Source organism: Narcine bancroftii, chromosome 1, assembly GCF_036971445.1.
Source record: "Narcine bancroftii isolate sNarBan1 chromosome 1, sNarBan1.hap1, whole genome shotgun sequence".
Classification (NCBI taxonomy): domain Eukaryota; kingdom Metazoa; phylum Chordata; class Chondrichthyes; order Torpediniformes; family Narcinidae; genus Narcine; species Narcine bancroftii.
Genome location: NC_091469.1, coordinates 411385783 through 411529961, shown reverse-complemented (window position 1 = coordinate 411529961; position 144179 = coordinate 411385783). Strand labels below are relative to the sequence as shown.

At 41.2% G+C, this 144179-nt stretch overlaps 1 long non-coding RNA gene across 1 annotated transcript; it reads left to right on the top strand.

Annotated features, from left to right (window-relative positions):
* Nucleotides 1-91944: 91944 nt before the first annotated feature.
* Nucleotides 91945-117831, top strand: LOC138751544 (uncharacterized). The gene is made up of 3 exons (XR_011350036.1): nucleotides 91945-92301; nucleotides 95392-95470; nucleotides 117534-117831. It is a non-coding gene; the product is annotated as an uncharacterized lncRNA (long non-coding RNA).
* The last annotated feature ends 26348 nt before the right edge of the window (nucleotides 117832-144179 follow it).

Sequence of the window (144179 nt, the reverse complement as noted above, 5' to 3'; positions counted from 1 at the left end):
CCACTTGCCTCAACTATTCCTTTCCTTTTAGCGAACCCTGAGCAATGTTCTTGACACATCACCAAATATTGGAGAAAAGGTGTAAACTATTCAGGGGGCATGACCGCTGTCGGAATATTAATGAATCCCAGCTGTTAATTGCTTTGGCCTTGTACCACCACTGGAGGAAATTCGCCCTTACCAGCAGGATTATAGCACTGGCCAGAAATAAAAACTCAGATTTTCCAAGCAAGTAAGCCTCAAAGTTTATTAACTTTAGACAATTATAGGAAAAATAGCATTCTTTATTTAAATTTGAATGAAAGAAACAGAATATTACAGCACAGTAAACAGGCCTTTGGCCCTCCTAGTCTGTGCTGAACTATTATTCTGCCTAGTCCCAGTCCATAGCCCTCCATACCTCTCTCATCCATGAACATGTCTAAATTTTTCTTAAATATGAAAATTGAGCCTGTATTCATCACTTCAGCTGGCAGCTTGTTCCATACACTCACCACTCTCTGTATGAAGAAGTTCCTCCTGATGTTTCCCCTAAACTTTTCTCCTTTGACCCTTAACCCATGTCCTATGGTTTGTATCTCACCTTCCCAAAGTGGAAAAAGTCTACTTGCATTTATTCTGTCTGTACCCCTCATAAATTACTATTATATCTTCCGTCATTCATCTACACTCAAGGAATAAAGTCCTAACCTTTCCTTGTAACTCAGTCCCTGAAGTCTGCCAACATCTTAGTAAATTTTCTCTGCACTCTTTTTATCTTATTGATATCTCTCCTGTAGTTAGGTCACTAAAACTGCACACAATACTCCAAATTTGGCCTTACGAATTTTTTATGCAACTTTGTCATAACATCCCAACTCTTATGCTCAGTACTTTGATTTATGAAGGCCAATATGCCAAAAGCTCTCTTTACAATCCTATCAACCTGTGATGCCACTTTCAGGGAATTATGTATCTGTATTCGCAGATCCCTCTGTTTAACCAAATTCCTCAGTGGTCTATTGTTTATCATATGTATCCTACCTTGGTTTGTCCTTCCAAAATGCAACACCTCACAGTTGTCTGCATTTAATTCTATCTGCTATTTTCAGCCCATTATCCTGGACCATGCCTTTATCCATGTGTAGCGACCATCTTAATAATCTTATGTTTTAATCAGATCCCCTCTCATCCTTCTAAATTTCAGTGTATACAAGCCCAGTCACTCCAATCTTTCAACATATGACAATCCCGCCATCCCAGGAATTAACCTTGTGAACCTATGTTGCACTTCCTCAATAGCAAGAATATCCTTCCTCAAACTTGGTGGCCAAAACTACACACAATACTCCAGGGTGGTCTCACCAGAGCCCTGACCAACTGCAGAAGAGCCTCTTTGCTCCTGTATTCAACTCCCCTTGTTAAGAAGGCCAACATGCCATTAGCTTTCTTCACTGCCTGCTGTACCTGCCAGCTTACTTGTTGACTGCTCTATTAAATTGAGCTCTGTCCTGTTGGAAACTGCACAGGATTTGTTTCAGCTTTTCATTCTGATTTCTCAAATTATTGTTTGAACAAATACTAACTATTTTCAAAAGAAAAATGTTTGTGATGGTACTAAGTGCAACATTGTTTAACAATCATAAGGCTACCATTCATTATATCTTAGTTAGAGTCCTACAGGGTCTTTGGCCCAACTCTTCTGTGCCAACCAAGTTGGTATTCCAGGTTAGTCCCATTTGCTTGCATTTGGCCTACATCTTTCTAAAGTATTTCTATTCTCTGTCTGTCCAGGTATTCTTAAAATACCATATTGTTCCCATTTCTATAGCTTCCTCTGGCAGGTCACTCTGGATATGGACTCTGAGCAAAGAAGTTGCCCCTCCTGTTCCTCTTAAACCTCTTCCCTCTCACTTGAAACCCATATGCTTTCGTTCCAGGATCATCTACCCTAGGCGGAAAAAAAAACTTGCCATTCACTCTCTCATGATCAGAATCTGCTCCAAGGGGGGATATCCGCGGGCATTGCTCACCCCAAGCGAGGTGCTGTGCCTCCCATACGGTCGCGCTTATCGCTTGCTGACAGACCCACCCCTGCCACATCATTAGCATGCATCAAGCATCACTAACGTACAGCTTGACGCATGCCAGTGACTTTCCACCTGCCCCTGGCTGTGTCACTAGCATGCACAAGTGTCGCTAGCATCTAACTTGTGATGCTTGATGCAATAAAATCTGTACTTTTCGCCGTTATGTCAGAGGGGCAAGGATGAGAACATTCACAGCAGGTAGGACCAGCATCTGACCTCCCCACTCCCCCCGCTGAGCGAGTTTACGAGCATTGCACTATGCTCCCCTCTAACATTCGTTCTGGCACCAATCCTGCTCGTGAGTTTATGAACCTTCACTGCATATCCTTCCAACTGTTGGCATCTAGAACTGCACACAGTACTTCAGTGAGGTTTTACCAACACCTTGCACAGCTTTATCCTGAGATCCTAGTTGTGATATTTAATACCCCGCTCAATGGCACAAACAAGCTAAACATTTCCTTCACCTTATAGAACATGATTTAGTGTGTAAGACCTGCCCTGGTTTGACCCATCCAAGTGCATCATCTTGCAATTTCAACTCCTTGACCCATCTTCGCATTTGATCTAGATCCTGTCTTATATATCCTTCCCTACTGTCCACTAAACTACTAGTTTTACTATAAACTAAATGCACCAAATGTGTTGACTACATTGCCATCTAAATTAGTAATATAGATAGAACACTACAGCAGTGAAACAGGCACCTTTGGCCCTTCTAATCTGAGCCAAACCATATTTTTGCCTGGTGCCATTGACCTGCACCTAGTCCATAACCTTCCATACCGCTCCATCCATGTATCTGTCCAAATTTTTCTTAAATGTTAAAAATGAGCCTACATTAACTACCTCAGCAGCAGCTCGTTCCACACTCCCACCACTCTCTGTGTATAGAAGTCCCCCCCTCCCTCCTCTAGTTCCCCTAAAGTTTCCCCCTTTCATTCTTAACCCATGCCCTCTGGTTTGTATCTCACCTACCCTCAGTGGAAAAATCCTATTTACATTTATTCTGTGTATCCCCCTCATAATTTTAAATACCTCTATCAAATCTCCCCTCATTCTTCTATGCTCTGGGGAATATAGTCCTAACCTGTTTAACCTTTCCTTGTAACTCAGTTCCTGAAGTCTGGGCAACATCCTAGTAAATCTTCTCTACACTCTTTCTATCTTATTGATATCTTTCCTGTAGTTAGGTGATCAAAACTGCACACAATATTCCAAATTAAATTTTTCCTCACCAACATTGTACAACTTTACCATAACATCCCACCTCCTATACTCAATATTTTGTTTATGAAGGCCAATATGCCAAAAGCTCTTTTACAGCCCTATCCACCTGTGACACCATTTTCAGGGAATTATGTATCTGTATTCCCGGGTCCCTCTGTTCAACTACATGCCTCAGTGTCCTACCATTTAAATGTTTGTCCTTCCAAAATGCAACCGACACTTGTCTGCTTTAAATTTTTTAACCCCTTTTTTCAGCTCGTCCAGATCCCTCTGGAAGCTTTGAAAGCCTTCTTCACTGTCCACAACACCTCCAATCTTTGTGTCATCTGAAAACTTGTTGATCCAATTTACCATATTATCAGCCAGATCATTGATATAGATGACAAACAACAATGGTCCCAGCATCAATCCTTGAGGCATACCACTGGTCTATAATACAACCCTATGAGTGTGGCCATACCTTTCCCATTCCTCAGTTCCACCAATATAGCCTCAGTAGATGAGCTCTCTGGTCTGAGTACAGTTGTGATACCTTCCCTGATGAGTAATGCTACTCTCCCCCTTTTAATCCCCACCCCATACTATCACATCTAAACCAATAGAAGCCCAGAACATTGAGCTGCCAGTCCTGCCCCTCCTGCAACAAGGTTTCACCAATGGCCACAGAGTCATAATTCCACGTGCCAATCCATGCTTTAAGATCATCTGCCTACAATATTCCTTGCATTTAAAATAGATGTAGTTTAGAACCAGTTGATTTCTAATGGTGCATGTAATTTTCACATAATATTTCCCCTTCTCCACTCCTCTATCTGCTCTGGCAATCTGGTTCCCATCTCCCTGAAAATCTAGTTTAAACCCACCAGAGTAGCACTAGCAAACCTTCCCACAAAGATATATGTCCCCCACCAGTTCACATCCAAACCATCCCATTAGAACAGGTTCCACCTTCCTTGAAGGAGAGCCAAATGATCCAGAAACCTGAAGCCCTCCCTCTAGCACCATGTCTGTTATTTATAACCTCACTAACATGGGTAGCAATCCTAACATCACAACCCTGGAGGTCCTGTCCTACAACCTAGCACCTAATTCCTTTAACCTTGCAGGACCTCCTCATCTTTCCTATCCATGTCATTGGTCCCTAAATGGACCACAACATCTGGCTGCTCACCTCCCTCCTGGGAATGCTGTGCACTCAATCTGAGATATCTCAGACCCTGTCACCAGGGAGGCAATATACCATCTGGGATATTCTAACGTTTCCACAGAACCTCTTATATGTCCCTCTATGGAATCCCCTATCACAACAGCTTATCTCTCGTCATCCCTTCCCTTCTTAGCCACAGAACCAGACTCCGTGCCAGAGACCCGATCACCATGGCGTGTCGCTGGTCGGTCGCACCCTGCCCCAACCCCGCCACAGTATCCAAATGGTATACTTGTTATTGAGGTGAATGACCTCAGGGATGCCCTTCAGTCCCTTTCCCTCTCATCTATCTACCCTTTACCAGCCTCCTCAGTGTGATAGTGTCCTAGTAACTCCTTTCTATACTGCTGGTTTCCCTGATGACCCACATTCTGCAAGAGGAGCATTCCCCTGCCTTGGCTGCCAGTCCCACTGTCTATGACTAGAGGATCAAAATATATGAAATATAAAACTTGTCCTTACTTGTGCCTACCTGCTGAATCTTTTTGTTCCTTGATAATACCTGTGTATCTAGCACAAACTAATGCCGCTAGCCACAGAGTTACCAATCAGGAAAACATCCCTCCACCCCTGCCCTTTGACTCTGTTCACTAAACCAATTTTGAATCCACTGGGCCAGCCTCCCTTGGATCCCATGTGATCTAACATTCCAGACTAATCTGCCATGCGAGACCATGTCAAAGGCCTTGCTGAAGTCCATATAAACAACATCCACTGCCTTTCCTTCATCACGTCTTTGACACATGTAAGGGGATCACAACAGGGATACACACATTAGTACTCTAAATCGCAAAAACATAATATAATCAGTCACTTAACACTACCCATACCAGCAACTGTTTACAGACTTATAACAACCAAAGATTACAATACACTATCCATTGTTTCTTGTCTAACTTGGGCATGGCTCCAGTGCTATTTTTCTTTCTTTTTATTGATTTTAAGATACAATAAACAATGAACAGTGAGAAGAAGGATACATAATTAAAAAGATTACAAAGTACAACAATCCGTATGTAATATCTTGATCTCCCCATACTCAATCAGAGAGAAAAAAAAGGAAAGAAAAAAAAATCACTTTACAGTAAAACCTCTTGTTCCAATCTAATGAAGTAGAGAAAACAAAAAAAACCTGGAAAACCTTGGATCAGCGTCAATCAAACACAGGACGCCCGGTCCTCATCCAAAAGAGAAACTTAATGGTATCTGGAAAGGACAATAAATCACACAAAACTATTGTATGAACGGGCACCAAGTTTCTTCAAATTTAACAGATGGATCAAATGTAGCACTTCTAATTTTCTCTTAATTCAAATAGGCCATGTTTTGAGAAAACCATTGAATTATACTGGGCAGAGTGGGGTCCTTCCATTTAAGAATTACTTGACTAGCCATCAGGGTGATAAAAGTTATCATCTGATGTGTAGAAGCTGGGCAATAATCTTCATCTGGTCCTAAAACTCCAAAAAGAGCAGTTAAGGGATTTGGTTGTAAATCAATTGCAAGAATTACTGAAAGAGTATCTTTCCAAAACCTGACAGGATCAAATATGGGTCAATGAAACCACTTGCAAATTACATCTATCACAGATTGGATTAAAATTAGGAAAAATATGGGGAAGCGTATCCTTAGACATATACTCCCTATGAACCACCTTAAATTGAAAAAGGGACTGTCTAGCACACATTGATTAACTAGTTTGAGACTCTTTTTCCCACAGCTCCAGTGCTATCTAACAGTCCTGATTCCTGTGCAGTGCATATCCTATCAACATCTCCTCCAGCATTTTCCACAGTTTGTGACCTGGAGTGGAGCAGGGTTTGTAACAGGACCAAAGAGCAAGAGCTACTCTACGTGGTGGAGTAAGCTGGAGGGACAAAATTCCGTCACAGGTAGACAGGGTCATGAAGAAAGCTTTTAGCATCTTGGCCATCATAAATCAAAGTATTGAGTAGAGGAGTTGGGATGTTAGGGTGAGGTTGTATAAGATATTGGTGAGACCAAATTTGGAATATTGTGTGCAGTTCCGGTCATCTAACTACAGAAAGGATATCAATAAGATTGAAAGAGTGCAGAGAAGAATTACTAGGATATTGCTGGGCCTTTAGGAGTTGAGTTACAGGGAACGATTAAACAGGTTAGATCTTTATTCCTTATAGCATAGAAGAATGAGGGGAGATTTGATTGAGGTTTATAAAAATATGAGAGGTATAGACCGAGTAAATGCGAATAGGCTCTTTTCACTTAGGAGAGATAAATACAAGAGGACACAGCTTTAGGTTGAAAGGGGAAAGGATTAGGAGGAACATTGGGGGAACTTCTTCACTCAGAGAGTGGTGGGAGAGTGGAACGAGTTGCCATCTGACTTGGTAAATATGGGCTCACACTTCAGTTTTAAGAATAAATTGGATAGATACATGGATGGGAGATGTCTGGAGGGCATGGAATGGATGCAAGGCAGTGGGGTGAGCGGAATGATGTTTTGGCACAGAGTAAAGGCTAAATGACCTGTTTTCTATGCTGTAGTGCTCTATGGTCTGGCCTAGGTAACCAGTAGGTGGTTAAAGGGGCCAATGGTCAGGTGTACAAAAATGGGTGGGGAGATTCCAACCTTGATTGGCAGGTAATATGAATTCTGACCAGGTACCAGATGCAGAGGTCACATGACTGCCCTAATCCAGATTCCCACCAGGTTCCAGACAAAGAGATCACATTACCCTCCACAATCCACGCTACATTCCACTCCTCACACCAGTCGCCAATCATTAAAAAAATAAAAACATTAATAAATTAATACAAAGTTGCAAAAGATAAATACATTGCTACAGTGCAAGTGCCTTGTGCCTTGATAGGCGTAACAGAGGGTGAAGGTATGATTTCGGAAAATGACAATGGCCAACTAACTCCCCATAAGCCAAAAGGGGTCATTGTTCTCCCCATGGAGTGTTGTGCTCTGGAAACAGCCACCCCCCCTATCTGTTTGTATTTTTTGTCAGTCACTGACTCTCATTTGTGGTCTCACCGACTTGCCTAGAATGTATGTGCAGTGTGTTTCACCAACATCAGAACTGGTACCACTTTTGTCTGCATGCATATAGTGCAAGGTCATCCAGCTTTCCTTTAATCTGAAGTACCACAGCCCTTTCTTTGGCAGCATTTTCTCCATGGTGGACATTCATCTGGGTACTCCCTCATCATTTGGAGGCACACATCCCAGGAGGCTGCCGCTATGCCTTCCCATGGGAAGGCCGGGGTTGGCCCAGCAGGCATGCATCTTGGGCATACTGATGATTCTCGGTGCACCCTATTGCTAGGCTGTAGACTGTTGGTCATCTCATGCCAGGATTGCCATTCCTGCGTGCATTCACACTGATTGCTTGGACTGGTGCTGACTGAACGAGGTGCACCACATCGCCAAGGTGTGCTCCCTTTGTGGACTCACTGGGAGAGTCAGGACCGTTTGTGTGCCAAATTGTATGGAGGGGGAAAAGAAACCAGTCCCTGAAGCACCCACCCCAGCAAGGATTACCGGAAGTGAGTTGGTTAAATGGTGAGGGGTGTGGAAGAATGTTGGCATTACCAAAATGTTTTGCTTAAAGTGTCCATACAAGCAGTTCCTGTAGCTGTCTTTAAATGGGGACAGCATAGGTGGAAGATTCTCAGCTGTGTGCTGGAGCAGTGATGCAGTGTCAGAGTCTAGTATAGTGGCATTGCATGCGTATTTATAGGCTCCCACAGCACCAATCAGTATAGGCAGGAAGAGGAGCAGCTTGAAGGGTAGTCTTCTCCTGTTGGTGAGTGGTGGGCGGGGGGGGGGGGGGGGGTGTAAAGCATGGAGGGAGGAAGGTGTTTGGGAGAACTCACTCACAAGTTGGTTGGTGTGGCAACATGATAGACTAGTCAGGGGCCACCTCTGCTGAGGGAGGAGTAGAAGGGTGGTGCATCTGGGTCATAGTGGGCTCCACCCTTATGGGCTCCCCCCTGCAATGCCCTTTCCATTAGAGCAGACATGTCTCTGTGACTAACCAAAAGCATGGCATTTCAAACTTTGTTTCAGCCCTGCGAACTTTAGTGGGTGCTCTCTGCTCCATGTACTCTCTCCAGGAGGGTAATGACTTGCCAGACGGTTTTCCTAGTCCCCAGTCCATGAGAGGCAAGACCATTCCTCTAAGATTGGGGCAAGTGGTGGTGATTAAATAGCCCGCCAAATCACCAGTCTCCCTTGTGTTCTTAGGGAAGTGACACTTACGAGCACCCCCATAGAAGCCTGTGATTAGTGCCCAGTCCCTGATAACCAGTCTCACTTCGTTAAGTGAGTGCCACTGCAGCTGGCCATGTAGGTCCCATTTTAGGAGGGTAGGGAACATGGTCTGTACCAAAATCACCACTGTTTCCATAGGGTGGTACCGTCACTGACCCCTTCTGGCAGCACCCACAGGACATTGTTAATCATCTGTTGTTCAGAGTCAATGGGCTCCCTCCTTGGTCTTGGGAAATCCCAGCTTCTCAAGGAGGGACCCAAACTTCTCTGCTCATAGTTCCAAACTGTCAGCTTAGTCTACCGGTCTTTCGTGTTCTGCCAGTAAACATGCTAACCCACTAAACCCTGTACTATCATCAGTCCACCTGGGAGTCTACTCTTGTGCTCCCTTCCTAGCTTACTGGGGTCCTTCCTGCTGGTCCTGTTCATGTTGAAATATGCCATCGCGTGCACTCACACACACTCACACACACACACACACACACACACACACACACACACACACACACACACACACACACACACACACACACACACACACACACACACATGACAAGCGACCAACACACATGCTTGTTAATATATGCTCAATCACGACCATGCATGTCCACATCTAAAACTCCTTGAACCCTGCTCACAGTGCCAATCGTCATGTGTGGAAGGAAAAGTTCAGCGGGATCAAAGAGCAATGAGCCTGGAAGGATCTTTATTAAAGCACACATAAGGGGATTGCAGCAGGGATGATATACACTAGTACTCTCAATCACAGTATAATCAGTCACATCGAACTTAACACTACTGATACTAACAACTGGGTACAGACTTAGAAGCACAGTACAACTCAGTCACATTGGACTTAACACTACTGATATTAGCAGCTGTGTACAGACATAACAACCAAGGATTATAATATGATACCCACCATTCCTTGTCTAACATGGACATGGTTCCAATGCTATCTAACAGCCACGATTCCTGTGTAGCGCATACTTTACACGCAACTCCTCCAGCATTGTCCACATTTCACGACCTGGAGTGGAGCAGGGTTCGGTTCAGGGCTGAACATCAAAAGAAAAAGAGCTCTCCACGTGGTGGACTTTATAGTACAGTAAGCTGGATGGTCCAGCCCAGGTAAGTACTAGGTAATTAAAGGGGCCAATGGTCAGGTGTGCACTAAGAGGTAGGCAGAGTCCACCCTTGATTGGCAGGTGATGCGATTTTTAATAAGGGTCCAGACAGAGAGGTCACATGATCCTCCACCAACCCACCAAGTTCCAGATCGAGTGATCACCTGACCCTTCACAATTCACCCTCCTACCAGGTTACAGACAGAGGCCACATGACTCTCCACAATCCACACTGCAGATGGCCACATTGATCTTTAATTTCCTATTCTTTCCATAGTCATCTTTTTACTCCAAATATACCTGTAAAATATCTTGTTTTCTTTTATCCTGCTTGCCAGATTCATCTATTTCTGTTAATTGAAGAAGACCAATTCTAGGGATTGCTCAATTAATTGCATTGTACATTTTTGCATTTTATTTAAAATTGTTCTTGAAAGTTGAGGCAATGTTTGCAAAATGAACATGCATCAGTTGGCTTGTTCTTGATGATGACATCAAAGTATCACATGGCATGCTCTAAATAATCTGCCTTCACAACAGATAAGCCCGGTTAAAATTTGCTTCGAAATTTAATGTTTCATTTCCCTTTGGAATCCAGCATTTGATGCTTAATGTAATTCAGAACACTAATAATGATGGCATAGTAAGTCAGTGTTAATCCTTACCTTTGGGGATGAATTTAAAATAATCATGGATATTTTCAAATGAGGTGGGGAATAAGAACTGCACTGACTGCACCTTGATGCTGCAGACATTTGAAAGCAAGAGTGTTTAAAAAAAATATTGTATATGTTATCATTGTATAGCCATACAGAACAAAGAAACTAAGAGCTCTTATTGTCATTTGTTAATTTATTCTATACATGTAGAAAAAACTGGCATTCCCCTCAGTGATTAACTTCATGCTAACTATTATGGAAGAATTAAGGAAGTCCAAGTATAACAGATATATTTTCTGCCTAAAGATCACTGGAAGTTTTAATTGCTTCTCTAAGAAGAACTTGCCTGCATTAAAAAAACAGCTCAGCAATCAGCTGCATCAAATGCTTACTGCTTGGTCATGATACACAATGATGAATGATGTATTTCTTTTCAAATTGTATCTATTTTTCTTTAATTAACTGGAAAATCACTACTGCCATTGATCATAGATCAATGCTTGAGAATTTAAGAAAAGTAACTAGAAGTTGGAGTGTGCCATGAAAACCTTTAGGTTCACGAGAATGTTGACAGGATTTCAAGGTTTGAGTTACAGGGAAAGGTTGTACAGACTAGGGCTTTTTTCTCTGGAGGGTAGAAGATTGAGAGGGGACTTGATAGAGGTGTTTAAGATTTTAAAAGGGACAGAGAGTAAATGTGGATAGGCTTTTTCAATTAAGAGTGGGGGAGATTCAAACTAGAGGGCATGGTTTAAGATTGAAGGGGGAAAATTATAAGGGGAACATGAGGGTAAATTTCTTTACGCAAAGGGTGGTAGGGATGTGGAATGAGCTTCCGGCAGACGTGGTCGAGGCGGGATCATTGGTTACATTTAAGGAAAGACTGGATAGTTACATGGAGAGGAGAGGACTGGAGGGGTATGGACCGGGTGCTGGTCAGTGGGACTAGGAGGGTGGGGATTTGTTACGGCATGGACTAGTAGGGCCGAACTGGCCTGTTCTGTGCTGTAAGTGGTTATATAGTTCTGTCCCAATGAGGATATGGGTAATCTAATATGGGCATTGCTATACCTGTGCAATCTTGATTTATCTGCCTAATCCCTTTATCTGCGAATTTCCCTCATATCTAAAAAAACACTACCCATCAAAGGTGACTTCCATGCTTATTTGTCAAGGACTCCATACATGCTAAACAGGAAAATAGCATGCAATAACTGGAACAATTCAATCTTAGAATCTAGTCAAAGCTCTGCAGTCCTATCTCATCTTGTTGTGAATGGCAGTGGGACAATTAAAATGGAAAGAGGAACTTGAAGAGCCTCCCTGTTTCTACTCAGCAATTGTCCAGCCAGACGTGCTAGAAGGTAATTTAATTGGGCTCTGCATGAGATTGCTACCATCATCAAAGACAGTTTTAGCCAATCGGTTAATAGAAGCTGTAATCTGGCCCACCATGTTAAAGTTTCTGTGCCTTCTGAACCTTAAAACGAATGTCAGGATAACAACCATGTTAAAAACAACACTATTCATTTTGCAAATCTTTAGAACTCGCTTAATACAGGGTGCGCTGCCAAGGTGCAGCTGGCCCTGCAGTAAATGACCCTGCTAAATGGTCAGAATCTTCTCCTTATATCCAGTTCTCTGCCATTGATCTCAGTCAGTGAACAGGCTGGTTCCTGTCCATATATCCACTTTTTCCCCTAACTCTGGCACCAGCAGTAATGACACTTCTAGTGGAACCCAAGAAATATCACAGTCCCTGATGCTGTGAGCTCTTTTCTACTTTAAGCTAAGAAACTAACATTTGGAATATGGGATATTTTAGTCATGGATAAGATTCACACTTCTTTGTACCCAAGAGATAACTTGTGTGAGATCCAAAGGCAGAACATCATATGTTCACATTAAGGAGATACATTACTCTAAACATTTAGCTTATACATTTTGTTAAGCTTTGTTTTTGCAAGTCACAGAATCTGGGGAATTCAAAGCTCATGGGAAACATATGAGCAGGCTAAGATTTGGCCTGATGAGAGCACAGTGTGGGGCCTCCCAACGTGTTAACATATTTACAATTCTCCCTGCATTCTTACACAAAGCAGAAAAGCACATGTGAACATTAAATAAAAATTGTTCAATCAAAATTATTCTATACAAGGCAGATCCTTACTTCCACATCCGAGCCTGCTCCATCATTCAATATGTTAGGAACATAGGAAGTAGGAACAGGAGTAGGTCAAAAAAGGCCCATCGAGCCTGCTCCGCCATTCAATACGATCATGGCTGATCTAATTTATGATCTAACTCCACCTACCTGCCTTCTCCCCATATCCCCTAATTCCTCTATCATATAAAAATTTATCTAACCGAATTTTAAATATGTTTAATGAGGCAGCCTCAACCACTTCCCTGGTTAGAGAATTCCAAACATTCACTACTCTCTGGGAAAAACTATTTTTCCTCATCTCTGTCCTAAATCTACTCTCCCGAATCTTTAGACTGTGTCCTCTCGTTTTAATTTCCCCAGCCAGCTCAAAAAACCTTCCTACATCTATCCTATCCATACCCTTTATAATCCTATATGTTTCTATAAGATCTCCTCTCATTCTTCTGAACTCGAGCGAATACAATCCTAGACGATTTAATCTTTCATCATAAGTCAACCCCTTCATCCCAGGGATCAACATAGTAAACCTCCTCTGGACCGTCTCCAAAGCCAGTATATTTCTGTCTACAAAGCCAATGTTCTGGCTATGGACTCATCTTCACAATAACTTCAATTTCCCTATCATTCAAAAATATATCGAACTGTGTCTTATACATTTAATGAGGCAGACTGTATGGCAGAGGACTCCATAGATGCACTATTCTCCAAGGGAAGCAGTCCCTCCTCATCTTTAAACTTAAATCAACTCCCCTGAATACTGAGTCAAGGTCCCTTAGTTTTAATCTCACCTGCCAGTGGAAACAGCCTCCTTGCTTGTATCTTGTCTATACCTTCCATAATTTTATATGTTCCTCTAAGCTTTCTGCTCATTCTCCTAATTTCCAGTGATGATAATCACCCTAGGTGATGTCAAAAAATGCCTGAAAGCACTGAACACATTGAAATCAATTAACACTTCCTAAGGAGGTTGAGGAAGGTACCAGCCCCATCTTGACTATTTTTTTCATATGCAGGAGCACAAATGAGAGGATCCGGTCTGGCTGCATCGTTGAGCGGTATGATAGCTGAAAAGCATAAAAGACTGGATGTCCATAGAGAGGCTCATTAAAACTTCCAAGAGGATCACTGGAATCTCCATTTCCTCTGTGGATGACATTTCTGGGAGTGTTGTCTAAATAGGGCTCAAGGAATCATAGAAGACCTTTTCCATCCGGCACACTACATCTTCAATCCACTACATCAAGGTGGTGGTACAGGACCACCAATAATAGACAATAGACAGTAGGTGCTGGAGTAGGCCAATTGGCCTGTCAAGCCAGCACTGCCATTTTTCAGGTATATTAGAGCCATTACTACCAGGGTGAGAAACAATTTCTTCCCACAGGCAGTGAGACTGCTAAACTATTGAATGAGCTGCACATATGAAACCTTCTGGGATTCTACTATTTATTAAACAATATTTATTTTTATTTATGTTTATCTATTCTTCTGAGGTTTAGTTTGTCTGTAATTGTGTTATTTCTGTAAAGGTCTCTGGATGATTTTGCACTGAGGACTGGAGAACGCTGTTTTGTCAGGTTGTACATGTACAATTAGATGATATTAAACTTGAACTTGAGTGTTGCAGATGTACTCCATAAGTGGCTTTGCCTCCAGCCAAGTTGTTTCAGTACAGTTACAACCTCAGCATCTATCCAACAATATGCAAAATTGCATCAGTATGTCTGTCCATAAAAAGTAACAAAAATTCTAATTTGACTAACAAATACCCATTCACTCTCAATCCGAGAAGTGATGAAAGATGCCATTGCAATGTTATCAAGCAGCACTTACTCATTCGTTACGAGCTTGGCTATGCCCAGTTAGATTTTGCTGGGGTCACTTGGCTCTTGAGACTCTGGACTGTATCACATCTATTGGTCCAAAAATGGATCAAAGAGAGGAATTTTCAAGGTGAGGTGACAATGACTAACTTATATATTTAATTGATTGTGACCTCAAGGAGTTCTGGTGAAACTGAAATTAGCAGGCAGCAATAGAGGAAACATCCACAATTAGCATCAAGGGATATGTCTGTGGTTGCTGGAGGTCAATCACCCAGATCTGGAACATTATTGCAAGAGTTCCTCAGGATCGTTAATTAATTAATTAATTAATAGCCCTGTTTCTGCCATAGATGAGCAATGTGATCCTCTCTGATGATTTTACAATGTAAAATTCCATTCACAGCTTCTCAGCAAATGGAGCAGTTCATGTCTACAGATAGCAAGGCCTCAGAATTTAGCATCAGCTTAAAACTGGCAAGGGATACTGATGCTAAAAAAAAATTCGAGGCAATAATCATAGCCCAACCCATCATGCCTTCATATTCAATGAGATTACCATTACTGAGTTCCACATAAACGCTGTGGCTACAAGAGCAGGAAGCAAGCAACTTACCTTCTGCTATTTACAAAGAACGATGAGTGCAGCTCTGACATGTTTTAATTGTTTTAAATTTAGACATAGAGCGTGTTAAAAGACTGTTTCAGCCCATGCTGCCCAATTAAACCCAAATAATCTACAACCACCAGTAAACCTCAAACGATGGGAGGAATCTGGACCCCCCCAGGGAAAAAAAAACACTTGACATCCACTATCTTAAAAATGCATTCACTTTAACAAAAGCATACACTGGCACACAAAACTCAAAACGGTCAACCAGTTTACCTATCTCGGCTGCACCATTTCATCAGATGCAAGGATCGACAATGAGATAGACAACAGACTCGCCAAGGCAAATAGCGCCTTTGGAAGACTACACAAAAGAGTCTGGAAAAACAACCAACTGAAAAACCTCACAAAGATAAGCGTATACAGAGCCGTTGTCATACCCACACTCCTGTTCGGCTCTGAATCATGGGTCCTCTACCGGCATCACCTACGGCTCCTAGAACGCTTCCACCAGTGTTGTCTCCGCTCCATCCTCAACATCCATTGGAGCGCTTTCATCCCTAACATCGAAGTACTCGAGATGGCAGAGGTCGACAGCATCGAGTCCACGCTGCTGAAGATCCAGCTGCGCTGGATGGGTCACGTCTCCTGAATGGAGGACCATCGCCTTCCCAAGATCGTGTTATATGGCGAGCTCTCCACTGGCCACCGTGACAGAGGTGCACCAAAGAAAAGGTACAAGGACTGCCTAAAGAAATCTCTTGGTGCCTGCCCCATTGACCACTGCCAGAGGGCTGATATCGCCTCAAACCGTGCATCTTGGCGCCTCACAGTTTGGCGGGCAGCAACCTCCTTTGAAGAAGACCGCAGAGCCCACCTCACTGACAAAAGACAAAGGAGGAAAAACCCAACACCCAACCCCAACCCACCAATTTCCCCCTGCAGCCGCTGCAACCATGTCTGCCTGTCCCGCATCGGACTCGTCAGCCACAAACGAGCCTGCAGCTGACGTGGACTTTTACCCCCTCCATAAATCTTCGTCCGCGAAGCCAAGCCAAAGAAGACACTGGCTATAGGTTGCATCATGTATAAAATGTGCAGCAGTTACTTGCCAAGTGTGCTGATACCACTTCAAATTCAGATTTCTTGTCAGAGTATATATAACCCTATTTTCCTGTGGGCGTGGCACAATAACCACTTATTGATGGTGCAAAAAATAAACTGTACACAGCATAAAACATGTAAACAAAGAACTGTAAACAAATTGACTGCAATATGGAAAGAAAAAAAAGAAAAATCAATATAGTGTAATACTCAGAGTCCTTAAATGAGTCCCTGACTGAGTTGGTTGTTGAGGAGTCTGAAGGTGGAGGGGTAGCAGCTGTTCCTGAAGCTGGTGGTGTGAATCTTGTGGCACCTGACAGTGAACAGGTATTCACTGGTAGTGTGTTGTGCTGATGGCCAGCTCCGCCCCCATCTGCTCACATATAACCCTGGTTTCCCGCCTAAACCCAGAAACCCTACCTATAGTTATAGGCTAATAAAAGCATTTGTTCTCCCTCCATTCGTGAGAGCTTTTATTCGTGCTACAATTTTTTTTAGCTTATTCCCTAATGATGGAAGAGCTACTCAACCCAGGTATTCTGTTGATAGACCCTCTGTTCTCTGATGCGGCTGAGGAGTTCACGTACTGACTAGACTGCTTCCAGGCCAACCTGAATGTGACCAGAGACGTCTTACACACCAATGAAGTCAGGAGGTCCGCACTCATTTCAAGGGTAGGAAAGAAAGGGTATGCAGTCAACAAGAACTGCACTACATATGATGCTGCCATTGAGATGTTGAAGGCGAGGTACCTGAAGTCGCAAAACAAGGTCCTAGACATGCATCGACTCTCTCTACATAGCCAGGTGAGACCATTGATGACTACCTGCTGGATCTGTGGACACTTGCCAAAAAGTGCAGGTATGAAATGACTACGGGCCGTGTTTGTGAAGAAGAACAGGTTTGGGACACTCTAGTCATGGAGGTACACTTGAGGTACATGAGGCAGCGACTGCTCCAGTTGGGAAAGAAGGACCTGACTAGCCATGTTGAACTGGCTAAATCATTCAGGCCAAGCTCAAAAACAATGACCTCAAAGTCACCTAGCTCACTCACCCAGGTGACCCCTTCCAAGGACTGGCTGCTCCCGCTATCCCAGTCATAATGGCTGCCACTTCCTGTGCAAGGGAGTGCTTTTCTGTGGCAAGAGGCAGCATTCTCGATCTCGTTGTCTGGCTGAAGAAAGTGCATTGGGAGAGTGTGCCCTGAATTCACCCAAGCGCACTTGCTGTGCTACATGTTGATGGAGGGTGGCAGAGAGGAAACAGCGCGTAAAGGCTCAGTGGCCATCTTGCCGTGACCCAATTCAAACTCTGTGCTATCATCGTCAGAGGAGGAAGGGCAACCTTCTTACCATGCCACGAGGTCAACACCATCTTAACCCACACAGGGCAACCCAGGGCAGTGGGGGCCACTTGAGTGAGGAGTATGGAGTCTCCAGGGTCCTAGTCTTGATGGTCCTAGACCAGGACAGATCTCAGCAGCTCAGGTAAATGGACATTTCACTAAATGCCTAATTGACACAGGCTCTACTGAAAGCTTGATAGACACACAGACTGTGCAAGAGTACAACCTAAAGAATATCCTTCCAATTATCACATATTCCTTGTGTCTCAGTCACACTCTATGCGTATTCAACAACATTGTATAGTGCATTTGTCATTTGAAGGGGGCGAATTTTGTAAGATATGCCTGTATGTATTTGATGAATTGTGTGCTCCGGTGCTGTTGGATCTGGACTTCCTGTGTCACCTTAAAAGTGTGACTTTGGTGTATTCTGGTTCCCTCCCCCTGTAACGGTTCAGAACAGAGGGCCCCTAAAATCAGAACCCACATGCAGCCTCCCCACACTGAATATTGACCCACCCCCACCCCTCTTCCTGAGTCTGTCCCCAGTCTGCGAAGCTATTGCTACCAAGAACAGGAGGTACAGCAGAGCAGACTGAGATTTCATAAAGTCTGAGACATAATGTCTGCTCGATGAAGGTATCATCGAACCTAGCACCAATCTATGGAGAGTGCAAGTGGTAGTGGTAGAGGGGGAAAGCAAGTCCACGCTAGTAATTGACTATAGCCAAACTATTAATTGGTACACAGTCCTGGACACATAACCCCTCCCTCGAATTTTGGACATGGTGAATAATATTGCACAGTATCTGGTCTATTTGACCATCGACCTGAAAGCTGCTTATCACCAGCTGCCAATCCATTCCGAGGACCGTCCTTATATGGCATTTGAGGCTAACCATCATCTCTATCAATTCCGGAGGGTCCCTTTTGGTATCACTAACGGGGTTTCTATCTTCCAGAGGCAGATTGGCAGAATGGTGGATGAGTTTGGGTTGAAAGCTACCTTCTCCTACTTCGATAACGTTACCATCTGTGGCCACACCTTGGAAGGCCATGATGCCAACCTCCAGAGTTTTCTACATGCAGCGAAAGCCCTAAACCTCACCTATAACTCTAGCAAGTGCATGTTCAGGACTAAATGGGTGGCTATCCTTGGGTACGTGGGGGAAAATGGCATCATTGGCCCCGATCCCGATAGGATGCGCCGCCGTTAGAGCTCCCCGTTCCCAGGACCACAAAGGCTTTGAGGAGATGCCTGGGTTTTTTCTCATATTATGCCCAGTGGATCCCTCAAAACGCTGATAAGGTTTACCCTCTCTTAAAAGCCACTAATTTTCCCCTCTTGGCTGACTCCCAAACAGCTTTTAACTACCTTTGAAATTTCGTCGCAAAAGCTGCCATGCAAGTGGTGGATGAGAATGTACCTGTACAAATGGAAAGTGAAGCTTCAGGCTTAGCCCTGGCCGCTACTCTCAACCAGGCAGGCAGGCCGGTTGAATTTTTTTCCTATCGGACATTACAAGGCTACGAGCTCCGGAACCCATCTGTGGAAAAGGAGGCTCAAGCCATTGTAGAAGCCGTGAGGCACTGGAGGCACTACCTGGCTGGTAGGAAATTTATGCTCCTCACTGACCAACGCTCAGTTGCTTTCATGTTTAATAATGTCAAGAGGGCCAAAATAAAAAAATAACAAGATTGCTAGGTGGAGGATTGAACTCTCCATCTACATTTATGACATCGCCTATCAGCTAGGAGCTCTTAATGACCCTCCAGATGCCTTATCCAGAGGAAGCTGTGCCTCTGCACACACCAGCCAACTGCGGTCTCTGCATTAGGAGCTCTGCTATCTAGGGGTTACCCACATGGCTCATTTTGTCAAGGCGCGCAATCTGCCTTACTCCATAGAAGACATCAGGAAAATGACCAGGTCTTGCCAGATCTGAGTGGAGTGCAAGTCGCACTTCTACCGCCCCACAAAGGCTCACCTGATCAAGTCATTCAAGCCCTTCAAATGGCTCAGTTTTGATTTTAAGGGACTTTTCCCCTCGACGAATGGGAACACCCTCTTCCTCTCTATCATTGACGAGTACTCCCACTTCCCATTCGCCATTCAATGTCCAGACACATTCACTTCATCAGTCATAAAGGCCCTAGATTTGATTTTCGCCCTGTTCGGGTATCCCAGCTATATTCTTGCGACCATGGCTCATCCTTTATGAGTGACGAGTTACGTCAGTACCTGCTGATGAGGGGCATCACATCCAGCAGGACTACTAGCTACAATCCTCGGTGGAATGGGCAGGTTGAAAAGGAGAACTTCATGGTCTGGAAGGCTGTCAAACTGGTTCTGAAGTCAAAAAGACTTCCAGACTCACAATGGCAGGAAGTCCTCCCTATGCACTCATTCTTTCTGGTCGCTACTATGTACCATGACCAATGCTACTCCTCACAAGCTCCTATTCAATTTTGAAAGAAGGTCGGCATCGCAGACTACACTCCCAATCTGGCTCACCATTCCTGGTCCAGTCCTTCTTAGGAAGGATGTGAGGAGAAGCAAGACTGACCACCTGGTGGAAAGGGTGTATCTGCTCCATGCCAGTCCCACGTACGCCTATGTGGAGTACCCGGATGGCATGGAGGACACCATCTCCATCAGAGATCTGGCACTCACTAGAACAGAAGGTCCATTGCCTCAGGTGCCCTGTGAGCCATGGAGCTCATTCTCGCCACCCTCAGTCAAGGCCTCGGATGATCTGGTTCAGGAGGAAAGTGCATCCCCCTCCACCATAGAGCCAGAAACCCAGCTCACCTCTCCTCCCTCACAAAAGGACCACGAGACCCAAGGAGTCTAAGGCCATCGGAGCTAAGGTGCTGCACCAGGATCTCCGGACTGCTTAAATTTGTAAATTTATAAGTAACTATATTTTTCCAACTTTTTTCTGAACCCATGTTCTCTATCTTCACTCACAGACCATAAATTATACAAGGGGTGAATGCAGTGAACTGGGATTCACTGGTTGGGTGTTGTGCTGATGGCTGGCTCTGCCTCCCGGCTCCATTCCCATCTGCTCACATACAACCCTGGTTTCCTGCCTAAAGCCAGAACCATTCCAAAGACTAATGTGAGACCCTACCTATAGTTATAAGCTAATAAAAGCATCTGTTCTGCCTCCAGTTGTGAGACCTTTTATTCGCGCTACTCAACTATACTTTTTTCTTAATGGCAGCTGTGAGAACAAAGCGTCTTCTGTGTACTGTGGGTCTTTGATGATTTCTGCTGCTCTCTGATGGCATCACTCCCTGCAGATGTGCTCACTTGTGGGGAGTATTTTGCCTGTGATGACCCGGGCTGTGTCCACTACCTTTTGGAGGGCTTTACACTCAGGGGTATTGGTGTTTCCATATCAGACCATGATGCAGCTTGCCAGCACACTTTCCACCACACCTCTGTAGAAATTTTCCAGGCTTTCTGATGTCATACCAAACCTCCGCAAACTCCTGAGGAATTAGAGGTGCTGACGTGCTTTCTTCACGATGCCATTGGTGTGCTGGGTCCAGGAAAGATCCTCTGAGATAGTGACTCCCAAGAATTTATATTTGCTCACCCTTTCCACCTCTGATCCCCCAGTGGTTACTGTATTGTATACCTCCCAAACCTATAACCTTTGCCAGTATGAAGGACAAGAACTGCAGATGTTTGGGAACCTTACCTGCTTCCTTTCCAGATATACATAACCTTGACAAGGAAATAAACTGCTTGTCATTTATTGTCATTGAGAATAAATCACAGAATTTTCTCTCGATCGGTATAGTAGTGTACCTTCACCTGATGATCTGCAGCAGTTAATGTGAATAGATCACCAACTTCTTAATGAGAATTAGGAATGGGAAATAAATATTGGCCCTGACAGAGATGTCCAAATCCTGTGAAATGAATGAATTTAAAAATGTGATCTCTGTTGTGTGCCCTCAAAAAATTCTCAGTAACTGGGCAACTTCCCCAATGTATTGCCCATAGCATCCAACATCGAATTTAGCCCAGTTACTGTCTTTCTTAACTAGTGAAGCAGTATAAAAATGACAGAAACTAACCATGCAGTTCCCCCGCCTTTAGGTTTGCACTTAGAATGCCTGATTGATCAGTGTGCCAAGCAAAAGTTCCTTAAATATGAAGTAGAATCCAGAGAGATAAAAAAAAATACATCTTTAGTTGAAGTGAGGTACAGGTATTATAAAACCATACAAAGAGGTCAAGCTGAAAGAGACATGGTCTACATTAAGGATTTATACCTTGTTATTTTTAAATGTTTGGAATTGACAAATGTTCTTACATGTGAGAGGGTTCTGCTCCATTTTGTAATTCCATTACAGGGATGAACGAGCTTGTATGAAAGCTGAATCAAGCCAACATAAATTGTATTGTCAGTGCCTGCAACAAACATGCACCTGGTTTCAACAAAGATTTTTACAATATTTGGAAATAAGCCAGGATGAATAGAGAAAGAAACAAAAATTGCCTAATGTCCACTACGTGTCTATTCTTGTTTCTGAAATGGATCAGCAGCTATTCAGTTTAACAATTAATTTCTGTCTGAAAAATATGAATAATTACTCAAATTTTAAAGCTGTCATAACTTTAAAGATGTTGTCATTTAGTTTTTATAAAAGATAGACTGGCAGTCCAAGGCACTCTTTGTTTGTCTAAATTACAATCAACCATGCACATGCTAGTCTCAAAAAAGCTGTTTGAGGAACTCAGCAGGTCAAGCGGCATCTGTGGAGGGGCAGAGATAATCAATGTTTTGGGTTGAGACACTCCAATCTCTGTTTCCATGCTCATGTCTGTGTCTAGAATTCCCTTTAAAATAAGCTTTCCAAATTTACAACAACTAGTTTGTGCATCTTACTTTAACGATGACTGCTTTGATACAAGTGTTAGTGTGACCCGAATAACTAGAACAGTAACTAACCACTGATAAACATAGAAACATAGAAGATAGGAGCAGGAGTAGGTCATTCGACCCTTCGAGCCTGCTCCGCCATTCAACGAGATCATGGCTGATCTTAAAGTTCAGTACCCCGTCCCCGCCTTCTCTCCGTAACCTTTAATACCCTTATACTGAAGAAATATATCTAATTCCCTCTTAAATATATTTAATGAACCTGCCTCTACTGCCCTCTGTGGCAATGAATTCCACAGATTCACCACCCTCTGGTTAAAGAAATTGCAGGTTGAATGAGGCAAAAAAAGGCACATTCTTATGTCAGATATAACCTCTCCTTGGAACTTCTGTCCTTCTCATTCAGATATTTCTTTATCTGCTGTGCATTTCAACAAACTTTACGTAGCTGTGCCTGCTCTGAGCTGGCAGCAATTCCACGTACACATGGAAAACTTCATTGGTTAATGCAAACCATCTTCAGTGGGTTTTACAATCTTGAAGCAGCAGACCAGATATTGTTTTGGTTCTGATCCATTGTCACTCAAGTTTATGTTATGAAGATTTTTGAAATAAATGCATAATGAAGGGAAAAAAATTAAAAGATATCATTTGGGACCTGCACAAAAGAATGGTGTTGAAAATAGGAGCAGCCTCATTTATTTTCTCAGTAAATCATTTTACTTCTGCTAACTGACATTGCATTTGGCATTATCTGCTTCAATATGCTGTGAAGTCATTTGGATAGGCCTTCCTAAATAACTGATTCATCCCCTGACAATTTAAATTGCTCGGCTTTGTACTAATGGTAATTTCACCCCAGGATCACAACGCAGTTGGATCCTCAAAAAGATAATGTTAATCTTTACCTTGATGAAGCTTACAGGCCAGAAATGTTAATTTATATCCCTTTTCTTCCTATAGATTCTGCTTGACTTGCTGAGTTTTTCCAGCATTTTTATGCACCACACTACAGTATCTGGAGACTTTCCTGTTGAAGTCATCTTTTCTTGATCTTTGGCTTGGCTTCGCGGACGAAGATTTATGGAGGGGTATGTCCACGTCTGCTGCAGGCTCGTTGGTGACTGACAAGTCCGATGTGGGACAGGCAGGCACGGTTGCAGTGGTTGCAAGGGGTTGGGGTTGGGGTTGGGTGTTGGGTTTTTCCTCCTTTGTCTTTTGTCAGTGAGGTGATAATTTCTACTAAACAAACACTATCAAAGGCATCTAAATATTATCTATGGGAGGTTTCTCAAGTCCACTTGAATTAATCAGCACATCCGCAATAAATGTTTAGCCTTTTATTAGTGATAAAAATGACAAGCAAACTCCTTAAGTGTTTCTCAACTGGCACATTGTTGGATGTTATGGCATATATATTTTTACAATTATAGCAAAATAATTGTATTAAGAATCTTAACTATCATTCATAAGAAACCATCTCTGTATTTGATTGTTTACAAAGAGATTGAATTTTAATCATCTTGGATTTAATTGGCTAATTCCACTTGAATATGATTGACATAGGGTATAATGAGCACATGAAACAGCTACCAAAATAAATACATTAAGATACCATTAGTCATTTCTAATCAGTTCCTCTGTAGCCTATGAAATGCACTAGGCACAAATTTTCCACAATTTGATGAAATAAGAAAAATAAATCATACATGGATTTTCACTGTCCTCAGATAAAGCCATTAATGGATTTCTTTTGAATTAGCATTTTACAAAGGAGTTAATGATATACAAGGAGTAAAGTGGGTTCTTGGAAGCCATTATCTCAAATGGATTGTTAAACAATGATTGGTGAATTATCTCCCAAAATTAAAAGGCAAACTTAAATATTGCTTCATTTGCCATAATGCCTTGTACAAGCAGAGTGTGTGGATAACCTCTTCACTCCTATTCCCCTGTTCAAAGTGTGTTGTGAGATACAAGAATTCTATAGCTTTGAAATTCAGTCAGAAACTGCTTTATGATGCTTTTATATACAATTCTTACATGTTCAAACAGTTGGTTTAAATCTGTTGTAAGTGGCCTCAGTAAAAATGGGACATTATGGTTGTAACTAGCCACATATCATCTATCAAACAGTACAAATCATTTTTTTTACTCAATCTCTAAAAACCTCATCTCGCAAAAGCTCTACCCTTCTCACCATTGCCATGACTCTTGCAGGTTACCTCATCTGGATTCTTTCTCTCTCCTAATTGCCCTACTTCCCTGATATTATTTCTTCTCCAAATCCAAGACATGCTTGAGAGTTGCTACCATATTGACACAATGGGCAATGATTTGTTCTGTAAATTTTACAAAAACTTGTATGCTTCTGAAGTATTAGAGGGTGAAGCCAAAACTGATAATTTTTTAAAATCTGATTTGGATTTACTATTTTTGAATGATAAGGATATTAAGGATTTGGATGCTTCCTTTACTGTTAAAGAAGTAACAGATACACTTCGATCTATGCCTAGTGGGAAGTCTCCAGGAGATGATGGTTTTACTTCTGAATTTTATAAAGAATTTCAGGACTTATTAATTCCTTTATTGATGGATGTATTGAAACAGGCGACAGAGCTTTGTTCTTTTCCGGATTCCTTTTCTAAAGCAATTATTATAGTTATTCTTAAGAAGGATAGGGACCCATTAAAAGCAGGGTCTTATAGACCTATTTCTTTATTGTATGTTGATTATAAAATTGTGGCAATGTTTCTAGCTAATAGATTAGCTAAATATTTACCAGATTTAATTCATATAGATCAAGCAGGTTTCATTAAAAATCAATATTCAGCAGATAATATTGTAAAGTTGATTTTTTTAATTAATGCTTCTTGGGAGCAATCTAACCAACCAATAGTTATTTCTCTTGATGCAGAAAAGGCCTTTGATAGAGTGGAATGGAGCCTTTTATTATTTTGGAGAAATTTAACTTTGGGCCTATTTTAACCTGTTGGATTAAGGCTTTATTTCGAAGTCCTACTGCTGGAGTTGTGACAAATGGACAGCTATCTACACATTTTACATCAACCAGCTCTATTTGCATTGGTTATTGAACCTTCGGCTCAAATGATTAGACAAGATAATAATATTAAAGGTATTAAGGCGAAATCTGATGAATTTAAAATAAATTTGTTTGCAGATGATGTTTTGATATCTTTGAGGAATCTGCATGATAGATAATTTTCTTGATCAATTATATTTAACTCCAGACAAATTAAGGAAATACAAGTTTATTTCCTCAGATTTATGTTTTAGATGTCATGTGGAAGTTGGTTCCTTTTTATATTCTACTTGGATATGTGAGAAGGTGAAACCTTTTTGAAATAGATTTAGGGAACTTTTAGAAGTTATTTTTAAATTGAAGGTTCCACTTGATCCTTTAGTATTTTTGTTGGGTAATATTAAGAGATTGAGTTTGGAGTTAAAATTAAATAATTTTCAAATTGCTTTTTTGAAATTGGCCTTAGCTGTGGCTAGAAAATGTTTGGCATGTGGTGGCACACATCTCTATGAGTGAATCAGCCCCGTTTGTACAGCTGCACTGGTGGGCAGCTGCAAAAGATGGCACCATCATGGCTTAGGCCACAGCTCGCGCCCCGGACCACGTGATGACATCACCGCTGCGCGAGGTGGAACTCCCGTTGGTCTTAAAGGGTCATGCGTGAAATTCAAATAAACAGTTCTACTGGAAACCCCACCGAATCTAGTGGTGCTTTCTGTGTGTAGCAGCCACTACATTGCTGGCCCCGACGAGCACAGATGATATCTGGTCTCAAAACATGGATTCATCACCGTCTCAGTGAAGCTCCCCCCCTTCTGGACCTACCAGCCCTGCACGTGGTTCGGGCAGGCGGAGGCACAGTTTTGACTCTGGCATATCACCTCCAACTCCACCATGTTCTATTGCGTGGTGAGTGTCCTCGATGAAGAAATGGCAGCCAGAGTGGACGATCTGATCCATGATCCTCCCAAGGACAGCAAGTACATCACCCTCAAAACCCTCTTTCTCAGCACCTTCGGGCTCTCCTGTTGGCAGTGCGCGACCAGGCTGATGCACCTTGATGGCCTGGGTGATAGACCCCCGCCCACATTGATGGATTAGATGCTCACACTGGCAGAGGGTCACAAGCCCTACCTAATGTTCGAGCAAGCCTTCCTCAAACAAATGCCGGAGGCCATCCAGGTCCTACTAGCGGACAAGGACTTCTCAGACCCCAGGAAGGTCACAGCTGATGTGCTGTGGCAGACGAAGAGAGTGAACGAGGCCAGCCCTTCACCTAGCCAACCACAGCCTGCCCCCAGACAGAAGACGGAAGAGCACCAGTCGACCTGGTGCTTCTATCACCAACACTGGGGAGCACAATCCCGGAAATGCCACCAACCCTGCTCGTACCAGGGAAACGACCGGGCCAGCCGCCACTGATGATTGCGATGGCTGGCCACACGAAAAGCCTCTTACAAGTGGTGGACAAGACCAGTGGTCGGCATTTCCTGGTAGACACTGGAGCGGAGTTGAGTGTGCTGCCCCCGACTGCCTTTGAGACTCGCATGAGAGCACGAGCCCTGACTCTCTGGGCAGCGAACAGTACCGATATCAAGACCTTCAGCACACAGACTGTTCAGGTACACCTCGGCAGGAGAAATACCATTGGAAGTCCCTACTGGCCACCATGAGAACTGCACTGTTAGGAGTCGACTTTCTTTGTGTGCACAACCTGCTGGTCGACGAAGGGCGAGAGGCTTGTGCATGCCTGTACTTTCCAGACCCTCCATCTTGAGCCATCCAATGCACACAGGCCAGGGATAGCAACCGTCTGCACACCCAAGGTTGAGTACTCCCACATCCTCGATAAGTTCCCCGCCATCTTATGGCCACAGTTCACTGCCACCATGCCCCAACACAGCATCCGCCACCACATCACCACACAGGGCCCTCCACTCCATGCCAAGGCCGGACGACTGCCACCGGAGAAGCTGCAGTTGGTGAAAGAGGAGTTCTCCTGCCTCAGGGAGCTTGACATAGTCCGCAGGTCAGACAGCCTCTGGGCATCTCCCTTGCACATGGTCCCCAAGACCTCTAGGGGTTGGCGCTCATGTAGGGACTACCACCGGCTCAACAATGTGACTATGCCCAATCGCTACCCCATCCCCCACATCCAAGACTTCACGGCCAACTTGCACAGTGCCAAGGTGTTCTCCAAGGTCGACAGTCAGGGCACTACCACCAGATCCCTGACCATGATGCACCCTGATGACATTGGCAAGACCACCATCATCACATAATTCGGCCTGTTCTAATTCCTTTGGATGCCATTTGGCCTGAAGAACGCGACCCAAACCTTCCAACAGCTCATGGACGCACTGGGCAGAGAAGAGACTTGGACTTTGTGTTCATCTTTCTCGACGACATCCTCATCGCCAGTCAAGATTATGATGAGCACAAGACCCACCTCCGCACACTGTTCGCCCGCCTGGCTGAATTCAGCCTCAACATCATTATGGCTAAATGTCAGTTCGGGTAAAAGTTACTACCGTTTTTGGGCCATACCATCACCGTGGATGAGGCAGCACTGTTGCAGGACAAAATCAGGGCCATGCAATAGTTCCCCAGGCCAGACACCCTCAAAAGTCTTCCAGAATTCACCGGAATGGTCGACTTCTACCACCGTTTCATTCCAGGGGCTGCACGTATAATGCGCCCACTGTTCGCCCTGATCTCCTCTAAACAAAAGACACTCGAGTGGTCGAATGAGGCTGAGACAGTCTTTGCACAAACCAAGGCTGACCTTGCGAGCCCCACCCTACTGGCCCAACCCCGACCTGACGTTCACAAAGTAGTCTCCATGGAAGCGTCTGCCACAGCCATCGGGGGAATCCTAGAGCAAGAGGTCAATGGACAGTGGTTCCCCCTGGCACTTTTCAGCCAGCACCTCCGACTACCCAAGTTGAAGTACAGTGAGAATTCCTGGCCTTGTACCTTGCGATCAGGCACTTCTGCTACTTCCTGGAGGGCAGACGGTTCACCGCTTTCACAGACCACAAGCCACTCGCTCAGGTCCTTGCTGTGGCTAAAGACCCCTGGTCAGCATGGCAGCAATGACACCTTTCCTATATCTCTGAGTTCACCACCGACATTTGACACTGGGCGGGTAAGGACAATACGCGCTTTCCAGACTGACCATCCACAACTTGCCCCCTGGCCTGTATTACGCCCAATTAGCTCAGGCCCAGAGGAACAATGAGGAAATGCAGGCCTTCTGAATTGTCATCACCGGCCTGTGCCTTGAGGACCTGAAGCTGCCAGGCAGCCATGACACAGTCCTGTGCGACATCTCCACAGGATAGCGGCAACCAATATGTCCCCCACAGTGGAGGCAGGAGACATTCCAGATGATCCATGACCTGGCTCACCCCTCAGTCAAGACAACGGAGCGCATAGTGGCGGAACACTTCGTCTGGCATGGGTTAAAGAAACAAATGGCCCAGATGGCGAGGAACTGCACACATTGCCAAGCATCCAAAGTTCAGCGCCATGTCAAAGCCCCAATACAGCACTTCGACCCGCCGGCCAGGAAGTTTGACCATATCCACATCGACATAGTGGACCCCTACCGGTGTCCAGGGATGCCCGCTACCTCCTGACCATGGTCGATCAGACGACAAGTTAGCCGGATGCCATCCTCTTCAAGGACACTTCCACCAAGTCCTGCGCCAGAGCCCTGCTTGTGAACTGGGTCGCATGTTTTGGCATCCCAGCCCACATGACCAGCGACAGGGGCACCCAGTTCACCTCCACCCTTTGGGCGCATCTGGTGAACTGCTTGGGGATCAAACTCCATCACACAACGGCCTATCATCCCCAAGTGAATGGACTCGTAGAACTTTCCACCAACACCTCAAGGCATAGCTGAGAGGACCCAACTGGGCAGACAAGCTGGCGTGGGTCCTGCTTGGCATTTGAATGGCCCCGAAGGAAGACCCCCAAGTTTCGTCCACAGAGCACATCCTCGGTGCACCGCTGTCGCTACCAGGGGAGATTCTTGGAGCAGATGCCGATCCGGGAGATAAGTTCCCGACACTACTGCCGGACCTCCGCTGCAAGCTCATCTCGTTATCACCCCCACTGCCAAGCCACCACGGCAAGCACCCGATGGATGTCCCCAGAGAGCTGGACTTGGTGGAATTAGTTTTCGTCCAATGCAGCCCGCACACAGCCCTCCTGCAACGCCCATATGAGGGCCCATACAAAGTCCTCCAGCTATCAGGAAAAGCTTTTACTCTGGACACTGGGGGCAGAGAGAAACATTTTACAGTCAACCGGCTATAGCCGGCACACGTAGACTTAAACCAGCCCGTGCAGACAGCACAATCCAAATGGAGGGGCCGGTTGCCCCAGCAGTGAGACACGTAGGCCAGTTCTTGGGTGGGGGTGGGGTTTGTGAGCTAACCGGCTCTGTTTGTACCGCCGCGCTGGCAGGTCAGCTGCAGAAGATGGCGCCGTCAGGGCTTGCTCACTGCCTCATGGCTTAGGCCACAGCTCGCGCCCCGGGCCACGTGATGACATCACCGATGTGCGGGGCGGAACTCCCGTTGGTCTTAATGGGTCGTGCGTGAAATTCAAATAAACAGTTCTACTGGAAACCCCACTGAGTCTAGTGGTGTTTTCTGGGTGTAACAGCTGCTATAGGCAATTACTTGGAAAAGTAAGACTAATTTGAGTATTCAGAGATGACATTTAGAAATAAGATCTTGTATTCCGTTGGAAAAGATAACATATAATTTACGTAATAATAATTTTTTTGTTAAAACTTGGAGCCCATATTTGAAATATATGTGGTTGAATTATTAATCTCCTTTCCACAAATTAATGGTGTTCTAAACCATGGCAACCGATTGAGAGCTTTATGTTTTGTGATCTCCTTTTTCTTTTCTTTTTTGGGGTTAGTTTAGAGGGGGGTTGGGAGGGATGGGTGGGTTAGGGTAGGAGGGTTGTAAGGTATTCTGCATTTTCTTAAGCTGTATGTTTTTTATTCTATGGTTTATCACGATTCATAAATACATTTTCAAAGGAAAAAGACACAATGGGCCAAAATTGAATGCTGTCCCTGGAAGGGTTCTTTGGTTCAATGAAAATGAGGCTTGACTCGATTTGCAGGAATTGTTTCTGCCACAAACCAATTTCTTGTACCATCAGGCTGCATGTCAAAGGGGAGCTGAGAAGAAGAATAAACCTTGAAGGTGCAATTGCATTCTGGGTTTCCAAATTATATGAATGATTTTAATAAGGTAAAGAGGGTGCAGAGAAGATTTACTAAAATGTTGCCTGGATTGCAGTATCTAGAGTATAAATAAAGATTGAGTAGATTGGGTCTTTTTCATTGGAGCGTAGAAGGTTGAGGGGGATTTGATAGAGGTATATAAAATTATGAGGGGGTTAGATAGAGTAAATGTGAATAGGCTTTTCCCCTTGAGGGTAGGAGATTAGAATGAGGGGTCATAGCATTAGGGAGCAAAACTTCAGAAGTAACACAAGAGGAAGCTTCTTCACTCAGAGTGGTGGCTGAGTGGAATGACCTTCCGGAAGAGGTGGTTGCAGAAGGGTCAATTTTGTTATTTAAGAGGAGGTTGGATGAGTACATGGATGTGAGGGGGTTGGAGTGTTATGGGCAGGAAGCGGGTAACTGGAACTAGTGGAGTTTCACTTAAATCGGTGTGGACTAGAAGGGCCGATATGGCCTGTTTCTGTACTGTAATTGTTATATGGTTTATGATTCTTTATGGGGAGTAGTCGACAACCCTACTATTAGGAAGTGCACACCTTCTGCTCAGAGCAATGCCTAATAAAGAGCAGAATCTTGATTATATACAAGTATAAATTAAGACCAGTTTTGTGTGGTGTACACCTATTTAAGGAACTTTTCAGGAATTGAATCCAAGAACTAATAAGTGGGATTTTTAATCAAATAGAATTATTTTTTTAAAATTTCCTTATAACTTTATTGTCTGCTGTTCCTTTTTCCAACATGAAAAGAATAGTAAACTCAGTGGTGTATAGCACAACCCACAAAAGTGCAGGAGAAACTCAGCAAGTCATGCAGCATCAATAAGAAGCAAAGGGATATAGCCAAAATTTCGGGACTGGGCCTTCATCAAGCTATGAGCATAAAGCAGGTAGATGCCAGAATAATAAGGAAGGGTGGGGGAAGGGAAGGGCCAGGGAGAGGAGCACAGGCCTACAGCCAAGAAGCCCAACATTATAATTGGCTGCAATACTTCATTTTCCGATGAGCTGATCACCTTTTATGCTCACTTTGAAAAGGAGAATTCCTGCAGAAGCTGGTGACCCTGTGATAACTTTTTCAGAAGTTATCTTCCTCTTTTGCTCCCTAATGCATTAACAAAGTTCACCAGTCTTTGGCACTTAATAGGCAAATGTTTACCGCTCAGGAGGGTTCTTGCTGGTTTTCAAAAAGAGCAACATCAGAACATCTTTCAAGAGCTAGAACCCTTGCAATGTGTCAGGCCCTGATGTAGTGTTGGCAGCAATGGGGGGGCCATTCGTGGGAATTTCCTCCCCAATCAAGGTATTGTAACGGAGTCCAGAGGACCACAAAACCCAGCAGCAATGGATATGCACCACAACACAGGGTTATTTAAACAAAAGTTGTTCTTAATTATATTTGAACAAGAAAACAGAATTAAACTTTAACTTATTACTTAACCTACCTAACTACTTATTTCCCCTCCCCCCCCCATACTAAGCGTAGGTCTGTGTAATGTATATTTAAGATTAGAAAAGTTCTTTGGATCACAGTCCAATTTCACTTGTTGCAGGCAATTCCAGTACTGTGCACAGAAGTTAGCATTAACAAAGTTCACCAGTCTTTGGCATTTCATTGGCAAATGTTTACCACTCAGGAGGGTTCTTGCTGGTTTTCAGAAAGAGAATCCTTTTCCAGGACATCTGCAATCGATTCCTTCTCAATCCGTCTTGCTGATGAAACTTTCCTCCTTCAGGGTTCTCCAGATGATCCTCTTTCTTTCAGGTCACCTTTCACACCACCAGTCTTCTCCTTTGACCGGGCAACCTACCAAAGTTTGCCAGCTTGTCCCTCTGGAACAGGTTTCTGTCTCTCTCCTCTCTGTTTCACACCCTCCCTCTCTGAGAGCAAAAGTCTTCTCCCCTGCCTGTAAAGATCACATGCTCTCCCAGACAAACTGCTGTCGATACTTGTTGCCTCCTGCAAAAAGCATTCTGCAAAAGTCCTGCAAATATTCTGTGTTTTAAAATGTGTGTGTGCAAGCTGCTCTAACAATTCCTCCCAAACCACCTCTAAATACTCTGTCACAGTATTAAGACCCCACCCCCCTCCACCCAGCTGGCACTAACGCATGCACTTAAGAAGAAAATTGGCCACCCACAGCCTATGGAACCTGATACACTGCATTTAACATGGTAAGTTCCCCCTTTCTGCCTCCCCCCAACCCCCATGGAGTGTGTTTGAGCATCAGATTGTGCCCCTGTGGTTACACTAATGCCCCTGCTAAGACTTATTCGGGTGCCATCTGCCCTGATGGCATACCTGGCAGGGTACTGAAATTTTGTGCCAACCAACTAGCTGGAAGGTTCAAATACATTTTCAGTCTCTCACCTGCTTCAAAAGGGCATCATCATATTGGTGCCCAAGAGGAGCAGGATGAGCTTCCTCAATGACTATTACCCAGAGACACTCAGCCCTACTGTGATGAAATGCTTTAAGAGGTTGATAATGGCCAGACTTAACTATTACCGAAGTAAAAACCTCAACCCACTGCAATTCAGCTACTGCAACAATCACTCCACAGCAGATGCAATCTCCTTGGCTCTCAACTCAGCCCAGGATCACTGGAAAACAGCAACATGTACATCAGGCTGCATTTCATTGATTACAGCTCAGATTTCAACACCAGCATCCCCTCAGGGCTGGTCAGCAAGTGCCAAAACCCAAGCCTCTACGCCTCCCTCTGCAACTCCATCCTTGACTTCCTCATTGGAAGACCATAGTCAATGCAGATAGGGAACAAATTCTGCTCAATGACAATCAACACAGGCACACCTCAAGGATGCGTGCTTAGCCTTCTGCTCTACTCTTTCCACACCCATAACAGTGTGACTAGCACAATTCAAATGCATTTACAAATTTGCAGATGACAGCTCGGTTGTTAGCAGAATCACAGACAGCAAAGAGGAAGTGTACAGAAGTGTGGTGGATCATCTAGTTGAGTGGTATCACAACAATAATCTTGCACTCAATGTTAACAAAATGAAGGAACTGATTGTGGACTTCAGGAAGGAAAACCAGGAAAACACAAATCAGTCCTCATCAAGGGGTCAGCAGTGGAGATGGTAAAGAACTTCAAAATCCAAGGAGCCAACATCTCTGAAGATCTATCCTGAGGCCATCAGGCTGATGAAATCATGAAGAAGCCTCACCATTAGCTATATTTTGTTAGGAGTTTGAGTACATTTGGTATGTCATCAAAGCTTCTTGCAAATTTCTACAGGTGTACTATGGAGAGGAAAAGTTTTCAGAGGGTTGTGAACTCTGCCAGCAACATCATGGGCATGAGTCTTCACCCCATTAAGGACATCTTTAAGAATCTTAAGAAAGCAGCCTCCATCATCAAGGTCCCTCACCCCCCCCCCCAGGCCATGCTTTTTTCTCACTACTATCATCAGGAAGGAGCTGCAGGAGCTCCCAATGTTACAAAACCAGTTTGTTCCCCTCCATCACAGATTTCTAAATGGAAAATGAGCCACAGACACTACCTCACTTTATTCTCTTTTTTTTTTGCACTGATTATTTATTTTACACTTATAGAAATGTAATTTATTGCAATACCGTTGCCGCAAAATATCAGATTTCATGACAATTTTTGTGACAATAAATCTGATAGTGAGTCTGATTCAGAGTTGGATAAGGGTGGGAGGGCAGAAGAGAAAAAAGTCGAGGTGATTGGGGGAGGAGGTAGCTCCTGGGAAGTTACGGAGGGGGTGTAAAGAAGACAGAAATGAAGGAAAGAGAGATGGGGAGGGGCCTAATGGAAGCCAGAGAAATCAATGTTAATGCCATCTGGTTGGAGAGTGCCCATATAGAATACCGGTGCATTGAAAATAATTGCACTGTACCCCTGACAGTTTGACTGACATTCCTCCAAGTGATGTTGCGAGTATGTCTACACATGAGCTTTTTTCAGCTTTTCAATAAGATTATAAGAGCGATGATATGAAATTCTGTTTCTCGCTCAGCTCTTTGTTAGTGTAATCACAATGTCTGATAGAATTTTAATTCTACACAATAGGAATTGAACAAGCAAGCAGAAAGTAGTTTAATTTTCCACTCATCTCATTCTCCTTTTTACCTGTTAGCCAAGCGAGGAATGTACCAGGCTCCAATGAATTTCACTTCAATGAAATCCTCCTGAAAAGACCTGAAGAAACTTCAGCACAACCATGTTAGTTACTAAAATGCTGCCACATGAACATGGTCTGTGATTGAGGCAAGACTGTGTGTTAATATTGTTTCATATATTCACATCAAGAAATGGTTACAACATTTCAGCCTCCATTCTTTTATCCAAACTCTCTATTGTGCACTGTACAGTCTTGAACAATTGTCAATACCATCTAAAAAGCACAAAATATAGACGCATATTTGCTGAATTAACTATGCAATGACTCAAATGTTAAGAAAGTATATTTGTACAAGTACAAACATTATATATTCTCTAAAATATTGTTATTTTAATCAAATTTACCAGGGAAACATTAAAACAATTAATTATGGGATAACAATCTTTGTTTACAGATTTTATTCTCTAAACTAACCATAGAAATGATTTGTTCTTAAGCTGAATATGGGAATAATGGAATTGTTCAACTAATATGATGACAATTTATTCACCTATATGCAAATAAAATGTACAAATGTGCTGAATCCCTGCTTGCTGCAGGTACACAGGTACATAAAGCACACTAGCAAACAATAAATATAACAAAAACAACACACAAAGCACTGCAAGAGAACAAAGAACACTACAGCACAGCACAGGCACTTCAGCTCTCGATGTTGTGCCGACCTATGTAAACCTGCTCCACAATAATCTATTTCTTTACACTCAAAACCCTCTATTTTTTCTTACATCCATGTGCCAAATGACTATCTCTTGTACCTGCCTCCAAACCACCCTATCTATGCCCAACATAATCTTATATATCTCTAGTATGCCACATCTCATCCTCTGTTGCTCCAAAGAGAAAAGGCCCTGTTCAGTCAACCTTACTCAAAACATGTTTCCAGTTCAGACAACATCCATGTATATCTCTTCTGCCCTCTTTCTAATGCTTCCACCTCCTTCCTATAATGAGGTAACCAGAAATGAACACAATATTCTAAACTATAGTTTTATAGAACTGCAACATTACCTCAAAGCTGTTGAACTAAATCCCTTGACGAATGAAGGCCAACACGCCATATGCCTTCTTAACCACCCTATCAATTTATGTGGCAACCTTGAGAGATCTAGGGACTTGGATTGCAAGTTCACCTGTTGCTCTACACCATTGGTTTTCAAACTTTTTCTTTCCACTCACATACCATCTTAAGTATTCCCTATGCCATAGGTGTTCTGGGATTACTTAAAGTGGTAAGTGAGTGGGAAGGGAAGGTTGAGAATCACTGCTCAGGACCCAAATGTTACTGAAATATTTTGCTGGAGAAAAATTGTCATTGGCCGATTTCCTTTGGAGTTATGAAACAGTGCATATCACGAGTCAATTAGGTACGATTAAAACAGTGGTTTTCAAACTTTTTCTTTCCACCACTGCTCTATGCTTTTAAGAATCTTACCACTAACCAGTAAGTCCAATCTTCCAAAGTACATCACCTTACCCTTTTTCCGTTTTGAACTCCATATTTTTCTAGAAAATGGAGTGAGTGAACAAAGTCATCAAAGAGATCAAGATCTTTTCATGCTAAATGTTTTGCACTGATCCCATCAACCATACTTGTGGAAAAAGGACTTACCTGGTGTTCTTGTGCAAAGAGAATGAGGATGCTTCCAGATAATGACTAGCGGTATGCGTTGTACATTTATGTGGCTAAGTACCCAAATTTATCCTGCTGGAAATTACTGCACCCTGTTTATTGGAAGCTGTGGAGAAAAAAAAAACAGAGCCCCATTCAGATGCACATACAATATTGAAATTGATGCAGTTTTTAGGGGCAGTCGTGAAAATATCATGTGCATGTGTGAGTGTGTCCATGCATATACAGGTGCTGTTGCCTCCCACTGTGCTCCTTTATTGACTGCAGAATACAACACAGTGTCACCATTTTTCTCGGCTGACAAATTGAACATTGGTACAGACAAATAGCTTCATCCGAATGCTGAGACGTAGTGTAAATATTGGCAGTACTACAACCCAGTAATACTAATAGGGGCACAGAAGTATCATACATTAATTTAAACCAATTACGCTTAAGGCAGATCGTTTAATCATCAGAATTTTACAGTGTCTTCATCAAGTTTGATGAATTCTTACTGTTCTCTTGGTTTCTTTTATTTGGAAAGTTAAAGGAGGAAGTCTCAGTGCAAGTCAGTCACACTTTATCAGGATAAAAACACTTCAAGGTTAACTAATTGAACTTTTAAATTGCCCAAATAACTTAATTACAGGATGACTCAGCTAAAGATAAGTCTGCTAATGTTTATTTGCTTATCCTGCAAACTGCCAAGTTAGGACTGCATTAAAATTGTTCTAGTTACATTTCATGTACTGGTAAATGGATGAAATTAATTTTTTTTTAATTTAGCCAGTAACAGGCCATTTCAGCCCATGAATATGTGTGCTGCCCAATTTACCCCCAATTAACCCATATCCCAGTATGTTTCAAACAGTGGGAGGAAATTGGAGCCCCTGGGAAAAACCCGCACAAACACGAGGAGAACGTACAAACTCCTTACAGTCAATGTGGGATTCAAACCCCAGTCCCATTCGCTGGTGCTATAAAGGTGTTGCACTAACCACTACATAAACCGTGCTGCCCTCAAATATACTTCTGAAATGCAAATTAATCTTGTGGACATTGTTCTTTGCAAACATTGGAAATTGTACAGTCCATCATGTTTTTGAATCTAATTGGCCTTTCCTCATTATGATGCAAAAGACACTGACCTAAAAACTTGTCCACACAACATCAAAAGACAGGCATTATATTGATGAGAATGACATTTATGTTGTGCAAATTAATTTTGTATAAATTTCTAGCTGAGTTAACATCAGTCACTAATGTGATTTGGAACTTCTGATAAATACAAAATTAAATGCAATCTTAAATACATTTAAATGCAAAACAATATGCTGCCCGCATTTAAATATAAATAGCCTTGTATTTGTTACTTTTTGACTCTGAGTCAAAGTTTACAGTTAATGGGAGGACTCTTGAACCACTAATGTACAGAGTGATCTGGGGGTCCAGGTCAATAGCTCTTTGAAAGCATCCACACAAGTAGATAGGCTGGTAAATAAGGCATATGACATGCTTGCCTTCATTGTCAGGGTATTGAGTATAGGAGTAGGAAATTATGTTGCATCAAAACTTAAGTAAAACCAATTTAATTTCATGATTATCTGACCAGTTAATTTAGAAGTGGTTGCAAAGTGGCAGAAAAATAAAAGCTCCAGAATGGAAAAGGTCCTGATTGATTCTTTTTTGCACCCACATTGCATACCATTCACATTGTTGTCCTAAAAATGCTCATCTTATCTTACTACGGACACCTTACTGGGGGTGAAAAGTGATTGTTCCTAATTCTTCTATTGTCTCATAATAAAACAAGAAAATGTAATATCACACACAATTTCTTTTACTCTGTGGTTCAAGGCAGACAAAAAGTCCCCATTAGCATTGCTCTTATGGCCCTTACAGTAAGGGAAACAGAAAGAAGAGAGCCCCTTCAGAGTAACTGAGGTTCCATGGATATCTTCTTCAGCACTCCCACAGCCTCTGCAGCCACACAGATCCCTGTTCTATCTGTTGGCAACCCGAGATCCAGATCCAAATCTCAGATATGATCAGGAAACCTTCAGTACCCGAGGCCCTTCGGGACACCTTCTTCCCTTAAACACCCTCTCAAATTCCTGTTCTGATACCTGGTTCAATTAGCCATTCTCCAGCAGCTCGCAGTCTTTGTGAGTTCTCCGGCCACAAGTCACCAACTACCTGCAGCCTGGGTGGGTCCTTCAGCCCCTGAGCCCCTTGCTGCTATACTGCCATGGTCATGTTTCTTTAGGGTTGTATCCTATGCTTCTTCTTACCAATGGGAGGTGTTTCTCCCTGTTTCTAGCACTATGTTCTGGTCCACTGTTCCCCAGAGTCAGCAATTCCTCTACACTGATGCCAGCACAGGCTCTGCCATCTTGGGCACAGACCTCACAGACACAGTCAGGTCCTTAAACAGACTGTTTAAAGCATGTATAGAGTCATTTGTATTTGGACTGGGCAGTTGAACCCAGCAGAGGAGTGCTGTGCCTCCGCTCCCCTCTCTCCCTAGGTCCCCTCCAGCAGCATTGTTGCCATTACAGAAGCTCTGACGATAAAACCGTTTATCAAAATGAGCCAGAGCAATTTATAAGTTAAATATTTCTGCAGAGCACCGTTATTGCATACTCAGAAATATGGTGACAAATTTCCACACAGCAAGTTGCGACAAAATGATACTGATAATTATTTTTTGTGGAGGGTCTTGCAGTTACGGAAATCTGACCACATAATTTCAAGATAAGAAAGTTAGTACAGAAATGCAAGCATCTTCAGGAGTTGTGGAATATGTTTAGCAGCTAGTTTATTCAAATGATAACCTATCTTCAAAAAATAATCATCCTGTGTACATGTAACCTTCCCAAAGTAATTAAACAAGCCTATTGTCTTTAAGAATGCAGGAGTGAAACATGAAAGTCTGCATTTGCTGTAATTGAAAAAAAACCACACCAAAATGCTGGAAGAACTCAACCGTCTTTTCAGCATCTAGAGGAGGCAAAGATATATTGCCAATGTTTCAGGCCTGTTCCCTTCTTCAAGGAATAAGCAGAATAAGCCAGAAACAGGAAATCTCAAAGTCTCTGAATTCAAACAGTGGGGGAGGAATCCAGACCAACAAAAGGGGTTAACTGGATATGATAAGGGATGAGATAAGAATTTTTTCATATTTGTGCGAATGGAGAGCCAGAGATAGGGAAAGATGATGAGTGAAGAAGGAGGGGGTTTAACAAAATCCAGAGAAGTCTATATTAATGCCATCCCGGTTGGAGGGTTCCCAGTCGCAAAATGAGGTGTTGCTCTTCCAATTTACGGGTAGTGTCAGTGCGCAGACACTGGGACTGGGATGGAGAATTTAAATGGGTGGCCTCTGGAAGATCCATGCCAGTTTAACTCAGGAGGACATTTAAGAGATTTGCTTTGGAAACTCACAAGGCAATCTTTTCTATTGACATATAAAATACTTTATCAAACAATTTAACATCCATTGACACTTCAAGGCCATCAAAACTAGCCATTGCATGTTGTTCATCATGATTTAAGATAAGGTTCCTTTATTGACATGAACATACAAAACATATTACATGAAATTGCATTCTCCCTACTGTAAAACAGACTGAAGAGTCACAATTAAGTGTTGCCTGGGACCTTTTACAGCAAGATATTTTGTACAATTCCAACTACACAGGAAGACACCGAATTTCATGACTTGTTCATGACAATAAATTCTGATTCTGACATTAAATTAATATTCATATAGCCATATAACCATTACAGCACAGAAGCAGCCCAGTTCAGTTCTTCTAGTCCATGTCAAACACCTTCTCCCATCTAGTCCCATTGACCCATATATTAATCAACCCTGAATGAAATTGTTCATTTCTCTCTAATGAAAAATTGGTTAACAGACAGTTGTCAGGAATGTAACCCAAGGGCCACCTGTAATGTTTAGTGGTAAATATTGGGCAGGAAACCACAGCTAATCACCACCACCACCACCATTTCCCCTTCCCCCCCAACCTTCCAAGAGTCCTCTGGGCCACCTAATCCAATTGACCCACACTCAGGCATAACCCTGCTCACCTCTCTCATCCATATACCTATCCAACTTTTCCTTAAATATGAAAATCGACCCCACATCTACCAATTTGGCCGGAAGCTCATTCCACACTCCGATCACCCTGAGTGAAGAAATTTTCCCTCATGTTTCCCCTAAATTTTTCCCCTTCAATCTCAATCCATGTCCTCTTGTTTATATCTCCCACCTTTTCAATGGAAAAAATCTATTCACATTGACTCTGTCTGTCCCCCTCATAATTTTATATACCTCTATCAAATTACCCCTTAATCTTCTACAGTCCAGGGAATAAAGTCCTGCCCTGCTCAACCTTTCCCTGTAACTCAAACCCTGAAACCCAGGCAAGATTCTTGTAAATCTCCTCTGCACACTCTCTGTCTTCCTATAATTTGACAACCAAAACTGTGCACAATATTTGAAATTTGGCCTACCAATGCCTTATACAACATGACATCCCAACTCCTGTACTCAATACCCTGATTTATGAAGGCAAACATATCAAATGCTTTCTTCACCATCCTATCTACATGTGACTCAACTTTCAGGGAATTATGTACCAGAATTCCTAAATCCCTTTGTTCTACTGCACTCTTCAATTGTCTACCATTTAACATGCATGACTTTTGCTGATCAGTCCTACCAAAATGTAGCACCTCACATTTATCAGTATTAAATTCCAACTGCCATTTTTTAGCCCACTCTTCTAACTGTCCTATATCCCACTGCAAGCTTTGATAAACTTTTTCACTGTTCACAACACCATTAATCTTAGTATCATATGCATACTGACTAATCCAATTTACCACCCTATTATCTAGATCATTAATATATATAACAAACACAATGGACCTAGTAGTGATCCCCGTGGCTCCACCAGTCACCGGCTCCAATTTGACAAACAATTTTCCACCACTACTCTCTAGCATCTCCCATACAACCACTGTTGAATCCATTTCACTGCTTCAACATTTATACCTAATGCTTGAACCTTCCTAACTTATACAGAATTTTGCCAAAGTCATATGGACAACATCCACAGCCTTCCCCTCATCTACCTTCTTAGTAACCTCTTTAAAAAAAACTCTAAGATTTGAAAAAAAACACATACAAAATCATGTTGACGACTCCTAATCAATCCCTGTCTTTCCAAATATTTGTATATACCATCTCTAAGAATACTCCCCACTAATTTATCCACCACCGACATCAGACACACAGGCCTATAATTACCAGGTTTACTTTGGATCCTTTTTTAAACAGTGGAACAACATGAGCCACCCTCCAGTCCTCCAGCACCTGCCCTGTTGCCAGTGACATTTCAAATATTTCTGTCAGAGCTCCCACTATTTGTTCACTCACCTCCCTCAGGGTCCTCGGGAATATCTTGTCAGGACCCGGAGATTTATCCATCTTTATTTTCTTTAAAATAGCCAATACTACCTCCTCATTAATCTGTATATTTTCCATGACCTCACTGCCAGATTTCCCCTCTTGCCCTGGATGAATATTCCTTAGTGAATACCGAAGAAAAAAATCATTTAAAATTTCTTCCATCTCTTCTGGCTTCTCATATAGGTTATCCCTCTGATCCTCAAGGGTCCCAATTTTATCCCTCGCTATTCTTTTATTTCTAATGTATCTTTAGAAACCCTTTGGATTTATTTTTTCCTTGCCTGTCAAAGCAGCTTCATATCTCCTTCATATCCTTCTTAAGGTTTTTTTAAAAAAAAAATCACCCTTGATATTCCTCAAGCACCTCATTTATTCCCTGATGTCAATACCTGTTGTGCACATCCTGCTTCATCTGAACCAAATCCCCAATATCCCTTGAAAACCAAAGCTCTCTATATGTTCTGACCTTTCATTTAATCTTCACCGGGACATACTAACTCTGTACCCTCAAAATTTCCCCTTTGAATATCCTCCATTTATCTTTTACAGGCTTCCCTGAAAATGAATGATTCCAATCCATACCCTCTACATCCTTTTGCATCTCTTCGAAATTTTCCTCATTCCAATCAAGGATCTCAATCTTAGGCCCAGCCCTATCCATTATTAACCTAAAACTAATAGCATTTGATCACTGCACAACATTGTAGACCAAAGAGCAAGTACTGTGCTGTAATGTTCTATGTTCATAATCTGGGGAAAAAAAAATATAATTTGAGCCCATTTTAATCTATCAGAAAAATGAGATAATCACTGGGACAATGACTGAGTTTCTATTCCATTTCAGACAGGTAATCCATGGTAACCCCTAGTAGTAGGATCAAGCTGTAGGTGGCTGAAAATATGAAGGATAATGTGGGGTGGTAGTTTAGGACAAAGGGAATCCTGTGTTTGTTGCATCTGGATGCAGAGGGGGGCCAGAACCATCGAGCAGGAAATGGAGGAGATACAGGTAACGGCTGAGTTGATGGTGGTGGAGGGGAAGCCAAGTTTGTGGAAGAAGGCAGACATTTCAGATGATCTGGACTGGAAGACCTCATCTTGGGAACAGATGTGGTGAAGACTAAGGAATTGTGAGAAGGGAATAGAATTTTTGCAAGAGACTGGGTGTGAAGAAGTGTAGTCAAAGTAGTCGTGGATGTTGATGGTTTTGTGGATGTTAATTGTTTCCTGAGATGGAGAGAGATAGAGACAGAGAGATCAAGAAAGGGGAGACTGTTGCTGGAGATGGACCAGGTGAATTTGAGATTGGGGTTGAAGTTGGCAGCGAAGAGAATGAAATTGACATGCTCATCACGGGCACATGAGGCAGCCCGATATAGTTGTCAATGCAGCAGAGGAAAAATTGAGGGGCTTTGTCTGTGTAGGCTTGCAGCATAGATTCCCCCACAAACCCACAAACAGGCAGTTATAGCTGGAACCCATGTAGGTACCCATTGTCACATTTGTGGCCCGAAATGTGAAGTTAATAAAACATTAAACACAAGTTTTATCAGGTAAACTTCTTAGTGTCTTTATTCTTCCGTTTCTTTTGTTCTCCTGCTTGTGTTCTTATCTCTCTCTCATACCACGTGACTTCCGGTACATCTCATACATATTCATTATCATGACATTCCTCCTTTAATCAGAAATAAACTTTACCTTCACTTACCAATATCCCTCGGAAACATACAAACATCGTAACTAATGGTAATACTATAACTCAACTACATAGAATTTACTTCCTACAGCATTCATACATGCACTTGATGATATAAGATTAAAATACTGTCCCAAAGTTCTTATTAAAACTATGGCACAAAGTCTTCGTATCATTTGGGCACTTTCCGGTTTCGTTTCGGCCTGCCTGCGATATTGTCGTCGGTTCTCGGTTGTTCACTCAGCGTCGGAAATACTGCTCGCCACGGCTTCAGGTGTTTCTGGCACTCTAGTCACTTCATCAGGAGTGCTGGTAACTGCCTCTGGAACATTATCGGGTTTCTCAGTTTCAGCATCTCGTATTGGCCTTTCAACCTCTTCGCTCGATGTATCTCTGGACTGGTACCTTTTTGCACCTGATACATTTCTCTTATACAGGACTCCAGTCGGAGACTTGACTGTCACCATACTGCCACTTCTGGATACGACAGTATAGGGTTGATGGTAATAAGGTGTGTCTAGCTTACCACCAGTTTCATGCCTCACTAGAACATTATCTCCTGGCATGATGTCTGAGTACTTGGCTCCACGTTTCGAATCTGTGTACAGCTTTGCTGCACCTTTCTTTTCAGCATCGTGGTCCCTCATCTCCTGGTCGTCTCGGATTTCCTTTATTTCTGGCATTTTTGTGTGGATTTTTCTCCCAAAAAATGCTTCTGCAGAACTTTTTCCACTGGTTGCATGAGGCGTTGCTCGATAGACAGCCACATAAGATAGCAATGCTTCTCGCCATTTTTGTCCTTCTGCGTGTGCAATTCTCAATCGTTTTTCAATGGACTGATTTTGTCTCTCTACTTCTCCGTTGGCTTGCGGCCATTTCGGAGTTACTTTATGATGATGGATACCTGTGGTCCTCATGTATTCTGCAAATGTCTCTGAAATGAATTGTGGACCATTGTCAGAGTATAATGTAACAGGTAATCCATATCTTGCGAATATCTCTGCTGATGCTTGTATTGTTTTTTCAGTGGTTGTGGACTTCAACACCACGTACTCATAGTATCTGCTGTAGTAATCTATCACTATCATAATTGATTCACCCGTCGGTAAAGGTCCAAGAAAATCAACAGCTACGTCGATCCATGGTCCTGTCGGAAGTTGCGTAGTCCGGATCGGTTCTGGCAGATTACTCCTACTTGTGATTTGACATCCGTGACAAGTTTTCACAAATTTCTCTGCGTCTTTATCACAACCTGGCCACCATACCTTGGTCCTGAGGTTTTGCTTGGTACCAACAATACCTAGGTGTCCTTCATGCACTAAGGATACGATCTTCGATCTCAATCTTTGTGGTATCACCAATCTGCAACCTCTTAATACACACTGTCCGATGCAACAAAGTTTGTCTCTAATGGGAATGTAAGCCTTGTGAGTACACTTGTCCCATTGTCCACTCTGTATGCATTCTCTTACTTCCATGAGTTCTGGATCACGTTCGGATTCTCTCTCGACTTCCTTCGTAGTCACAGCTTTCGGTGTCGCCTGAATAGCTACGAAGCGTACAAAGCTCTCTGTTTCTGTTCTCAATTCTTACTTGGATTGTGGACCACCATCCTTCACCAATCTGGACAGCGGATCAGCAATGTTTGCTTTCCCTGCTATGTGGATTACTTTATATTTGTAGGGATGTAGTCTGAGTACCCATCTCTCTATTCTGGCACATGGTTTGGATCTAGATGCATAGATCACCTCTAATGGCTTATGATCTGTGATGAGTTCAAATTCAATGCTGTATAAATATGCATGGAACCTCTCACAGGCCCATACAAGACCAAGTGCTTCTTTCTCTGTCTGAGAGTATCTTCTTTCAACATCTGATAACGATCTGCTGGCATAGGCAATGATTCTTGGTCCTCCATCATGCATCTGGACCAACACGGCTCCTAAACCAACCGGGCTGGCATCCGCTATGACTTTGGTTGATGCCGCCGGATCGTAATATCCAAGAGTTTTTGCATCTGTCAGGCTTTGCTTCAGCGCTGTGAACGCTTTCTTCTGCTCAGATCCAAAATGAAATGGTACACCTTTCATGGTTAGTTTCCTTAGTGGTTCTGCCACTGTAGTAAAATTAGGAATGAACTTTGCACAAAAATTGACCAATCCTAGGAAACTCCTCACCTCTGTTGCATTCTGAGGTGGGCGTGCCTCTGCAATAGCTTTCACCTTGGCCTCTGCAGGGTTTAGTCCTTTCCATGTAAGTCTGTGTCCCATGAAGTCCATTTCTGACACACCGAACTGGCACTTGTTTCCATTCACAGTAAGGCCTGCCTCCTGTAGTCTAGATAGTACACGCCTCAACCGTTTGTCATGCTCTTCCTTCGTTGGTCCATGGACTATGATGTCGTCAGAAATGTTGGCAACTCCAGGAATGCCTTGAATCACTCGATGGATTTCATACTGGTAGATCTCTGAAGCTGCATTAATTCCAAATGATAGTCTCTTGTAACGATACAATCCACAGTGAGTCACAAATGTAGTTACATCTCGGGAACCTGGATCCAGCTCTAATTGATGATAGCCCCATTTCAGATCAATTTTTGAGAATACCTTGCTGGTAGTTAGTTCTTGAAGTATTTCTTCCACTGTTGGTATAGGGTGTCATTCTCTAATTATAGCTTCATTGGCCATTCTCATGTCAACACATAGTCTTATGTCACCCTTTGGTTTGGGCACAATCACTACGGGACTGACCCATTGTGTCGAATGTTCCACCGGTTCAATAATGCCTTGTTCGATCAATTTTTTAATTTTGGCTTCGACTTTCCCACGAAGTCCAAACGGAGTTCGGCGCATTGGTTGTGCCTTGGGTTTGACCGTTTCATCTACCGCTAGCTTCAATTGTCGACCTTTCAGCTTTCCTACTCCTTGGAAGACTGCGGGGAATTCTTGCTTCATATCCTCGTATGACTGAATTGAATTGACACAAGCTCCAATATGAAGTATTGCCAGGTCTTGCGCTGTGCTTCTACTCAGCAATGGTTCTCCCTTCTCTTCTATGACCATAAACTCTGCTTCGGTGTACTTATCTCCAGCTTCAACAGTTGCAGTAAAACATCCAATGGTCTGCAATGGCTTGGTTGCTGTGTATGGATACAGTTTCTTGGAACACTTCTTTGAGGTACAGATAATCTTTTTCCTTTTCAACTTCTCCCATAAATGTCGATCAATCACATTACTGTCACTGCCTGAGTCTACAATGACCTGAACTGTCACTCCACCAATGATCACTGGGACCTTCTCATGATGTACTTCATTCAACGTAAATTGGTAACAACTCTGTTCCTCCTGGGTATCATCATCATCACCGTCTATCTGGCGAATGGTATCTTTCTTTCCAGGATACTTTCCTTTCCCCCAGGCTTTGCCTTTGGAAGTTGTACTCTTCCTCTTCTGGTCTGCATTGGACTTGCTTTTGCACTTCTTTGCAAAGTGGTCCTTACCTCTACACTTTCTGCAAACTTTGCCTTTGGCCGGGCAATATGGGTCTTTTCCAAAGTGATCTCGGTTTCCACATCTATAACACTCCACGTCCTGTGTCGGCGTATATCTTGGCTGATTATGGCGATGTGAGAGCCTCTTAATTTGCTGGCTTGAGTTGTCTTTCAGGGTCATGGTATGAAATTGCCCTTCAACAGCCTCTGATGCAGCAGCAATGGTTAAAGCATCGGTGAGTTCCAACTCACTCCCTCTTTCCAGTAGACGTCTTCTGAGTTTATCTGATCTCCAGTGCTGTACGACTTGATCCAATAATTGGTTGTCCAAATCAGCTGGCATGTAATTGCATCCAACAGCTAGCTGGCGTAGTCTCGTCACGTACTGAGCAATTGTCTGGCCATCTTCTTGTCTCGTTCTCCGAAACAAATGGCGTTGAAATGTAGCATTCGGTGTCGCTACATAGTGTGCATTTAATGCATCTACCGCTTTCCGGTACTCATCCTTTCTTCCAGTATTCAAAAGTGTCTTAAATGTTTCCCGAACTGCAGGTCCAGCAGTGAAAAGAAGTAACGCCCTTCTCTGTGCTTTTTGTTCAACTGTACCGGTATCTAGAAATAGGCCACGACTGTCGGCGTAGGATTCAAATTCTTCCAGCCATGCCTTCCACTTCACACTTACAGTGCTTACATCACCCGTTGGATCAAAATGAGCAATTCCACTATGTGTTAGAAAGTCACCGTCTGCACCAGCCATGAGGAAATATTCCAGCCCCAAAAGTACTGAAGCAAAGAGAAAATTCTTATCACCTTGAAGTTGTCTGTAAACCTCTGTAATCTTGTTTAGTCTTTAATTTTCTTCAAGCTTCTTCCATCCTCGTCGCCAATGTCACATTTGTGGCCCGAAATGTGAAGTTAATAAAACATTAAATACAAGTTTTATCAGGTAAACTTCTTAGTGTCTTTATTCTCCCGTTTCCTTTGTTCTCCTGCTTGTGTTCTTATCTCTCTCTCATACCACGAGACTTCCGGTACATCTCATACATATTCATTATCATGACACCCATGGCTTCTCCTTTGACTTAAATGAGGTGAGATGAGTCAAACAAGAAGTTATTAAGAGTGAGAACAAATTCTGCCAGATGGAAAAGGAAGGTGGTGGGGCATGACTGTTTGTTTCTCTTGTCAAGAAAGAAACTAAGTGCTTTGAGGCCTTCTGCACAGGGGAATGGATGTGTAAAGGGTTTGGATGTCCATTGTATAAATGGGGCAGTCCAGTTCAGGGAATTGGAAGTCATTGGAGGGCATGTGAGGGCATGCTAGCCAGGATGAGGAGTCCCAGAGAAGGAAGAATGCTTAAAGAAGGAAAGGAAGTCTTGGGTGGGGGATGAAGAGTCAGTCATGGAAGTAGGACTGGAGACAGAGGTGATGGAAGAAGAGTTTGGCATCATGTCATGCGTGGAACTCATTGAGATGTGGGCGGATAACCAAGCACCCCGACTCAGAGATGGGAAGGTCAGAGACGGGGATGGTAAAAACCAAGCAGGGCTTATTTCACTCCAACTTCTCATCATTTTTAACTGCCATTTCCATTTCCTCAGGAGTTTTAACATCAAACTCTTTCTCAGAGAGTAAACAGTACCAGGTTCCAGTCTATTATCATGCTTGTTACCTTGAATCCAGACAACAACTTTCAGATGCCTCCTCTTACTTACCGTTACAACAAGGTCCCACCCAAACTCATCAAACCACCATCTCATGGACTATCTCTGAACTCATCACCCCCAGTCATCTCCTTCACACGGCCTCCAATTATATTGTTTTCCAGACCCATTGTTTCCACATGCTCCTACTCCACTGAACTGGTATCCATTTACCTCGACTCTATTTTGTCCCCCCACTCCAGTCCCTCCCCACTTACATCCACAATACTTCACATGGTCTCCATCACTTTAACAACTCTAGTTTCCTTAACTTAAATGCTTCAACTTCACCATGGACATCCAATCGCTATACATCTCCCTCCTGTATAATGAAGGCTTCAAAGTCATTCATTTTTTTCCTCGACAACAGACCCAACCAGTCCCTCTCCATGTCCACTCTCCTCCAGCTGGCAGAACTTGTCCTCATCTTCAATAACCTTTCCTTTGTCTCATCTAATGTTCACCAAGTCAAACAGACTTGATGTCATTTAATCATAATACCCACATGGGCTCCAGTAATCTTTAAAAATAATTTATTTATTTTTTTAGCATGCAATAAGTACAATTATTATAATAACCCAGATATATAAAAAAACAAATTGATTACATACATTATGGTTTTCACCCCACGTCAAAACCCCTCCTTCCCACCCAACTTAACCCCCCCCCAAAACAAATTGAAAAAAGTTAAAAAAAATTGTAAGTATATTTAAAAAAAGAGAAAGTAAAAAGAATCTTTGGATTACAGAGAGAAATGTTGTGCAGTACAATGCATCAGTTCTAACAAACACAGAGGAGAATTCTGCAGGGTGAGAGGGACAGAATGGATATCGCTACTAATTTAATCCCATTATTTGATTGTGCAGGTGGCAAATTTGTAAAAAAAACCCAGGGTATTTATTTCCTGTCATTTCTTTTCCAAAGGGATACAGCTTTAAATTTCATCATGCCACCTTGGCATAATTAAAGATATATCTAATTTCCAAGTAATTGGAATACATTTTCTTGCTACCAGTAATGCTAATTTAACAAATTTTAATTGATAAATTAATAATTTCAATTTAAGATTTGTACCTTCAATATTTCCTCGTAAAAATAAATTGGGATTTAGCAGAAAAACAACTATTCTAACTTGTTCCAAAAAGTTACCTATAGTCACTCAAAAAGGTCTCACATTGGGACAAGATGACATTGAATGTATAAAAGATCCTACATCTTCGCCACACCTAAAAGTTTGATCTGATAAATCTGATTTCAATCTATTCAATTACTGTGGTGTAAGATATAATTGATGTAAAAAGAATTGTATTGAACTAATCTATATCTTACATTTGATAATATTAGTCATACAATCCCTACATAAATTTTCCCATATTTGTTGGTCTATTGTAATATTCAGATTGATTTCCCATCTCTGCCTAGATCTATATAATCCTAATTTAGGAATTCCTGCTTGTAATAATAAATATATCAAAGAAATACATTTTTTAACAAAAGTTCTACCTCAGTATAGCTAGACAGAAACATTTTTGGTCCCAACTTATCTCTCAAATGTGCTCTTAAATGAAAGTAACAGAAAAGGGTATACGTGATATAGCATATTTATTTCTCAATTGGTTAAATGACATCAATTGACCTCTCCCATAACAATCTTCCACATTAAAAATCCCTTTACAGCACCATGTATTTAAGAACTTATTATCTCTTGAAAAGAGCAAAAGAAGATTAATCAATGGTATTTTAGGTGATATTAACCCTCCTCCAATATCCTGATTTATTTTATTCCAAACATTAAGTAAATGTTTTAATAGTGATGTCCTTTATCAGCAACCAACAGTTTCAATTCCCACTTATATATATTCCACTTATATATATATATATATATATTCCACTTATATATATATATATATATATATTCCACTTATATATATATATATATATATTCCACTTATATATATATATATTCCACTTATATATATATATATATATATATATTCCACTTATATATATATATATACATATATTCCACTTATATATATATATATTTTCCACTTATATATATATATATATATATTTTTCCACTTATATATATATATATATATATATTCCACTTATATATATATATATATATATTCCACTTATATATATATATATATATATATATTCCACTTATATATATATATATATATATATATATTCCACTTATATATATATATATATTCTTTTTCTTTTTCTTTGGCTTGGCTTCGCGGACGAAGATTTATGGAGGGGGTAAAAAGTCCACGTCAGCTGCAGGCTCGTTTGTGGCTGACCAGTCCGATGCGGGACAGGCAGACACGATTGCAGCGGTTGCAAGGGAAAATTGGTTGGTTGGGGTTGGGTGTTGGGTTTTTCCTCCTTTGCCTTTTGTCAGTGAGGTGGGCTCTGCGGTCTTCTTCAAAGGAGGCTGCTGCCCGCCAAACTGTGAGGCGCCAAGATGCACGGTTTGAGGCGTTATCAGCCCACTGGCGGTGGTCAATGTGGCAGGCACCAAGAGATTTCTTTAGGCAGTCCTTGTACCTTTTCTTTGGTGCACCTCTGTCACGGTGGCCAGTGGAGAGCTCGCCATATAATACGATCTTGGGAAGGCGATGGTCCTCCATTATTCCACTTATATATATATATATATATATATATTCCACTTATATATATATATATATATATATATATATTTTCCACTTATATATATATATATATATATATTTTCCACTTATATATATATATATATATTCCACTTATATATATATATATATATATATATATTCCACTTATATATATATATATATATATATATATATTCCACTTATATATATATATATTTTTTTTTCCACATATATATATATATATATATATATATATATGAATTCTTCTGTTTTCTTTTCTCCTATTTTATTCAATTCTATATTAACCCATACTGGTTTTCTATTTTCAAAAAAAAAAGAAGCAAGGAATCTCATCTATGCTGCTTGATAATAATTCCTAAAATTAGGAAGCTGTAATTCTCCCAATTCGTATATCCATGTTAACATTTCTATAGAGATTCTTGCTATTTTACCTTTCCAAAGAAGTTTCCTGATTTGTTTATTTAATTCTTGAATATAATTGGGGCTATTAATATTGGTAATATCTGAAAAAGATATTGTATCCTGTTAGGTCTGCTTTGTTTATGAATGAGTGAGACAAACACCAGGCTGAGTCGAAATCAGGGTTCTTTGTTCTTTATTACCGGATTGTAACACTTGCGACTAACAAAGTTAGTCGGAGAATGCATTCTGCCGTTATCAGCAAAATGGTGATTTTTTATACCCTTGGATACGTGCTTAGAACATCATCATATCATTACTTGTCCAATGACTAAAACTGTTGCTATCCTTTCCCTGCTAGCTTCCTGCCTCTCAATCCATCAATGTCTCTCTTATCTTGTAAGTACAAGGATGCATTTACATCTTGTTACAGCCCTGTACATTCCCATCTCATGATGTTTTACCTAACAGGAATACAAGGACACCTCCCCTTCTTGTTACTGCCTTGTACAGGGTAACTCCCTACACATTCCCATCTCATGATGTTTTACCTAACAGGAGTACAAGGACACCTCCCCTTCTTGTTACTGCCTTGTACAGGGTAACTCCCTACACATTCCCATCTCATGATGTTTTACCTTACAATCCTTGGAAATATGTTCATCCTTATAAAATTCACCCTTCCAACTATAGTTATAGGTAAATGTATCCATTTTAAAACATCTTCCTCAAGTTTTTAAAAGTAAAAATAAATAATTCGATTTACATAAATTCTTCAAATTATTATCCGTACGTATTCCAAAATATTTAATACCTTATTTTGGCCATTTAAACTGTGTATCCCTCTGGCACTGAACATAATTACCTGCTGTCAAAGGCATGATTTCACTTTTATCCCAATTGATTTTATAACCCAAAACCTTTCCATATTCTAACAACTGAGCATACAATCTTCATAAAGATAACTCTAGGTCAGTCAAATATATTAAAACATCATCTGCAAATAAACTAATTTTATGTTCCTCCTGACACACCATAAGCCCTTAATTTGTAAATCAGAGCATATAAGCTGGACAAGTTGTTCTATGGCTAAAACAAATAATGATGGTGACAAAGGACAGCCTTATCTATTTAATATTACTAACTTAAATGGTATAGACGCTTGCTCATTTGTTACTACTTTAGTTTTATGACTATTATATAATGCTCCAATCCAACGTAAAAAAAATCCTAATCCAAACTTTTCTAATACTTAAATGAAAAATCCCACTCTAATCTATCAAATGCCTCTTCTGCATCTAAAGCCATTGCATGAGCTCCAGTTATGCCTGCCTTTTTTCTGCCTATGTGGAGCAATCCTTGCTAAAAGTCCACACAGGTAGGGCTCCTCAACTCTTCATCCTTTATATTGATGACTACATTGGTGTGGCCTTCAATGATGAGCTCATCAACTTTATCCACTCTATGCGATGGAGATGGAAGAATCTGGAGAAAGGAATGGATTCCTACAGGGAACAGGGTGTGAAGAGGAGTAGTCAAAGTAACTATGGAATTTGGTGGGTCTGTACAAAATGTCGGATGAGAGTTTGTCTCAAAAATGGACACAGAAAGATTGAGAAAGGGGAGTGTGTTGCTAAAGATGGACCAAGTAAATTTGAAATCAGGTGAATATGAACCAGTCATCATCAAGGGGTCAACAATGGAAATGGTTAAGAACTTCAAATTCCTGGGTGTCAACATCTCTGAAGATCTGTCCTGGGGCCTCCATGTCGATTCAATCATGAAGAAAGCTTTCCAGTGGCTATACTTCATGAGGAATTTGAGGAGATTTGGTATGTCACTAAAGGCAGGCAAATTTCTACAGGTGTATTGTGGAAAGCATTCTGACTGGTTGCATCACTGTCTGGTATGGAGGTGCCAATGAATAAGACAAGAAAAGACTTGGCCAGTGCCACCTTGGGCATCAATGTTCATTACATCGAGGACATCCACAAGAGGCAGTATCTTAAGAAAGCAGCTTCTATACTCAAGGACCTTCACCACCCAGGCCATGCCCACTTCTCACTGCTTGAACCGTCCTTTGGACTTAAGTTTCCTGATAGCAGTTTACTGTTTTGGGACAGAATCATCCACAGTGTACGAGTCTCTTCATGGCTGGTCCCATTTGCTCAAAGTACATATTGGCAAATCTTACCTTTTTAATTTTACAGATTGACATCAACTTAATAGAGCATTTGCAATTATTTTTCAAGAAACATTAGTTCCTTTTAATCCAAAATTTAGTCAGTGACTCCACAATATGTAAGCAATGGCAAAAAAAGTGTCGTGAAACAGGCTGTAAAAAGTAGTCTCATGTTTCTGTAAAGTAGGCAGTGTGGTCACCCATTTACCAGCAAGTGAACTGGCTCCCAAAATGGTGGATATGCTGTGGAAAACACAGGAAATTGACCTGCACCCAACACAGGATTTTTATCTGGCCTGATGATATCACTTCCTGTCCATGTGACAGAAGCAGTAATGTATATAAGCCTGGAGGTGCCAGTTTTGCACTAGGTGTCAAAGCATGTATGTTGGTTTCCCTGTGTATACATCAACAGGTACAGTGATTCTACAATGTGTACACTGATGTCTATAGTAGCTCGGTATAGAATACTTTGCTACAGTGGTATTCTTCCTTCTACTGACTTGTCTGACTGACAATGAGGAAGTGTGCAGAATGGAGACATGCAATCCGTTTTCTCATCTCATGATGATGATAGAGAAAAGCAGGTAAATTCAAATGATACAGGAAAAATTTCTTCAGGGAATAACTTGACCAAGATAAAGATAACAATGAGCCCCTGAGTTAATGTTGGCCTTATGAAATATCACAATGGAATTATTATTATTTTGGTAAATTACTTCACAATTTATGACAGCTCAAAAAAGAATAATACCCATTAAGACAGGATATTCACTAATCTTATTTGATAAGTAAATTTTACTATTCAAAATTATTGTCAAAAAAATCATCTGAATTTTGTCTCACATAGTAATCAATGATTACAATAAACTCATCTTTCTCTGCTCTCTGATCTAATTAAGTGGAGGCTAATTGTAATACAAGACTAGGGAAATAAATTATCGTGGGATTTTCTGTCCATTTTCTAAGGTTTCTTGTGGAATCTCCCATCTGCCAAACATAATTTCACAGTCCACTGTTCATAGACCAATAGAGACTCTATCTCATGACATTTCCAGCTGAGTTTAATATCCAGATGCACTGGGAACAAGAGTTGAATCTCCAGTGGATAAGCACCAGACATTTTTGACATGACAATTATCAAAGTGGCCTTAAACTCAGCTGTACAATTAACATATTAGTTTCACATTTCATAATCAATTTGGAAGATAGATATGACAACAACTTAACTGATAGTGCAATTAATGGGTTTTGGAGTTGACCCCTTTTGAAAGAAGAGAGGAAAATAGAGGGTAGATATTCCAATCTGCCCCAGTGTTCAGCGATGCTTCGCGAGATGTTGTGCCAATGGTTGCAAGGGCAACAGGAGCATTGTCTTTTCTGATAGAAAGAAAGCTACAGCAAAAATGGCAACATATGGTAGGAAGCATCTGAGAAATTAGCATAGGATACACCCCACCCCCTCCCCCACTCCTGGATTCAGTATCATAAATATCCTTCTACTGCATCTTGATTTGCAAATTACACCATTCTTTCAATATGTTGTCTTGACTCTACTGCAATAGATTCTATTTTCCTACATTGCATATACCTACAGCCTCTGTTAACTACTGTCCATCCATCAGTGACAATCAATCTCACATTTATGCAAGGCCATACCTTCCCTCATCATCACCAACAACAAATATTTCACTTCATGCCACAACTAGCATTTGGCCTTGTCCTCTTCCATTACTCTCTTTTTACCCTCCTTTGAGGAGGAGGCAGAAAACCAGTCTGATGAAGACAACACTGCTACTGCTTTAACCAGATTGTTTTCCCATTGTTCTGGCAATAACAGTGTGTGAATAACAACCCATGTTTATTGTCAAAACCTGGACAATCTTATTTATAGATATCTAATTAACATCTTCTTGAGAACTTGGTAATGGAGCACAGGGGATCCTCAGTTTCATAAATAGAGACATAGAGTAAATAAATAAAGTCATGATGAACTTTTATAAAATACAGAAGAAAAAACATAAATTGGTGGAAATACTCAGTAGGTCAGGCAGTATCTGAGGTAAGAGAATTGGGGTTACATTTCAGGCTGATGATTCTCTTTCACAACTGTAGTCCAAATTCTCTGACCACTCTGAAGATGAATGTATGGTTAACCTCCCGTGCTTGCATCCATCCCCTCAGGTGCAAGAAATCATTCATTTTTAGATGTGAATTTCACCATGATATTTGAAATTATCCATTGAATGTGTAAATTCTCACAAAACTTGTGATGTGAGATTAATAACGTTTGATGGAAAACAGATCAGCGCTTTAATCCAAGCTACAAAATTTTGCAATATTTTCTGAGTTTGTAGCAATTTTTGCAAAGACATTCCTCTGAAAGTGACAGGGTTTTAATGGTCTCAGCTAGTACAATCATATCCTGGCAGAGGAGAATGATCACACAACTGTATATTGCACTCCTTCCAATTCCAAAATAATGTACAGTGCCCAGAATTGTACCCAATTACCTAAATTAAAAGTGATGGGATTAAAGAGCAAATTACTATTGGGATTCAATAATCATTTCTTTAAACTGAATTATGATAATATATTTAAAAAATGCATTTATCCCCTACAAACAATGAAGTTCAGGAGAAACTCAGCAGGTAAGGCAGCATCAAGGTTAGAAATGGTCAGTCAAACCAGGTAGAAGTGGAGATTATCTAAAATCAGAAAAAAATAATCAATGTTCATGTCATTGGGTTTAAGGCTGACCAGGAGGAATAAGATGTGCTGTCCCTCAAGTTCACATTTGGCCTCACCCTGACAATGGATGAGAACAGAAGTGTGTGTGTGAAAATGGTGAAGGGGATTGAAATGGTTGACTACTGGGAGTTCATATTTAGATCCACAAACAGAGCACAGGTGCTTGGTGAAGCGATCACCCAATCTGCATTCATTCTAACTAATGTAGAGGAAATGGCATGGCATACACTAAATTCACTTGATTTGGTTGGACGGTATGCATGTAAAACTATGCTTCCCTTGAATGGTATGTTTGTGAACCTGTGTGGAGGTGCAGGAGGCGATGTAGGACAAGTTTTACTCTTTCTCTTATTGCAATGAAAAGTACCTAAGGGATTGGAAGGGTAGGTGGGGAGGGAAGAGCAGATCAGGAAGTCTCAGAGTGATGATCCCTACAAAAAGTGGATGAGGGGGAGAGGAAGATGTGGGTGGAGTTGGCAGAAGTGTTGCAGAATAAGGTGTTGGGTGTGGATGCTGATGAGGTGGGTACTGAGAACCAGGGGACAAGTTTAAATCAATGCCATGAACAGATTTTTTTCTAATTTTAAGTTTAAAATTTTTAATTAGGTAACTGCCATTTCTATCTGGTTCTACTATTTCAATCTCTTCTTGATCTTCTCCTATTCTTACTTTTCTCTCTAATTCCATAACCCTAACCCCCTATAGTCTCTCCTTATCTCTCTACCAATCCCATCTTCTGTCCAACACCCCGCCATTTCAGCCCTTCCCTCACTTCTTCACCCCCACCCTCGTATGATATCACCTCTTCCCACTTGAGTCTTGATAAAGGGTCCTGACCTGAAATTTTAATTGACCAATGGTTGAGTTCCATCAGCAGTTCATTATTTGCATTTAATTCCAGCATCCACAGTTTTTGAGTTTCTCTTCTGAATCTATTCATAGGTCTGTTCTATCCTTTGAGCCATGATATATTTAGATTTTCTGCAGTTCATAATATGGTTGACCTAATATATCCTTATACACCCTTCTAGTACCATGAATTTAATAAATCTGAAAACCACAACTGCCCCATTTAATTAATCCCCCCTTTCCAAATCCATGCTTTAACTGCCCCATTTAATTAATCCCCCCTTTCCAAATCCATGCTTTAACTGCCCCATTTAATTAATCCCCCCTTTCCAAATCCATGCTTTAACTGCCCCATTTAATTAATCCCCCCTTTCCAAATCCATGCTTTAACTGCCCCATTTAATTAATCCCCCCTTTCAAAATCCATGCTTTAACTGCCCCATTTAATTAATCCCCCCTTTCCAAATCCATGCTTTAACTGCCCCATTTAATTAATCCCCCCTTTCCAAATCCATGCTTTAACTGCCCCATTTAATTAATCCCCCCTTTCAAAATCCATGCTTTAACTGCCCCATTTAATTAATCCCCCCTTTCCAAATCCATGCTTTAACTGCCCCATTTAATTAATCCCCCCTTTCCAAATCCATGCTTTAACTGCCCCATTTAATTAATCCCCCCTTTCCAAATCCATGCTTTAACTGCCCCATTTAATTAATCCTCCCTTTCCAAATCCATGCTTTAACTGCCCCATTTAATTAATCCCCCCTTTCAAAATCCATGCTTTAACTGCCCCATTTAATTAATCCCCCCTTTCCAAATCCATGCTTTAACTGCCCCATTTAATTAATCCCCCCTTTCCAAATCCATGCTTTAACTGCCCCATTTAATTAATCCCCCCTTTCCAAATCCATGCTTTAACTGCCCCATTTAATTAATTCCCCCCTTTCCAAATCCATGCTTTAACTGCCCCATTTAATTAATCCCCCCTTTCCAAATCCATGCTTTAACTGCCCCATTTAATTAATCCCCCCTTTCCAAATCCATGCTTTAACTGCCCCATTTAATTAATCCCCCCTTTCCAAATCCATGCTTTAACTGCCCCTTTAATTAATCCCCCCTTTCCAAATCCATGCTTTAACTGCCCCATTTAATTAATTCCCCCCTTTCCAAATCCATGCTTTAACTGCCCCATTTAATTAATCCCCCCTTTCCAAATCCATGCTTTCTGCCCCATTTAATTAATCCCCCCTTTCCAAATCCATGCTTTAACTGCCCCATTTAATTAATCCCCCCTTTCCAAATCCATGCTTTAACTGCCCCATTTAATTAATCCCCCCTTTCCAAATCCATGCTTTAACTGCCCCATTTAATTAATCCCCCCTTTCCAAATCCATGCTTTAACTGCCCCATTTAATTAATCCCCCCTTTCCAAATCCATGCTTTAACTGCCCCATTTAATTAATTCCCCCCTTTCAAAATCCATGCTTTAACTGCCCCATTTAATTAATCCCCCCTTTCCAAATCCATGCTTTAACTGCCCCATTTAATTAATCCCCCCTTTCCAAATCCATGCTTTAACTGCCCCATTTAATTAATCCCCCCTTGCCAAATCCATGCTTTAACTGCCCCATTTAATTAATCCCCCTTTCCAAATCCTTGCTTTAACTGCCCCATTTAATTAATCCCCCCTTTCCAAATCCATGCTTTAACTGCCCCATTTAATTAATCCCCCCTTTCCAAATCCATGCTTTAACTGCCCCATTTAATTAATCCCCCTTTCCAAATCCATGCTTTAACTGCCCCATTTAATTAATCCCCCCTTTCCAAATCCATGCTTTAACTGCCCCATTTAATTAATTCCCCCCTTTCCAAATCCATGCTTTAACTGCCCCATTTAATTAATCCCCCCTTTCAAAATCCATGCTTTAACTGCCCCATTTAATTAATCCCCCCTTTCCAAATCCATGCTTTAACTGCCCCATTTAATTAATCCCCCCTTTCCAAATCCATGCTTTAACTGCCCCATTTAATTAATCCCCCCTTTCCAAATCCATGCTTTAACTGCCCCATTTAATTAATCCCCCCTTTCCAAATCCATGCTTTAACTGCCCCATTTAATTAATCCCCCCTTTCCAAATCCATGCTTTAACTGCCCCATTTAATTAATCCCCCCTTTCCAAATCCATGCTTTAACTGCCCCATTTAATTAATCCCCCCTTTCCAAATCCATGCTTTAACTGCCCCATTTAATTAATTCCCCCCTTTCAAAATCCATGCTTTAACTGCCCCATTTAATTAATCCCCCCTTTCCAAATCCATGCTTTAACTGCCCCATTTAATTAATCCCCCCTTTCCAAATCCATGCTTTAACTGCCCCATTTAATTAATCCTCCCTTTCCAAATCCATGCTTTAACTGCCCCATTTAATTAATCCCCCCTTTCAAAATCCATGCTTTAACTGCCCCATTTAATTAATCCCCCCTTTCCAAATCCATGCTTTAACTGCCCCATTTAATTAATCCCCCCTTTCCAAATCCATGCTTTAACTGCCCCATTTAATTAATCCCCCCTTTCCAAATCCATGCTTTAACTGCCCCATTTAATTAATTCCCCCCTTTCCAAATCCATGCTTTAACTGCCCCATTTAATTAATCCCCCCTTTCCAAATCCATGCTTTAACTGCCCCATTTAATTAATCCCCCCTTTCCAAATCCATGCTTTAACTGCCCCATTTAATTAATCCCCCCTTTCCAAATCCATGCTTTAACTGCCCCTTTAATTAATCCCCCCTTTCCAAATCCATGCTTTAACTGCCCCATTTAATTAATTCCCCCCTTTCCAAATCCATGCTTTAACTGCCCCATTTAATTAATCCCCCCTTTCCAAATCCATGCTTTCTGCCCCATTTAATTAATCCCCCCTTTCCAAATCCATGCTTTAACTGCCCCATTTAATTAATCCCCCCTTTCCAAATCCATGCTTTAACTGCCCCATTTAATTAATCCCCCCTTTCCAAATCCATGCTTTAACTGCCCCATTTAATTAATCCCCCCTTTCCAAATCCATGCTTTAACTGCCCCATTTAATTAATCCCCCCTTTCCAAATCCATGCTTTAACTGCCCCATTTAATTAATTCCCCCCTTTCAAAATCCATGCTTTAACTGCCCCATTTAATTAATCCCCCCTTTCCAAATCCATGCTTTAACTGCCCCATTTAATTAATCCCCCCTTTCCAAATCCATGCTTTAACTGCCCCATTTAATTAATCCCCCCTTGCCAAATCCATGCTTTAACTGCCCCATTTAATTAATCCCCCTTTCCAAATCCTTGCTTTAACTGCCCCATTTAATTAATCCCCCCTTTCCAAATCCATGCTTTAACTGCCCCATTTAATTAATCCCCCCTTTCCAAATCCATGCTTTAACTGCCCCATTTAATTAATCCCCCTTTCCAAATCCATGCTTTAACTGCCCCATTTAATTAATCCCCCCTTTCCAAATCCATGCTTTAACTGCCCCATTTAATTAATTCCCCCCTTTCCAAATCCATGCTTTAACTGCCCCATTTAATTAATCCCCCCTTTCAAAATCCATGCTTTAACTGCCCCATTTAATTAATCCCCCCTTTCCAAATCCATGCTTTAACTGCCCCATTTAATTAATCCCCCCTTTCCAAATCCATGCTTTAACTGCCCCATTTAATTAATCCCCCCTTTCCAAATCCATGCTTTAACTGCCCCATTTAATTAATCCCCCCTTTCCAAATCCATGCTTTAACTGCCCCATTTAATTAATCCCCCCTTTCCAAATCCATGCTTTAACTGCCCCATTTAATTAATCCCCCCTTTCCAAATCCATGCTTTAACTGCCCCATTTAATTAATCCCCCCTTTCCAAATCCATGCTTTAACTGCCCCATTTAATTAATTCCCCCCTTTCAAAATCCATGCTTTAACTGCCCCATTTAATTAATACCCCCTTTCAAAATCCATGCTTTAACTGCCCCATTTAATTAATTCCCCCCTTTCAAAATCCATGCTTTAACTGCCCCATTTAATTAATCCCCCCTTTCAAAATCCATGCTTTAACTGCCCCATTTAATTAATCCCCCCTTTCCAAATCCATGCTTTAACTGCCCCATTTAATTAATCCCCCCTTTCCAAATCCATGCTTTAACTGCCCCATTTAATTAATCCCCCCTTTCCAAATCCATGTTTCAATTAATGCTACTCCTTTTATTTGATGATCTTTCTAGTAGTTGCTCCCAAAGTCAACTGGAGCCTCTGGGGTAGATTTAAATTACAATTAGAGAATTGTGCACCACTGTGAACAGCAATTAAAATTTCCTTCAATTGTGAACCAATTTCGTGATTATGGTTGTCTAATTTCCTTTTTTATTATACTTTCAATCTAGACTCAGATCTGTTTCTCCCATCCACAGAAAACATTGCAAGTGTGGAAAAGCAAACTCTTGTGGATGATAGAAATCTGAAATAAAACAGAATGTGCTGTACATACTCATTAGATCAGACAGCATCTATGGTTAGGAAGACAGTTAATATTTCAGGTCAATAGTGAAAGCTAATGATGAAAGTACATCTCTAACCCACTATTTCCAACATTTTCTGTTCCTATTGCCAATGAATATGTTCAGCTTATGACTTATTATTGTGGTTGTTGCTTTGCTCTCCAACCACCAAATATAAAACCTATATAGTCCTACATTGATCTAATTGACTAAGGGAAATCAAGTCACCTCTTCCCAGTTTTAAAGGACAATGTGAATCAGATTTCCAATTTCAGATTTATTGTCAGAGTACGTACATGTAATCACATACAACCCGGAGATTCTGTTTCTTGCAGGTCACGCAATGCAAAAAAAAGTGACTCAATGTACACATGCAAACAAATAAAGAAATGTAAACAAATTGACTGTGCTATACAGAGATAGAAAAAAATCAAAGTAAAAATGGGTACGAGTCCTTAAATGAGTCCCTGATTGAGTTTGTTGTTGAGGAGTGTGATGGTGGAGGGGTAGCAGCTGTCCCTGAACCTGATGGTGCAAGTCTTTTGGCACCTCTACCTCTTTCCTGATGGTAGCAGTGAGAACAGAGCATGTGCTAGGTGGTGTGGATCCTTGTAGATTTTTGCTGCTCTCCGACCGCAGTGTTTTCTGTAGATGTTCTTGATGGTGTGGAGGGATTTACCCGTGATGTCCTGGGCAGTGTCCACTACCTTTTGCAGGGCTTTACGCTCAGGGGTATTGGTGACCCCATACCAGTTAATGATGCAGCCAGTAGGCACACTTTCCACCATACATCTGAGGAAATTTGCCAGTGTTTCTACTATCATACCAAACCTTCGCAAACGCCTGAGGAGGTAGAGGCACTGACGTGCTTTCTTCACAGTGTCAATTGTGCATTGGGTCCAGGAAAGATCCTCTGAGATAGTGACTCCTAAGAACTCAAATTTTGCTCACCCTCTCCACCTCTAATCCCCCAATGATCACTAAATTGTACACCTCTGGTTTTCCCTTCCTGAGGTCAACAATCAGCTCTTTAGTTTTGTTAACTAGGAGTACAAGGTTGTTGTTGGTGCACCATTCAGCCAAGTTTTCAAACTCCCTCCTGTATTCTGACTCATCACTCCTTTTTATATAATCCACTACTGTGAAATCATTAACAAATTTGTAGACAGTTTTGTGGTCGTTCCGAGCCACACAATTATAGGTGTTTAGCGAGTAGAGCAGGGGGCTAAGAATATAGCCCTGTGGTGCTCTGTTACTGATGGAGTTATGGAGGTGTTCTTACCAATGCTCACTGATTGTGGTCTGGAGGTGAGGAAATCCATGATCCAGTTACACAGTGGGGTGTTGAATCCCAGGTCTTGGAGTTTTCTGATTAATTTTAAGGAAATAATGGTGTTAAATGCCAAACTGTAATTGATAAAGTGCATCTCGATGTATGCTTTCCAGGTGTTTCAAGGGCTTTGAGTTGTGCGTGTAGGAAATTGGAACAGATCCATGTCACCACTCAGACAGCATCTGATATGCTTCAACATCAAACTTTCATACACTTCATCACTGTTGATGTGAGTGCCACTGATCGATAGTCATTTAGGCAGGTTACCACACTCTTCTTAGGCACCAGTAAGAAGACGCCTGTTTGAAACAGGTGGGTACCACACCCTGCCAGAGTGAGATGTTAAAGATATCTGTGAATACATTGGCAAGTTTGTCAGTGCAAATTTTTAATACTCATCAGGATACTCCATCCGAACCGGAAACCTTTCTCGGATTCACTCTCCTGAAGGCAGCCCGCACGTCATCCTCGGATACAGATAGGAGAGGGTCACCTGGAGACATGGGAGTGTGCAGTGGTGGTTCTTCCATGTTCTTATGTTCAAATTGGGCATAGAAGTCATTGAGTTTACCTGGAAGTGAAACTTTGCCATCTCCTACTTCACCAAATTTGTCACTGGAGTGACCTGCCACCATTCAAGTGACTAGCATTGACAGGATTTTGTTTGATGGGTTTTTTTTTAATAGTTTTGTTGCTTGTATATCCTTCATCTGAATATTTCTCCACAGGCTAATATCCTGCTAAATCACACCTGTATTTTTCCAAATGCCTCACCATCCTTCCTATAATTGGCTGATCAGAAATGCAAACAATTCTCCAAGTGCAGCCAAAATGAAGTTTTATAAAGCTGCAACAAGACTTCCTTACTTTTATTCTGAAAACTAATTTTAACTGGCTTCTTGTTTCAGGGACATTTAGATAATAGATATATAATGCCAGCATTGCTGGTGATCACCATATCGTGTGAAGGAATAAATTAAATTTTTAAAAAAATCCTAATCTATAATGTCTAATCATGAAATGTGTAAAAGCTGCTGGCATTTTAACTGATTTGTCACTATACATGATTTATCTTCAACTCACTTTATCATTTTGCTTAATACCTTTCAAAAGCCAGAAGTAATGCTTCTACATATAAACAATTGTCCTTATCATTTGTTCATGAGAGATCTGTCAGCCAAAGATAACTTTCCTAAAATTGTGCAATGCCTTAATAAGTAACTTTGCTTCTATTCTGTTTAAAACCGGCTTGGATGCTAATAAAACTGAAATAAAAACCTGTCATAAAAACATAAGTAAAAGGAGCAATTGTAGACCATCGATCTTGTCAAGACTGAACCACTATTCAATGAGTTTGTGGTTGGTGTGATAATAGGCTCATCTCCCCCAACCTGCCTTTTCCCCATATCCCTTACAGCCATTTGGCCCTTTGAGCCAGCACCGCCATTCACTGTGATCATCCACAATCAGTACCCCGTTCCTGCCTTCTCCCAATATTGCTTGACTCCACTATCTTTAAGAGCTCTATCTAACTCTTTCTTGAAAGCATTCAGAGAACTGGCTTCCACTGCCTTCTGAGGCAGAGAATTCCACAGATCCACAACTCTCTGGATGAAAAAGTTTTTCCTCAACTCATTTCTAAATGGCCTTATTCTTAAACTGTGGCCTCTGGTTCTGGACTCCCCCAAAATTGGGAACATGTTTCCTGTCTCTAGCATGTTTAGTCCCTTAATAATCTTATATATTTCAATCAGATCCCCTCTCATCCTTCTAAATTCCAGTGTATATAAGCCCAGTCACTCCAATTTTTCAACATATGACAATCCCGTCATCCTGGGAATTAACCTTGTAAACCTACGCTGCACTCCCTTAATAGCAAGAACGCCCTTCCTCAAATTTGTGACCAAAACTGTACACAATACTCCAGGTGTAGTCTCACCAGGGCCATGTACAACTGCAGAAAGACCTCTTTGCTACTCAACTCGCCTTAATTTCCCTACTTTGTAAAAATCTATCTAACCTTGTCTTAAATATATTTACTGAGGTAGGTTCCCCTGCTTCAATGGGCAGTGAATTCCATTGATTCACCACCCTCTGGTAAAAGCAGTTCCTCCTCATCTCCATCCAAACTGTACTACCCTGGACCTTGAGGTTGTCCCAAAGTTCTAGTCTCCCCTATCAATGGGAACAATTTACCTACCTCTATGGTTTTCATAATTTTATAGAAAAGTATAAGATCTCCTCCCATTCTTCTAAATTCCAGGTGACTCAATCTCTCCTCACAGGCTAACCTTCTCATCTCTGGAATCAACCTGATGAACTTCCTCTGGACTGACTCCAAAGCCAGTACACCCTTCCTCAAGGAAGCAGACAAGAACTACACACAGTACTCCAGCACCTATTACAGTTGCAGCACAACCTCCCTGCTCTTAAATTCAATCCCTCTAACAATGAAGGCCAACATTCCATTTGCCTTCTTGATAGCCTGCTGCACCTTGCACGATTTGATTTTCCACTCAATTTAGTGTCATTTGCAAACTTAGATACACCAAACTTTGTCTCCTCTTCCAGATCATTTATGTTTCAACAATTGTGTTAATACTTTATTCTTTAAATATTCTGCATTATTTCATCCTGTCAAAATATACCAATTTTAAGATCTGGTAACAGTTTCATCCTTTTTTTTTTCTTTTTTAAAAACTTTATTTAATATTTTCAATACAAAAACTTTTACAAAATCCATAATATAAAAATGAGAACTACAACTATCCCACCCCCTCCCCCACCCTCAACAGACCCCACAAGGGAAACATTAAAAAAAAGGAAAAAAAATACATACAGCATTATAAGATATTACTAAATTCATACATTTTAAATAAGGTGACCACATCTTAACAAAAAAAAATCATAATTATCATACAAATTATATGTTATTTTCTCCATATAAATACAGGACCTCAACTCATTAAGCCAACAATTTACATTTATCTCAACTTTGTCTTTCCAGGAAGTCGCGACACATTTACGCGCTATCGCCAATGCTAAACGTAAAAATGCTGTCTGAAACTTATCTAACCCCAAGTCCACAAATGGAACAATATAACCCAACAAAAAAATTTTGGGATCTAAAAAAATTGAATTTTAAACAACTTTTGAAGAATATCCCTAATTTTATACCAAAATGGTTGAACCTTATCACAAAGCCAGACAGAATGTAAAAATGTTCCAACACATAATCCACATCTAAAACACAACTCTGAATCACTAAATCCATATTTTCTCAATTTCTCAGGGGTTAAATATAACTGATGCAAAAAAATTATAATTAATTATACTATATCTTACATTAAACAATTTATTCACACCCTCAAAATACATAATCTCCCAGTCGGCTTGACTGAAATCACAAGTTAAATCATTTTCCCATTTAATCCTGGATTTATCTAAACTTATTTTATCCATAGTATCTTGTAACAAGGCATACATCTCTGAAATAAAACCCTTATCTGAAAAATGAGAAATCATAAACTCAAATTTCGTTAACTTAGGAATTTTCATTTCTCTACCAAAATTATCTTTCACTAATGCTCTAATTTGATAATAAACAAACAAAGAATTCACTGAAATCCCAAATTTCTCTCTAAGTTGATTAAATGATAACAATTTACCCTCTTCAAAACAATCCTGCAATAACTTTATTCCTTTAATCTGCCAATTTCCTAAAAATCTGTTATTCAATGAAAAAGGAATCAATTTATTTTGATATATTGGGGTCTGAACCGATATTTTACCTTTTGAGCCTATTAATAAATTCCTTTTGGTCCAAATCCCTAACAAATGTTTCAAAATTGGTACATTATGTCTCTGTAATAAAACAGAATTCCATTTAAATACAAATCGATGTGGACAAGGTTCCAATATACCAGCCAATTCTACCCTAGCCCAACTATGGGGGCATGAAACATCTAACATACAATTAATAAATCTTAATTGAGCTGCTTCATAATAATTTTGAAAAAGGGGTAATTGCAAACCTCCCAAAGCATATTTCCAAGTCAATTCATGCATCACTACTCTAGCTAATTTTCCCTTCCATAGAAATTCTCAAACTACTTTATTTAAGTCTTGAAAAAAAGATTTTGAAAGAGAACAACGAATCTATTGAAAAAGATACTGAATTCGTGAAAGATATTCATCTTAATACAGTTTACTTGACCTATTAATGACAAAGGTAAATCCTTCCATTTAAACAAATCAGCTTTAATTGTTCTCATTAACAGTAAATAATTTAAATTATAAAATGATTGAATATTTACATCAATCATTATCCCTAAATACTTAATTTTATCAGTCCAACTGAATTTAGTAATTTGTCTACATTGGTCGTAATTTCCTTCAAAAATTGGTAATATTTCGTTTTTATCCCAATTCACTTTATATCCTGATAATTTACCATATTGTTCTAAACATTCTTGCAGGTAAATTAAAGATCATTCCGGATTAGTTAAATATATCAAGAAGACATCATCAACAAATAGATTAATCTTATATTCATCATCTACTATCCTTATACCTGTAATATTCTCATTCTGCCTAATAGCTTGAGCTTGAGCTATTCCATTGGTTCGATGACCAATGCAAATAGAACTGGCGACAGAGGACAACCTTGATGATAATTTAAAAAAAGAAAAAGTTTGACCATTATTATATAATGCCTTCACCCAACCAATAAAAAAGGGTCCAAACTTATATTTCTCCAAGACTTAAATAAAAAGTTCAATTTGATCCTATCAAAAGCTTTTTCAGATCTAATGAAACTACCATTGGTAGGTAAGGTTGCTGACATGAAGCGTTGATCAGTGAAATCACTCTAAGAATATTATCAGAAGCATACCTATTTTTAATAAAACCAGCCTGATCAGCATGTACCAATTGTGGTAAATACTTAGCAAGTCTATTCGCCAATAATTTCACTATTATTTTATAATCCACATTTAATAAAGAAATTGGCCAATATGAAGCTACTTTCAAAGGGTCTCTATATTTTTTTTTGCTATAACTGTTATTATTGCACTTAAACACGAATCTGGTAAAGCTTGTTCCTGGGTTACCTGATGAAGAATGTCCATAAATAAAGAGGACAGATCATAATAAAAAAAACTTTATAAAATTCAACGGTGAACCCATCATCTCCTGGAGACTTCCTATTAGGCATTTGTTGAATAACATCCTTTATTTCTAAACCTGTAAAAGGAGAATCCAGTTTCTTCACATCATCTTCCCCTAATTCTTCTTTGGCTTGGCTTCGCGGACGAAGATTTATGGAGGGGGTAAAAATCTTCCCCTAATATTGGCAAGTTTAATCCTGACAAAAAATCTTCAATGGAACCATCTTCTCCAACTCCCTCAGAAACATATAATTTCTGATAAAATGATAAAAATTGGTCATTGATTTCCTGAGGTTTAAAAGTAACTGAGTTATCTTTCCTCACAGCATTAATAGTTCTTGATGGTTGTTCTGTTTTCAATTGCCACACCAAAACTTTATGGACTCACTTCCCTAACTCATAACATTGTTTAGATCTTTGAATCAAACATTCAAATTGGTATGTTTGTTATGTATTATATCATAACTTCAATTTAGTCAAAACTGCCTGTACAATTCCTCTGAAATTCTTTTTCTAAATCAGCTATCTGTTTTTCCAATGACCAAGTCTCTGCCAAAGATTTCTTCTTTTCCTTTGATGCATAGCTAATAATTTGACCACGTAAAAACGCCTTCAAAGCATCCCATACAGTAAAATCACTCTGAACTGTATTCCTATTCAAATCTAAAAAGATATGATCCTAAATGAATTTTACAAATTCTGTTTTTTTTCAATAACATTGCATTAAACCTCCACCGAAAGGTTGATTGAATAACTTCTGGCCCAACACAAGAAATGAATAACAATGAATGATCAGAAATTATTCTACTCTTATATTCAGCTTGAAAAAAACATGATTGCAAATGTGCTGATGCCAAAAAAAAGTCAATCCTTGAAAATGAATCATGACGCGAGGAATAAAATGAAAAATCTTTTCAGTAGGGTTTAACCTTGTATAAACCTCAATCAAATTTAAGTCTTTCATCAAAGAAACCAATTGGACCGCTGCTTTTGATTTTTTTCACGATTTTCGGAGATTTATCCAATAATGGATCTAATACACAATTAAAATCTCCCCAATCAAAATATTTTCTTTAGCTTGACTTAAAGTTAAAAAAGCTTCAGACACAAATTGATCATCATCAACATTAGGTGCATACACATTCAACAAAGACCATGACTCAGCAAACAATTTACAATTAATCATTTGGCCAGCTGATTCCACCAAAAATTCAAGTTCAAATGGTATTTTCTTATGAATCAAGATCGCCACTCCTCTCGCTTTTGAATTAAAAGAAGATGAAAATTCCCATTCAATTTCAAATGTTCTCTTTCATTTAAATGAGTTTCATGCAAAAAAGCAATATCAACTTTCATCTTTTTTATATTGACTAAAACACGTTTTCGCTTAATCGGGTTATTTAAACCCTGCACATTAAATGTTGCAAAATTCAAACTAGACATTGTTATTGGAATCTTTGGCTTGGCTTTGCGGACGAAGATTTATGGAGGGGTAAATGTCCACGTCAACTGCAGGTTCGTTGGTGGCTGACAAGTCTGATGCGGGACAGGCAGACACGGTTGCAGCGGTTGCAGGGGAAAATTGGTTGGTTGGGGTTGGGTGTTGGGTTTTTCCTCCTTTGTCTTTTGTCAGTGAGGTGGACTCTGCGGTCTTCTTCAAAGGAGGTTGCTGCCCGCCAAACCGTGAGGCGCCAAGATGCACGGTTTGAGGCAATATCAGCCCACTGGCAGTGGTCAATGTGGCAGGCACCAAGAAATTTCTTTAGGCAGTCCTTGTACCTCTTCTTTGGTGCACCTCTGACATGATGGCCAGTGGAGAGCTCACCATATAACACGATCTTGGGGAGGCGATGGTCCTCCATTCTGGAGACGTGACCTACCTAGCGCAGTTGGATCTTCAACAGCGTGGATCCGATGCTGTCGGCCTCTGCCATCTCGAGTACTTCGATGTTAGGGATGAAGTCGCTCCCATGAATGTTGAGGATGGAGCGGAGAAAACGCTGGTAGAAGCGTTCTAGGAGCTGTAGGTGATGCCGGTAGAGGACCCATGATTCGGAGCCGAACAGGAGTGTGGGTATGACAACGGCTCTGTATACGCTTATCTTTGTGCGGTTTTTCAGAAACAAAATGAATACCCCCTCTTTCTATTCTGTCTATCGGCGAAAAATCCCTCTCCAATAAAAAAATTTGAAGCTCCCCTTGCTAAGTAACCTCTAAATTAAACAACCACTAAACCCTTCTCTAAACAAAGTAAAACTTACACAAATAAAAAGGTATTTTTTTTAAAAAGGAAACTACCAAAGAAGTAACTCCCCACTTAACTGGGTGTGGAAAGAAATAAAATACGCCCTCTCCCCCACAGGTGGTGGATGACTTCTGAAAGCTTCAGTGACCTCCATCCCCCCCAACCAGACATAAAATTATGTCTAAGTCAGCTCATAGCCTCAAAGAATTCAATCCCAAAGCTTGTTCCGGATCATCAATATCAATCAATCGCTTTGACATATTTATCTTCCCATTCCCATTTCCATTCTTCTTCTCAGGTGCCTTCCTCTTAGGTGAAGAATGCCTTTTAGTTGCCCTGTCTGGCAAAGAATTGGCAAAAATTAAAGCATCATGATCACACTCAAAAAACTGTGATTGGAAATTACCATAAAAGATCTACAAAACTGCAGGGTATCTAAAAGAAAACTTATAACCCTTCCTCCAAAGCACCTCTTTAGCAGAATTGAATTCTTTCTGCCTTTTAATAATTTTTTGATTTAAATCTGGATGGAAAAATACCTTATTTCACTGTACCATCAACGGAGACTGATACCTACGTGCATTTTGGACTGCTACTCTCAAAATAGTTTCCCTATCTTGGTACCATAAACAATGAATCAAAGCAGCTCGTGGAGGTTGACCCAGATATGGTTTACTTCTTAAGGCCCTCTGTGCCCTATCTAATTCTAAACCTTTTGGAAAAAAAATCCAATCCCAGTGCTTCAGGGATCCACTTAAAAAAAAAATATTGGATCCGAACCCTCAATTCCTTCAGGAATTCCCACTATTTTAACATTATTCCAGGTTCGCTATCAGGCCACGCCCCCTCAGTTTCATCCCTTTCATTGGAACATTACTACATATTCACAAACGTTTTCACTGCTGTAGCTCTTTTAATAAACCTTCCCTCAACCCATTTTCTGAGGTGCCTTCTCCTACTTCTGGTATTAATTTCTGCTGGAAGACCTCTTAGTCTCTAGGCATATGGAGATATAACTCCACTGCAGAGTGATCCTGATCTGTTGTCAAAGGTACCTGGTGAATAGTTCTATTGCCAAATTGCCAGGCCATTATCCACCAACCATCCTCCCTGACAGCTCAATCATCATAGTTAAGGCTACAGCTGAGTCATTTGCCATTTAACTAAGAGTGTTTGCTCATTGCCATTTAACTAAGAGTGTTTGCTCATTGCCATTTAACTAAGAATGTTTGTTCATTGCACCCAACTTCTCAGACACAAGTGCCTGCAGCAAGACCAGACAATAATCAAGCATCTAATGAAATTAAAAAAAACTATAGCAGCTGGAAATCTGAAGTCAAAACAGAAAGTGCTGAAAATACTTGGGTAGTTCATGCACAAACTGGAGAGAAAACAACAGTTAACCTTTCAAGTCAATGACTGCACCACATCAGAAAGATGGTGATTGAATGGCTGGTAGCATTCCTTCTTCTATGGCAGCTACTGTGACACCATTTACCATTTGTCAAGTGCAGTTCTTTAGCCACCAATCAAATCATTTAAGCCACCTGCTCTTGGCATTCAGTTGTGTTACAGTTGCCATGTCATGAAACATCAGCATTATCTGGGATTACCACTCACCAGTAATTCCACAAACCTTATCAAACTGGCCACATACCATATATACTCCTGTATTAGCTGAGTTTTTTGAACTAATTTTTCAGGTCAAATTTGTGGGGGGGGGAGAGGGGGGTCAACTTTTACATTGGTCATATTTTTGACCGCAGTAAGTACCTAGTTGTTCAAGGCATCAGGAGCTTGCATAGCCAGAACTAGGTGGTAAGTCTGCTTTCATGGCGTCTGGAGCTTGGATGGGCAGTGGCCGGGGCCTAGGACAGTCTGTGGTCAGGGCATCGGGCTCTCCAGTGGGCGTGTGGCCAGGGTGAGGATCCATGGTCAGGGTGACAGGAGCTCTGGTGGGCGGGCAGCCAGAATGAGGATCCACAGTCGGGGCGGTGGAAGCTCCGAGGGGTGGGTGGGCAGCTGGAAGGAGGATCTGCAGTCAGGGCATTGTGAGCTCAGATGGACAGGTGGTCGGGGCCTTAGGCGCTCAGATGAGCAGACGGTCAGAGCGTCAGGAGTTGAAATTGGCAGGCACCCGAGACAATGGTTTGCGGTTGGGCGTCTGGAGCCCGGATGGGTCATACAGAAAACACACAATTTCAGGGCCATAAAAAGGGGGTCGACTATTACACAGCATTGACTACAACAGTAAATATGGCAGATACAAGAGTACTTACAATGTCTGACAACATATGCCTGACTTACCCCCAATTCCTTTCCTTCATCTACAGGCACAAATCAGGTGCTTAAAGGAACACTCTCTGTTTACCTGGGCATGTTACAGCTCCAAAACAGCCAAGTTGCCTGGCATCTTGTCCTCCAGTCCCCTATCAATTCATTAAATGCATTGCAGTCAATTGCCTTAAGGCCATTCCAACATCAGCTCCCTCCAAACCCAGAATCTCCACCAGCACACAGGTCAAGAATAGGTGGAGCACATGGGCCCCACTATCTGCAGGTTCTCCTCTAATTTACACTTCTTCGTGACTTGGAAATATTTGCTTTCCTTCATTGTTCTGGAACTAAATCCAGGAAATCTTCCAATTTGCACTGTGGAAGTATTTTTATCACCAGTTCAAGAAAGCGGTCCGCCTTCTTCTCAGGGCAATTAGTAAAGAGAAACAAATGTTAACCTTGCTAGTTCTATAAAATGAATGAACAGAAAAATATTAACAGGTGGGACTGAAAGACTATTTCATACAACATTGCATTTTAAATGCACATTCAACTGCCCGTATTTCTCACCAAAAGCATGGCTGTAAACTTAAAATCACTCCATTCACAACATAGTAAACGAGTAAGCAGTTGCTACAAGCACTCATCTCCATATTTAGGAGTTTTGATTTTTTTTAAAATTTAGACATACAGCACAGTATCTGACCCTTCCGGCCCATGAGCCCATGCTACTTAATTGCATCCAATTGACAAGCATGTTGGGGTGGGGGGGAACCGGAGCACCCAAAGGAAACCTATGCAGACATGGGGAGAACATACAAAACTCCTTGCAGACAGTACCAGATTCGAACCAGGGTCGCTGACACTGTAATAGCATTGCACTAACCACTACACTAACTGTGCAGCCCTAGTTCTAGTCAAACAGTTTATTTACCTTCCCTCATCTGATTATCAAGGTCTTAAACAGAACAAAAAAACAAATTTAGTTTATCAATATCTGGAAAAAATCTCAATTCCTTCTCCAGTGTATGAAGTACAATTTATTTAGTCTCTTCCTGCAGCCTATCAATGAATAATCTCTACAATCTCTAAGGATAGAGGGAATGGCTTAAAGCCAGATATTTGCCTTGGTGCACTTTGATTTACAAAATGATGATTCCTGGTGGATGGGTGATGGGGGTTGATGCAAGGAAGTATGGGTCTGTGATGATTAAGTAAATTTGGGGTTGGGAGTATAATTCTTTCTTTGGCTTGGCTTCGTGGACGAAGATTTATGGAGGGGGTAAATGTCCACGTCAGCTGCAGGCTCGTTTGTGGCTGACAAGTCCGATGCGGGACAGGCAGACACGGTTGCAGCGGTTGCAGGGGAAAATTGGTGGGTTGGGGTTGGGTGTTGGGTTTTTCCTCCTTTGTCTATTGTCAGTGAGGTGGGCTCTGTGGTCTTCTTCAAAGGAGGTTGCTGCCCGCCGAACTGTGAGGCGCCAAGATGTACTGTTTGAGGCGATATCAGCCCACTGGCGGTGGTCAATGTGGCAGGCACCAAGAGATTTCTTTAGGCAGTCCTTGTACCTCTTCTTTGGTGCACCTCTGTCACGGTGGAGGTGGAGAGCTCGCCATATAACACGATCTTGTTATTAGGTAAAGACCAGCAGAGACTGGGGAGTAGATCGTCATTGGATCTCGCAGGGTGTCTCTGGGTCAGAGGCCAGAGTAGTTGGAAGATCAAAATCTGTGCTGATTGAGATTTTAGTAGGGGATAGATCAATGATCACAGAGGATGAATGATAGAAGGTAAGCAGATAAGTATGGGGCTTACCTCAAATGGGACTGCAGCCAGGTGCTATACTGGTGAAACTATCCCTTCTATCCCTTCATACCGCGGATTCCATGTGGGTTAACCAGTTAATTTAGTGAGTCCATTCCTGGTAATCATGTAGTGTGAAATGTCCCAACCTGGCAGAGCGAGTTAAATTCAACCGGGCTCTGACATTTAGTGGGGGCAAGTGTCAGAGCCCAGCCGAGTTAACTCACTAATTGCCTTCTGGCAGTGTAAAAGCACAAACTACTCTTGCATTGTCACAGCTGGAGGCGGGACACCCTTTAAAATGCTAGGCTGCAGATTAACCAGGTAAGTCATGATGCAGTGGGAAAGGCTCCCAAGTGCAGCGTGCCCAATAACTTTTCTTGCTTCCTAGGCAGGTTGGCAGTGAGAAAGGCACTAATGTTGCCCTGGGAGTAGAAAAAACTAATTTCCTGAACAATGTGCACTAATTTCCCTGGCAATGCTCCAAAAGCAGTGTTGTACAGAGATTAACATAAATCAATGGATGTCTGCAGCAGTAATCTCAACTAACATTGTGATAACATCAGAATCACAGTGTGGGTCCCTCCCAAAGTCCCTATCTGAACCCTCAAAGTGATGTGAAGAGATGTAAAAATGCCTGTTATTGTATTTCACCCCCTGCTCACTTTCATTTTGGTCGTGTGACATTGAAATGAACAATTCTCCAATTGGGATTTTTAGAGCCAGTTGTGTATAATATGATTTTTAAATTTTAATCAAATTACTGCTTTTGATTTTGATTTGTATCACTTTGAATTGTAACATTTTAATACGTTTAAAATAACCTATGGTGAGCTCTATAATCACAACTTCTGAAAAAAAGATTCAAATGCTGGTGTAGATATGTTTGGACTGCATCAGAGCTAGAAAATCACTCGTCCAGTCTAATTACTGTTGTTGTGAGGTTCGTAACTCACAGTGGTCTGTGAACTGCCTAAACTGATTGATCTCACACAGAGTTCACACTTCAGAGAGGTGGAAAATTCCTAACGATGGTATTTAAATGAGGACAGGCTGTCTCTTGGCAGGAGAAATGCTTTCCTCTTGGTGTGATCAAATGAAGATTTATTTCAAAATACCATCTGAAGGATTTGCCTTAGAACCAGGGGTGGACCATATGCAATGTTCTCCATCGCTACAGGGTGTCCTGCTATCTGTACACAGTTATATACAATGAGATGTGTCGACCAAAGGAATGAAAATAATTGGTAATGACCTCAAGTGGTTATTGGAAAGAAATCTATTTCAAAACTATTGCCAAATTAGAAAGTTCTTATGAAAAAAAAGAGAAGCAAAAGAACTGAAGATGCTGGAATCTTAAGCAAATAGCAAGAAGCTGAAGAAACTCGGTGAGAGAGGCAGTATTCAAGAGGAGTAATTGACAGTTTTGTGTCAGTAGATTTTTTCAAAGTCCAGAATGGGAACGGGAGGATAACAAATATTTAAAAAGTAGGGCAAGGACTGAGGAAAGGCCAAGAGATGGTAGGATACTGGAGAGAAGAAGGCAGGAAATAGAGTGTCAGATAGGACAAGAGACCATTGGGAGCAAGGAGGGAGTGTTTGAGAGAAATATGTGAAGGTAAAGGACAAATGGAAAGTGGAATCTAAAACCCACTAACATTATTGCCACCACCCTCCCCCCACCTTCCATTCAGTTCCACATTCCATAAAGAAATGAATAATTAAGTTCCAAGAAATTTCAAGGTTATTATCTCTTACTTAGCCAGTAATGAAATAGATGGCAGGCATTCAGGCCATTGAGATCCCTGAGGCACACCACTAGTCACAGGCCTCCAGTCTGAGAAGCAATCATCCACCACGACTCTCTGACGTCTACAGTTGAGCCATTGTCGAATCCAGTTCACCATGAATACCTAGCATCTGAACCTTCCTGACTAACCTCCCATGCAGGACCTTATCAAAGGCCTTATTAATGTTTATGTAGCAACATCCTTTCCTTTGTCAACTTTCCCTTGATTCAAAAGGATAAATTGAGAGATGTATATTCTTATGTTCTTATTCATGTAGCCCTGAGGAGTGAGGTACTCTATTTCATTAATATCCAGAGAGCCTAAATATTTTCTTTAGAAGATTGAAACAGGCAAAGCTACCATCCACCATCATGTCAAACAGTTACAGGAGCTCTATCAAGAGTGTCCTGGCCACCTACATCATGGTGTTGTACATAAATCACAAAATTCTATAGACATCATGGTTGAAGAGGAAGGCAACGTGGCTATGGAATTGAGTTTGGGTGAGTACATGGTCTCCGGGTATAGATAATACAGTTCTTGCACCAGCAGAGCAGGAGGACAATGACATAGCGGCCTGGGTATCGGTCTTAAGCTGAAGGACTTGAGATTTGGACCTTCAGCGACTACAATCCTATGCGATGTATCCACAGGGCAACCCCGACCAATTATTCCTGTTGCTTGAGACGCCAAGTATTTGATTCGATTCATGGCCTGGCACACCCTTCCATTCGAGCCACCACACAACTAGTAGCAGGAATATTTGAATGGCACAGCCTACTGAAACAGGATGGACACTGGGCCAGAACCTGTGTACAATGTCAGACCTAAAAAAACATAGTAGCATGTAAAATCACCGCTCCAATCTTTTCCCCAGTACACAAGCATTCTGACCACATACATATAGATATCATGGAACCCCTGCCACGAAGTGCCAGGTTCCTTCTGACAATAGTTGATATGTTTATGAGGTGGTCAGAAGGTGTCCCACTCTCAGACACTTCCACCACATCATGCACCAGAGCGTTTATCATGAACTAGGTGGCTCATTTTGGGATGCTGGTTGTGACAGCGCTAGTCCAGCTACTTGGCACACAGTTGCATCACACCATGGCGTACCAACCACAATCCAACGGCCTTGTTGAGATATTCCATCGCCATTTGAAGCCGGCACTCATGGTGTGCCTCAAAGGACTTGTTTGGATGGATGAGTTGCCTTGGGTGATGCTGGGTATTCGTATGGCACCAAAAGAGGATCTGGCCACGTCTTCTGCTGAGCTGGTGTAGGGCGTGCCGCTCACTGTTCCAGGGAGTTCATGCCAGTAGCAAGAGGACAGATAGATTCACCCATGGCACTCCTAATATGGCTGTGTGAGAAAGTCTGTGAATACGTACTCATACAACGAAGGATGCATCGTATCCCTCTTAAGCATCAATGTGATACTGTACGACAGTGTAATGTGTGTATTGGATATTGGAGACAGGCAAGAGACAATCAAAATTGATTGCCTCAAGCCAGCACACATGGATTGCAGAAACTGTTGACAGTTGCTTGCCCACCACGGAGAGGTTGCCCACCTAAACAGGCAGACAGGGTATATACAAAGTGATTATCACCTTCTAACATCAGTTCTGAGTGGGGGAGGGGGGCCTGTGGAGGACTGAACCATGCTATACAATGAAGCGGCTCACAGAGATTTGAGTCAGCAAGAACAGGAGGCCCTGAAGTACTGAGCTTGCTGCCAATCGTCAGAGATGAAGTCATTTCCAGCCGAATGTCGTGAAGGCCATCAGAAGCGAGGGTGTTTTAAAAACGCACATCAGTGTTGAGTAAGCCAGTTGGTCTTAAACAATATTTAATTTATTTTTATATATGTATATTTGACCTGCATATGATTTGCTTGTCTGTAAATGTTATGTCTGGTTGCGTGCTGCCATGTTTTGCACCGAGTACCAGAATGTGCTGTTTTGTCGGGTTGTAATTGTGCAATTGGATGATAAATAAACTTGAATTTGAACTAAACCTTTGTCTATGTAAATTTTATCTCTCAAAGATCTCTTGTTAATTGCTTAATTTTCATCATACTTGGACAATGGACAGTGGTAGTTCAGTTCTTTACGTCACAGCTCCTACACACCCAGATTCAACCCTGAGTGCCGAATGTGGAGAGTTTGCACACCCACTCTGATCATATCAATTTCTCCACTCTTCTTTGTTTCCTCCCATCTGCTGGTTAATGGATTAATTGGTTGTCGTAAATTGCACTTGGTGCAGTTGGAATTATGGATGTATCAGGAACAATTGGATTAGTATGATTAGGTTTTTGATGGTCAGTGATGATATGGTGGAACAAATACCTCTGTTTCCATCCTGTATAACATCCCTGGTAAACCCATCCCTCTTGCCCTTAATAAGTGGGCTTGCAGTCCACATTGAGAAGAGATGCTCACAGAGCTGGAAGATAAGTTGTCGTTCTGAAGAATCAGTTCTCATTCACCCATCTCATTCTGATTGTTCAAGATACTGTTAAAGAAGCCATGATCAGTTGCTAAAATTCATCTTATACTCATTGTTGCAATAATATGGTCGGGTTAGTAAACCAAAATATTTTATCTTGGATGATTCTAAGTGTGGCTCCAGTTGCACACATCCAATAAGTGTTCCTGGTTTGTTCCTTGAAGATGTTGGAGGGCCTTTGAATAGCCATTCATTACAAAACTACCAATCATGGACTTGCTCTTATAGTCAAAATATTTGTTGGATTTTTTTTTAGATTTAATCTATAATAAACAAAAAGAAAGGTCCTTAAGACTTCATTAAGGCATTTACTTCTTATTTGTTTTGCACTAATAAAACACTGTTGAGTGATACATTTTCAAACCTTTAAGTGCAGATATTGTGAATTATCTACTGACAATTGCACCAGTTTGTAATGAGAATATAGAATGTACTAGTCAGGGGCATAATAGATAACCATGGTTACCCAATGAAAAAGCCTTGAAAGTGAAATTACAGGTAGCAATAGATTATAATCAACATTCAAGTTTTAGTTGTACTGTACACTAGTATCAAAAATGAAAGTTGATAGTTTTTCAATTACCAAAGATAGCTGATTTTATCAAATAATTTCTAAACTGACCCCAAAATAGCCAAACTATTCCTAAACATTTACACACCCATTCCCTTTGAGTCTCTGATCATCAATGAACAATGAAATGCTGATTGTAAGAGATTAGCTGGTAATAATGTTGCTGAACATCAAGGAAAAATGGTGTGATACTCTTGGTGAAAATAATCATTAAGCACGATTACACTGCCGCTGAGAAGCAGAAAATTTGCACAAATTGAGTGTGAAAATGTCATGATGGAATTTATTTGCTCAATTCCATCCTTTTTTTTTCAAATTTTATTGAAAAGATTTTTTACCTGATGACCAGAGCTGGAGAAGAAGATGGCCACATTACACCCAGTCATGGACGGGGAAGCTGACGACATCATAGAGGCTTTTAAAAAGTTCAAATACAATCAAATACCAGCAAGAAATTTTTAGATACATAAAAAAATCCCTCCCAACCCTTCAGCTAGTTCCCTTAAGGGGAGCCAAATACAAAAACAAAACAGAATATATAGAATATATAAAAGTATTTTCAAATTCATATAGTCTAAATAAGAAGACCACATATTAACAAAGAAAGAATAATTATCATGCAAGTTACATGTAATTTTTTCCAACGGAATACAAGCTCTTAATTCATTATGCCATCGTACTATGTTAATATCCACATTATCTTTCCAAGTACTAGCTACACATTTTTGTGTCTCAGAATATGCTAAACGTACAAATGCAATTTGAAATGTATCCAACCCCAATCCCTTCAAAGAAACTATATAACCCAACAAAAAAAATCGATGGGTCTAATAGTAATTTAATCTTAAATAATTTTTCTAAGACCAATCTAATTCCTTCCCAAAATGGTTGTACTTTAACACAAGATCAAACAGCATGTAAAAAAGTTCCAGTACATAGTCCACATCAAAAACAAGAGTCCGAATTACTAAACCCATATTTTTTCAATTTCTCTGGAGTCAAATATAACTGATGTAAAATATTATAATTAACCATTTTACATTTGTCAATTTGGTTACACTGTTGTGGCACATAACCTCCCAATTGTCTTCAGGAAAGATATAAATTAAGTCACTTTCCAATTTAAGCCTAGATTTCTCCCATCCCGGTTTATCCATACTATCTTATAACAATTGATACATATCTGAAATATAACCTTTCTTTGGTATAGAGGAAATCAAAGACACACATTTCATCAACATAGGTAAATTCATCTCTTTACCATAATTCTCTTTTATCAAAGCTCTGAGTTGATAATACAAAAATAAAGAATTTACAGATATAGCAAATTTCTCCCTCAGTCGATTAAAGGAAAGAAACTGTCCTTCTTCAAAGCAAACCTGAACTATCCTTATACCCTTAAAATTCCATCTCTTTAAATGATTATTAAACATTGAAAAGGGAATAAGTTGATTATGGTATAACAGAGTTTGAATTGATAGTTTACCCTTTGACCCTAAAACCATATTTCTTTTACTCCATATCTTTAACAGGTGCTTTAATACTGGCATATTACATTTCCATAATAAATTCATATTCCATTTAAATATGAACTGATGTATCTCAACTTCAGAAATACAAGCCATTTCCACCTTCACCTAACTCAGAGGTTGATTCATATCCATCAATCTACTAACAAATTTCAACTGAGCTGTTTCATAATAATTTTGAAAATGAGATAATTGAAGACCACCCATGCATATTTCCATGTAAGTTTATGTAAAGCTACTCATGTTAATTTCCCCTTCTATAAAAATTCAAATCCTGAAAAAAACTCTGAAAGTAAATAAGGTATCGACTGGAACAAATATTGATTCATTTTAATACAATTTACTCGACCAATTAATGTTAACAGAAGATCTTTCCATTTAATCAAATCTATTTTAATCCTTTTTAATAAAGGAATATAATTTAATTTATATAAAGATTGGTAATTTGCATTTACTGTTACTCCCAAATATTTAATTTTATCTGACCATTTCAATTTTATAATATTTTTTTCATAACTTTATTTATTCGTTCAACAAACTTATTACATACAATAAGGAAAATACATATTATGAATGATAAAAAAATTTCTTTATATCTAAAAAAAGAAAAGAAAAAAGTGAGAAGAAAAAAAAGAACCCCCCTCCCCCTCTCAGCCTACTCTCTTTAGGAGAGCCAAAGAAAACTGAAATATATTTACTAAAATCTAATCAAGGTCAATCTAAATGTAAATATTCTAAATATAAGGACTACTTATTAAAGAAAAAGAATAATTATCATGTAAAACATATGTAATTTTTTCCATTACTAGGCAAGTTTTCATCTCATTATGCCATCTATTAATATCAATCACATTAGCATTTTTCCATGTACTTGCTATATACTTTTTTTTGCAACAGATAGAGCTAAATACACAAAAGCAATCTGAAATTTATCTAATCCTAAATCTTTCAAAGGATTCAATTCACCCAACAAAAATATTGTTGGATCCAGAGATATTTTGATCTTATGCAAATGAATTTTATAATATTTTTATATTCTGAATAATCTCTTTCCCCAACTGGTAATATTTCACTCTTGTCCAAATTTACCTTATATCCAGATAACTCCCCAAATTTCAGCAAGCAATCTTGCAAATATTTCAAAGACTTCCCCGGTTCTGTCAAATAGATCAACACATCATCCTCAAATAAATTAATATTATGTTCATCATCTGCAATTCTTATCTCTTTAATCTTATCATTCTGTCATATTGTCTGAGCTAATGGTTCAATAGCCAATGCAAACAAGGCTGGTGATAATGGACAACCTTGCTAAGTCAACCGCGTTAATTTAAATGGTAAAGAAGTTTGACCATTTGTCACCACCCTAGCAATTGTGTTTTTATATAAAGCTTTAACCCAACCAATAAAATAAGGGCCAAAATTAAATTTCTCTAACACCTTAAATAAAAAATTCCATTCAACCCTGTCAAAAGCTTTTTACGCATCCAGTACAACCACCATTGGATGGTTGGGTTGCTGTCTAGATTCATTGACCAATGTAATCAATCTAAGAATGTTATCAGATGCATTTCTATTCTTAATAAAACCTGTTTGATCTACATGTATCAACTGAGATAAATATTTAGCAAGTCTATTCGCTAATACTTTTGCCATAATTTTATAATCTACATTTAGTAAAGAAATAGGCCTATACATCTTTGTGAGGTTTTTCAGTTGGTTGTTTTTCCAGACTCTTTTGTGTAGTCTTCCAAAGGCGCTATTTGCCTTGGCGAGTCTGTTGTCTATCTCGTTGTCGATCCTTGCATCTGATGGTGCAGCCGAGATAGGTAAACCGGTTGACCGTTTTGAGTTTTGTGTGCCCGATGGAGATGTGGGGGGGATGGTAGTCATGGTGGGGAGCTGGCTGATGGAGGACCTCAGTTTTCTTCAGGCTGACTTCCAGGCCAAACATTTTGGCAGTTTCCGCAAAACAGGACGTCAAGCGCTGAAGAGCTGGCTCTGAATGGGCAACTAAAGCAGCATCGTCTGCAAAGAGTAGTTCACGAACAAGTTTCTCTTGTATCTTGGTGTGAGCTTGCAGGCGCCTCAGATTGAAGAGACTGCCATCCGTGCAGTACCGGATGTAAACAGCGTCTTCATTGTTGAACAACCAACTGAAAAACCTCACAAAGGTAAGCGTATACAGAGCCATTGTCATACCCACACTCCTGTTCGGCTCCGAATCATGGGTCCTCTACCGGCATCACCTACGGCTCCTAGAACGCTTCCACCAGCGTTGTCTCCGCTCCATCCTCAACATTCATTGGAGCGCTTTCATCCCTAACGTCGAAGTACTCGAGATGCCAGAGGTCGACAGCATCGAGTCCATGCTGCTGAAGATCCAGCTGCGCTGGGTGGGTCACATCTCCAGAATGGAGGACCATCGCCTTCCCAAGATCGTGTTATATGGTGAGCTCTTCACTGGCCACTGTGACAGAGGTGCACCAAAGAAAAGGTACAAGGACTGCCTAAAGAAATCTCTTGGTGCCTGCCACATTGACCACCGCCAGTGGGCTGATATCGCCTCAAACCGTGCATCTTGGCGCCTCACAGTTTGGCGGGCAGCAACCTCCTTTGAAGAAGACCGCAGAGCCCACCTCACTGACAAAAGGCAAAGGAGGAAAAACCCAACACCCAACCCCAACCAACCAATTTTCCCCTGCAACCGCTGCAACCGTGTCTGCCTGTCCCGCATCGGACTTGTCAGCCACAAACGAGCCTGCAGCTGACGTGGACATTTACCCCCTCCATAAATCTTTGTCCGCGAAGCCAAGCCAAAGAGGCCTATACAAAGAGACTTTCAATGGATCCCTATCTTTCTTTAAAATCACAGTAATTATAGTGCTCAAACAAGATTCTGGTAACACCTAATCCTCAGTTATTTGCTGTAGAACATCTCCAAATACTGAAGATAAATCTTCATAAAATATTTTATAAAATTCAGCAGAAAATCCATCATCCCACGGTGACTTTCCATTCAGCATTTCTTGTATAGCTTCTTTAATCTCAAAATCTGTAAATGGAGCTTCTAATTCCTAAACCTCCTCCTTTCCTAAAACAGGTAAATTTAATTTAGATAAATAAGAATCAATAGAACCAGTATCCTGCGTTCCCTCAGAAGTATATAATTGTTGATAAAATGAGTAAAACTAGTCATTAATTTCCTGAGGTTTATAGGTAACATTTGAATTCTTTTTAACAGCATTAATAATTTTCGATGTCTGTTCTGTTTTTAATTGTCATGCTAACACCTTATGAGCCCTCTCACCTAAATCATAGTAACGTTGCTTAGACTGATTAATTAAATGCTCATACTGATAGATTTGTAGTGTATTATAATGTAGTTTCAACTTCGCTAAAGCTGCCTTTTTATCTTCTGTAACATTTTTCCAAAATTCCTTTTAAAACTCAGTAATTTGTTTCTCCAATGTTAAGCTTTCCACCACATACTGGTTTTTTTTAACTTTCATAGTATAACTAATAATTTGCCCATGCAAATATACTTTCAAAGCATCCCATAATAAAAAAGTACTACTCTCTGTATTAATATTCTCAGCCAGGAATAAAGCAATCTGTTCCTTAACAAAAGTAACAAATTCTGGTTTCTTTAATAGCATTGTATTAAGCCACCATCTATAAGACAATTGCACCACTTCCGGACTTGCACAAGAGAAAAACTACATAGAATGATCCGATATGACCCAACTTTTATATTCGGCTTGAACAATGTGCCGATACCTTGATTCTCCAATTAGTCAATCTTCTTCAGTAATTCCTTCTTCTGAATCCCCCAATCCATGAAAGAATCCTCCACTTTTCCCATCTTTTCTCTATTACGATCCACTTAGTTCTTACATTCAAAAAAAAGCTTCTTCAATTTTTTTTAAATTATCCTGTACAGTGTCCACTGTTTTCTTACATCTACTAACATCACTTTTAACTATAGTCATATCTTTCTTCATAGAGATCATCTCTTCATACATATTTGTTCATTTTAGTTTTCACTTCCATAAATCTTTGATTTATCTGAGTAAACATCTGCATTGACATATTTTTCATTTGATGAGCAATCGCTTCCAATATTGTAAACAGAATCCAGTCCAGGTTCCATCACTTCCCCTTGAGGCCTTCCTTCTCTGGTCCCAGTCTCCATATATTCTTCCTGTGTTGATTCAAATAGCACTGGGCTCTCCTCCTCTTCTGATACAATAGTACCTCTTCCAGTGCGGCTGCAGGTCTGGATACCCATCGACAGAGTGCTGACCTCGTCAGCCCGCTGTGTTTTGGGTTCCCCCACAGCCCACACCTTCTCTAATAAATTCCGAACTTGCAATGCACCACGCATGCCCGGAAGAATCACTGACCGTGCAGGTGCGTCCTCTGACGCTACACCACGTGCCCTAGACCACCAGGCATTACTGCGAGCTCATGCATCTGTCCCCACTTGGCTGATCCACCCACGCACCCAGGCTCACGGGGGCGCGAGTCAGGGCCGACCGAGCTCATCACAGAACCGGCGCCATCTTGTGGACGCACGATCGGCGCTGGTGTAATACTCAGCTGAGCAGGGGTCCTTTGAGGCTTGGGAACTCCAGTTGACGACACCGTGGCTTCAACTTGGTAGGTCGGCTTCAATTCTTCAACACCTTTATAGGGTAATTTCTTCTGTAACTGAGTTTTTGATTTTTTTCACGTTTGTAGCTATTTCAATCCTCCACTATTCCAAAGTCTGTAAATACTATTTTTAACAACTTTTATAAGTTTTAAAATCGGGTATTTATAAGTCTAACTGGAGAAAGGTGGAGCAGCACGTCTTCCCTCTATGCCAGGGGTGTCAAACTCAAATTCACGGAAGGCCAAAATTAAAAACTTGGACTAAGTCGAGGGCCAAACTAAATATTTATTGAAAATTTTCAACAACATCTGCATGTTTTCTCTTCTTTCAACATATGTAATGTTAAACTTTTTCTTATTAAAATAAATGTTTAATAATAGTTTTGGAGAAACTCTTTCCAGAAGCATTAACAAATGAGAAATAAAATATTCAATAAATAATATTTCTCTATAGAGGATTTGTCAAATGTTGCTAGTGTGCTGTCGAATAGTAAAATCTGAGGGCTATTGAGAATGTGGGAGAATAACATGATTCCTGAAACAATCAAATGGGTGACTGATTGTGGGCATGAACTCTAGCAGGGTTATTTGCCATGCCCTTTTTCCATTGGTACAGATATCCTTTGATTGACACACTTTTCAAGTTTTATGCCTAATGAGCTTGTATCCAGGTGCAGGACCATTTTTAACCAGGAATATATTTATTACTGTGACGACATGAAACTATTGGAAGATCGTTTTATCCTGAGATTAAAGTTCATAATACTTACTCAGGCCTGTGTGCGGGAGGGCGGGGTTTGCGGGCGATCGGGTTGGACAACGACAGTGCGGGGGCATCGGCTCTCGCTGCAGGGCGGCATCTCGGCGGATCAGCGGCCCCGTCACCGTGAGTCGCGGATCGGCCTGCGGCAGGGAGGGGGAGTGGGCAACGGTCCTGGCGAGGTCAGGCCCGAGGCCTCCAGTTCCGGGCGCTGGGAAGCGGCCTTGGCTTCCCCTGACTCCGGCCAGGCCCCAAAACCAGAGTCCACGGTGAGACCCTGCAACGTAAACAGAGGAGGTGGGGGCGATTAGCAGGCTGACGCCAATGCATTCTGGGATTTGTTGTATTACTGTGCATGCGCTATACTGGCGCGGCGGCCAGCGGGCCACCTCTAATACATTTTTGAAATGATCTTGCGGGCCAAATATAATCATATGGCCCGCGGGCCAGAGTTGACATGTGTGCTCTATGCCGTCTAGCCACCCCCCCTCCCCCCACTCAATTCCATCCTGTAATTTTTCCACCAAGACCCCTACACAATTTTACTGTGCGGCTGCAGTCTACATTGACCTCAGGCCCTCTGTAAGAAACTAGGCTAATAAATATGACGTTCACCCACATTCACCCTCCAAAAAACTCCACAACACAGGAAGGCAGTGTAAAAGTGCTTCCTGTGCAAATGACCACTCCAAAGGTAGTATGTAATTTTTTTAACCAAATTTTTCCTTTATTTCTGTGTAAAAATCATAATTGCCTGGCACTTCTGTCATTTGAATATTTCTTGTCACTTATTATTCCGAGACTGAATGTTGTTGACAGCTTTCTGCATGAAAGCACAAATTGTTCCATAACGTGGGGAGTTTTGAATGGATTGAACACCATGCAATCATGAGCAAAAAATGTTATTGCAAGGTCAGACCTTGGCGTCACTGACTTTAGATCAAAGCCTAATATTTTTGACCTTAGTTGTTCTTCCAAAACCTAATTGGAACCCAATAGTACAGACACAGTCACAGGAGTTGTATTTGTAGCTGGAAGATTCTAAGAGTGAGATTAAAAGAGTTTCCCTTGTATTGGATCATTCAGCACTTGACAGGGTCCAAATATTTGCTCAGACTGTTGGCAGCGTGGTCAAAAAATCATAAGACAAAACATAAAAGGAAATGGCCTCATGTGGCTTTTAAGTCTGTTCTGTCACACTAAAGGCCCTTTTATAGTGAAAATTATCAATTTGTAAAGACAGATTTCCTCTTCCTTTAAGATACTCCACTTACCTGCATAAAAGGTCCAAAGGTCGATTGATGGGTCCAATGTGGTTCAAGTTCCCTCCACTAAGGGTGATAGTGTCAGAGGTGGAGTGAAGTTGTTCCACCTCTATGTAAAAGGATTGCTTCTGAAAACAACTACAAACAGGAAGGTAAGATGATTGATGTTGCACTGACAGCCCCATTGCCCCACTGTGTTGTCACAGAACGGCTGGTGGGGCTGTCAGACTGCACTCGCTCACTCTGTCACGCTCCTCACACCACCCGCTCCTGACGGGACTGTCAGGCAGTGGGGCAGCAGGATCAGAGTAGGGCATTAACAGATGACATAAAGCGCAATCTACACTTTTAAATATTTTATTTTGAGAATTTTCAATTAACATGCAGTCAAAATGAAGAATAATCAAAAAGAAAACATCATTTTCAATAATATTAACAAAATAATGCAAATATCAATCCACATATTGATATTAAAACAAGTGAGAAAAAGGAGAAAAGTTAACATGAGATTCAATTATTATAAAAAAAGAAAAATTATAACAATGCCACAAAAATGCATATTCAATGCCAATCTAAACTATTTCTGCTCAACTATGCTAATTTACATAGTTGAAGAAAATATAGCTCTCCTGAGTGCTCTGGATTTAATGAATCATGAAGAGATTATTTTCAGTTATACATTACTGCATATAGCACACTCTAACATTTTGTCAAGGCAATAATTAAATGTTTAAAAAAAAATACATACAGGGTCTCTTGAACCCCTACCAATAAGACACAGTGTTTGAAAAAGATAGAGATGATATTAGCTCCAGTATTCCCTCTCACCTGTGAATAGCTTTGCTGGAATTTGCTCATTCTTGGATGATTACATAAAAATTCAGAAGTAGCATTACCTTAGGTTTGCTCCATTTCTTATTCAGCCCAACATCAAAATAATGGGATCAATGATTGTAGCCTTTTGTACCTCTTTGCACAAAATTTACACTATAGGACAGGAAATTAATCCCTTCATTCTGTTAATGCTTGAGCTTCAGTATCCTGCTTCATCTCGTTATCTCTGCATTAAATGCTTTAATTTGCCTAACGTCATTACAAAGCTCCTTTGAACAGTAAACTGTCTTAAGGATAAAGAAACTAAAACCAAATGGGTAATAGAAGCTGAGACAACATTAGATTGACTTGAGATGAAAAATGAACATAATCCTTGACCCTTGACTAACCAATTATGAGAACACTTTTACTCAACATTATTATATGTGGTATCATCCTGGAAATTCAGTTGTGCTTTAAAACACTCAATAAAATTGCATCTCATAGTGGACTGCAATTTGATCTAGAGATCTTGGGCCCATGCATTCTGAAAACCATCCTGCATGGTTCATGGTCTTCTGGTACACTTACATACATTTCAGGAGTCCCATGTGAACCATGATTGTTAATGCTGGGGTGCGGGGAGGTTGGGGGGAATGTTTGTAATGTGAGAACAATCAAAGGGGCCTGGTTCTCTGATGCCGGCTTCAAAGTTCATCTTTTCCTTCCTAATGACCTTGCTGGTTGCCTTCTGTACATTTTTAAAAGCTTCCATTTCCTTTGCCTTCCCACTCATTTTTGCTTCCTTGTTTGTTTTTGCTTTTATTTTGGCTTTGACTCCTCCGGTCAGCCAGTTATGTAATTTTTCTGTTCAATTATTTCTACCTTTTTGGAATGTACCTGTCCTGCACTGTCCTTATTTCTCACAGAAATTCCAGCCATTGCTGCTCTGCCATCCTCCCTAATAGAGTGCCTTTCCAATCAACCTTTGGCCACTCCCTCTCTCAGAACTTTGTAGTCCCCTTTATTCCACTGTATACTGACACCTCTGATTTCAGTTCTCCCTCTCAAACTGCAGGGTGAATTCTATCATATGCTGTATTGGAGGATTTAAACCATGTTTTTTGCTCCTGCAAGGCTGAGAATCAGTAACCTGCTTGAGACTCAGCAGACATAAGCTAAATTTCACCATGGGGCCCAGAGATGCAGTTATCTGACAAAAAGACATCTGTGTACCAAGAACATTTAATCTTCCTGCTTGCTTTGGTCAGTCTTTCAGGCAGAGACCTAACCTTGACGCAAAATAAACCATTGTATTCAAAGCGATAAGCTGAAAATTGTGTAATTCGATAGAAGCCTAGGGGTGCTAGCTTGCTCGCTTACCTTTCTTACTGTGCTGGGAATAGGTGCTTGGGTAAGCAGTTTTTGGGTAATATAAGCCATGGTCCCGCTGCTGAAATGAGAGACTCTTCGAGAGGTGGCAACATCTCTCAGCAAGAAGAAGAACTTCTAGAGTCCAGCTAACGTCCCGGTCAGGGGAGGTGAAGAACCTGGTACCGGCGCCCCGACAACCTACTACAAGTGTGCGGTCGTTGCCTCGCTTCGGCAGTAGGGACCACTCCGGGCGTTGATAAGTATAATTGGGAAGGGCTTGCATATTGTAGTTTGATATCAGCTTTAGAATTTGTAATAAAGATTTGTATAAACTTAAGTGCTCTCAGGGTGTGTGTCTATTTTCTTTCGGTAGCTCAAACACTGTGACCAATCTAAAACGAACAAAGAGAGAGGTACAAGTTTACCCAGGACAATGCCTTCTAAGGGTTCCCTTATGTTCAGCTCACTTATCAACTCTGATTCATTACACAATACCCAATCCAGAATTGCCATCCTGGCTTCTAAGAAGCCATTCTGAAGCCATTCAATAAACTCCTTCACTTGGAATCCAGTACCAACCTGGTTTTCCCATTCAACTTGCATATTCAAATCCCCTTTAACTGTTGTAATAATCCCCTTGTTGCATGCCATGTCCTGAGTACTGTTTGGAGGCCTGTATACCACTCCAACCAGGGTCTGTTTTACCCTTACAGGTTCTTAATTCTACCCACAGGGATTCTATACCTTCTGATCCAATGTCTCCTCTCTCCAAAGATTTAATTCCATTTTTAACCAGTAGAACTACCCTACCCTCTCTGCCTATATCCTTGTCCTTCTGATACACTGTGTAGCCCTGGATATTTAGTTGCCAGCTGTGGTCTTCTTTCAGTCACAACTCAATGATGGCCACAATGTCATACCTGTCAACTTCCAGCTACGATACTAGATCATCAATCTTATTTCTTACACTGTGGACATTTAGATACAACACCAACAGTACTGTATTAATCACCCTTCTCAATTTTGTTTCAAAAATATCCTGTTAAATCCTTAACCTTATGCTTGCAATTTTTCCCCATTGTCTACCTATTCTTCCTCACAATCTCACTATATTCTGCATCTAATTGGATATCTTCTACCCTATTCTCATTCTAGTTCCCATCCCCTGCCAAACTAGTTTAAACCCTCCACAATAGCTCTAGAAAACCTGCCTGCCAGGATATTAGTCACCTTCCCATCCAGGTGTAACCTTGTGGCGACGCATAAATCTGCTGCAACAAACTGGCCCTGCTTGTTCCACGCGGCAGTCATGGCAGAGATGGTAACACTCTTTCATCTCTTCCGTACCATGACAGAAGTTGGCGTGCATGCTTGCATCAGCATGACACAAGTGGCAGATTGTACGTGCGGTCCAACCACTCTGCTGAAAAGCAAGCACGTGAAGTTTAATAAACATTTCTGCTGCTACGTCAGACCTCACAGTCTGCGTTTCTAGTCTGTTCACTCGCTCGCATCCAGCACCCTTCTACCTGTCCTTTTTGTAGAGATCATACCCTTTCCAGAAGAGAGCCCAATGATCATGAATCTGAACCCATGCCCCTTGCACCAACGCATTCAGGCATGCATTCATCTGTCAGAACTTTATTTTCTTTTTAAAATATTTTTATTAAGTTTAACGCTCAGAGGGTGCTCTGAAAATGGGATCGTGGATCTGTCGGCTGTGGCTACTCCTGATCATAGCTGCTGCAGGAATGGACTCATGTGTAGCCAGTGGAACACGCCGAGTGTGAGCAGATACGAGCGGATGCTGCAGAGTTGTGGAACTCACCCATTGGAGGTATGAAGCTTCAGACATTGCCTAGAGGAGGGGCTGAGCTGCCCGCATCTTTGGAGGCTGGCAGTTCTTTAGCTCTTTGGAGCGTTTTCAAAGGTGACTATTGTCGGGCTGAGTGGAAAGGACGAGTGGTGGAGTCGGAGGCGGCATCCGGTGCAACGAGTGCTGCAGAGCCATGCCGGGCTCAGAGGTTGGGAGAGATGTGCCTCGGCCTCGGATATAAATGGAGGACTTGAGGCCGTGGTGTCTGGGCCTCACGGGAGGGATGGCACTGGAGGGTTTGGGCCCTGTGAACTTATGACTGGACGGTAGTTTGGTTCCCTACTGCTAGTGAATTTAACATCTGTGGAAGGGTCGGTAACCCGACCTGTTTAAGGCTGCGTGAACAGTGTAGTAGCCCCTCAGGCGCAGGGAATGTTCTACTTCACCCGAAACTGGCAGACATTTTATAACATCTATCTTTAAACTGTCTCCTTGTCGCATTGTCTAATTTCTGAAAATTGATTGTATGTTGCATTGTATTGTTAGTCTGCTTTTGTACTGGGTCAAGGGAATGCTATCTCAGTTTTAATGCTGTATGGTGTTTGTTGCAATAAATAAATGATACCAGATACCTGAACATATAAGCATAAATAAAACCGTAAATTTAAAAAAAATTCAAGAATATTAGTGTTGGAAAATCCAAAATCTTAGATTGAACAAAAAGCTTAATTTGTAAATATCTAAAAAAGTGTCTATTGGAAAGATTACATTTAGCTGATAATTGTTCAAAAGAGGAAAAATTATCTTGAAATAAAGAGATCATTAAAACTTTGAACACCTATTCTACACCAATCCTTAAAACCTGTGTCCAACAAAGACTGTTGAAAAAGAGAGTTATTTATAATTGGACTAGCCCATAAAAAACTATTAATTCTGAAGAATTTCACAAGATAAGCAAACAGAAGTAGGTCATTCGGCCCATCAAGTCTGCTCTGCAAATCCACCCTGAGCTAAACTGTTTTCTTGTCTAGTTCCAATTTCCTGCCTTTTCCCCATATCCTTTGATAATCTCCCCCTTAAACTCCCTCAATGATCAGGCCTCCACAGCTGTATGTAACAACAAATCCATGACCCTTTGGCTAAATAAATTTCTCCACATCTGTTTTAAATGGGCTTCTAATTCTAAGACTGTGTCCTCTTGTCCTGGATTCACCCACCAAGGGAAACATCCTATTCACATCTACTCTGTCCAATCCTTTCAGCATTCAATATGTTTCTATGAGATCTCCTCACATTCTTCTATATTCAAATGAATATAGATCGAGCCTCTAAGCATTCTACAAACTTTCTCTCCTGAGATCCAGTACCTTCCTGACTTTCTCAATCCCCTTTCATGTTAAAATTCTCCCATAATTACTTTAACATTTTCCTTCTGACGCACTTTTTCCATTTCCAGCTGTAACTTGTAGTCCACCTCCCAGCTGCTGTTTGGGGGCCTGCGTGCAACTGCCAATAGGGTTCTTTTACCCTTGTCATTGCTTAACTCAACCCATATGGATTCTAACCCATCTGACCTTATGCCCCTTCTTTCTAGTGATTTAATATCATTGCTTACTATCAGGGCCACACCATCCCCTCTACCTACCTGCCTATATTTCCCAAACATTCAGCTCCCAATCACGTTCATCATTAAGCCATGTCATGGTGATGGCCACAATGTCACATTTTTCAGTGTAACTGTCCAAAAAGGTCCTCTACTTTATTCCTAATGCTCCTTGCATTCAAGTACAGTACTCTTAAACACACATCTGTTGCCATATGGCTGTCATTCTATTGTACAGTAAATTATCCTGTATTTTTACCTGCCTTTTTTTTGTCTTCCTTGCTGCACATTGTTTTTTACTGTTTTTCTAACTTCCTCTTTCTCAACCCTAATTCCTTGATTCTCTTCTACCCTCATCTCAACACTCAAATTCTGATTCTCACTCCCCCCCCATCCCCCACCCCCACCAAACTAGTTTAAATGCTCCCCAACTTCTCTAGCAAACCTGCCTGCCAGGATATTGGTTCCCCTTCAGTTCAGGTGCAGCCCATCCTTTTTGTAGAAGTCCAATCTACCACAGAAGGAATCCGAATGATCCAGAAATCTTAACCTCTGCTCCCTGCACTAATTTCCTAAATTTAGCCCAAATTCTCAACCTATTTCTCGTTAATGGATTGTGTGTTAATTTGGAAAGGGAAAATGGAAAAAAAAATTCTAAAATTGCCAACATAGAAGTTTTTTATAATTTCCTATCCTGCCCTCACTGGCATGGGTGACAAGCAGCAATCCAGAGATTACTTTCCTTGAGGTTCTGTATTTTAGCCTCCATTCTAACTCTTTATATTGTCTTTTCAGGACCTCATCTCTTTTCCTATGTATGTCATTGATGTCAACGTGGGCCACGACATCTGTATGCTCACCCTCCCACTTGAGAATGCTATGTACTCAAACTGAGTTGTCCCTGACCTTGGAACCTGGGAGGCAACATAATATCTGGGAGACTTGATTTTGTCCACAGAACCTTCTATTTGTTCCCCTAATTATTGAATATCCAGTCACTTCTCTTCTTCTCCCTTCCCTTCTGAGCCAAAGGGCTAGACTCTATGCCTGAGACTTGACCATTGTCATGATAGAGAGCTAGTGATCATTCTGACCACTAGAGGGAGTCAGAGACTAGTTTGTGGCAGCTTCAGTTGAATTCAAGATGGATGCCTCCATACAGTCAGGAGTTCTTTAGCTAATAAAATATAGTTGTTTTAAAATAACCAAGTTTAATTATTACAATAAAAGAAACATCACATGGTATCAGGGCTGCGCATGGTAGCAAAAGTGGAAGAGACACCAGGAGTGTGCAAAGTGAGAATCAGTTGATAGTAGCAGAGAAATGGAAAGTGTGATGGTTCTGATCCTGTAAATTGGATTGGAAATGTCGACCATGAATGGAGGTTGTTCAAACAATGATTCATGCTGTAACTGCAAACCTGATGCAAGGAACATTGAACTGCTACTTACTGTGGTGGGACCTCAAGTACTATAAGTTTTCAACATATTTGTTTTTGCCAAAGCAGAAGACCAAGGCGAGTTCATCAAGGTTATCAAGATGTTTGATGAACACTCTTCACCAAAGAAAAATGCAATGTTTGAGAGGTATGTGTTTTGCTCGCACACACAGCTGCAGGGAGAGGGCTTTGATACTTTTTTAATGGACTTGAAATTAAAAGTAAGAACATGCAATTTTGAAATGCTGCAAGATTCAATGATCTGTCATCAAACTATGTTCAGGATTATTGATAAGAAAGTGAGAAAAAAATTGCCGCGAAAGACACAGCTTATCTTAGCTGGAGCTGGGAAGATAAGCCACGCCATTGAATTAGCACGTGAAAATGTTTGCTGAGAGCGCAAAAGCCAGTGAAAACAAAGACTAAACTGTATAGCCATTGTGTCTGTTCACACACATAAACAAAAAATGAGATATAGGTAATGACAAAAAGGAGAAACATTCATTTGTAAATGATGCTGCCCTCAACATGCACTAAAACAATGCCCAGCCTATGAAAATGCGTATTTTAAGTGCAAAGAGCAGATTCACTATGCAAAGGAATGTTTTTTCCAAAGGGAAACAAAACAGAAGTGAAAGATTGCACACTATAAAAACAAACTATAGAAGAAACTGCTCTGAGCGATACACTTTTCAGTGGCATGATAGTACAAAAAGACTATAAACTAACAGACACGGAACAGCCAAGCATGAACAGAGTGGAGCAGGATAAGTTGACTGTGTCATTGCATCCAAATGGAACAAATATTCCTTTCAAGCTAAACACAAGGATAAAGGTCATTTTGATCTGTGAGTGCTACATCATGGCAATGAAGATAAAGCATACCTCCATACAAATTAAAGCCTGCAATGGACAGGGCATTGACTCAAAAGGTACATGTATGCTCAAGGTGAAAGTTAAAGATAAAGAGCACCACCTCAGGTTCACAGTAGTCCCAGATGGACTTGGGACAGAAGGTCATTAAGAATCTGAATGAAGGATGGCTAGAGGTGAATATAAGCCATACTACAACATTAGAACTGAGCTGAGTGTTGTCAATGGGCTTCTACTCAGACAGAGCAAAATTGTCATTCCTCAATCACTGTAACAAGAGATGCTGAAAAGGGTGCATGAGGGGCACTTTGGAATGGAAAAAAATGCAAGAGGAGGGCCAGAACCATTGTTTATTGGCCAGGAATAAATGCTGACATTGTCAGGTTAGTTTCAATCTGTGAGACCTGTTTGAAACATCTTGCAAAGCAGGCAAAGGAACCCATGACCATAACTGACTTTCCAGCAGAACCATGGCAGAAAGTTGGGACTGATCTGTTCCACATGGATGGAAAGAATTACTTGCTGGTTATGGATTATGTATCGAATTATCCAGATATTGCATTGCTTCCAAATATGTCATCTGCTTGTGCGATCAAATATATGAAGTTGATTTATGCAAGAGATGGAATTCCTCAAATTGTCTACAGTGACAATGGACCTTGCTACAGTTGTAGAGAATTCCAGAACTTTGCAGAAGAGTATGACTTTTGACATGTGACTTCAAGTCCTCTGCATCCACAGTCAAATGGTAAAGCAGACAAAGGAGTTCACATAAACAGTTGCTCAGGAAAGCGCTAGACAGTGGTTCAAATCCTTATCCAGCTCTATTGAGTTACAGAGCTTCGCCACTTGAACATGGCATGTCACCCACTGAGCTTCTGATGGATCATAGACTACACACCACACTTCTCTACTCTGCAGACCCAAACAAGAACAGGGATGTTGACAATGTCAAATGGAAACAAAAACATATGTAAAGGAGATGAAAAGCAAACTATGTCAAGTCAGCAAGAAGCTTAGAGCCACTGGCACAACACGACACAGTGAGATTTCAACACTTGGGGCAAAATGGCCACTGTTCAGGAGGAAGTAAATCCAAGATCTTACACTGTCATAACAGAGGATGGTCAAATACTGAAGAGAAATCAAAAGAGCCTGCTGAAAATGCAAGAGACACTGCAAGAAGATCCAGCCTGCACAGCAACAGAGAAAACACCACCAGCGCTAGACAGTCGTGGACCAGCAGAGCCGACACATGTATCTGTGTTGAGAAGATCCACACGTGTTAACAAAACACCTGATAGACTGAATCTCTAAAAATAAAGAACTGTATGCTTGAAAAGTTTGTGCTGCTGATGTTGTGTTCATGTTTGTGTTGAACTTTAAATCAAGCTGAATACTATATTATTGTGTCATGTTGTCAGATAAAAAATCTCAAGGAAAGGAGATGTAATGATAGAGTGCTAGTGATCCTCCTGATCACTAGAGGGAGTTGTTGACTAGCTTATGGCAACTTCGGTTGGATTCAAGATAGATGCCTCCAGTCGGTCAGGAGTTGTTTAGCTCCTGACATATAGTTGATATAAAGTATAGCTGTTTTAAAAGAACCCAAGTTTCTTTATTACAATAAAAGAAACAAAACAACATCTTGTCCCTGGTAAATTATCCTCCAAAACAGTATACTTATTGTTGAGGGGATCAGCCATAAGTGTGCTTTGCTCTGACTGCCTATTTCCCTTCCCTCTCCTAACAGTTACCCAGTTACATGCCTCTTTCCTTTTGTGTAACTGTCTCCTTGTTGCACATGTCCATCACCACTTTGCCTCCTGAATTTTCTGGACTTCATCCAGCTCCAGTTCCCTAATACAGTCTGCAAGGAGCTGCACTAGATGCTCTTCTTACAGGTGTAGTCATCAGATTTCCCACATGCATACCACTGCTCTAGCTGTCATCTCTACTATACCTACCTGACCTTACCTGGAGCATGTCCTCAGCCTCTGCTAGCCAAAGCCTCTAATTCCCCACTGCTCCAACAATGGCAGCTCTACTTGTGACTGCTTTACTTTTATTTGTTCTTGCTAATGAATCACAATTCAATTGGTCTGCTAAAGCAACGTGACACTGCGAATGCTTCTTTTTAATCTCTTCCCTCCCCCCCCACTACCCCTCACAAGCCGTGTACAACTCTCTCTCCTTGCAAATCAATTGGTCCTCTATTCCCGTTACTGATTCTTCAGGTTCTCAAACTAATCTGACCTTCCTTGCTCTTGAGTTAAACATTAATTTGCAATTTTTTCATGAGTCGAATGTTCCAAGTGTGCTGTGGCTTGAAGGAAATTATTTTAACTCACCCAGGGATGGCCATATTCTGGAAAGGATAGCTGCCTTCCCCCTAGTTTCAGTGTGAAGTTGCTAAGTTATATTTTCCACATGTATAGACATCAAATAGAATGCATCATATGGACTCATGGACAATTCCTTTTAAATACCCCATTAACAATCATCGTAATTGCATATAACTCACAAGCTTCATCAATCTCAGGAGACACAAGAGACTGCAGATATTGAAGAACTCAAGAATGTTGCAGGGATTCCAACCAATACATCAACCATTTATTTGCCTCCACCAATAGTGCTGGTATACTGACCTCTTCCAGAGGTTTATTATTTTCAATGACCTTAGTTCTGACAAAGGACTGAAATATTAGCTCCATTTTCCACAGATGCAGTCTGACCTGCTGGCTATTTCCAGAATTTCTGTATTTATCTTTATTTTAGAATTCCACTTTCAAATCCACGTGTCCTTTCTTCATATTTTATGCTTCAATCTTTTGTCTCCTTTTGAGATACTTGATTCCTTATCATGCAAATGAATAATAACTCTCTATTACATCAAATAAACTAATGTAAATATATGTATTCAGACATCTTCATCATAAAACCTTGCCTTAGGACTGCAAAGTACAGAATATCTCTTAACACCATAAAGCTATAGGCACATATATCCTGTATTTATGGTTTATAACTTCTATCAAATTCAGTTGTAAGATGACAATAAAGCTATCCCTTAACATGAAAAAAGTTGCAATAAAGTAGCAATTTGCTTTTTGGCATTTTAACATTTTAATGGTGTATTTTTGTGGTAATATGATACCTTTTTGCTTATATTGCCAAAAATGATCACAAAAAGTAAACATTTCTGGTTGGGTTGTCTGACCCTCAAATTTGTGAGGAACGATTTTAAATAACTGAAGATAACTTTTAAAAAAACCATAATTAATAATTTATTAATTGTATTACTGACTAACTAGCACATTTAGCAATACAACTCCCGAGATTTAGGTTCATTTTGACCTCCAGTGCTGCCAATGTGGAGAGTGCGCATTCTCCCTTTCACCTCCAGGATTTCCTCTGGGTGTTTCCATTTCATTCCAGAGGCATGTGGGCAGATTGATTAATTGCCTATTGTACATTGCCCCAACTGTATGAGTGAGGGGTAGAATCTGGGGGATCTGAGTGGAATGTGGAGAGAATGGAAAAAAAAAATGAATGTAATGGGTGTGGTTTTGGTGGGTTGAAGGATCACTCTGGGACTAGTCGATTTCTCAACCAATTGTTTTTAATATCTAAAATGCTTCAGTTGATTAGTGTCTATACAATAGAACATAGAACAATACAGTGCAGTACAGGTCCTTCGGCCCTTGATGTTGTGCCAACCCAAATGTTCCTTCCTAAAAAGGAGTTTTAAACTCTCCCTACTCCATAACCCTCTATTTTTCTTTCATCCATGTGAGTCTAAGAGTCTCTTAAATGCCCCCAATGCTTCAGCTTCCACCACCATCCCCAGCAAGGCATTCTAGGCACCCACAACTCTATGTAAAAAAACTTATCCCTGATATCACCCCTAAACTTCCCTCCCTTCACATTATACACATATCCTCTGGTGTTTGCTGATCCTTCCCCGGGAAACAGGGGATGGCTGTCCAGCCTATCTATGCCTCTCATAATCTTATAGACCTCTATCAAGTCTCCTCTCATTCTTCTACACTCCAAAGAGAAAAGTCCCAACTTTGCTAATCTTGTTTCCCAATCCGGGCAACATCCTGGAAAATCTCCTCTGCACCCTCTTCATAGCTTCCACATCCTTTTTTTATATAATAAAAAATTTTTGGATTAATAATTAATACTTAATTTTTACATATATATATATATATATATCTTTTTTTAAGATATATATTTTTTATTTTTTTTAATTATACTAATAGTATTAATTCTTCACTCTTTATTGTGGGGGTGGGGAGGGGGGGTTTAGGGGTTAAAAATTGTTTTTTTTTTAGTCTTAGTTTTTAGTTGTTAGGGGGAGATGCCGAGATTGGCATTGTATTAACTATGTTACTTTGTACTTGTATTACTTTATTTTGTATTTTTTCTGTACGTGAATTACTTACTTTCTTCATATGTTAAAATTAATAAATAAAGTTTCGAAACTAGGAAAAAAAATTGCTCAAGACAATAATTAACAAAAAATACAAAATACATGGTATGCTGATTTGCAGTATTTAAAATGAAGAACTAGATGATGTTGTCCTGTAATCCCACTTTTTGTCGCCATATAACACTTGTTATGTCAACATCGGCAGGGCTCCATGGTGTTCACAGTGAAAGAGAGATTTAATTATTAGCATTGGCACAGTGAACCCAGGCTTATTGATTAGGGTTTCATGACCTGAACTATTGGGATAAGATTTCAGCATATTTTGGAATATTGCATTAATATTAAGCACTAAAGTTTTATCCTAGTATATGCAACCTTTTCTCAGAGGTCACAGATCCCACAGATGTCACCCAATGCAAACAGATCAGTGTTTCAAATAAAATTAAAACATGGTATAAACCTGAAAGAAAAGTTGATATTGGTGAAAATGCAGTATAAACTGACACCTGAATAAATTGGTGGGGAGGTAAGAGGTGAGAAGGTAAAGAGAGAGAAGCCTACAAGTGATGGGGGAGAAAGCAGAGGGGTAAGAAGGAAGTGAGGAGATAGGTAGCTGAAGGACGGGAGACAGAGATGTGAGGGAAAGAGAGAGAGTGGGTGAGTGGTTAACATAAATCTATAACACTAGACAACAAAGATTTTGCTTCCTGGATGCTTTTTGGGTGTATTTTATGGATTTTGGGTCACGGATCATGAAAATCACCAGAAAATGTTTCTATCGTGTACTTCTTTAAAATACAACCTATTTTTTTGATTTCTTGTGATATTTTGTCCATTAGTATAATGTGCATAAAGCAAGTGGTTTTGGTCTGTTCAAGCAGACCTGGACTAAGCAAATACATTCTTAGTCAGGATAGATGTAGACAAGCTATAAAAGCAGCTCACATATGTAGATGCTGTGCATTACATTGATATAGATTGAATGCATGTTGATGCACATGTTCTTCAGGCAATAGCATAGTGAGTGTACTTAACAATAGCATTTATGGTCTTCAGAAAGATTCAATACAGCAGAAATGTATTAATGTTGCAATAGCTGCAATATATTCTGTTATATGCTTAAGGCTCAAAGACTGCACTTATTAAGAAAGCCTATGAGCTCTGCTTTAGTGGTAAAATTAGTGACTCAGTCATCAGACGCTAAGTACAAACAAAAATCAGCAGCCAAACATTTTTAGGTGCATTGAACTAACGCAATGTGTCGGCATCATTACACGGTTAAACTGGCTAAATTCAATAAAAGTTAATGTTTCTCCCATTTCCTATGTGATACAGAAAATTCTCAATGACCTTTGCGACCAGCTTGAAGTTGTCCATCATAATCCGTAATTTTCTTTCAAGAAGCAAACCTTTCGAAAAAAAAATTGTTGTCCAGTGCAATTGTTTTTTTGATAGTCCTGCATGGGAAAGCAAGTTTCTAGCTATCTGCTCTACCAATGCCAATCAACCTATTTATGTTCCCTTTCTATGTTTAAATAAATTATCCAGTAAAAGGATCCTCCTTTGTTGTCAGGGAAAGGCTTAGTGGAGATTTCGTATTTTATCATCTCTCTAATGGTGTCAGAGGTTTCAACCCTGATGTGTTTGGTGTCCTTGGTCCTGTAAGTATTCTGAAAATATTGTTTGCTCCTCAGGCCTCTTGATTTTCTCCCTGTCTCTTTCCTTTATGATCCTGCTGCAGCCCCTTCAAAATTTCAAATCTTCCATTTCTAGATTAATCAGCAGACCAAATGCCAAAGGAGTGAAAAGGAAACAGACAGCAAAAATAAGTCTCGGGTATTAAGGCAGTAAAAAAACAAATTTGCAGTGGGATGCAACACACATCCCCCTATCATCATTTCAATAATGCTGAGCTGCAGATGAGATCAGGCTTAATGATTATAGGAGCTCAGTTAAATATTAAAGTCTGCAGGCGCTGTGATTGTAGTAAAAACAAACAGAAATGCTGGAGGAACTCAGCCAGTATTTTCAGTGCCTTGAGACAAAGATATATTACCGATGATTTGGGCCTGAGCCCTTCTTCAAGGAAAAAATAGTGTTACAGAGTTCTGTGTTGTGTTTTGGCCTATGTGTTATGTGGTTTTATTTTAAAAAGTGACAGTTTACCTTTAAGAGCAAAGGTGAAGGTGGACTGCTGAGAGAGTGGGAGACGGACTGATCATGTGCAGAAAATGATCTAAAAATTTCTGGACTTGGAGGATAAACTACCACTGGGTGGTGCTGTGGAGTGGAAGAAAGCCCAGAGCATGAGTCATGGTCTGGAGAACATTTTAGAATGTTGGGATTTCAAAAAGGATGAACATTCCAAAGGCAGCCAGAAGGATCTGGACCAAATCAGTGGTTCCTCTCTCTGCAACCAGCACAAGACAACTTCGAATTTTGTTCTGTCTCTCTCTCTCAAAGATCTTTTGGCTTCAGTTTACCAAACAAACTGAATTTTGTTTATGATCTTTGCTTCGGTTGAGATCGAAGTTTTGTGAGTCTTGTGTGTTTTGTGTCTAAGTTTTTCTGTGGGCTGGTTGGAAATAGAACAGACTTTAATTACATATGTTATATTTAGGCTGAGGAATTTATTAGTTTTACACTGTTATAGGAATTTGCATAGAAACCAGTGGACATTGTTATAAAAGGGAGGATTTTTGAATTAAAGTTTGAAGGTAAATTTTTGATAATAAAGTAATTTTACCCCTGTGTGATATGCCTTCTTTGTGGTTGCTGGTTTGATCTTGTAACATAATTTGCGGGAATCATCTGAGATGAACCAATTTGGAAGCTTTAGGGGGGATTGACTTGTGCTTAGTTATCAGTCATCTGAGTTTAACTCAACCTCCAGCTTGAAATTAAAAATAAACGGTGAGTGTATAAATCACCAGCAGAAAAACCAGCAATTATGAATATTGACCAGCCCATAGCTAACCCTTCTATGGTTAATTTAAAAATGGCTAAAAAGTCAGAACTGATGGTTATAGTTGGCAAGTTAAAACTTACAGTAAGAATTGGGATGAAAAAAAAGGAAATTGCCTGAAAGATTGTTAAGCACTATGTAGGAAAGGTGGGTATTTGAAGAAGCTTGGCAAGAATTGGCTAAATTCCCAGAGGAATATGCTTTAACCCACAAGCCTAAGTCGACACCAGGGAAAACCTTTCAAAGGAATACTGCTGATAATCCAAGTAGAGTAGAAAGAAAATCTAGAATTGAGGTTAAAGGAAGAGAGGAAGAGAAATGGGTGAAGGAAAAATTTTCGAGTGTTATTTGGCACTATTGTAAAAAGCCAGGGCACATAATAGCTAATTGTCCTGTACTGAAAAGGAAGAAAGAGAAAGGGGTGGATGTGTAGATGTGTGAACACTCTGTGTTCAGAGTGAGAAAGTTAGGGATATTTTTAAACCATTCATGACTGAAGGTTTCATTTCAGTTACTGGAGCAGCCCAATCGCTTGTATTATGCAATGTTTTGAATTTTGGAGAGGAGACTGATACTGGAGATATGAATTTAATTAAAGGCATTGGTGGTGAAGCAGAGCCTATACCTTTGCATAGAATAGTGATGAAATCAGACTTAGTTAATGGCCCATTTACGATAGGCATAAGATCAAGTCTGCCAGTGGATGGAGTTTCTCTTTTGTTAGGAAATGATTTAGCAGAGGGTAAAGTCATACCTGCAGTGAAACTCACAAGTAAGTCATTGGTTTATGAGTCTGAAAAGGATTTGAAAATCTACCCTGCGAGTGCCATTACTAGAGCCATGTCTAAAAAAAAGGAGAGGTAGAGAAAGTCTGTGATGATCCTGTAGTGGAGGCAAGCATTGAAGACAAACCTAAGGATCCAGTTTTGCTGTTGTCAAGAGAAGACTTAATAGCCAGACAAAAGCATGGTCCTGATCTTGCTGGGATAAGAGATAAGATTCTGGCTAACCAGGAAATTGAAACTGTGCCAGTAGGTTACTTTGTTCAAAATGGAATATTGATGAGAAAGTGGAGACCACAAGTGATACCTGCCAGTGAAAACTGGGCAGTAGCAAGGCAAGTTGTAATTCCCAAAACTTACAGGAATGAAATATTAAAATTGGCTCAAAGTACACCTTTAGGAGGTCATCTTGGAGTGAAGAAGACAGTAGAAAAGATAAGGAAACAGTTTCATTGGCCAAAATTAAGAAAGGATGTTGTGAACTTTTGTAGAACCTGTCACACTTGTAAATTGGTGGGTAAGCCTAATCAAGGACCACTAGTGGCACCTTTACAACCCATCCTGCTTTCGGGGAGCCCTTCTCAAAAGTGAAAGTGGATTGTGTTGGCCCATTGCCAAAAACCAAAGCAGGAAATGAATATTTGGTAACACTCATGTGCACAGCTTCAAGGTTTCCAGAGGCTATTCCCCTGAGAATCAATTGTGAAGGCTATGCTAAAAATTTTCACACTGTTTGGCCTACCAAGCGAAATTCAGTCAAACCAACGGTGTAATTTTATGTCTGGAATATTTCAACAGGTGGTGTATGAATTGGGAGCCCATTAAATTATGTTGTCTGTCTGTCATCCTAAAAGTCAAGGGGCCTTGGAAAGGTTCCATTTAAATGTGAAAAATATGATGAGGTCTTATTGCGTGGAAAATAATAAGGATTGGGATGAAGGAATCCATTTGTTATTGTTTGCTGTTAGAGAGGCAACTCAGAAGTCTTTTGGATTTAGTCCATTTGAGTTGATGTTTGGTCATGAAGTCAGGGGTCCATTAATATTCTTGAAGGAATAATGATATACATAATGATATACAATCAAATCTGTTGGATTATGTTTTCAAATTTAAAAACAGATACATCAGGGTTGCGAGATAACAAGGAAACATTTAAAAACTGCTCAGGGAAAATTGAAAATTCAGTATGATCAAAAAGAAAAAATTAGGGACATTAAACCTGGCGACAAAGTATTAGTTTTGTTTCCAATGCAGTCAAACCCTTTGAGAGCTCCATTTTCAGGACCATATAAGGTGAAATCAAAAATTAACCGGGACATCTATCTCATTGAGATGACTGATCATCGAACAGAGACATAGGTCTGTCTCTTGAACATGCTTAAACCTTACTTGGAGAAAATGACTGAGGAGGAGACTAGGATTCCAACCAAGGTGCTAGTTATAGAGGAAAGTAAGGAGGAGATAAGTTTTGTGGAAGGTCATGGAACACACAAAGTGATAAGCCACAGACTGGAAAATTCTATAATTTTGCATAACTTAGACACCAAGTTAAATCAGAAAGGGAAGAAATGAAGACATTACTTATGAAATTTAAGGATATACATTAATGATCTAGATGATGGGGTGGTGAATTGGATTAGTAAATATGCAGACGATACTAAGATAGGTGGAATAGTGGATAATGAAGAAGGTTTTCAAGGATTGCAGAGGGATTTGGGCTGCTTAGAAAAGTGGGCTGAAAAATGGCAGATGGAATTTAATGCTGATAAGTGTGAGGTGCTTCATTTTGGTAAGAAGAATCAGAATAGGACATACGTGGTAAATGGGAGAGCATTGATGAATACAAAAGAGCAGAAAGATTTAGGAGTAACGGTATATCGTTCCCTGAAACTCACGTGAATAGGGTGGTGAAGAAGGCTTTTAGTATGCTGGCCTTTATCAATCATTGCATGGAATATAGGAGTTGGGAGGTGATGTTGAGATTGTATAAGACGTTGGTGCGGCCTAATTTGGACTTCTGTGTGCAGTTCTGGTCGGCTAATTATAGGAAGGATATAAACAGAGTGGAGAGAGTGCAGAGAAGGTTTACCAGAATGTTACCTGGGTTTAAGCATCTAGAGTATAGGGAGAGATTGGACAGATTAGGTCTTTATTCTTTGGAGCGTAGAAGGTTGAGAGGGGATTTGATAGAAGTATTTAAGATTATGAAAGGGATAGACAGAGTGAATGTGGATAGACTATTTCCATTAAGAGGAGGAAAGATTAAAACAAGAGGACATGAGTTAAGAATTAAGGGGAAGAGGTTTAGAGGTAACATGAGGGGGAACTTCTTTACTCAGAGAGTGGTAGCCGTGTGGAATGAGCTTCCGGGAGAAATAGTGGCGGCGGAGTCAATTGTATTATTTAAGAGAAGGTTGGACAGGTATATGGATGAGAAGAAGATGGAGGGTTATGGGCATTGTGCAGGGAGGTGGGACTAGAAAGGGATGTTTGGTTCGGTGCGGACTAGAAGGGCCTAATGGCCTGTTTCCGTGCTGTAATTGTTATGTTTTTTTTTGTTTTTTTTATATATATTCCCAGATGTTCCAAGAAGAACTACTGTGGCTTGTCATGATGTGGAGGACAGTGATGCTAAGCCTATTAAGCAGCATCCTTACCTAGTTAATCAGGAAAAGAGCAGATTGTTGGATCAAGAGGTGGATTATATGCTCAAAAATGACATCATCTGAAAATCAAGTTCAAATTGGAGTTCACCCTGTGTTCTGTTGCCCAAGCTAGATGGCTCAATTAGGTTTTGTACAGATTATCGAAAGGAAAACATGGTGAGAAAGACTGATGCGTTCCCTATTCCCAAAAAAGATAATTGTAAAGATAAGGTGGGAAAGGCTAAGTTTCTTACAAAGATTGATCTCTTAAAAGGATACTGGTATGTTCCCTTGACAAAGATAGGCATGGATATTTCTGCATTTGTTACACCTTCGGGATTGTATGAGTATAATGTTATGCCTTTCGGGATGAAACATGCACCTGGCACAATTCAGAGAATGATTAATGCATTAATTCAGGGTTTAGAGCACACAGGAGCCTATATCGATGATTTTGTAATTAGTATAGAAACATGGGAAAACACATGCTTGAATTAGTGCAGTTATTTCAGAGACTGGTGGAAGCACACCTCACAGTGAATTTTCACAAGAGTGAGTTTGGACATGCCACTGTAATTTATCTGGGTTACGTGGTAGGACAGGGACAGGTGGCACCAGTTGGAGCAAATGTATTGGCTATCACTGTGTTCCCTATCCCCAGTAATAAGAAAGCTCTTCAGAGATTTCTAGGTATGATTGGCTACTATCATAGATTTTGTAAAAACTTTGCAGAAATTGCACTCCCATTAACAAAACTACTTGGAAAGAAAGAAAAGTTCATCTTATCAGATGCATGCCAGGAAGTGTTTCTGAAGTTAAAGGCCATTTTCTGCCATCAGCCTGTACTTTTGACCCCTAACTTTGCAAAGCCATTCTTTTAAGCCATGGATGCCAATGATGGAGCAGTTGGCGCTATACTGTTACAGAAAATGGATGGTGATGGAGTAGAACATCGTATTTCGTACTTCTTGAAAAAGTTTAATGACCATCAATGAAATTACTCGACCATTGAGAAGGAGTTATTAGCACTTGTTTTAGCATTGCAACATTTTGATGTTTATATTTGTACTGCTCACAAACAGTTAATAATATATACTGATCATAATCCATTAGTTTTTTTCTGTCTAAAATGAAAAATAAGAAGACGGTTATTGAATATTACAAGAGTATGATTTAATTATTACACACATAAATGGGACAGATAATGTAACAGCAGATTGTTTGTCAAGATGTTAATCTTGGTAAATATGAATCTAATCACATACTTATTGTAAAAAAATTGTGTTAATTTTATTTATGTAATACTTCCATTAATTGTTAAAAATTTGTTCTTGTGGACCAATTTTATTTTTTAGCAGGGGAGGTGTTACAGAGTTCTGTGTTATGTATTGGCCAATGTGTGGTGTGGTTTTTATGTTAAAAAGTGACAGTTTGCCTTAGAGATCCAAGGACAAGGCGGACTGCTGAGAGAGTGGGAGACAGACTGAGCATGTGCAGAAAATGAAAAAAAAAAGTCTGGACTTGGATGATACACCACCACTCAGGGTGCTGTGGAGTGGAAGGCCCAGAGCATGACTCATGGTCTGGAGGACATTTTAGAATGTTGGGATTTCATAAGGGATGAACATTCCGAAGGCAGCCAGAAAGATCTGGACCAAGCCAGTTGTTCCTCTCTCTGCAAGCAATGCAAGACAACTTCGAATTTTGTTCTCGCTCGCTCGCTCGCGCACACACACACACACACACACACACACACACACACACACACACACACACACACACACACACACACACACACACACACACACACACACACACACACACACACAATGATCTTTTCGCTTCAGTTTACCAAACAAACTGAATGTGTTTATGATCTTTGCTTCAGTTGAGATTGAAGTTTTGTGTTTGTTTTGTGTCTAAGTTTTTCTGTGGGCTGGTTGGAAGTGTAGCTTAGACTTTAATTACATATGTTATATTTAGCCTGGGGAATTTATTAGTTTTACACTGTTATAGATATTTGCATAGTAACCAGTGGGCATTGTTATAAGAGGGGGGATTTTGAATTAAAGTTTAAAGGTGAATTTTTTTGTTAATAAAGTAATTGATCATCTTTACCCCTGTGTGATATGCCTTCTTTGTGGTTGCTGGTTTGATCTTGTAACAGTGGAATAAGACAGAAGGAAGACATTTCTGAAAGCCTCAGAATTCAAACAATGGGAGAAGAATCCAGACCAACAAAAGGTGTTAACTGGATATGATAAAGAGCAAGTTAAGAATTTATCATGTTTGTGTGAAAGGAGATAGAATGGAGAGACAGAGATAGGGAAATGTGACGGGGAGTGGGGAGTGGTTTAGTGAAAGCCAGAGAAGTCCACATTAATGCCATCAGTCAGAAGATGAGGTGTTGTTCCTCCAATTTACGGGTGGTTTCAGTCTGGCAGTGCATGAGACGAGTCAGCAAGGGAATGGAATGGAGAATTGAAATAGGTGGTGTTATGAGCCCAGAGGACCCCAAAACCCAGCAGCAATAGATATTCAGCAAGACAAATGGTAACTTAAACAAAAGTTGCTTTTAATTATCTTTAAACATGAAAATAGAATCACACTTTAATTTATCACTATTGACTTACTTAATCCCCTTCTAATTCTAAGCGCATGTGTATGAACAGTTCAGAACAGTTCTTGAGTTCACAGTCCAATCTCACTTCTCATTCCTCCAAGTTCACTGGTTGCAGGCAATTCTTATACTGTGCACAGAATTTAACGTTTATAAATTTCACCAGGCTTTGGTGCTTGAAAGGTAGAGAATTACCACTCAAGAAGGTTCTTGTCAGTTTTCAGAGAGAGATTTGTTATTCTAGGACATCCACAACTGATGTACTTCTATTAGCCACTCCAGTGTCTTGCTGATTAAACTTCCCCCTTCAGGGTTCTCCAGATGATAACCTCTTTCTTTCAGGTCACCACAGAGTGCCTTTTAGTTTCTCTTATTCCAAGTGAAACATTAGACAGCCAGTCCTCTCTTCCTGCATGAACCAGATCGAATCAAGCACTTACAACCGATTTTCCACATGGGGATTTTCCCAATTTTGTCAGCTTGTACTGTTCCAGTCCATCCTGCTGTTGCTGGCTGTAACACTGTAGAAGTGATCTCTGTCTCTCTGTCTCTCTCTAAGAGAGAGCCTGTTTGACTCTCTCTGCTTGCAAAACCACATGACCCTCTTAGAATAGCTCCAGATAATCTGCGGCTCCAACAAAATCTTTCTTCTGTTGCCTTTTTGTAAACAATAATCCATTAGTGAAGTCTCTTGGGCACTCTCCAAAGCTCTTGCAAAAGCTGTGGAGCTGATTTGTCTCGCATTAGCAGAGTACCGGGATTTCAAATAAGATCTGTTTTAAAGTCTTTGTATGTGAACTACTCAAACAAACCTTTCCTAATTTATCTCCCAAAAACTTATCTATATGCTCTGTCACAGTGGCTACTGAGAGAGCCATGCTATTGCAGCAGACCAACCCAAGGTGCTTAACAAACCTATTTCCTAGTCTGTGTCCAGTCTCTCCGATGTTGAGGAGACCACAATGGGTGCACTGGAGCTCAGTTCCAACACTTATAAAATTGTTTTTGACATCCCTGATGTTATAACAAGAGGGTGCCACATATGATGTTGCTTCAAGGTATTAAAATTTTGTAATTAAACACTGGAGGTTATGCATTTGATCCCGACAATAGATTTTTTTTTATATATCTACTGTCAAATATGCTCCGTCTCAGAGCATATTTGAATGAAGGGTCGGAGACGGAGAAAGATGCTCACAGTAATACTGGAAACAGATGCACTGAAGCAGTCAAAGGAAGCCTTGAAAAATGATTTAAATTTAGACATACAGCATAGTAACAGGCCATTTTGACCCTCAAGTCCGTGCTGCCCAATTTACACCCCATAAGCCTTCATCCCTGGTACAGTGGGAGGAAACCTGAGCTACTGGAGAAAACCTATGCAAAAATGGAGGGAACATACAAACTCCTTGAAGGCAGTATGGGATTCAAACCCCAGTCTGGTCCTGATCGCTGGCGCTGTAAAGGCATTGCGCTACCATTACACCAACCGTACTGCCCTTAAATTTCTATTAACTATTAAATTTATGAGACACTGGGTGCTAATTGTTAGTTGCATAAAACCTTGATATTCCAACATCCAATTATTTGGTAATCCTAATTGCATGGCATCTGGATGTCTGTAGATGCTGAGGTCTAATGCAGTACACAAAAGTGCTGGAGAAACTCAGCAAGTCAGGCAGCATCCATGGAAACCAAAAGACAGTAGATGCTTTAGACCTAAAGGCCTTCCTCAGGACTGTCAAAAATCAGACATCCACTCCCCTTTCACCCCTACCACCTCCCACCTCCCCACCTTCTTTGTCGGGCATTTTCCTGATTTTTGGCACTCATGAAGAAGGCCTTGTGCCCAAGATGCCGACTGCCTTTTGCTTTCCATGCTATGAACCATGAACTGCTGAGTTTCTCCGGCACTTTTGGGTAGTGCCCAGTATCTGGTTCACCCATTCGTCCAAAATCAGAGCAAAGGGATCCAGTTTGAAGAGGAATGTACAGACGGACTCAGGTATGTGGAGTGGGCCCAGGGTCAGAGTTTGAACTGCAGGCCAGTTGTGTGCCTGGAACCAGGGTTGGGGTGTCTGACCAAACCTGGTTCTGGAGTGCTCAGACATTTCCCTCATCCTTCAACTTCACCAGGTTCACCGGATCATGATTATTCCACTGAAACATGTGAAAATGTGAAATTAAGATGTGGTTGGATATTATTCACAGTAACATCCAATTGTCCAGAACATCTGCTGATCCAGCACTGCCAAAGTCCCAAAGGTGTTGGATCAGCAGAGTTTTACTGTATCTCCTTCTGACTTAGGGCATGAGTCAGAGAGGGCGGTGATTGAATCATTGGGAATATGCTCAAGGCATGAATTGTTTGTTACTAATTGTCTCCTGGTGTCATGACCTTAGAAAGCACCTGTTTTTTGAGGAGAGCCCAGGAACAAAGGCAGGCTGGCAAGTAGCAGCTGGCAGGGGTCTGTAAATTCATCATGAATTTGGGGCACTGCTTTTTCTCCAACTTCTGAAATGATAAATTAATACAAATAAATTTACTTTTTCTTCACTCTTTTAAGGAGCACTGGTTTGTTGCAAGGTACCTGAGAACATTGGCTCCAACATGCTGTAATTATGTATAATTTTACAAAACAGCCATCAAACCTACATGAGGTCTCTCTTATTTTAGGCTTCACCCTGAATACTCACTGAAGAGAGCTTCCTAGCATGGTGGGTTACTTCCTGTGTACGGTCACTGTGCACCCATTGACCTTCATAACTAATCCCTCAGTACCATTTCATGCCCTTAAAAGAAAAGTAGTGATCTGATTTCTGGACCAGTACATATAGTTTCTAAGTCAGGAAAAAATGGAGTCATTATTTCATTGTTGTCTTGTCCTTTTCTAATGAAATTGCTCCCTCACTAAATGAATTGCAATACATCTTAGGCACATTTTCCCTCCTTTATCCTTTAGTGGCCCCACCTTCATTTTCATCATCCTTCTGTTCTTCACATATGTATAGAATGCCTTGGAGTTCTCCTTAATTCTACTTGCCAACACCTTCTCATGTCCCCTTCCAGCTCTCCTAAATCCTTTATTAAGTTCCTTCCTGGTTACCATATAATCCTCATAAGCTTTTCCTCTCTTTTGCTTCCTAACCCTTATGTAGGCTTCCTTCTTCCTCTTAACCAGCTATCTGACCTCTTGCCTATCACAATTCCATTTTCATACACTCTTTTCCATCTCTGTGGGACAAACCTATTCTGAACCTGGCACAAGTGGTCCCTAAACATCGTCTTTGTTACTTCCCTGCTTTTCCCGAGAACATCTGTTCCCATTTTATTCTCCCTATGTCTCATCTCATTAATTAAACACTATAATTTTGTCTGCTTTTATCCTTGTATATAGTTATGCTAAAGCTCAGGGAGTGTGGTCACTATCACCTAAATGCTCCCCCACTGAGAGATCTGTCACCTGACCATGTTCATTACCCAGTACTAGATCCAGTAAGGCCTCTCCTCTAGTCAGCTGGTCCACATGCTGTGTCAGGAATCCTTCTTGGACACATCTGTCAAATTCTACCCAATCTATTTCTCTTACAGTAAGGTGGTACCAGTCAATATTAGGGAAGTTGAAGTCTCCCACAACATTTCTGCACCATTTCCAAATGTGCCTACTTATCTGTTCCTCAAAGTTCCTAGGACTATTTTTGGGCCAATAGACAAGTTCCAATACAGTGATTGCTCCCTTCTTATTTCTAATGTCAACCCACATCTACTCAGTAGACATTCCCTTGACAGCATCCTCCTTTTCTGCAGTCATAAAACTAGCCTTAACCAGTAATGCTACCTCCCCCCACCACCCTTTTACCTCCCATCTTATCCCTTTCAAAACGTTCATCAGCCAAGTCTCTGTAACGGCACAACATCATAATTCCTTGTACTGATCCATACTCTAAGTTCATTTCCTTTATTCCTAATGCTCCTTGCATTGAAAAAGACACATTTCAAACCCTCCAACTGACTGCATTTATGCTTTCTCCCCTGCCTGTCCATCCTCACAAACCCACAGCACTTTGCATCATCCTTTTCACCTTCTTCCCTATTCTCTATCCTCACATTCTGGTTCCCATCCCACTTTCAAACTATTTTAAACTCTCCCCAACAGCTTTGGTGCCTCTCTTGTTCAGGTGCAGCTCGTTCTTTTTTGTACGGTCAGACCTTCCCCAGAAGAGATCCAAATGATTCACAAATCTGTACCCCTGCCCCAAATCTTCAGCCACACATTCATCTGCCACAACTTCCTCTTCCTATCCTCGCTGGTGCCTGGCACAGGCAGCCATCCCAAGATTACCACTCTTGAAGTCCTAGTTTTCAGCTTTCTTCTTAAATCTCTATATTCCTTCTTCATCCCTACTCAGAGATCAGTCCACTACAACTTGTCCCTAGGAGATTGTACCTCACCATATCCAAATTAGTATAATTATTGTTAAGGGGAACAGCCATATGAGTGCTCTGCAATGACTGCCTATTCCCCTTCCCTCTCCTAATAGTCATCCAGTTACCTGCTTCTTGCTATTTGAGTGTGACTGTCTCCTACAGCTTTTGTCTATTGCCCTCTCTGCCTCCAAAATGATCCAAAATTCATCCAGCTCCCTAACATGGTCTCCAAGAAGCTGCAGCTGAATACATCTTTTGCAGGACAATTGTGCTGTCCCAGATTTCCCCCATCCACTTCCCCAGCTACCATCTCCACTCTCTACTCTTTATTACTATGCAAAGATCTTTCCTGGTGTACTCATCCTTTGCTCTCTGAAGCCTCTCAAACTAAAGCCTCTAAATCCCGCTCCTACACTGGGCCACTCACACACTGGCTGCTTTGCTTGAACTTCCCTTCTTTATACTGGCTACAGCTAATTGGTCAATGGAGAAATTTAATAAGCACCTACCTCTCCCATTGCTTTTTAGGTCCTCCTCCATTCATCCACAGTCCCACTCTCACAGAAATGAAATTCACATAGACATTAAAGAGAAGATGAAGGATGAAAGAGATCAGAAGATCATGATGAGGGCTTGGTTGGGATAGCAGTGTGATAGTTGAAGGGAAGCATGGCAAATTATGGGAGATGTAAAGAGAAAACACGATCTTAACATTAGGAAAAACAATATATCCTGGAAGGACCTTCACTGCTGGATTCCTTGTAAGTAGATCAGAAGCAATCTTTACCCTCTGTTAAAGTCGGCTTTTGGTGTTAACACTAAAGCTGTTTGTAAGATGTATAGGATATCAGCAAACAGCACCAATCATGTCCTGTCCATGCATTGATCTGGCTGTGTTTTATCAGCTGTGCACATCAATGACCACGCAGCAACCCACAGGAGCACACAATGAGCAGTCATTCAACTTTACTGGGTTTTCTGACAAAGTTCTGTTTCTCTTTGTTAAAATTTGTATTTCTATGCTATCGAAAAATGACAGTTATGAGAAAAGCACCAGTGATTTTGTCTTTATTAAAAACACATGTCCCTAGATTTGAAACTGGGGCCAAAGAGAGCCATAAGCACATCCCAGATAGACAATTAATAATCTCATCCTCCAAAGTCGCCTGAATTAATTACTTCAGCCATTTCCTGGGTGAAGCAAACAGGCTTACAGAATCCATGATGCCTTTAACACAATAATACTAACTGACTTTTCTGGTCGAATCAACGACCTGTAAACAAACAACCTATTCGTAAATGGCTTCCCGCGCAAATGCAGTTGATTGAACCTTACAACCTGTCAGTCACGATTTGAGTTATCAATGGCCGTAGGGTGGACAAAGCAACACTGAAGGTGCCAATTAAGTTTCGATCTAATATTATCCAAGACTAGGTTTATATCCCCATTATTAACATTATTGTGAGACCAACCATTTACATGTGATAATTAAAGACTAAAAATATAGAAAGCAGATATTACTGTATATTAGAAGCAATCTTTCCAGACCTGCCAATTTTATATGCAAGGAATTATATCTTTTAATTATGACATACATGTAAATAACTGATGTTAACCATTTTCCTGTCTTTAGAAAAGAGCAATGCAAAAAGTAAAACATAAACTTGTAATAATAAGTTCAACGAGATGCCTATCAGATTTGTATGCAAGAAAATACCTTAAATACTGTACAGTTTCACTTGAATCTTTGAATGAGGTTCTGGTATTACCTCAGGTGACTTGGTATACCACTCATTCTCGCTAGTGTAATTGTAATAAAGGTGTTTGTATTGCTCTATGGTTCTTGTACTTGTCTTTCTATCTTGACAGCAGGGTCGAACTATCACATTTTTACATAAAGTCTTTGAGCTAAATGAAGGGATTTCTGGTGGGACTTAAACTTCCAGACTTGTTATTGGGCAACATGGTTGATGTAGTAGTTAGTGCAATGTCGCTACAGTGCCAGTGATCGGGACTTGGGTTCAAATCCCATGCTGTCTGTAAGGAGTTGGTGCATTCTCTCCATGTCTGCGTGGGTTTTCCCCAGGGGCTCTAGTTTCCTCACACCGTTTGAAACATACCAGGGTTTGTAGGTTCATTGGCTGTAATTAAGCAGCACGGGGTTATGGGCCGAAATGGCCTGACACATGCTGTATGTCTTTTTTTTAAATTAAATGTGGTTATTTAAAAACTCAGTAATAATTTTGAATAACTGAAATATTTTCTTATTGCACACATAGTAAAATAATGCAATCAACATAAATAAAGACCATCAATAACTAGAATACAAGGCACATTTATAATAGCTAATGTACTCCATGTTGAAGCAAGAGAATAGTTTCCAATGAAAAATCAATTGTAACAATGCTTCTGTGGAAAATTATAATTCGAAGTGTGGAATTGAGAATTTAGATATTGGCTTGAATGAGAAAAGTAAAATATTAAAGCACCAAAAATGACTTATTACAGGGATTGGTAAACAATGTGTAAACCAAACATTGATAATGATGAGTTTATTATCATATTCAGTACTCTCCATAAGAGTTAACCGGTAAATAAATATTCAGTCAAAGTTAGTGCACATTAAAAATGTGGCATTTTAATGGAAAAGAGACATCTTTGTTTTGTGGTCCCAGGGTAGTTTATGATTTGGATAGTAAGGGGAGATTTAAGAACCTGCTGAACTTCAGGCTAGTGCACCTTCTTCCTGAAGGTAGCAGTGAGAAGAGGGTGTTGGGGATTTTTTGTGATTATAGCTGCCTTTTTGAGGCAGCGCCTCACATAGAAGTTTTCGATGGATGGGAGGTTAGAGCCTGTGATTGTCTTAGCTTTGTTTGCTACTCTCTGTAGCCTTCTGTGTTCCCGGGCAGTCCAGTTTACAAACCAGGCCATGATACAACTCACCAGTATACTTTTCATAGTACACCTGTAGAAGTAGCATCGTGTAATTGATGACATGCCCAATCTCCTCAGACTTCTTAGAAAGTAAAGGCATTGGTGTGCCTTCTTCACAGTTGCCTTGATGTTCTGGCTCCAGGAGAGATCCTCCAATAAGTGGACTCCTAGGAACTTGAAGGTTAATTTTGTACATCCAAATAATATGTACCAATTTATTTGCAATTTTAAAGTTTCACAATTTACTGTTTACTTCTAAAATGTAACACATAAAATGTTAAATATAATTTGCAATGAGCAAAGTAGATGGTAAATGAAAAAAAAAATGTTGCAAGATATCTTAGCCCTAGATCATGGCTGTCAAAGCTTCAAGTGGCAGTTTTATGTAATATTACATTTCTGTTTTATTACATGACAATAAATAGTGTCTGATAATCATAGTCCTGGTCACCTACAGGTTTAGAAGAAACTGTCTCCAAAGTGTCATGTCAGAATGGGCATAATTACTTATATTTCTATTTCATCAGAATATGAAGCCGCATGTGACTGCATACATCAAGATCAACCACACTTGGACTTGTCAAAGGCTGTTTTTACATTTACTCATTCATAAGAATTGGAATATGATGGAAAATCTGACTGCCCCGAAAAACTAACAACTTTCCTGGCAATTTCTGAGGAATGTTAAGAATCAATGACGTGGCTGTGGATCTGAAGTCATACCTAGCCCAGAGCAGTCAATGAAGGAGAATTCCTTCCCTCGAAGGAGAGCTTCAACTTGCATTGTTTTTAAATATAATCTGATAATTCCAGGTTTACAATTTATTCCAAAATTGCATTTAATTTAACTTAGATAGATAATATTGTAACAAGTTGCATCACTCCTTCTACGCCACGAGCTCACATCAGCCAAATGTACTCACGTGACTAATTAACTTCATAATTCCATAGGTCTTTCGAACATGATAAGAAACTGGGGAAACCCATATGGACACAAGGAGAATGTACAGACTCCTTACAGAGAGTGGTGGATTTGAACCCTCATCACTGATGCTGTAACCCCCCCTCCTTGCCCTAGTGTATTTGTTGCCCCAATGCCACTGTCAGATCATTACTATAGTTTCCCGCATTCCTTGCCACTTAATTTTGCCTTTGGTGAATACACATTAGGTAGCTGATCTGAGGAAATTCTGAAATGAGTGATGCAACTTCTGAATTCTTATGCAAATTCAGGAAGTAATGGAATATTTTCATTTGCCTTGATGAATGTAGTGCCAGCATCCAACCTATTTGAATGCTGTTCACATTGACTCCTCCTACTGCCAGAGTTCGATGGCTGCAGTGTTACAAAGCATACCCGACAATTTGCACAGCACATCCCAAATTTATGATGCCTGCCACCTAGAAGGGCAAGATGGGGAATGAATGGTGATGCTGGGCATAGGGTAACCATTGCTTTCTATTACTTTCCCAACTCACACACTATTGTTACAAACCATGGGCTCCAATGGTTCAAGAACACATGCTGCCATTGCATTTCAAGAGTGGCTGCGAGGTTTATCAGGGACACCCAGATCAGGCAGTTGTAAAATTGTACATGGTAATGTACAATTCAGTATTACAGTATCATTGTTCTATCTAATGAGGGAGATTAAGAACGATTAATAATCATTCATACCAGCATCTAAAAAGAAGACAGGTCTCTTTGGGCAAATTCAAAGCCAACTAATCAAACAGCATGTAGATTTTGGAACAAACCATTCATTCAATGTTCAAAGAGATGGATCTCCAGTAACCTGCACTATTACCAACTGTTATCTATCAAGAATAAAAGCAATGTGGAGACACCTCAAAATGCCTTCCATTAAGGAGAACAAATAGTAGTTAATGAACCGAATAAAAACAGTTAGGAAAGCTGAGTTCTTGAACATTCTCTACACACTGTATCTAACATAAGCACTGATGCATTGACAGCCTGCATTTCTGAGCACAAGCAAGATGTAAATTTACTAAATTTACCAATGCTTCCAAAATTCCACCTGGGTCACAATCCAGTGTAACATATTACTTTGTAGTATTGGCATCAGTGAATTGTTTTTGAGTGTTTTCAGTATTATGTCAAGGTATATGTGCAATTTGTTTTCCAATTTTATTTCAGATGAGTGATCCTTTTAAAGTTTTACCTTACAGCAACAGAAAGATGTGTTGAACAGTCAGTATCAATAATTATCAGCAGATGATGTTCAACTATTTTAATGGAGCACCAAGGCGACAGCAGCAAAATTCAATCAGTATAGACTATAAACAAATTAGACGATAAGTTCAGAAGTACCTATACATGGAGGAAAAGAGATTTTTTTGACTCTTGATCCAATGAGAGGACACATAACCTTAAAAGCATGAACAATTGTGATAGAAAACCCCACAGGAATAATAATGATCAATGAGCAAGCACTGATATAAGCTGAGAACAGGATCAGAAACAAAGCAGCAGGACACAAGAAAAAAATAAGCAAGATTGACAAGTGATATTTTGACTTCCATTTTTAAAAATATGGAACCAGAGAACATGCAATGATGATATGATCAAGTCTGCTAAAGCACTCATAAGGAATGGCAAACAATCAGTTTGGGTTGGAAACATGAATATTCCAATGGCATAGCAATTGGTGTCACGCTGGATGATTGTAAATGTCACTCCTCACGTTTTTCTGATGTTGACAGGAATGACAATGATAATTACAGTAAAGCAAAAAGGCTCAAGCTTTTCAGCTGAAGCATAATTTAATTTATTTTACATAATTATGCATAGAAGGTACTTTATGGATGACTTGAAACATTATAGCAGCTAAATTAAGTAGAACTGAAAAACAAACTAAAATTGGGATGCACATTTAATGCATAATTGTTTGACCAAGTGCAAGTGTGCAAAAACTTGGCACTGAAATCTTAGAACCAAAGAACCCTAGAACCCAGAAAACTGGCCATTTGGCCCCTCTAGTCTGTGCTGACCATCATCTCCCTAGTCCCACTGATCTGCTCGCATACCATACTCCTCCAGTCCTCTCACCTCCACGTACGTATCCAATTGACTCGTAAAACACATGATCAAGCCTGCATTCACAATATGAGATGGCAGCTCATTCCACACTCCCACCACTCTCTGAGTGAAGAGCTTTCCCGTAATATTCCCCCTAAACCTCTCCCCCTTCAGCTTAAAACTATGACTTTTCACATTTAGCTCCACAAATCTGTGGAAAAAGCCTATTTGCATCCACTCTCATAATCCTGTAAACCTCAATCAAATCTCCCCTCATTCTTCTTCACTCCAAGGAATAAAGTCCTAATCTTTCCTTGTAACTCTAGCCTTGAAGACCCAGCAACATTCTAGTAAATCTTCTCCACACTATCTCAATCTTATTGATACCCTTCCTGCAGTTAGGCAACCAGAACTACACACAATATTCCAAATTTGGCCTCACCAATGTCTTAAACAACTTCAACATAACATCCCGACTCCTATACTCAATACTTTGATTTATAAAGGCTAAGATACCAAAAGCTTTCTTTATAACCATGTCCACATGCGACGTCTCCTTCAGGGAACAATGTATCTGCACTTCTAGATCCCTCTGCTCCTCCGCATTCCTTAGTGCCTTATCATTTACTGTATTTCTCCTACCTTGGTTTGCCCTTCCAAAATATATCACCTCACACTTGTCTGCATTAAACTCCATCTGCCACTTTCTGGCCCATTCTCCTATCTGGTCCAGATCCCTCTGCAAGCTTTGGTAACCCTCCTGCCAGTCCACAACACCACCTATCTTCTGATCAAACTTGCTGATCCAATTCATAACAGATCACCGATGTATACAACAAACAACAATGATCCCAACACAGATCCCTGAGGCACACCACTGGTCTCAGGCCTTCAATCCAAGGAGCAACCATCCACTACCGCCATCTGCCTTCTCCACACAGCCAATTTTAAATCAACTTTATCACGTCTTCTTGAATATCTGGTGTCTGAACCTTCTGAACTAACCTCCCATGTGGGACCTTGTCAAAGGCTTTACTAAAAGTCCATGTTGACCACATCCACAGCCTTTCCTTCATCCACCTACCTGATAACCTCCTCAAAAAAAACTCCATCAGATTTGTTAAACATGACCTACCACACACAAAGCCATGCTGAGTATCCTTATTCAGCACATGACTGTTCAAATACCTATATATCCTGTCTCTCAGAATACCTTCCAATAATTTACCTACTACTGACATCAGACCACTGGCCTGGAATTATCTGGTTTATTTTTGGAGCCTTTTTTAAACAATGAGACAACACGAGCTACCTTCCAATCCTCTGGAACCTCACCCGTGGCTAAGGGCATTTTGAATATATCAACCAGGGCACCTGAAATTTCTACAGTAGTCTCTCTCAAGGTCCAAGGGAATATTATATTTGAGCCAGGTGATCTTTCTACCTTTATTTACTGTAAGAGGGAATATAGGGAGTTAGCTAGAAAGTTAAAAGATAGGACCTCGAGGATTTCTGACTGTGCCATGTGCTAGACAGGGTACTAATAGGAAGATATGGCTGATAAATGAGTGGCTAAGGAGTTGGTGCAAGGGGCAGGGCTTCAGATTCCTAGATCATTGGGGAAAGCACCTAAGCTGGAAGGCAACCAATATCCTGGCAGGAAGGTTTGCTAGAGCTGTTGGGGAGGGTTTAAACTAGCTTGGCAGGGGGAGGGAATTAAAAATGAGAGTGCTGAGAATAGGACAGTAGGAGACAGGGAATTACAACAGGGAGAGAAATAAATAGTGAGGAGTTACTCAATAACAACAGAAAGAAAAGGCAGGTGAGCAGACAGGAGAAAGTGTTGTACAAAAAGAATACAGAACATACAATTTCGGTATTGGGTTTAAGGGCACTCTATTTAAATGCACGTAGCATTAGAAACAAAGTGGATGACCTGGTTGCTCAGATTCAACTGAAAAAGTATGACATTGTAGCCATTACTGAAACGTGGCTCAATGAGGGGTGTGATTGGGAGCTCAATATCCAAGGTTACATAGTCTATAGGCAGGTGGGTAGAGGAGGAGGGGTGGCTCTGAGGATAAAAAATGACATTAAATCAATAGAAAGAAGGGACATAGGGTCAAAAGAGATAGAATCATTATGGGTTGAATTAAGAAATGTCAAGGGTAAAAAGACCATATTAGCAGTTATATACAGGCCCCCAAACAGTAGCCGGGAAGTGGATAATGAGCTACAGCAAGAAATACAGAGGGCATGCCACAAGGATAATATCAAAATAATTATGGGGGATTTTAACATGGCAGGGGATTGGGAAAGACAGGAAAATACTGGAAGCCAGGAGAGAGAGTTTGTAGAAAACCTAAGAGCTAGCTTTTTTGAACAGCTTGTTGAGAAGCCCACCAGGGGATCTGCAGTTCTGGATTGGGTCATGTGCAAAGAACCAGAGGTCGTTAGGAAGTTAAAGGTCATAGAACCTCTAGGAAGCAGCAATCATTACGTGGCTGAATTTAATTTAAAATTTGAAAAGGAAAAAAATTATCAGATGTATCAATTTTTCAGTGAAATAAAGGAAATTACAGTGGTATTAGAAAGGAATTGGCTCAAGTAAATTGGGAAAGCAAACTAATTGGAGGATCAGAGCAGGACTGGAAGATATTTTTGCAAGTAATAAAAGGCATGCAGGATAGATATATCCCAAGGAAAAAGAAATTTGTCCAAGGAAAGATGGTACCATTGTGACTAACAAAAGAGGTGAAGGCTAAGATAAAAGCAAAGAAGAGGGCATACAACGAAGCTAAAATTAGTGGGAAATCAGAGGACTGGGATTCCTTGACAATTACAGAAAGAGATAGTCATTTGGAAAGAAAAGATGAGCTATGAAAGGAGATTAGCTAACAATATTAAAAAGGATATCAAGATTTTTTTTCAAATATATAAAGAATAAAAGAGAGACACGTGTTGACATAGGACCTTTAGAAAACTATGGTGGGGAAATTGTAATGGGTTAAAAAGAGATAGCAGAGGAACTTAATCAATATTTTACATCTGTCTTCACCATGGAAGACATTAGTAATATCCTGGACAGTCAGAGGCTTCAGGGAGTAGAATTATATTCAATTAGCATTACTAGAGAAATTGTGCTAGGCAAACTAAATGGATTAAAGATTGATAAATCTCCTGGACCGGATGAGATACATTAGTAAGATGTTTCTCTTGTGAAGTGTCAGTTGATGAAGTAGACAAAGACGATGTGGTCAAACAATAATCATGCCTTTTATTAGCAGAAACTCATGGTACAATAATGAAAGACAATAGATGCATATACAGTTATATCCAAAGGGAGTGTCCTTAACAGTAGTGATAATACACAGCCAATGTTAGTACAGCAAGGTTCGCCAGAGGGGAGACGGGCAGCTTGGCAGACATTCACCACAGTCTCCCCCGGCAGAAGAAGGATTAAAATCAAAGGGACAGCTGCTAGGAAAGACTGAAGCAAGCAATACATGGATACCATGTTTGGCCTTGAGATACTCTTAACAGCAAAAATACACCAGTATTTAGCAAGCAATCGAAATATAATGAGATGTTTTATGAATATGTCGGCCTATCAGGTTGTTTACGAATTCTGATGCTTTGTCTCAAAACAGGTGGCTCCTTTGCAACCTTGGGAACTGATACAGTTCCTGGGTCTGTAGTGTGGGAAGGACTGGCTTCTGGACCCACTTCAGAATTGCCAGTGTGAGGCAGTGGAGCCTCAGCATGGCCATCTGAAATTTTACTAGGGGTCACAGGCTGGATGGTTGAGTCCAACCTCTCAGGCTCACTCTGAGTAGGGGTGTGAGGAAGCGATGAACCAGGCGAGGACAGATCTCTTAGGGGTACAGTGTCAGTACTCCCATCTAGGAATCTAACATGAGCGTAGTTGGGTTAGTATGCAGTAGATGAACTGGTTGGATGGGGGTGTCTATTTTACACACCCGAGTGTGGCTCTTTAGCAGCATGGTTCCAGACTCAGATAAACAGGCTGGCCAGTCCATCACAGTTCCTGATTTCCTAAGAAAGGCAAATATACGTTCATGAGGTGTTTGATTTGTTGCAGTACACAATAAAGACCAAATAGAATGTAACACCTCAGGCAGCACCTCCTGCCACGGGTAACAGGGTAACCATGAGTTTTTAAAGCAAGATTAACAGTCTTCCAAACTGTAGCATTAGCCCTTTCAACCTGCCCATTGCCCAGTGGGTTGTAGTTCGTGGTACAGCTGGAGGCAATCCCCTTTCGTAGCAGGGCCCGCCACAGTTCAGCGTTCATGAATGCTGAGCCTCTATCGGTATGAATGTAACTGGTAAAACCAAAAATGTTGAAAATTTTGTCAAGTGACTTAATGACAGACGCTGACGAGACGTCAGGGCAGGGTATCGCAAAGGGAAACATGGAATATTCATCAATTAAAGTAAGGAAATATACATTTTTGTTGTTGGAAGGTAACGGCCCTTTAAAATCTAAGATAATCCTCTCAAAGAGTCAGGTTGCCTTGATGAGAGTGGCCTCTGGACCTTTGAAGTATTGTGATTTGCATTCTGCGCAAACAGGACAGATTTTAGTCAGTTTCCTGACTTCTTCCAGAGAGTAAGGAAGGTTGTTAGCCCTTATGTAGTGGAAAAATCTTGTGACTCCCAGGTGGTACAGTCTGCTATGGATATCTTTTAGCCCCTCCAGCTGAGCACCAGCAGCAGGTTGTGACAATGCGTCAGAGGGATCATTTAACCTGCCCTGTCTGCACTGGATCTCATAATTATAAGTTGAGAGTTCTAATTGCCAGCGTGCCATCTTATCGTTCTTGATTTTACTTTTGTGTTTAGCACTGAACATGTAGGCTACAGATTTCTGATCAGTGACAAAAATAAATTTTCTGCCGGCTAGAAAGTGTCTCCAGTAGTGAACAGCTTCAATAATAGCTTGGGCTTCTTTTTCAATGGCAGGATGTTTAAGTTCAGGTCCACGTAACGTGCGGGAGAAGAATGCCACACGTCTGCCCTTTTGATCAAGGGTTTCTGTCAAGGCACAATCTGAAGCATCAGTTTCCACTTGGAATGGGACATCCTCATCAATGGACGAGAGTGCAGCTTTGCCAATATCAGCTTTAATTCTCTCGAAAGCCTTCAAGGCCATTGGAGAGAGAGGAATATATTTTAATGTCAAACAGAGGGCATGCCTTCGTGGCGTAGTTCCGAACCCATTTGCAGTAGTAGGAAAAGAATCCCATACACCTTGTAAGGGCTTTTGCTGAGTTTGGGGGTAGTAACTTCTTAAGGGGGGGGCATTCTTTCCGGGTTGGGGCAGATTTCGCCCTTGCGGTCAACGTAGCCCAAAATGGGTGAATGGAGGACAAGAGGTCATAGTCTGAAAATTAGAGGTTATCCATATAAAACAGAGATTAAGAAGAACTTCTTTAACCAGAGGGTTGCAGAGCTGTGGAACTCACTGCCGCATATGGCAGTGGAAGCCAGATCACTGGGAGTATTTAAACAAGAAATAGAAAAGTATCTCATTCGTGAGGGCATGAAGGGATATGGGGAAAAGGCCGGAAATTGGAACTAGTGTAGAGTAGCTTAGAGTAGATTTATGGAACAGACATGATGGGCCTAGTGGCCACCTTCTGCTCCTTGGCCTTGTGATATCAATTCTAGGCAGTGGTGATTCAAGTCAATGATAAAACTGAGTTGTAGGTGGAGGTATGATCCTGCAGCATTGTTTGTTTCAGCACTTCATGATAGAAACTTGACTTTCCCTGGTGATGTGATAACAGTAATGTCTGCATTGGTTTGCATTGTTCCAGAAGTTTGACTTCCTAGCCTGACTGTTGCTCAAAGATTACTTTCCCACAACCCAGTTCTGGTTGACCCACTGATTTCCTCCAGCAGATTATCAGAAAGATGGGATTGCAAGCAAACGCCAGACAAATCAGCTGGCATGATGGTGTCAGATATTTGACATATTGCCAGATTCATTCTTGAGTTGCTCTGGGCCTTGCCAGCCACGTGACCAACATGTCAAGCAAAGATCTACTGACGTGTACAAAGGGAATGGACAGAGTGAGACACAGGTAGAAGGGAGCTGATGCTATAATGATAAAATTAAGTTATTGAAATTACCAAAGACTATTTTAAAAGTTGTGTTGTCAATTGAGTATATTTTGAATGAAGCCATGTTACAAATTAGCAAACCAACTGCTGTGGGAGGAAAGGAATTGTCAATGTTCCGCATTGAGACTGCAGAAGGATTGAAAGGGAGGGGGAAGGGAGCGGAATGGATCAAGAAGGGGAGAAAGATGACAGGCAAATGGTGCCAGGTTGGGGCAGGGAAGACATGGAGTTAGGAGATTGAGGCAGGTGGGTAATAGCTGGAAGCATTCTAAAAGGCAGATGGAGCTGGGTGGAAGGGAGGGAAGGGTGAAGGGCTATAAAGAGACACATGATAATCATAGTGTAAAGTGGCTGATTTCACTCAGAGACTTGAGAGGAGTACAAACACGCTTTTAAAAGCTTACAATCAATGGCCAGTAGATACAATAGTCCTCAGGTGAATCTCAGGTAAGGCGGGAAAACCAGGGTTTATATTGGGGTAGGTGGGGGTGCAGCCAAAGTAGGGGCCAGCCATCTAAACAACACAGTCAGTCAGTCACTTAGCAGTGACAACAATCATGAGTTCATCGTCATAAACATCATGACAATGTACATCGGCACTGAACTTCTTACTTGTTCCTGCCACACAGGCATGGAACTTACAGCAACTATGATGGGTAACATTAAATTACACCAGAATGCAAAGATGATAAATGTAAAGGAAAATAGATAAATTAATATTTACAGTTGCAGTTAAAATGGTCTTTGTGGTGGTCTTGGAGTAGTTTAGGGTTTGGGTAGTAAAAGGAGGATCAAGAGCCTCTTAGATATTGAATAAAACTGCTCTTGATTTTTAGGTGCTGGGCATTAGGCTTCAGTAGTTACTGCCTGAGGGTAGCAATGAGAAGAGGTTGAGACCAGAATGGTGGAGGTCATTTATGGTGTTGGCTGCCTTCTTGAGGCAGCACACCTCACATAGGTGTTTCCAATGAATGGGAGGTCAGAGCCTGCCATAGACGTGGCTATGTTTATGACATTCTACAGTTGGGGCAGGTCAGAGCTACATAAAGTCAAGGCTGTCTAAATTCAAGGCTCAAATTCAGATTTATTGTTAGAGTACATACAAGGCATCACATACAATCCTGAGATTCTTTTTTTCTGCAGGCTAGGCAGAATTTCTACTCATTGGTAGTACAAAAAAAACAATATTCAAGAAAAGATAGGTAAATAAAAGAAAGAAACTGACTCTACAATACAGAAAAATTAATATTCAAAATAATAATAATAATGTGCAAAGTAAGAGACTCTGATTGAGTCTGTTGTTTAGGAGTCTGTTGGTGGAGGGGTAGCAGTGGTCCCTTTCCTGATGGCAGAAGTGAGAACAAAGCATGCCCTGGGTGATGAGTATCCTTGATGATTGCTGCTGCTCTCTGACGATAGCATTCCAGTTAGATATTCTCAATGGTGGGGAGAGTTTCCCTGTGATGTACTGGGATGTTTCCACCATCTTTTGCAGGGATTTCCACTTAGATGTGTTTGGGGCTGCCACACCAGCTCGTGATGCAACCGGTCAGCACACTTTCCACTACAAGACTGCATGGTTAGCGTAGCAGTTAGTGCAAAGCTGTCACAGTGCCGGCAACCGGGTTTTTGGATCCAGCGCTGTCTGTATGGAGTTTGTACGTTCTCTCTGTGTCTGCATGAGTTTCCTTCAGGTGCTCCAGTTTCCTCCCACCATTCAAAACATACCGGTGGATGTAGGTCAATTGGGTGTAATTGGACGGCAAGGGCTTGTGGGCTGAAAGGGCCTGTTACTGTGCTGTATGTCTAAATTATAAAAACAAATTAAAAATTATAAATCTGCACAAATTTGCCAAGGTATTCGATGTCATATTGAACCTCTGCAAATACCTGAGGAAGTAGGGGCACCGATGTGCTTTGTTCATGATGACGGTGTGTTGGGTCCAGACATGGGAAGAACATACAAATTCCCACAGAGAGCACCAGATTTGAACCCGGGTCACTACACAAACCGCGCTGCCCTATTTGTAGATGGTATTGATGCCATTCTGAACCACGCAGTCTTCGGTGTAAAGTGAGTAGAGTAGGGGGCTAAGAGCACAGCCCTGTGGTGCTCCAATACATATGGAGATTGTGGAGAGATGTTCTTGCAAATCCTCACTAATTGTTGTCTGGAGATGAGGAAATCTCATGGGTTACTGAGGTGAGTTTGCTCGTCAATTTTGAGGGAATGATGGTATTGAATGCCTAACTGTAGTCGATAAAGAGCATCCTGATATGGAGTATGCATCTTTGCTCTCCAGATGTTCTGGGGCTTTGTATAGACCAAATGAGATGGCATTTGCTGCAGACCTGTTGCTGTTGTAGGCAAATTGAAATGAATCTGTAGTGCCACTCAGACAGGAGCTGATATGCTTCAATAACAACCTCTCAAAGCCTTTAATCACCGTGGATGTGAGTGCCACTTATCAGTGGTCATTTACGTAGGTTACCACACTCTTCTTGGGCACAGGTGGGTACCAAGCCCTGCCAGAGTGAGATGTTTGAGATGTTGAAGATATCCATGAATACATTTACAAGTTGGTCAGCACAGGTTTTCAGCATTCGGCTGGGTACTCCATCCAGATTGGATGCTTTCCTTGGATTCACTCTCCTGAAGGCATTCCTGGCACTTCAATTACCAAACCAGGCTTTGATGTAACCAATTAATATGCTTTCTGCAATACACCTGAGGAGGTTTGATAGAATTTTTCACAATATACAAATCTCCTCAGACTTCTAAGAAAGTAAAGGCATAGGTGTGCCTTCTTCACCATTGCCTTGATGTGCTGGCTCCTGGAGAAGTTCTCCAATATGTCGACTCCCAGAAACTTGAAGGTACGAACTCACTCCCAGAAACTTGAAGGTACTAACTCCACCCATCACTGCCCTTGCAAGGCTGTTACACCGCCAGCTACCCGGGTTCAAATCTGACAATGTCTGTAAGGAGTTTGCATGTTCTTTTCATGTCTGCATGGGATTCTTCTGAGACCTCCGTTTTCCTCCCATCTTTCAAAGATATATGGGGTTGTAACTTATTTTGGATGAAATTAGGTGGCACAATTTAAAATGGCTGGAATCTGATTCCATTGTGCTGTAAATTTTTTAAAAATTAAAAAATAAAGACAGGTGCGAGGTCTTCCCTTCCTAAGTTCCTCTGACTTGGTGACAAAGAGAGTAAGAGCGTTGTTCTGGCATCACCCAACCAGATGCTCGGTTTCCATCCTCTATTCTAACATAAAGCAACCAACTGCTGGAATTCATTAAGTAAAGAAAATTATAATGGGAACCATGAGTGGAGAGGTGAAGGGCAAGTGCAACTAGATGCAGATCTTAGTGGATGACATGAGAGGGTAGTAGGTGGATGGAAGCAGGCAGGGGTGGAGTATGAAAATGGAGAGGGGAAGAGAATGGAGGGGAATATGGGAAAAGGTACAAAAGGGAGATACGGAAATGGATTGGAAGGAGAGATGGAAAGGAATATAGGTCAGAGCTACATAAACTTAGGCTGTAACCTACCCAGGTGGAATATGTGGTGTTAGAATGTACAGAAAATATTACAGCAAAGTACAGGGCCTTCAGCCACAATGTTGTGCCAATCTATATATTCCTATAAAAAAATCTAAACCCTCCTTACCTCTTCACCCTCAATTTTTCTTTTATCCATGTGCTTGTCTTAGAATTTCTTAAATGTCCCTATTGTTCCAGCCTCCACTACCACCCCGGCAATGTATTGCAGGCACCCACAACTGTCTATTACAACTTACCTCTGATATCTTCCCTAAACATTCCACCCTTCACTTTGTACAGAAGTCCTCTGGCATTTCCTTCTCCTGCCCTGGGAGGAAAAAAAAACGTTCCTCTTGCATTCATTGTACCTCACCCCGGCAGTGCAGAAGACAGAGAACAGACTGGTCAGTGGGAAGGGGGTGTTGCTCCACATTCCAGCATGTGCAGTCTGTCATGTGTCCATGTTACAGATATTTGCCCATGGATCAGTTTGAACAGTGGTGCTCTGTTTTCATGTGGTTGATTCAAATTTCAGCAAGGTACATTCTCTTCTCCATTTCATTTTATCTTGATTTAAGTGCAGTATTGAACGGTCAGAGCAAGGACACTCTCTGAGGGAATATCATTCCTTTCATATCCACAGATAGTTAGGAAGCCTTGTACAAACAGAACAGTCAGCAGAAACACAAATGCCTTCAGCCATTGAAAGGGGCAGGATTCAGCAAATATGTCCTTTACCCAATGATTTCCAGTAGCACATCGTCTTCTTCTTGAGGTTCCCTCAGTAACAAATGCAACTATCCAGAAAAGACTAATAAATGTGTACCTATTATAACCTTGTAAATCTTAGAAAGCTGGGAATATTGAGAATTATGATAAATGTCATTTCACACAATGAAGTTAATTGTATCTTTAAACATTCCCGAGGAAGATCCAATCACAATAATTTCTCATTAAAACGTCTGGACTGTGCCAGGATGCTACTGCTGTTTAGCCAGGTTGCAGCTGTCATTAGCTTTTCTCCATCAATTGGAGAAATATGTTGAGCATTTTCATCATTTGATTAACTTCATATTTGTTCATGGCTTAACAATTGACAAAGTAAAACTTGATCAAAATCAATCAAAATGCATGAACTAGTAATGTATAACATTACCATGCTGGGAGAGTAAAAGGATGACTGGAAGTCACCTGTGAAACATATGAGGCCTGAGAGAAAAAAAATGTATTTTAATTCTATTGCCTAGTTCCATACTATAATCCCAAAGGAAAAGATTTGCTGATAAAAGTGTTACTCTTAATAGTAACAGCATGCATTATCAGTAAGAGTTAGTTCACGGTGTTGAATTAGTAGGTCAATGTCAAAACTCTTATTCCAGCTGTGAATGGGCAGATGGGGAATGAGGGGTGGGAAGTGAGATGAGAATCCAAACTCTTCCCTCCCCCCCACTGCCTATTTATGATAATTGACACCGCAAATGAAATAATTAAGACTTCAAATAGTTTTTATTTATTTTTTTAAATTTAGACATACAGCATGGTAACAGGCCATTCAGCCCATGTCTGGGTCACCCAATTTACCTACACCCCCAGTACATTTCGAATGGTGGGAGGAAACCAGAACCCTTGGGAAAAACCCACCCCGTCATGGGGAGAATGTCCCAACTCCTTACAGATAGCACAGGACTCAAACCCCAGTCCTGATCACTGGCGCTTGTAAAGGTGTTGAGCTAACTGCTAAGCCAACCTTGCCACCCAAATTAGCAATGCTACATGCAAAAACTCTCAGAAAATACAGGCCCGTTTACACTGCTGCTTGAGAAAATTAATGGCAATTGTATGGAAAAGCAAAATTCAGTTGGAAATATTCAGCAGGTTGATGAATATGTGTACGGGAGAGAAAGGTTTCAGGTTGATGATCTTTCATTACAGCACGTTTAAGTTGCACAGAAATAGGGGGAATACAGAGGACAAGGGGACTATCTGTGAGAGGGTGGAGATCAATAGAAACTGAAAAATCTGGTTGTGAAAATACCCGCAGATGTGGCCTGACCTGCTGAATATTTCCAGCATTCTCTTTTTTGCTTCAAAAGCTGGATGTTATCTTGGCACTCGATTTTCTTAAGGTTAATGGAGTTTTGAATCTTAGTGTGACTCCATTGCTGGGGTAAGCTCTTTACATTTCCACATTGCTGAAGTAAGTCATTTCCTGGTTCTTTCATATCCTGTGGAGGTTTTCATCCATGCCTTTAGGGAAAGGTCATCCAGTCAAGTTGGTCTAAAAATTAAGCCCTCCTTTTCAGTTTGAGAGGCAACTGAGGGATTTAGTAGATCCCAGAACTAGAAGTTCACACTAACATCTGGTGCTTCTCATTTCACTGGAATTTCGGAATTGTTTCTTTGCTCTTTGTAAAATGCTTGTTTTATTTTGATTCTGATCATTTGGCAAGCTAAATACCAATCTTCTATTCATTGTACCACAGAGAACAAAATGTAACAAGCCACCTCTTGTTTCAGCTGCTGAGATGTTGGTAACCAAAATCATTAGAGAGATACATATGAACAACTGAGGCATTCCGCACGACCTCTAGCTTTCAAATACGAATTTTAATTCTCCTTCAAAATATTTTGCTTCTTTAACCCATGAATGGGTGTCAATTCGAATTTAGGATCAGAATAAAGAAGAAAGATCAGGGCTTCTGTTGTAAGCACTCATGGAAACTATTATTAAGATAAGATATTACTTGCTTTTTTTTAAAAACTTCCAATGACATGGCAAGGCCTGTGGCATGTGTTTCAGAAGTAAAGGCCTGTTTGCTGCAGGTCCAACAGGCTTTCTTTATATTATCTTGTCAACCTTTTTCCTGCCAGAGTTTCTGGCTTATAGCTAGAAAGTCAGGAAAATATTCGAATATGATTGTCACAATTATTATGTTGGTATCTGACGAATCAATTTTTGCTTCATAAGTAGTCATACCCACACTCCTGTTCAGCTCTGAATCATGGGTCCTCTACCGGCATCACCTACTGCTCCTAGAACACTTCCACCAGCGCTGTCTCCGCTCCATCCTCAACATTCATTGGAGCGACTTCATCCCTAACATCGAAGTACTCGAGATGGCAGAGGCCGACAGCATCGAGTCCACGCTGCTGAAGATCCAGCTGCGCTGGGTGGGTCACGTCTCCAGAATGGAGGACCATCGCCTTCCCAAGATCGTGTTATATGGCGAGCTCTCCACTGGCCACCGTGACAGAGGTGCACCAAAGAAGAGGTACAAGGACTGCCTAAAGAAATCTCTTGGTGCCTGCCACATTGACCACTGCCAGTGGGCTGATCTCGCCTCAAACCGTGCATCTTGGCGCCTCACAGTTCGGCGGGCAGCAACCTCCTTTGAAGAAGACCGCAGAGCCCACCTCACTGACAAAAGACAAAGGAGGAAAAACCCAACACCCAACCCCAACCCACCAATTTTCCCCTGCAACCGCTGCAACCATGTCTGCCTGTCCCGCATCGGACTTGTCAGCCACAATCGAGCCTGCAGCTAACGTGGACTTTTACCCCCTCCATAAATCTTCGTCCACGAAGCCAAGCCAAAGAAAGATAGATGCATCTCACAACAGTGAGATGCTGGCATCTAGTGGCAGAATTGACATTTTAAACCTGGGTCAGTAAGCTCAAATCACCAAAACCATTTTAAGTGCAGAGTCTGTACACGTCGCTGGCAGACATATGTTGAATCAGTGCCAATGAAATGACTTTGGTTTTAATTTTATCATCAATCTTATGTTAACTAATTACAATCATAGGTAATAATCATTTTATCACCCACATGTTAATAAATGCCTCAGCAAATTTCATCAGATGAGCTTTACATTCTCGCTCAAAAAAAAAACAACTGAGCACTGGAAGAACTCAGAAGGTCAGCAACATCTGTGGAGGAAAAAGGGGCAAGTTAACATTTTGGGTCAAGTTCATGGATCATGAGCTTTTCCTAGACAGAACCTCAGGATTTTGCTCATCCTGATAGCAGGTCTTGACCCAAAACATCCATTCACACCTTTTGCCTTGACAGATGATTCTTGGTCCCAGCAATTTTTTTTGTTCAAGATTCCAATGTCTGCAGCCTCTTTCCTTCATACAGCAATAAACCAGCTGCTGGAGGAACTCTGTGGGTTGAAGAACAAGGGGAGAGGAATTTTGATGGGAGAATTGCAGATGCTGATATGCTGAGCAAACCAAGAGTAAATGGAGGCAGGCAGCAGGTCAGGCAGTATCCATGGTGTGAAATGATCAAAATTTAGGGCCCACACCTTTTTCCTCAAGAATGGGGTTGGGGGGAGGGGAATATCAAGCATTAAAGAGTTGGAGGAAGGGGTGGAGAGGGGCCATAGTGACAGGATATTGGACAAGTGATGGTGGAAAAGATAGAGAGACAGGTAGGTGCAACCACCACCAATTGGGGGTGGTGAAACAATGGAAACAGAGGGGTGGAGTTGACCTGAAATTGAAAAGTTCAATGTTCATGCCTTTGGGTACTAGGCTACCCAGGCAAAGCATTACAAGTTGTTTCTCAAGTTTATGGTTGGCCCACCAGCCAGTAGATGAGGTTGAGGACAGACATGTCTGCATGGGAATGGGGGGAAAAAATGTAAAATAACCAGCAACTGGGAGTTGCAGCTTGCACCCAATCTCAGAATGTAGTTTGTAGTCTGACATAGAAAGAAATAGGAAAGACATGTCCAGAATGATCCAAGTAAATTTGAGAGGAGGGTGGGTTAGCAGCGAAGATGATAAAATTGACAAGTTTTGTATGGGTGCAGGAAGCAGATCCGATGCAGTTGGCGTATAATGAGGAGCAAGTTGGGGAGTGGTACCACAAAAGGTTTGGAACAGGACTGTGTTACCTACCCATTGAAAAGATAGGCAGAGTCAAGGCCCATGTGAGTGTCTGTGTTCACATCTTTGATTTGTAAAAAGTGAGAGGAGTCAAAAGAGAAGTTGTTTACGGTTGGAGCCTGCCCTTTTGTTTTCACCTTCTCTGTTTGGAACTTGAAAAATACTGCTGACAAACAGTTCCATTCCCCTGAATCACTCATTAGTCTTGAAAATGCTTGAGACCATCTGAAAATCTTGCATTTAATGATGCCCTTCAGCTATTCCTCATGTACTTTTGGATGGAAGACAGAACTAAAGCCCATTCCCCCCAGGCACAGCCTTCACTCTTCTTGTTCCAGAGTTGGTGATTGTCTTCCTCTTTCCTCTCACTCATGTTTCTTTCATGCTCCCCCCCACCCCCCCCCCCCCCCACAAACCTCACACAATTTTCTGATCCTCCTTTGCATTTCCTTGCAACTTGAGGAATTCCATTCTTCTCACAGTTTTTTTAAATATCTTCCTACATTTTTAGAGTCTGGTAATGTAAGAATCTTTTGTTTTTCTGTACCTCTTTTTTCACGTTTACCAATGTTCTGGTGCCTTTCATTAATGACCTAAACATGTTGATGGTTTCATTTGCTGTCACTAATACAAATTCATACCCTGACCAATTTGCAATAAAGGAATAAAATTCAGGCAAGCCTATTCTGACCGATTACTACACAGCATATACTCTACAAATGTGCAGGGTTTGTCGAATAATTGGTGTATTTGGGCAGCACGATCTCATGGACCGGATGGGCCTGTTACTGTGCTGTATCTCCAAATTTAAAAATATACATCTAAATTTAAATGTATTATTCATCAACTCAGAATAACTAAATGGGCTATTACAGTAGAAAATAGAGAAGTAAATCACAGCCAAATTCTCTTGCAACCATCCCATCATTGACATTAACATAATTTTCTACCATTTATATTAGCAGAAGAAAAAATCAGGCAAACTACATTCATTCTGTACGCATTTACTATCGCAGCTAATTTCCCATAATGAGTTGCCCATCTACCTCCACCTCGAAGTATTAAATATGTGAGTCTACCCTAAATTTCCACCAAAAGGAATAATCGAGCTGAAAATTACAAGCACCACTCTGAGAGGAAATTTTTAAGAAAACATTGAAAAGCACTGAATTTTCAGTTTGCCATTCCCATTTCTTTTGTGTCAAAAACAATCTCCAATTTTTTTAAAATTTGAAAGCAAAGCAAGCTGCAAATTCTTTGCTTTCATCAATAAGTCATTGTGACAGAGTAACTATGGAAACATGGCAAGTAGCTTTCCAGTTGACTGCTGATGTTGCAGTGATAAACTGAGATAATTAGCAGATAATTAAGCAAATCTTTATTCATCATATAGTGGTATATTATGGAAGTCCTTTGTTGTCGACTTAATAACAAGGAGTTACTCTCAACATTCAAAATGTCTCTGAGATGGCTGGAACTTGTACTCTCGAATATATTGAAGCCAGCCCACAGTTTCTGAAATGGCTTAAAATATTAATGTGACAATTATGATATTGTACCACTGTTTGCAAAAAATTGCAACTATCCCAGTTATCACTTAATAGTTTTCTCAGGAACTTCAGAAGCTGACAGAAGAGACATTGAGAAGTAAATGGTCAAAACATTTTCCCCAGGGTAAATGTATCATATACAAGATGACATGCATTTAAGAGGGGGAGGGGCGGTGTGTGTGTGCGTGTGTGTGCGTGTGGGGTGTGCGTGTGGGGTGTGGGGTGTGCGTGTGGGGTGTGGGGTGTGCGCGCGTGTGGGGTGTGCGCGCGTGCGGGGGTGTGCGCGCGTGCGGGGGTGTGCGCGCGTGCGGGGGTGTGCGCGCGTGCGGGGGTTGCGCGCGTGCGGGGGTTGCGCGCGTGCGGGGGTTGCGCGCGTGCGGGGGTTGCGCGCGTGCGGGGGTTGCGCGCGTGCGGGGGTTGCGCGCGTGCGGGGGTTGCGCGCGTGCGGGGGTTGCGCGCGTGCGGGGGGTTGCGTGTGTGGGGGGTTGCGTGTGTGGGGGGTGTGTGTGTGGGGGGTGTGTGTGTGGGGGGTGTGTGTGTGGGGGGTGTGTGTGTGGGGGGGTGTGTGTGGGGGTGTGTGTGGGGGTGTGTGTGGGGGTGTGTGTGGGGGTGTGTGTGGGGGTGTGTGTGGGGGGTGTGTGGGGTGTGTGTGGGGGGTGTGTGTGGGGGGTGTGTGTGGGGGGTGTGTGTGGGGGGTGTGTGTGGGGGGTGTGTGTGGGGGGTGTGTGTGGGGGGTGTGTGTGGGGGGTGTGTGTGTGGGGTGTGTGTGTGGGGTGTGTGTGTGGGGTGTGTGTGGGGGCTGTGTGTGGGGGGGTGTGTGTGTGTGCGTGGGGTGTGTGTGCGGGGTGTGTGTGCGTGGGGTGTGTGTGCGGGGTGTGTGTGCGGGGCGTGGGTGCGGGGCGTGGGTGCGGGGCGTGGGTGCGGGGCGTGGGTGTGGGGCGTGGGTGTGGGGCGTGGGTGTGGGGCGTGGGTGTGGGGCGTGAGTGTGGGGCGTGGGTGTGGGGCGTGGGTGTGGGGCGTGGGTGTGGGGCGTGGGTGTGGGGCGTGGGTGTGGGGCGTGGGTGTGGGGCGTGGGTGTGGGGCGTGGGTGTGGGGCGTGGGTGTGGGGCGTGGGTGTGTGTGTGGGGTGGGTGTGTGTGGGGTGTGGGTGTGTGTGGGGTGTGGGTGTGTGTGGGGTGGGTGTGTGTGGGGTGGGTGTGTGTGGGGTGGGTGTGTGTGGGGTGGGTGTGTGTGGGGTGGGTGTGTGTGGGGTGGGTGTGTGTGGGGTGGGTGTGTGTGGGGTGGGTGTGTGTGGGGTGGGTGTGTGTGGGGTGGGTGTGTGTGGGGTGGGTGTGTTTGGGGTGTGTGTGTGGGGTGTGTGTGTGTTTGGGGTGTGTGTGTCTGTGTGTGTGGGGTGTGTGTGTCTGTGTGTGTGGGGTGTGTGTGTGGGCTGTGCGTGTGTGGGCTGTGCATGTGTGTGTGCGTGTGGGCTGTGTGCGTGCGTGTGCGGGCTGTGTGCGTGCGTGTGCGGGCTGTGTGCGTGCGTGTGCGGGCTGTGTGCGTGCGTGTGCGGGCTGTGTGCGTGCGTGTGCGTGTGCGGGCTGTGCGTGTGCGTGTGCGTGTGCGTGTGCGTTGCATGGTTGAAAGGAGATGTGCAGGGCAAATCATTGACGCAGGAAAGGGCAACAATTGAGTCGAAGTGGAAACAGCCAATGAAGAAGAAGGAATAGAGTGCTGGGGTGAGACTTGATTAGGGAGGTTGAGAATTGGTTAAATCATGAGAAAATATGGAGGAGTTTTTTTTTAACTGCAACTCATAGTTTTGTGGCAATATGGCCAAAGTAGTAACATTCATCATAACAGTTCACTCTGATGAAGTATCCAGCATTCAGGCATATTCCTACCACTGTTCATAAATTTGTCAATGCTATCATGTAGGACAGCAGAGTGGTGGGAAAGGTGGAGACAAATTTTGCAATGCTGCAGCAAAAGAACCTCCCACAGCAGCAGCATCTATTACTGAACATTATAAAACTCATTTAATTTCCTATCGGTTGGATTTCTATTTGAAACAATTTAACAATTCACTGATTTTTTTTTTCTTTCTGTAAAAATGGGGTTTATTTATAGTGGTCACTGTGAACTAAAGGCTCCATTCTCATGAGGACATTTACTTCCAATGAATAATTATGACCAAGAATTTAAATTTAACTCAAAGTATAGATCATTGAATAATTATTTTTTAATCGTAAGAAAAAAATGAAAATAATAAAGCAAAAAATTGAAACCCACGGCAATCGAGGTTAAAATTCATATTGTAAGTACTGTTAAATCCGAACAAGCGACCTCAGGGGATCCAAACAAGCAGACCCACCGACATATTCATCTTCGCACCTCATTAGTCAGATTATGGAAGTGAGCTAGAAATGGGCCTCATATCTTATCAAAAGAAATCTTGATTTACTTGACATTTTGCCTAATTTTCTCCAGATTTAAAAAAGGCTTAATATCTAATAGCCTGTGATAGCTCACCCACGCGGTAGGCGAACCAGAACCAGCGCCAGCAGTCGCCGTCAAGCCTGCAGTCAGAGACATATTCGAGAGCTCTCAGTGCGAGGCAAAGCAAAGGACAGGAAGTTGACATCACCTCCACCCCACACAAGCACTGAGACCACTGGGACCAATGTGGATCTTTAAAGCACGTGGGTTTTAATCAGTAAAGCAGTTGGTTTGAAACTCTATTCAACTAAGCATATTTCTTCAACTTGCGGTGGCCAATGGCCACATTGGTGACCCTAATGGCCCAATGGCATTTGGACCTGACACTGTGGCAGAGTATTTAGAGGTGGTTTGGGAGGAATTGTTAGAGCAGCTTGCACACGCACATTTTAAAACACAGAATATTTGCAGAACTTTTGCAGAATGCTTTTGTAGGAGGCAACAAAGTATCGACAACAACTTGCCTGGGTGATCATGTGATTTTTGCAGGCAGGGGAGAACTGTTTTGCTCTCAGAGAGGGAGGGTGTGAAACAGCGAGAGGAGTCACAGAAATTATTTCCTGAAGGACAAAGCTGGCAAACTTTGGAAGGCTGCCTGATCAACGGAGAAGACCGGTGGTGTGAAAATTGACCTGAAAGAAAGAGGATCATCTGGAGAACCCTGAAGGGGTCAAGTTTCGTCATTAAGACTGAGAAGGAATCAGTTGCGGATGTCCTGGAAAAGGAATCTCTCTGTGAAAACCAGCAAGAACCCTCCTGAGTGGTAATTATTTGCCTGTTAAGCACCAAAGACTGGGTGAACTTTGTTAATGCTAACTTCTGTGCACAGTACAAGAATTGCCTGCAACCAGTGAGATTGGACTGTGATCCAAAGAACTTTTCTAATCTTAAATATACATTACACACACCTGCGCTTAGTATTAGAGGGGGGATTAAGTAGGTTAAGTAGGTAGGTTAAGTAATAAGTTAAAATTCAATTCTGTTTTCTTGTTCAAATATAATTTAAACACTACTTTTGTTTTAAGTACCCCCGTGTTGTGGTGCATATCCATTGCTGCTGGTTTTTGGGGTCCGTAACAACATGAACGACTCCAGCAACATGGACAATGCAAGCAAATCCACTTTTCAAAGCTGCCAACTTTCTGGACCACTCAGCCCCTTGTCTGGTTTCAACAAACAGAGGCCCAGTTCCATGTCAGGAATATTGTCTCCGATGAGATCAGGTGCTACCATGTGGTTGTGGTGCTCAACCAAGAGACGGCAGGCCAAATAACGGACTTTCTGCAACAGCCCTCAGAGGACGGCAAGTATGAGGCACTCAAAGCTTTGTTGGTTGGTACTTCAGCCTCTCACGTCATGAACAGTCCAGGCGATTGTTGTGTATGGATGGCCTAGGTGACCGCGCGCCTTCTCAAAGTTAACAGGTTTAAGTGTGGCAATTGGAGATTAAGGTTTCTTACTTCCTGGATTTTGCCTCTGATGCATATTCCAAGAGTTAAAGCTGCTGCCTGCAAATCATTTGTGAACTAAATAAACACTTCCACTGACTGGACAACTCTGTCGCAACTTAGCATACAGAACAGAGTAGGTGTCCAAATTCACAGTGGTCTGTTATACCTTGCTACATTTGACCTTCAGTTAGGTCTCATATCTGTCAATAAGCCAAGAGCAGCAGGTGAGGAGGTGGAGGGAAAACAAAGAAGATGAGGTGAGAAAGAAGAAGAGAGAAGCAATGTCAGGACCCTTTCTATTGGCAGGGTAGCCAGAGGGCAAAAGGTGGGATAGCTCCATAATCACATTGCCCCATTCCACTTCTATTCCCAACCTTACCTTCCTTCTGTTGTTGATTATCTTCGCCTCCACTTGGCAAAAGCGAAAGGATAAAGTCCAACATCAAATCAACATTTACACCAGTCATGACAATGTGCACATAAAAATGAGTCATCTTTCAGCATTGCTTTGGTTTCCATTCTTCATGTATTTTTCCCAGTGCCTATGCAGTGCTCCCCTCCAGCAACACACATGACATCACCCAACCCATGGATATAGCAGGAGTGGTGAAAGGTTGCTGAGTTGCAGTGCAGGATGTTTAGATGGTGCCTGATGAGAAATTTTGAGTTTGTAAAGGTCTGGTCTCAACATGGAGGCAACAGTTGACTGACTGAGAACTGTAGGAGTACATGTGGATTCAAGAGTTGTGTCGGCCTTTCTATTGTTTAAAAAAAAGTGAATGTAAAGGCAGATTCAGGAACTCCGATCTGCCTGGGGGGTAGGATCAGAGGTGGAGCGACTCTCCCCTCCTACTCATGAAGGCAATGCTGCTGAAAGCAGCTGCAAAGGGGTGGGCTGATGAAGTCGCAATGACGTCGTCACCTGCGACCCAGGAGCGGGAATTTTAAAATCTTGAATCCTGTAATGTAGCTAATTAAATTACACAGGAGATCTGCCTGAGTCCTAAGACTGCTTGAACAGATCATATGGAAACTTAAAAACCATACTAATTACATTGTCCTCCAAGTTGTTAAGATGCCAAAAAAAGGCAGTGGATCCAACATGAACGCACCACTAATCATAGACCTCCAGTACCACCCTCTTTCTTATACCATCAAGCCAAATTCTGTATGTAATTGCCAACCCACCTTGGATACCATGCAATCTGACCTTCTGGACCATCTAAAGGACTTGCTAAGTCCACACAGGCAATGTCTACCACCACCCTGCCTTCATCAGTCTTCTTGATCACTTATCGTATATGCTCATGTATTAGTCAATTCCATATAAAAATCGACGCCCCCCCCCCCCACATTTTTTTGCCCCATATTGCGTCTTTTCCATGTATTACATGTAAAAGTCAACCCCCCTATTATTGGCTTGACCAACTGCCCATCTGAGCCCCCGACACCTAACCACAAACCCACACCTTGGCTGCCCAACCGTCCGAGCTCCCAATGCACTTACTGACCTACCATCTGAGCTCCCTACGACACGATCATCCGAACGCCAGCAACTGCTTACACTCTTAAAAGCACAGTACAACCCAGCCACATCAGGCTTAATACTACCAATATGAGCAACTGTTTATATAGGTTTATATTGTATAACATATATATATATATATATATATGTTATACAATATTTATGTATATGTATGTATATATATATAACAATTACAGCATGGACGTCCTGCTTTGCGGAAACTGACGTCCTGCTTTGCGGAAACTGCCAAAATGTTTGGCCTGGAAGTCAGCCTGAAGAAAACTGAGGTCCTCCATCAGCCAGCTCCCCACCATGACTACCAGCCCCCCCACATCTCCATCAGGCACACAAAACTCAAAACGGTCAACCAGTTTACCTATCTCGGCTGCACCATTTCATCAGATGCAAGGATCGACAATGAGATAGACAACAGACTCGCCAAGGCAAATAGCGCCTTTGGAAGACTACACAAAAGAGTCTGGAAAAACAACCAACTGAAAAACCTCACAAAGATAAGCGTATACAGAGCCGTTGTCATACCCACACTCCTGTTCGGCTCCGAATCATGGGTCCTCTACCGGCACCACCTACGGCTCCTAGAACGCTTCCACCAGCGTTGTCTCCGCTCCATCCTCAACATCCATTGGAGCGCTTACACCCCTAACGTCGAAGTACTCGAGATGGCAGAGGTCGACAGCATCGAGTCCACGCTGCTGAAGATCCAGCTGCGCTGGATGGGTCACGTCTCCAGAATGGAGGACCATCGCCTTCCCAAGATCGTGTTATATGGCGAGCTCTCCACTGGCCACCGTGACAGAGGTGCACCAAAGAAAAGGTACAAGGACTGCCTAAAGAAATCTCTTGGTGCCTGCCACATTGACCACCGCCAGTGGGCTGATAACGCCTCAAACCGTGCATCTTGGCGCCTCACAGTTTGGCGGGCAGCAACCTCCTTTGAAGAAGACCGCAGAGCCCACCTCACTGACAAAAGGCAAAGGAGGAAAAACCCAACACCCAACCCCAACCAACAAATTTTCCCTTGCAACCGCTGCAATCGTGTCTGCCTGTCCCGCATCGGACTTGTCAGCCACAAACGAGCCTGCAGCTGACGTGGACTTTTTAACCCCCTCCATAAATCTTCGTCCGCGAAGCCAAGCCAAAGAAGACAGCATGGAAAGCACCGAACCAAATACTCCTCTCTAGTCCCACCTACCTGCACAATGACCATAACCCTCCACCTTCTTCTCATCCATATACCTGTCCAACTTTTTCTTAAATAATAAAATTGACTCTGCCGCCACTATTTCTCCCAGAAGCTCATTCCACACCACTACCACTCTCTGAGTAAAGAAGTTCCCCCTCATGTTACCTCTAAACCTCTACCCCTTAACTCTTAACTCATGTCCTCTTGTTTCAATCTCTCCTACTCTTAACGGAAATAGTCTATCCACATCCACTCTGTCTATCCCTTTCATAATCTTAAATACCTCTATAAAATCCCCTCTCAACCTTCTACGCTCCAAAGAATAAAGACCTAATCTGCCCAATCTCTCCCTGTACTCTAGATGCTTGAACCCAAGTAACATTCTGGTAAATCTTCTCTGCACTCTCTCCACTCTGTTTATATCCTTCCTATAATTAGGTGACCAGAACTGCACACAGAACTCTAAATTAGGCCGCACCAACGCCTTATACAATCTCAACATCACTTCCCAACTCCTATATTCCATGCAATGACTGATAAAGGCCAGCATTCTAAAAGCCTTCTTCTCCAACCTATTCACATGAGTTTCTACCTTCAGGGAACGATGTACCGTTACTCCTAAATCTTTCTGCTCTTCTGTATTCATCAATGCTCTCCCATTTACTACATATGTCCTGTTCTGATTCTTCTTACCAAAATGAAGCACCTCACACTTATCAGCATTAAATTCCATCTGCCATTTTTCAGCCCACTTTTCTAAGCAGCCCAAATCCCTCTGCAATCCTTGAAAACCTTCTTCATTATCCACTATTCCACCTATCTTAGTATCGTCTGCAAATTTACTAATCCAATTCACCACCCCATCATCTAGATCATTAATGTATATAACGAACAACAATGGGCCCAATACAGATCCCTGAGGCACACCACTGGTCACCGGCCGCCAACCTGACAGACAATTATCCACTACCACTCTCTGACCTCTCTCCTTCAGCCAATGTTCAATCCATTTGACTATCTCAAAATTTATACTTAAAGACTGCACCTTCCTAACTAACCTTCCATGTGGTACCTTATCGAAGGCCTTACTGAAGTCCATATAGACAACATCCACCGCGCTACCCTCATCCACATTCCTAGTCACCTCTTCAAAAAATTCAATCAGATTGGTCAAACAGGACCTTCCCCCCACAAATCCGTGTTGAGTGCTCCTGATCAGACCCTGTCTATCCAGATATTTATAAGTAGTATCTCTAAGAACTTTCTCCATTAATTTACCTACCACAGACATCAAACTTACAGGCCGATAATTGCCAGGCTTCCTCCTTG